The following is a 144,179-nucleotide window of genomic DNA, read 5'->3' as shown; positions in this document are numbered from 1 at the left end:
TTGAATAAATATATCTATATATTAAATTATATAAATATTTAGCTTGGATATAATACAGGTAGAAAAAAAAATACACTGTCTCACATTTACACATATTTATATATAATTTAACTACTATAAATATGAATGTACACAAATTATTTTTTTTAACACACATTATTTCAAATATTCTATATAAACCAGCCTATGTATTAGCTGATATGTTTAAAATTCATCCCACAACTGCATCTAAGACAGGGGTGGGCAAATTACGGTCCGGGGGCCGGATGTGGCCCAGCGGAATGTTTTATGCGGCCTGCTGACACCTACAGCAGACATGCCTATAGTCCCGCATTATGCGGAAACGACCCGCAAAATCATCAAAAAAGCTCACATGTTCCGCCGTTCCGCATTCACGATTTTTTGTTCCGCCAAGTCTGAATTCCGACACTAAAAAAAAATTGCCATTTTATCATTATTTATTAATAGTGCGAATTGAAAATACTGAGTGCAAAATAAAATATATATAGGTCTGTGTTTATTGTTTACATTTCATCTACTTCCGGACCCGGTGTGTCCTTAATTTACGAAGAAATGGTTGAAGACTAGATCTACATCTAGTTCTAGACATAGAGATCTCTAGATCTACTGATCTAGTAGTCTAGGTCTAGATATTAGAATTAGATCTATTCTTAGAATCTAGTAAGTGCTAATTAGCCAAATATTCCATTCAAATCCCTTTCTTTTCACGACAATGGCTCTACTACATCTAGACCTAGACAATCTAGGAATCTAGTCTTAGTCTAGACTAGCACTGACTAGGCTACTAGATAGGTCTAGGTCACTAGACTTCTAGATCTAGATCTAGAATCTAGACTAGATTAAGATTTAGATTAGAATGAATAGATTTCAATAGATCTAGATCTAATCTACTAATGATCTAATCTAGTCTAGATTGTTTTTTAGATGATTTGATAGATTATCATACTTTCATAGATCAAATAGATCTGACTATTCTAATTCTAACACTAACTCCTTGAACTGGTTTCTAAGTAATCTAAGAAACTTTCAAAAGGATTTTAAAAAAAAACAATGTTATTAAAGATCTAGACCTAAATTAATTAATTAACTTGACTTAGACTTAGACACAGTAAGTCTAAGGCCTAAATAAGGCTATGAGATCTACTTTTCTTATTACATAGTCTAAATTAGTTTCTAGATCTAGATCTAGAAGTAGGGCTAGCGCTAGATAACTAGATCTAGAAGTAGACTCTAGATCTATCTAGATATAGACTTAGAAGGTGATAGATCTCTAGATTCTAGATTACTATGTATCATTATATAAATTTAGTTCTTAATAAGTCTATTATAGACTATAGATTTAGACATAAATATTTAGATCTCTAATATAATTATTATAATCTGTGTTCTTAGACATAGAGGACTTATTAGATATAGATCTAGACTAGTACTAGTAGACTCTTAAATTATTTTAGATCTAGAACTATATACAAGATCTAGTGTGACTAGAGTAGAGCCCTAGAATTAGAAAAGGATAGATAATCAAGTAGATCTAGAATAATCTAGACTAGATTTCACTAGATCTAGTCAATAGATTTAGACCTAGTAGTAACAAATAAAAATTGTTTGTTTTTTTAGTTTTTGTTCTTTAGGAGGGTTTTTGGGCCAAAGTCTTGTTCGGGTCTCTTGATTTAGAATGTACCATTGAAGGACATGGTCAGCATTCTCTGGTGATGGGCAAGTTTCTCTAGTCCCGACATTTAACTTCCAGAACATATATTGTCTCATTCAGTGAACAAGCCTTTTCCTTTGTGGAAACTAAACAAGCATTACTACTGGTCGATTTTGACTGACTGTAAATTGACAGCAGTCACAAGGATAGAAACTAGTAAGCTAGTTCCACTGTTCCAGAACATCATGCACGAGTGTAAAAAGTAAAATACTGCACATTAAGTACAACTGTATATTTGTCAGGATATTTTAATTTAAAATGACAACAGCAATTTGAAAAAAAAAATCGTAAAATTGGTTTAAATAATAGCTAACTCTTGTTGTAATTCCTTAACGTGAAGTGTGGGGAAAAAAAAGAAACGTGAATATAATACAGAGTAAATATGAATTAAAAGACATTCTACACAGTTAGCTTAGAGTGTCTCTATAAGTTGTATATAAATATGTGGCCCGCCATTCCCAATTTTTAAAATAATGCGGCCCTCGATACAAAAAGGTTGCCCACCCCTGATCTAAGATATTCATGTACTGTTTTGGATGTTATGTATGTCGACATATCCGATTTGATTTTCTGGCCCAATAAGGAGAGTCTCAGGCCCAAAAAATTTATTTGTACTTATGACAGGAAGATGACAGTAATAAATGACTGTTTTGAAATTTTCATTGAGAGACCTAGCAGCGTTAAAGCACAGGCACAAACCTATTCTTCCTATTAGCAAAAACACAGTAAAATATCTGATTGGAACTCATTACTTTCAATAAATGAATTAAAAATATTTATACTAAGCTTTATAGTTTCTTTGGATTTAATAGCCTTTAAATTTTTATTTTTAGAAGTGATGTTGTTCACAAGAGAATCAAATTTAACTTTTTGTTTTTTAATGAGGTGATATCAATCTCAGAAACCTTAGTTGGCAAAACTTTTTTAAGCTCTGATGGATTTATCCAGTAAGATAACAAGCCTGTAACTGTCTTACTCTCTTTGAGCCTGGTGTTGGCTTCCAGCATAAATAAAGTGTCTGCCACATTTCTTCTTCTTCTTCATCGTTCTCATTGTTATGTTGGAGTGTTCATATGACTAGACCAGTACATGAGATGAACTGCGAGTGGTTTCCAAATCAGGGAGCTCTCCATATAGTTTTCTTTCTATTGGAGTGATTTGGGGCCAATGTCTTATGCAGGCCTCTTGGTAGAGAGAGCAGTTTTGGAGGACGTGGTCTGCATTTTCTGGTGATACTCCACATGGGCAGATTTCACTGGTTCCAATTTTGAGCTTCCGGAACATGTGTTGTCGCATTCTGTTGTGTCCGGTCCTGAGTCGAAAGATTAGACGTTGGTCTTGTCGGGATAGCTTATAGTAAGCGTCATCTTTCTTGTGATTTGGATGGGAGTTCGTCCATTTCTCATTTATTTTATCTACAATTAATTTCTTCATTTCTTCTGGATAGAGTGCAGAGTTTACTTGTGAGTTTGTTCTCCCACTCTTGGCGAGTGTGTCAGCCTTCTCATTTCCTGCTAGTTGTATGTGAGCTGGTATCCATTGGATAACAGTTTTTTTGCTTTTGTTGTTGAGCTTTGTAAGTGCTGTTCTGAGGTTTTTAATATGAGGGGAATCAGAGTTTTGCAAGCTTTGGAGGGTTGTTTTCACGTCTGTTAGAAAGACAATCTGACTGTGAGGGGAACTTGGATGATTTGCTAGCATGGTAGCAGCTAGTGCTAGTGCTTCCCTTTCTGCTCTGTGACTGTCAGAGAACTCTCCAGTTGCAATGGATTTTTCTAGTTTTCCTCCATCTGGCCATTCGATAAGTATTCCAGCTCCTCCATTTGTGGTGGCTTTATGGGATGAGCCATCCATGTAAACTCTGATCCACTGATTGCTAGGGTAATTGGTATGTAGAAAACAGTTCACTATTTCCTTGAGCTCTGTTGGTCTGTAATCAGATTTTCTTTTTATGTTTTCAATATGGTCCCTTGTAGTAGGAAGAGGGCTTTCGTCCCAGGGTAGAGATTCATTATAGTGTATTGAGGATTCCAGAGTAATTTTTTCAAGTTGGTGTTTCTTTTTTAGGTTTAGAGATTCCTGTATGAAATTGGTCCTTTTGAGACGTTTTTTTGTGCCAGTTTTGTGGATTTTTGTTCTGAGTGGGTGCCTCTCCAAGGTTTCCAATTTTGTGAATTGGGAAAGGATTTTTATTTCTCTTCTTTCATCCAGAGAGATCAGGGCAGCGGTTTCCTCCATAGCTCTTATGGGTGTTGTTTTTATTGCTCCTGTCATTATCCTTTGACCAATATTTTGAACCTTGTCTATTTTTCTTAGGTTGGTTTGGGCTGCTGAGCCCCATGCTGTGGCACCATACAGGTCTTACATAACTGGTATAGGTCTTTTTCAGGATGTTGTGATTAGCTCCCCAATCTGTGCCAGCTAATTTTTTCAAGAGGTATAGTCTCTAGATGCCTTTACTCTGTGTTTTATCTATTTGGTTTTTCCAGGTTAGTCTCGGGTCATAGGTGACTCCAAGATAAGTAGGGCTGTCATTTTTTTCTAAAGCTTCCAAATCTAATGTTAATTTTATTGTTTGTTGTTTTGTTGACAGTGAGAATATGGTATATGTGGTCTTTTTTGTGTTGATGGACATGCCCCAGTCTTTGGACCAATTATTGAGTTTATCAAGAGCATCTTGTAATCGAAATTTCGATGTTCCTACATATTCTTCTGTGCTAATTATGGCAAGGTCATCTGCATACATGCTGCTTTTAACTTTTCTAGGTAGGTTTTGATTTAGATCGTTTATGAATATTAGGAAAAGTGTTGGGGATAGGACTCCTCCTTGGGGGACGCCATTTTTTATACCCACTGTGTGGCTTCTTTGTCCTTGCATGCAAACTAAGGCTTTTCTATTATTTAGGTATTCCTTTATCCAGTTGTACATTCTTTGGGATATGTGATGCTGGATTAGCTTGAGCAAGAGACCTTGTTCTCAGACTTTGTCAAATGCTTTTTCTAAGTCAACCCACACAATTGTTGTTGGTTTCTTTTCTCGAAAGCCGTCTTCTATTTCTTGTGTGATGAAGGCAATTTGATCTTCTGTTGATCTGCCTTTTCTAAAGCCAGCCTGGGCTTCAGTGAGTAGGTTATTTGACTCAAGGATCCATGTCTGCCACATGAGTGCAGGACTCACCAAGTCCAACTATACAAGAACAGTGGGCTGATAGAATAATACCATCTTCTTCTTATATAATACAGACGTTACTTCAAAAAAGAATATTATTACGTCCTACCCGTAATGCATTTAGTCATGCATATTAACCAATGACTTAAATTCTGCCAAGTCCCTGGTTTTCCTGGCTAGCTCAGGTAACCCATTCCATGCTCTAATAGTACTAGGGAAGAAGGAGTATTTGTACAAATTTGTCCTAGCATATGGGACTAGGAATGTGCTTTTATCTTTGTGTCTTTCAGAGTATTTTATTAAATTTTGTTTTTGTATTTGAAGATTATGGTTCAGTGTTTTATGTATGATTGCTACTTTACTTTTGAGCCTTCTGTCCTGAAGGCTTTCTAAATTTAGTGATTTTACTAAAGGTGTTACTCTAGTCAAATGTGAATATTCGTTTGTTATGAATCTCACTGCTCTATTTTGTGTCTGTTCCAGTTTCTTAATGTTTTCTTGAGTTGAGGGGTCCCAAACGGAAGATGCATATTCTATTATTGGCCTAACCAAGGTTAAATAACATTTTAGTTTTATGTTCTTATTTGATTTATAGAAATTTCTTTTAATAAATCCTAATGCTTTGTTTGATTTTTTTGTAGTTTCATCAATATGTGGATTCCATGATAGTTTTTCATTTATTATAACACCTAGGTATTTTGCGTTTTTAGTCTGTGTTACTGGTTTGCCATGAATAAGATAAGGGAATTAATTTGTTTTAGTTTTTTTGTTACTCTTAACAACTGACATTTTTCTGGGTGGAAAGACATGCTCCAATTTGATTCCCATTTCTGTAATTCATCTAATTCTCTTTGTAAAATATCTGTGTCTTGTGTTGTTTTTATTGTTCTATATATTATGCAATCGTCTGCAAATAATCTGACTTTTGTTCCTGAAGTAATGCGATTTGGTAAATCATTTATGTAAATTAAAAATAGTAGTGGACCCAAGACTGTTCCTTGAGGTACACCTGAGTTTACTGTTATCGGTGTTGATTTAGAGCCATTTATTATTACAGTTTGTTCTCTCCCTATCAGAAAATCTTTAATCCACTGATGCAGTGGACCATTAATGCCGAAATATTTTAATTTTTTAAGCAAACTATGGTGGTGAACTTTGTCAAAAGCCTTAGAAAAATCTAGTAAGATAGCATCTATTTGTTCACTATTATCTTGACTTATTACTATCCAGGGCTGCAGTACATGCTAACCACTGAGTGTGAAGACCTATTAAAAAGAAAAAAAAATTATTTAAAATACCTGTACATATCAAGACATTGGTCTCATATACATGTAAATACCTTTGAATATCAAGATATTAACTATAATATAACAATATTTATTACTTACCTTTGCTAGTGGTTTAAAAGCCATAACATCTTGAACCCAACCATCTAGGAACTGGTTGTAAGCTGCTAAACTCTTGTAAGCCTGTAGACATTTTCAAAAGTAAAAATAGCAATAACATTTTAATAATAGATGTAGAACTCTTGTAATATAAAGAATTGGTTGGACTTCGAAGCATCCTAAAAATATAGAAATTCAAAACCCTAGTTTACACCAAAAATTCAATTGAGACTAGTGAAGTGCTTCAGCCGCAACAGCCAAAAGGTTTGGGCTAAGGTGTAATTAGCTTCAAATCTTAAAGAGCATTGAAAGTTGTAAAAGAAACACAGAACTAGTATCAGATCTAGGACCATTAGATTTATCAACAAGTTAGTAGTCTTGATGAGCCTAGTCCTAAAATAAACTTTAAAAAGTCTTCAGCCCTAGACTTAGATCTAAACTGGATAGTAAAGTTTTCTTTGGTTTAGATGCTAGATCTGATCTATATAATACTAGTATCTAATAATAAGTAACTATTATCTGTAACAATAGTCCAAATATATCTTGTGCAGAGATGTGTTTAATGAGCGCCTAAAGGCAGCTCTGAAAACCTCCCAGATACCCCTCCCCTCCGGTCCACCGATGAGATTGGACCATAGCGCTCTGAGCATGCTATAACTATAAGCATGAAAGTGGTGCTACATAAAAGGTAAATTTATTTATCTTATCAAGTGACCTAGAAGTGAAGACTAGATCTAGCTATATCTATTAGATAAAAATTAAGTTTCATATGCTTAAAATATGCAGCAACAGAGAGATGTAGATTTTAGATGTTATCTAGATTTTCTAGATCTATTCTATAGAGTCTAGATGAGATCTAGAATGATCTACTAAGCCTAAGCATTATGTAGGCTAGACTCTAGATCTAGTCACACTCTAATCTGAGACATCATCCAGATTTTGTATATAATATATCTATGATCTATGTAGCCATAGATCTACATCTAGAATACTAGACCTTGAAGGCTTGAGTAGAGAGTAGATCTCTATCACAATCTATGTAGGCCTACATTATATGTTACAACAATGTTGATCTAGCTCTAGACCAGTGTTTCTCAAACTTTTTTGTCTGCCGGCACAGTAAACAAACTACAAAACTTTCGCGGCACACCATGAAGAGCAACAGATGTTTTATAATAAAAAGAAAAAAAGATTTTGCCTGTTTTTCAGTATTATGTTTAATGTGAATGTTGTGCCTGTTTTTGAGAGCAAATGCAATCTAATCGAGGCTCCAAAGTCGACAAACAAACTCGCATTTCATCGTCTATTGTAAGAAGTCTCTCTCTTTTCTTAGATTTGATTTCAGTCAGTGATGAAAATCCAAACTCACAAAACCATAAAGATGTAAATGGAAGAATTATTTTGATTGCTTTTAAATTGATTACAGGATATAACTTGTTGATTGAAATCCAAAACACATCCAGGCTTTCTCTGAAAACTTGACTTAAGAATTGCATTGTTTTTTAAATCATTGAGCTGCTCTTCTTCTTTAGTTGTAAAATTTGTAGCTTCATTGTTTCCAAATGGAGAGCTGACCCATTTATATTCATTACTTCAAACTGTTGAGAAGTAATGCTGCAATGCTGACTGCAGGTGTTTCAAAGTGTCCAGAATTTCGGGGGTGATTTCTTTATTTGAAGCACATTCATTGTAAGTACGAAAGCAGTCCTTTCATGATTTTACTTTGCCACAAAGACAATCAATTTTAACCAAATGATTTTAGTTTTGAGGATGCAATGATGATGGTTTCTGATGGTCCTTGAAGACTTCAATTCAATGAATTTAATTTGTCAAATAAATCAGAGAGAAATGTCACCTTAACCCACCAAATCTCGTCATGAATAGAAAATCCAAAGTCTTTTTTTTTTTTTTTTTTTTCAGCCTCCAAGAATGAAATCAGCTCAGCCTTGAGTTGGACGACATGCTTTAACACTTTTCCCCTGGAGAGCCAACAAACGTTGGTGTGATACAGGAGACATTAGTAGTCTGAATCCATTGCTTCACAAAGCTCTGAGGAAAGTCAGAATGCAAGCGGTCGAGATTTGAGGAAGTTTACAACTTCAATCACTTGATCCAGAACAGACATCAAATATTTGAAGGCAAGAGCTTCTCTGTGGATCATGCAGTGAACAACTAATACATTTGGATTTTCTTGACGCACAAGAGTGAAGAATCCCTTTCTATTTCCCTGCATGGTAGGACAGCCATCGGTGCAAATGCTGACACAGTTTGTCTTCACTGTACTTTGAATAGCAAAATGTTTTTGTTCACCACTTAAAAATCTTCGCCTTTGGTCGTAGTTGGTAAGTCTTTTCAAAATAAGAATTTGTTGACACATTTTTCATCCTTTATGAACTGAATAAAAGCTAACAACTGGGCTTTGCACTAATGTCAGTGGATTCATCCACTTCAATGGGTCCCAGCACACTTTCAAATAGAGGAGAAGAAAAATCTGACACTGCCAAAATGGAAGAATAACTAAGCAGTCTTAAATTCCATGGGAGGTGCAGTGGCTAAGTGGTAAAGCACTTGGCTACTGAACCAGGGTGCATGGTTTGAATCCTGCTGAAGACTGGGGTTTTTAATTTTGGGATCTTTGGGCACCTCTTGAATCCACCCAGCTCTAATGGGTACCTGAAATTAGTTAGGGAAAAGTAAAGGTGGTTGGACACATAACCATAGGCCACAGAAACAGATGACCTTTACATCATCTGCCCTATAGACCACAAGGTCTGAAAGTGGTATTTTACTTTTTCTTTTCTTAAATTCCACTATATCTGGAAGAGAAAAAGAAAAAAAAAAGAGTAGTATAAACCAAAACCAAAACAGTTGTCACTCAAACATCAGGATTAAGGATGCATGTTACATTCTATCAGGACACAGTCAATGAATTATTTTTCACCTTTGAACAGGGCACAACATAATGAGGCAACACTTATTCTGGATGTTGAAACTAGTGAAAAGAACACGTGGCCTTGTTTTATCATGAGGCCCATACAAAATACTGGCCCCCAACAGTCCTTTAGCATAAAGATTGTATGGAAAGCTGCCTGATCTGAAAAGAATGGAGTTCATCTTCGATAAATATATATATATCTGAACCCTACAATTTATAATGAGAACACAGAGAAAAAAAAAACACAAACAGTATGTAATATTTAAGTTAAACTTTTGTCACACAGTCTCATATTTGTTTATATTGACTTTAATATTCACATTTATTCAAATAAAATAGCTGTATATTTTATACATATAAGGTTATAATTATTCCTTTGGCTCACATTGAATTAAAATCATACATTGTAATAATTTGTGTGTCTACATCCTCTTATTGTTTATTTGTGTTTTCAGGTGGCGATTTTATTGTTTACCATGGAGTTGTCTACTTTTCAAATTTTACTGACCAAGTTTTGTACAATGACTGATCCATCTGCAGTTTCCGAACCAGTAACTGATATCTCAAAAAAATATTGCTATACTGATGGTGTCTGGTCACCTCAGGTAATCTTTCTCTTTTTCTTTTAATATGTAAAGAAAATTATATGTATGTATTTTTTTATTTAGAAATGGATACTGTTTGTCTAAGGTGGATACTGTTTGTCTAGAGTGGATACTGTTTGTCTAAGGTTGATGTGTTTGACCATGGTGGATAAAACAGAGCATGATCTTTGCAGAAGCTGTAGAACATTTTTCCACCATAGAATCCATACATTGAAATGAAAATGTTCAGATTTTATCCATGATCACCTGTCTGAAGATTAGGAACTAGATATAGGTCTTGAAGTATTACACTTAATGATCTATTTAAACAAATAAAAAGAACTCTACTGTTTAACCACAAATATTAATAAAATTTGGAAAGACCTTCACATAATCCTTGTTAATTTTTTATTACCTTTTCAATATGTTTAATTTGTTGATTTTTTCTTGAAAAATGTGTAGTTTTGGGTACTGGATAGACAACACTTATACCCACACTCTCATTATAAAGTAATTAGTTTCTACTTTTGGACATTATGACAAATAATATAATCCATTGGCTTTGTGGAGGTATCAAAATGCTCTATAAAAAGGAACTTGATTCAAGAAACACAAGGGAAAAGAGAAATCTATTATACATAAGTAAGAAGTAATGGGATGGAGTATGCACAGTGGATATTAATTTTTAAAAAAGTATTACAAAAAGTAAAGTTTACCTTTCAGACCTTGCGATCTATGGAGCAAATGATGTCAAGGGAATGTTTCTATGGCCAGTGGTTAATGAGCAGGTCCTCATGTGTCCAGCACAATAACTAACCACCTTAATTTTCCCCACCTAAAGTCAGTTACCCATTAGAGTTGGGGGACTGAGGGGCACCCTAAAAATTCAAAATCCCAATCTTCATTGAGGTTCAAACCCTGGACCCCATTGTTTTCCTATGAGGTACACAAATCATTTAGCCGACAAAAAATCAAAATATTGATATAGAAGCGAAATGAAAAATGACTGAGCTTTTGCCCATGACTTGAAATGCTAATATCTATGTATACTTCTTTATGTTGGCAGATGATCAACATGATTTGTTCATTGAAAGACACTTGAAGGTGTAAGTTGTAAAAGGTTTTGAAAGACTTGCCAAAGCAAGGCATTCTTGACAGGGATAAACATTGGGAGCAGCTCTAGCTGACTCAGCTCAGAGGATGACATCACAGATAATTGACATCTTTCTGTTAACAATGCATGGATTATCTTATCTTCTTCATTCTAGGGGAATTATGCATTGAGTGAAGACATCTTGCTGTAGAAGAGAAGAACAATTCAGATAGTTCACATGATTTACAATATGGCTTTGATTGTCTTATGTTAATGGCTGGTAAAGAACTGAAACATGTAGGCTGGAGATCACTTGATAGAAATCAAGGTAGGACTGCACTTTTGCACAGAGTAAAGTTGAAGCATGTAGTTACCAAGTGTAAAATAATATTCAAATTGCTATTAGCTAAACTAGTGAAACCTGTAATTTAACATACATTAACATTCTTTTCTTATTTGAAGTCTACTGTTAAATTTCAATTATAACATTAACCCTATCAAGTAATTTACAGGTCATGTTTCTGTCTATCAAGCTATTTACTTCTCATATTTCTATGTATTCTTCCATAAATTTCTATGAATGAATTCACCCTTGAGTGGTATATTTTTGTCTGTATTTGCAAATACATATTTGTGTTGCTTTTTGTATTTCTGACTTGCAACTTCTGAATTGAATCTCCTTTCTTTACACAGAAATCTCTGATCTACATTGTATGAGAAAATCATGAAGTGGTTGTTGTCATTGATCCAGAAACTAAATTGCAATCTGTCTTGATAAATATATCATACAGATTTGATGGTGGCCTATTCAACCCGAGGCGGCTTAAAGCAAAAACAAAAACAAATGCAGCAGTAATCAGAGACTTGCTATTTGCTGACCACTGTGCCCTAAATGCCTGCTCTGAAAACAATCTGCAGATCATCGTCAGTGACTTCTCAAGAGCATGCTCAGACTTTGGCCTTACCATCAATACGAACAAGACTGAAGTCTTATATCTACCTGCTCCTGAGAAAGCCTACTCGGATCCAAGCATTACTATAAATGGACAGGATATAAATGCAGTGGACAAATTCACATATCTTGGCAGCACACTCTCCAGAAATGGAAAAATCGATAGTGAAATCGACCTGCGTATCGCCAAGGCCAGTGCATCCTACGGCAGACTGTCTACAAATGTCTGGAACAGACGTGGTATCACCACAAACACCAAGCTAGGGGTCTATAGAGCCGTCATCCTCCCTACATTGCTATATGCCTCAGAAACATGGACAGTGTACAGTAAACATGCAAAGAAACTAAACCACTTCCACATGACATGTCTGAGAAAAATACTAAATGTCAAATAGCAAGACAAAATACCAGATACAGAAGTCCTTCGAAGAGCGTGTCTGCAAAGCATCCACACAATCCTGATGCAGTCCCAGCTGCGATGGGCAGGTCACATCTACAGAATGGAAGACCACCACATCCCTAAACGACTCCTGTATGGCCAACTAAGCGAAGGAAAGCGCTCGCAAGGTGGTCAAAGAAAGCGCTTCAGGGACACCCTCAAAGCTTCTCTGAAGGCGTTCAGCATAGACCCAGGCACCTGGGAGACAGAGGCACATGACAGAGCATCATGGCGTCGCGCTGTGAAAACTGGCGCACAGGTTGCTGGGGAAAAAAGAACAACGCTGGCAGAAGAAAAACGCCAGAAAAGAAAAGCAAGGCCCACGACACTAGCTCCAGCTGGAATAACCTGCCCAGTGTGCGGCCGAACATTCCGGGCTCACATAGGTCTCACCAGCCACATGAGGAGGCATAAAACCCCAGTGCAAAGCCCTCAGCCCCCTGGATGACAAAGTGGTCATCATCGAACCACGATGGACGAACTATAAGTTGCAATCTGTCTTGGTAAGCAGTATTGAAGTTAGGGTGATAGCTTTCTTGGTCACAATAATTTAATTTGAAAATTAAAGTAATTTTTTTTGCTTTAGTAGACAGATTTATAATCGTTAAACATTGTTTTAAATGTCTAAAAGATTAATTAAAACTTGTAAAACTGTTGTGAAATTATTTTCACTGTTATCAGTATTTTTTATTCCTAGATTTATCACTGCTTTTAGTTTCCTATATAATCGTTGTGTTACTATTCAAATGTTGTGTAAACATAATTCTTATTACTATTATGCTTTACAAAAAAAGTGAATTATGTTCTTAAAGGCTCACTAAATAGTTTTATTCAACACTTCATACAGTTGGAGAATTTAGGGGAACACTTAGCTTATTTTTTTAGGATGGATTATTTCCTTTTATTTAAATTAAACTATAAAACTAATAAACCATATTCATATTTAATACTTATTTTCAAATATATATCTAGACCTTCATAAAATGAATACAAAAACATGTGAAAAAATTAGGTTGATTAACTTTGATGAAATTGTATACTTGATGATCATATTTTTGTCAATATCAGGAATGATATTGGTCAAATGAATTGTAAAATGTGTTGTGGACTCAAGCCTGTTTTTAGACTTTGACTTTGTTACAACATAATCAGAAAATCCTGCTGCACTTAAATAGACTGTAGGAAACTGAAGTAATGATAGCTTGTATAACTTGTTTGAAATGTTATGGATTCAGAAAAAACTTGACCAGAGATCATTTAATGGATGATCTGTCAGAAACTAGATCAGTTCAAAGTCCATTGTGATGTAAGGAAAGAATTTCCCTTATGGAGAAGGACTAATAAAATCAAATTGTTTTGTTTTCTGTTTTACTTAATAATTAATTCATGTACTAGTTAATTATTCCAGTAGTTTGTGGAACACCTAGTCAGGCTTTCTGTGGGAAAACAGTTTGGGAAACATTGACATACTATATGAAGCAGATAGTGACTCAAATTATCATATTGACAGCATTTTAACTTTATTTCTGTACAGTTGTAATAGAGTTTTAGAAAAGAACTTTGATACATGGCTCTAGCTTTAGCCATGCATTAATGAGTTTAAGTAGTTTTTTATTTTAGTTGTAGGCAGGGAGTTGATTGGTTGATGTCTCAATATACATGATCATTTATTATGGTCCGGCACTTACGCTGGGTAGGGCATGTATCCCATATGGAAGATGAACGTATGCCAAAGGCAGTCTTTTTTGGTAAGCTAAAAGGTGGTTGACGTAACAGAAGCGCCCCACAGAAACATTTCAAAGACCAACTTAGGCATCAGCTTTCCTTGGCTGACATAGAAGAGAGCACCTGGTTGCATGTGGCCTCAGAAGGATACAGCTGGAGGTCACTCACGAAGGCCGCAGGATGCACATTTGAGACCAAAAAAAAATCCGCTGCCGAGGACAAATGCAGACGGCGAAAAGAAAATCTGAATTAACCACCTGCGAACAATGGTTATGCTTGCCCTGGATGTGGCAAAATATGTAGGTCACTGCTGGGGCTGCGCAGCCATGGGAAATACTGCACTCCTCACTAATCTTTAGACTCCAAGACAAGCCTTATACAGGATCATTGTTAAGCTCACTATCAGTTCATTATTTAGAATTTTCTTTAAAAAAAAGCATTAAAAAAAGTTCCCCTTTCAGACCTTATTGTCTATAATAATATAATATTAATAATACATGCTTTGTCCAATACAAGAAAAAATAAATATTAATTGTTTTTTATATTTTCTTTATTTACTGTCAGATGTTTAGTCACTTTGGGAGCAGTGATCTTGAGATTTCGATGCTAGATACTCTCAGATTTGAAAGCCGGTATCTTGGATATTTTCTTAGCTCCTCTAGATCAAGATGGCAAAGAACTTTATAAGGATAGGTCTCCCATCCATCACACAACATTCAAGCACCAATGGGTTTCTTTCAAGGAAGTGAAGATAAGGTTTGAATCAGATTTATCTTTTTACTATCTCTGGCATTTTTTTTATTCGTCTCATGCTAAAAAGTGATATTTTTTTTTGCAAATTAGAGGACAGAAGGTAATATCAACACTGGCACTGGTGTAGATGAGAGTAGCTGGCAACTGATGCTTTCTGAAAGAGACAATTAAGCTCTCAAGAAGGCAGTGGAACACACATTTAAGGCCAAAATAAAACCTGTTTTGAAAGACAGGTGAAAATTCAAAAGAAAACAATTGGATCCTTGAAGGACAACAGCTTTGTCTGCATCAGATGATGAAAAATATGCATGGAGAAAGAGGGTTTGCATAATATTAATGTGTAAAAACAAATGTCACAGATGACAATCTCAGCTCTGCATGGCCTATACAAATGTCTTCCACACATTAGGCTGATTGTTGACAAAGGGCAAAAGATTAGCAGCAAAATCTCAAGTGTGATAATTGAAAAATAGAGTTAGACTTGACTCAAAACATTTTGAAAGGACTTGTAATGACAATATCAATGCAATTTCTGATTAAAACAGAAGGAAAGGCTGGATGAAGACTTTTATGTAAATTTCATTGACTTTCTAGAATTTGAGTTCAATCTATTTAACTATGTTTATTTTGTGCATAGGTTGTTCCCCTAAACCAAGCTGAGATGAGGCAGTTAAAGCAAAAGGACTGCAATGTTTGTTTCTAGGTAATGTTTTATAGACATAACATTTACCATCCTTTTTATTTATGAAAGCAGTAAAAAAGTTTTTTTCTTTTCTGGAGAGGGGGGGGGGGGTGTTTGTGTAAACTGTTTGTGGTAAAAAAAAAAAAAATAAAGTTGCCCTTTCCGATCTTGTAGTCTATAGGTCAGATGATGTAAAGGTTATCTGATTCTGTGGCCTACGGCTAACGAGGGTGTCATGTGGCCAACAAAATGACAAACCACTTTACTTTTTCCCTAACTAATGTCAGGTACCCAATAGAGTTGGGTCTTTACCAGGATTTGAGCCATGGACCCTGGTTCAGAAGCTAAGCGCCTTACTACTCAGCCACCGCACCTCCCTGTTTGTGGTAATCAGGGTTTGAGTTTTGAGTTTAGGCACATGGGCACAATTTAGGCCATGTCGTTCCCAGGCTGTTTTATCTTGATAGGCTATAAATATAAGTGTCAAATATTTTTAAATGTGTATAAGATGCATGTCCAGATAAAGGTGCTACAACTGACCAAATTAAAAAAAAATTCATATGTAAAGATAAACTAAATCATGACTAGTGATGTGCCTTTAGAACTGTTTCATGGGAGAAAAACATCTAAAATCATTTTTTTTTCTGCAGGATCAGACACAAGAGAATTCCACAACATATGTATCAGAAGATCAAAATCAGAAACTGAAATCTGCCCATTTGGAGTGTCACCAGAGAATGCTGACCATCTCCTCCAAAACTGCTCTCTTTACCAAGAGGCTGTACATGACACTGGCCCCAAAACACCCCAATAGAAAGAAAACTATATGGAGAGTTCCCTGATTTGGAAACCACTGCGAAAATAATCTCATATACTGGTCCAGTCATCTGAATGCTCCAATAAAAAAATGAGAAGGAAGAAGAAAGAAGATTGTATGTACCATTTTTGTTTGTTTGAGGATGGGGAGAAAAGTGTTCTTAGAATTCAAACACCAAAAGTATGTGTCTTTATGAATTCAATGTAATTGATACTAGGCTTTTTGGGCTGAAAATAAAATGCAGGAAATTTTATTGGAAGTGCAGAAAAAAAAAAGAGTTTTTAGCCAAAATAAACACTGTATAGCCTGAGAACAAATCAGGTGGAAGAACCAAGGGTAATGCTAGTATACTATAGAAGTAGAATCTTTTTTTATGCTTGCAACTTCATTGATGCATAAGTGTCACAAACTGCTTGTTAATGTGATATGAAACATAATTTTTTTTTTTTTGGTACACATATAATCACTCTAAAAAAATTATTTCTAAGATAGATAACTGTCTCTAGTAACCTGCTAGTGGACCATGATGAACCTTTTTCTATCTTGCTTTGTATGATATAAACTTTCCTAGTTTTGACTTTAAATTGTCATTCTAGTCGTGTCAGTTATGCTTATAGGCTGTTAGACAAAAATAGTGAAAACAAGAGTACATAACATTTTCTAAAGAAATTTTAAATATTTTGCATTTTTAGGGAAGCAACATGGCTATCAAAAAGCAGAGACGATACAAACCTCATTAGATGGAGAGTTTTATTTTGTTGGTAAAGTCCTTGGTTTTGAGCCAGCAGAGAAACATAGAAAGGTAATTTGTCAACATTTCAGATTTATCACTAAGAGAAAAGCAGAAAAGCTTTGATGGGCAGCATCTCTGTTGACCCAGTGATCCATCAAACTTATGGAACAAGTGATGGTGAAGATGTTCATTACAGTGCTTATGTCTGGCAACACTGAATGACTTACATTTTTAGTTCATGCTTTTCAAAATGTGGTGATGAAAGCTGAATTGAAGCCTTCATCTCTGGCCAGTAGTTTATTATTGCTGGTATTATTATTGCTTTTGATTAGCACAACTTCCATGCTCCTATAGCAAGCACAGTGCATTCTGGTTCAATAACTTTTGTTGACATATTGGGGGGGGGGGGGGGGGGGGGAGGATATTGGTGAGTCCTTCCTTTAGGCTCTCAGCAAGCACAACGTGGAATCAAATCCAAAAATACCTAGTCTACAATGTGATTTCAATTGAAGCTCTCCTCACATACATAATCAAGCAGTTTATAGCTTAGCATTTATAAATTGTATAATGTGTTATGTTTATATGTGTGATTTTTTTTATGATTTAAAGAAAGAAACTTAAGGATTTTAATTTTTATTCTTTTTGAAATATGTAAGGAATGTTAGTGTATTGTTGGCAATATTGTTGGTGTAAAAATGTATTTTCACTTGGTAGCCAAGAATGCTTATAACTGATATATAATTAATAATAACAATTAATAATAATAATTAACAATAATTTAATACACAAAATGTCCAAAGACACACAATTGTATTAAAAATGTCTGATATTTATGTTGCCAACAATTGCTTTATTGTTTCAATGTTATAGACATTGGAACCTCAGCATTAGGGTCAAATGGTCAGTGCCCCACCAATATTTTTTTTAGATTTATCAATTGGCTATGAACTAAACTACATTAATTGGAAGCATTAGCTTTCTAAAAAGTAAAATAAAGTCTATTGGCAGATGATGAAAAGGTCTGTTTCTGTGGCCCATGGTTAACAAGGTTGTCATGTCGCCAGCACAATGACCAACTGGCTTTTCTTTTTCTCTAACTTATATTAGCTACCCATTAGAGCTGGGTGGACTCCAAGGTATGCTAAAGATCCCGAAATTAAAATACCTGTCTTCAGATAATTAAATGTTTAGTTTTTCTTTATGTTACTACAACTTTTTATTTGTTATAACTTTTTTTTCATTGAATATTAACATTTCATGAATTATTACATAACACTTATCATTTTGCAGGGCCGTACACATATATGTAAAATACATGCTAGATCTATGAGTGTAGAGAAAGATATTCGTTATGAGCTGCTGGCTAGATTATGCCCAAACAGTACAGGTATGTATTCACATTATTATGTTTATATTTATGGGGTAATTAACAATGTTAAAAGAAGTGGGATGTGTAGCTGTTTTGGATAAATTCTCTTGGCTCCCTATCAATGGGGCTTGAGCTCAAATCTTACTTGAGCTTAGTTGTGTTTGCTGAGCCTCTAAATGCAGTACAGAAACCTTTTTACTCCAAGTTTCCACTAAAAGAGATTAGACCATGAGCATGTTATAAGCATGAAAGATGCGCTCTATAAAAAAAGTAATTAGAAAAATAAAGAAATACCTTGTAGTGAATGGAAAGAGCAAGGATATTTATTTGGTAAAAAATGAAATGACTCCAGATTAATACATTAAAATCCTAAATAAGAACCCTTAAAATGCAAAGTAGTGAAACTTTATTGAAAACTTATAATCAGCCACTACATAAAACATTCACTAACCCTAACCATATGACAATCAATGACTACAAAACATTTATGGCTGCCTTTTAGCCTTTTAAGCCAACAATCAGTTGCCTGATTGCAACTTGCTTAGAACATAAGACTCCATAAAGTTATTAGAGCTATTGAAACTATTTTACCAAGCTGGGTTCAAAGAAGTACTCATATTTAGTGTTGAGATATTACAGTGAGACTTTCCTAATCCTATTTGATGTTGAGATGAGACTTTGCTAGTCATATTTGGTGTTGAGACATTACATTGCGATTTTCCTAGTCATACTTTGATGTTTAGACTTGACTACTTTCTCTTTCTTCCATTCAAGTGTATACTTTCACTCAGCAATCTAATACTTGATACTCTTTCTATTATTGACAAATTCATGTATGAATACAAGCTATTTGATAGCAATTACTTCATTTTAAGGTACATTAGCTTTAAAAACTGTGTATTCATCATAATGTAGTTACCACAATGATAGTTATTGTTTACAAATTTAATTCTCTCACAAACTATGTTCTTTCCTCTCAACAAACACTCTTAATGTTAATCTTCTCATCTACTCTTGATAATGGTATTCAGAAGTACACCTAGATTTCCATTTGAATCAACTTACATTAAAAGAGAAATTCTTCTTCTTCTTCTTCATGCTCATTGTTATGTTGGAGTGTTCATATGACTAGACCAATACACGAGATGAACTCTGCGCAGTGGTTTCCAAATCAGGGAGCTCTCCATATAGTTTTCTTTCTATTGGGGTGATTTGGGGCCAATGTCTTATGCGGGCCTCTTGGTAAAGAGAGCAGTTTTGGAGGACGTGGTCAGCATTCTCTGGAGATACTCCACATGGGCAGATTTCACTGGTTCCAATTTTGAGCTTGCGGTACATGTGTTGTTGCATTCTGTTGTGTCTGGTCCTGAGTTGAAAGATTAGACGTTGGTCTTGTCGGGATAGCTTATAGTAAGCGTCATCTTTCTTGTGATTTGGATGAGAGCTCGTCCATTTCTCATTTATTTTATTTACAATTAATTTCTTCTGTTTATTCTTCAAAGTTTATTTGTGAGTTGGTTCTCCCACTCTTGGCAAGTGTGTCAGCCTTCTCATTTCCTTCTAGTTGTATATGAGCTGGTATCCATTGAATAACAGTTTTTTTGCTGTTGTTGTTTAGCTTTGTAAGTGCTGTTCTGAGGTGTTTAATATAAGAAGAATCAGTTTTGCAAGCTTTGGAGGGTTGTTTTCGCATTCGCTTTATGGGATGAGCCATCCATGTAAACTCTGATCCACTGATTGCTAGGGTAATTGGTATGTAGAAAACAGTTCACTATTTCCTTGAGCTCTGTTGGTCTGTTATCAGATTTTCTTTTTATGTTTTCAATATGGTCCCTTATAGTAGGAAGAGGGCTTTCGTCCCAGGGTGGAGATTCATTATAGTTTATCGAGGATTCCAGAGTAATTTTTTCAAGTTGGTGTTTCTTTTTTAGGTTTAGAGATTCCTGTATGAAATTGGTCCTTTTGAGACGGTTTTTTGTGCCAGTTTTGTGGATTTTTGTTCTGAATGGGTGCCTCTCCAAGGTTTCCAATTTAGTGAATTGGGAAAGGATTTTTCTCTTCTTTCATCCAGAGAGATCAGGCGCAGCGGTTTCCTCCATAGCTCTTATGGGTGTTGTTTTGATTGCTCCTGTCATTATCCTTAGACCATTAAACCTTGTCTATTTTTCTTAGGTTGGTTTGGGCTGCTGAGCCCCATGCTGTGGTTATAAGAGAAATAATTCTGAATAGTATTTATTTAGAATCTTGTCATACTGATTATTTTGATAGTGACTCCATAGTGTCTGTGTTTTTATGCTTTTTTCCTAAGTTTTGAATTAATCATTTGTTTGTTAATGCATTGGTTAAAAAAGCAAAAGAGGACTATTGTTTTTTTTTTATTTTTACTTTTTTATTTGCTTTTATCAACAGGAGCGGAAATTCGTAGTGTTGGCACAGAAGCTGGAATGTTTGCTATCAGGGTTCATAGGAAGATGGCTACAGAGAAATATTTTCTGGAAGCAGTAAATAAAGTCATCAAAGCCTACGCCAAATCTAGTGCAACTCCTTGCTACATGACAATGAAATCAATAGTAGCTTGATAGAAAAGGCTACTAGAGAATTAGTACAGAACTTGTGTTTACTCACTGATATGATTTTTAACTTAAGTGAATCATTGTTTGTATTTATGATGTTTTATTTCAACTTATTAAATCATGGTATTTTTTCTTATTAAATATGTTGTCAGTGTGGTTTTTACTTTTGTCAGTAATTTGTTACAGCTGGATGTTCCTTTGGAATTTAAGATTACTGCATCCCAAACCTCCTGCAGGATAGCTGGGAATGAGTATGGGCATTTCATCTAGTAGGGTAGCTAATAGAAACTGAACATGAATGAACTAGATCAGTGTGCTTGATACTCAGAGCATTAAAAAGCAATGCATGAACAGTACCCAGATGTGTCTAAATATCAATTGATAAAGACACTAGAAAGTATTATGAAAATAATTCTTAAAAAATCAAGTTTACAGAAATAATGTTTTGGGTAAATAGGTTGGCATGTCTTGAGCTTATTTTAAACCATAAAAAATTATTTTTTTAAAATTTAGACAATTAGGTTTCAAACCAAATTATTTTCATTCAAGTTTGTAAAATTAGGCTTCTAATTACTACTTGCAGTACACAACAATGGCTGCATTGCATTTATAAGTACTTGCTTAAATAAATAAGATTTGAGCATATCTTGTGTAACAGTTAACAGTTATTTGAAAATGTAATAATGCTGAAAAACGTGCTGCAAACAGTAACAGAGGATCTAGACATTTAAATATTTATGCTAAATAAATTTTAACTTTGGGATAATGTGGGTGAGAGGTTAAGTGCTTGTCTTCCAAACTGAGGGGATGTAAGGGTTCAAATCTTGCTGAAGAATGGGATCTTTGATTCTTATGATGCCTGAGCCCCTCCTACCTGAAGCTTACTGATTAAGGCGCCAGTTACTTGCCTTTGCCCCTTCTGTTAGTGAGAACAGTTCAGCCGAACTCAATATCTGAGCCACACATGAAGGCCATGAGTTGGACTGGTTGTCAGAGGCTATTCGAGACGCATACAATTTGGAAGCATTTTATAGGTAGTGGAGTGCTTACATCCATTACCACTTCCGGCAATGACAACCTTGCTTGCTACCCACCTAAAAGAAGGAAAACTCTGAATTCAAACCTCTGTTGCTTTGCAGCTATACCCAATCATGGGAAAGGCTTCGGGAGTCAACCCTGAGGAAAAATCAGGAGCTGGCAACCCAAAGGCAGTTTGCAGCACTCAGTGCTAAACTCTGGCAGAACCTGCGACGCCGCAAACCCCAAACTGTATCAGCACTGCCGTTCCTTTGGATACATCAGCTGCATGGAGAGGGGGGAACTGATGTGTGGGCAACATCGTTTTGACCACAGCTAATGCCCAGGCATTCATCTCACCGAGATGATCCATAGGAGGCCATAGAATGATGCCTGAGAGTCCAACCAAATCTATTGGGCACCAGACAGTAGTTGGGGAAAGTAACGCTGGTTGGTCATTGTGGTACTTTACCTTCTTACAGGGTCATTATCTGTAGATAAAAGTTGCATTGTATAATACGATTTTTACAATAGAGTTGGGTGGCTAATATGATTTAACACAATTAAACTTCCACTATAATTCACCAAAGTGGACTAAACAAGAAGATTGAACATATTAAAACTCTTTTATTGTCTCCCCTACCTAATTCTCTAACATTGAACTGGTACTCTTATTTTCAACTTTCTAGACCATTTAGAGTAGGGTCATAAATACAATTTACTGATGTTTCACAAAACCAATGTTTATGTAAACATCCAATTTATACATCTCATGACTTTGACACATACATTATATAACAAATAGCAGTATTAACCTGGATTTTAATAGCCAAGATGTAGGTTTTGTTTAGTTTAATTTTTTTTATTTGAAAAATATTTCATTACAATATAATTATTTTACAACAATGCTGTCAGAAAGCAAACATCCCAGTCTACAACATAGTTTTTTTTGGCTGGCCTATTGTTTCACAAGCCTTCAGTTCAACTCTTCAGACAGTTTTGAAAAAAAGCTTCAATAACTCAAAAACCTTAGACCATGTAAAATTTTATAAAAAGAAGAATTCCATCAAATCAAATCATAGCTATGTATACAAATTCAGCTTGTAAGTAAAATTAAAACTTAACAAAAATGTAAAATAAAAAATTAATAAAGTACAAATTTAATGAAACCTCTGTGGTTTTACACAAATACTTTTTAAAAAATCATGATAGAAACTAATGACTTATACATGTGACCAACACAAATCATCTCACAAAAAATTACATTATTAATTCAATAGATTGTGCACACACAAAATGAAGAAGCAATAAAGTATAGCTCGGGAAGAATCAATTCAAATGCATTTTAGCATCCAATACTTTACAGTTTATATTTTTAATAATAACAAAAAGCTTTACGCAGTTTATAGTTTGTATGATTGTGAAATAGATTAATGTATGAACTTGGTTGTATATAAACTTTGTACATTGTCAATATCTATATGTTACAACATCTAATCACAGAAAAAATATACCAAGACCACATCATAGCATCATTATCAGAAAGACAACTACAGTGGTATTTAACATTGAAATCATGTAAAAATTAAAAAAAGGAAAATTGCAACCTTAACAGCTAATAATCAACCTTTGCATAATATACACACTATCCATATGGATATTTACAACAACAAAAACAATCAAAGCTAGCTTTCCCAGTTCAGCGATAGGATTCCAAGGTTGAGTAAATTACTATTTTAATATATATAGAGATTTTTAAAAAAAATTTTGCTACAAAATTTCAAACATCTTTTTTACTAACATAAAATATAAATTTTTAATGGTACAAAATAATAGACTGGTACAAAATAAAATAAAGTGAAAACAGAAACATTTTCCTAAAAGAGAAATATGATAATTAATGAAATGGTGGATACTTGAACATTCATCTGTCTAGTGGATACTTGAACATTCAACTGTCTGGTGGATACTTGAACATTCATCTATCTGGTGGATACTTGAACATTCATCTGTCTAGTGGATACTTGAACATTCATCTGTCTAGTGGATACTTGAACATTCATCTGTCTAGTGGATACTTGAACATTCATCTGTCTGGTGGATACTTGAACATTCATCAGTCAGGTGGATACTTGAACATTCAACTGTGTTATTGCTTTAAAAGTTAATAAATGAAAATTTTGCGCTGAAAAATAATATGATACAAATATGTAAGTTACTAGCTATTTGAATTGTATATAAGTATTAAATACATCTTGACACTATCATAATGATAACCATTCAATATGCCCATTTCTTCCCAGATTCAACAAATTAGAATCTTTCAAAGATAACAGAAAAAAATGAAAAGTTTTTACAGAAAACTGATTAGATACTTAAGATTAAAAAAAGGACTCCTTATGACAAGGCAATTATTAGTTGTTGAATATAAACTTAGCAAGTTGCAAAATACCATAAAATGCTTTTCTAGTTTTTGAGATCTAAACATGACAGTCAGATGGTCATACTACCACACAAAACTAATAGCAGCTCTTCCATTTTTGTAAGCCAGTAATAATAAGGCTTGTCTTAAGAGTCCGAAGATTAGCGAGGAATGCAGTATTTCCCGTGGCTACACAGCCCCAGCTGTGTCCTACATATTTTGCCACATCCAGGGCAAGATAGTAAAATATGTCTATAAACAACTTATATAAATGTTTATTTACAAACCTTCTATTTACTCAACTCTCCTTGGCAACTTTGACTTTGTTAGGTCAACATATGAAGGGGCCTTAAAAAAACAATTTACAACTCATGTTAAAATGTCATTGCATAATTTTATACAAACACTTATATTAGAGCTATTGTTAACTTTACAAATATATTATAGCTACTGTTGATGTGTGTTTTATATAGGTTGCACCAATCGGTGTTTGGGAGTAACATCCTTTGTAACTATTTTTGTCAACCAATATGGCGTTAGATTAAACAGCTGATTTCAGGGTCTTATAAGTTATATCCAGAGTCTTGTTATTATTCGTTTATAATAATCAACATGGTGGCAGCGGTAACAAGAACTATATTTAGATTTATATCAGTGATATAAATCTAGTTAAATTAAAAAAAAAAAAAAGATCTAAAATGTAGATCTAGAATCTAGTAGATTCCAGAGTCTCAGTCTAGAATATTATTGAATATATATAGAGAGGCTTGGGGTTATTCAGTTACGGTAGATATACTATAGTGAAGTTTTCGTGGAAGATGGCAGAAGGTCTACTTAAACCACCAACAGAGTTAAATGTGACTGAAGGTAATGTCAGTGAAAACTTTCGCCAATGAAGAAGACAAGTGGAACTGTTACTGTTAGCAATAGGAGCTGAAGAAAAAACCTAAAATCAGACAAAAAGCAATAATACTACATTGTGCTGGACCTCAGGCCCAAGAGATTTGTGAGTAGTTGCAGTATGATGAGAATGAAGACGTAAATGACCCGCAAATATTACTAAAGAAATTACACAACTATTACAACCCCAGAAAAAATGAAGTTCTGGAAAGTTTCAGATTTTCGAACATAGAAAAGGTGTCATCTTGTGATGTGTTCATTACGCAGCTTAGAGCTCAGGCTGAAAAATGTCATTTTAAAGAAATGGATAGAATGATTAGAGACAAGATTATATTCGCCGTGGAGAAAAGATTGTAGGAGAGATTACTGAATCACGATGATCTTACCTTGAAGAAGTGCATAGAGATATGCCAAACATACGAGCAAACTGCAAAAGGATTGGCAGAGATAAATAAGGAAACTGTTGTGAAGATAGATAAGATAGAACAGAAGAAAAATGACAACAGAAACAACCTAATAGATTGCTGGTTTTGTGGAGGCAGACATGCAGTGAACAGAACAGCATGCCCAGCTTGGGGAACAAATTGCAATAAATGCAAAGGCAAAAATCATTTTGCAGTTAAGTGTAAGACTAAGAATAAAATACATATGCATAATGCAATGGATGAATTTCACCAAGAGGAACAATTAAACTCAATGTGTTAAACATATATAGGGACAGAATGACAGCACTATTCATGATAAATAGTCAACAAATACAAATTCAACTGGACACAGGAGCAGATGTTAACATTATATGTAAGAAATACGTTAAAAAGACACAAATTAAGAAGAATGTTCAAACATTAACAATGTGGAATAATTCCAAATTAAAAACCGAGGGCACTGCTAACTTAATAATAACAAATCCTAAAAACAAAAAGAATTATTTGGTAACATTCACAGTTGTATAGAACCAATATCAATGCTTATTAGGCCGTAAAACATGCCAAAGTTTAAGTCTGATCACATTAAATGAAGATAGATTCATATCACAAGTAAACACAATGGATCGTCATCTGGGAGATTTAGGTGAAACATCATTAACTATCAATGAGAACATAGCTCTGGTGATATCACCTTGTCGTAATATACCATTTGCATTTCAAAAGAAAGTGGAAGCAGAAATAGAGACATTAGTAAAAAGGAAAATATTAATTCCTGTAAATGAACCAACAGATTGGGTCAGCCAGATGGCTGTGGTTCAAAAGCCAAATGGGGATTTAAGGATCTGCATTGAACCAAGACATCTAAACACTGCTTTAAAAAGAGAACATTTTAAGTTACCAACTATGGAAGCTGTAATGCCACAGTTCCTAAATGCTAAAATATTTTCTAAATTGGACGTAAAGGAGGCTTACTGGCATGTACGTCTAGATGAAAAGTCTAGTCTACTAACAACCATGATCACACCATATGGGCGGTACAGATGGTCAAGACTTCCTTTTGGACTAAGTGTAAGTGGAGAAATATTCCAGAAGAAGTTAACAGAAGCATTGTTAGGATTAGAAGGATGCATTAATGTGGCTGATGATATCGTGATTGTGGGATGTGGTCAGTCCAAACAAGAAGCAGAAAAAGATCACTCTGACAAACTGAAGAGATTAAGAGAGAGATGCAAAGAGAAACGCATTAAATCAAATGAAACAAAAACAGTAAAGAAACAAGACCAGATAAGTTTCATGGGACACTGCATTAGTGCACAAGGCATAAAGCCTGACACAAAGAAGATCAAAGCTATTCTGGAAATGAAGAAACCAGAAAATAGCCAGGAAGCAAGAAAATTATGTGGAATGGTGCAGTATTTGTCAAAATTTTTGAACAATCTAGCCGAAGTGTCTCAACCATTAAGAGAACTAACAAAGAAAGATTGCAATTTTAGATGGACTGAAAAATGTGAAGAGGCATTCAACAAGATAAAAACAATGATTACCAATACTCCAGTTTTTATATTCTACAACCCTGACAAGAAACTGGAAATACAAGTGGACAGTAGTCAACATGGACTTGGAGCTGTACTAATGCAAGAAGGACAACCAATAGAATTTGCCTCTAGAGCATTGACACCAACTGAAAAACGGTGGGCTCATTGAAAAAGAACTACTTGCCGTGGTTTTTGGGCTAGAAAGATTTAATCAATATACATTTGGAAGACATGTCATAATAATAAATGATCATAAGCCACTTGCAAACATCTTAAGGAAGCCTCTAAACCAGGCTCCAAGAAGATTACAAAACTTGATGTTAAGGAGCAATCGTTATGATTTCTCATTTCAGTGGGTAGAAGGAAACAGTTTACACATTGCTGACACATTATCACGACTGTGCAATCAAGAAGAGAAGCAAGATGAAGTTTTTAACATATGCCAGACACAAGTTGTGGACATACCGGATCCATTATTAGAAAGAATAAAACAAGAAACAGACTTAGATGACACATTAAATAAATTATCAAAGCAAATTATGAATGGATGGCCTCAAAAAAAACAAGATTTAGACAACATGATAAGAACATATTTTGATTTTGATGATACTTTGGGACTTAGTAATGGAGTAATTTTGAAAGGAGAAAGAATAGTCATACCTTTCAGTATGCGTCAAGAAATGAAGAAAAACCTGCACACAGCACACATTGCATATGATGGAATGATGAGGAGGCCCCAACAGACGATATTCTGGCCAGGCATGGCTGATGAAATAAAGCAGATGGCAGATATGCACTGCTTGTCAAGAAAGAAAACCTATGAACCAGAGAGAAACACTTATACAACATGATGAAGGAAATGTTCCATGGGAAAAAGGTGGAGCTGACCTGATGGAAGTGGATGGAAGACGGTATCTAATTACTGTTGATTATTACTCTAATTTTACTGAGTATGATTATCTTTCAACAACAACATCACAAGATGTGATTAGAAAATTAAAAGGACAATTGTCGCTGCCTAGTTTTAGTTGTAGGCGTGACGACGTGAATGTGTCCGTGTGTTGTAGGTATTGTTCCTTAAGTAGATACTCTCTCATACGCACTATATTTGCAGGTGCGTGCGTATACTAGCGCACTGAACTCTTCAAGCACAAACGTTCCGAAACATTAATAAATGCTCTTGTAGCAGACGATAATTTTATTATACATAAAATATAATTCACAAAATATACTGGCGACTTCAGCCGTCACAAAATATAAACCAATAAATACTGGCTGCTCATGCCATGTAGAATAGGTAATCACATCAATGAAATGTTCACAATATAAGTCCGAAGAAATCTCTCAAGTTAACATAAGATCAAATTCATTAAGGTACATATTACAGACAGAGAAAATCGTACATCCACTCTCTGCTGGAGTTCTTCACTAACTAGTTAACATTGACCCTTATTTTAGAGTCCTTTAACTTATTCACGTGTTCTCAGCACGGAATATTACAATGGGTGACTGAGTGTCACATCATGTCACAGAGGTTCTAAAACTGGACTGTGACATACGCCCCACACTCCAAAAAGATTTTTGACCAAAAATCTTTGACAAGTATATTTTACATCAATATCACTGTACAAATATATATATGAGCTTAGTACCTTATTCCATGAAGTGCTGTAAGTTCACTTCAATTGCTCATATCATCTTATATAATCTTAGTAATTATGTATAACATCATATAAATTACTGAGTCCAAAATGTATAATCATTTATATACTTAATTCACTGAGAGCAAAATCACTGAAATGTCACACTAATTGTAATGAAAAGTACCTCCATCAAGTGTTAACAGCTTTATGCATACATTTGTACTGAAAAAATTTGTACATGCAATCACATGCTAATCAATATAAGAAAGGAAAAAAATATATAAGTTATACCACATCCAATGTTTTACTATAATTGTAGATGCACAACATTATCAATGTGTATCATTTGACACACTGAGTAAATTTACTCAAAATGATTACAGAAAAAAATTAATGTTTATTTACAATTGTGATGTGCTGTGTCAAAATATTATTCTAAGTTTTGCCATCATCAAGAAAAATAAAAAAAATTAGAGACATGTCAGTCCAGTTCAAGGTTGACCTTGCATAAGACTACTATAAATAGTCTGAGTGTAGTATTGAAGTACAATAGTAAACAAATTTCCATGTTTATAAACATTCATTGTAGTATTCAGGTATGTAAAAAATTTTAGACAATATTTACATTGTTTTGAAAAAAAAATTCAGGTCAACAGTTCAAGTAGTTTACATCTCATTGTTTACATTGCTGTGCATGCTCAGTAGTAAAACAAAATATGTACACACAAAATAAACACATCTGGTATTTGTCATATTACAAGTTGACAATAAAATACAATGAGTAAATAGATGATCTGTTATTGATCATAAGCATAATAGGTCAATAGCAATTGAAGTGTCATGATGACCCAAGAGAAAAATGTAACAATAAAGTGTCATGACCTATTTGAAAAATGTGTAGAATGTTAAGTTGACTTAGTTGACTACTACTACTTGGTTCTAAATGATTTGTACTGGTTATTTACTCTATCAGAATGTCCTGGCTGATGTGTTTAATGTCATTATTATCACTTGCTTCATTTTCATGTATTATGTATCTGGATAAAAAGTCAGCTATTACATTTTCATGTCCTGGAATGCTTTGTAAGTCAAATTTGTAATCTGAGAGAATGAGTGTCCATCTGTTTATCCTGTCATTTTTTAGCTCTTTTCTTTTTAGTGCCAGTAATGGTTTATGATCACACTTAATGCTGAAAAATCTTCCTAACAAGTAATTCTTGAGTTTTACAACTGACCATACAATGGCTAATAATTCTTTTTCAATCACTGAGTATTTTCTTTCTGTTTCAGATAGTGTTCTACTGATGTGTACTATTGGCTTAAAAAATGACTCTCTTTGCTGTAGTAAGCATGCCCCAATACCAGTGTTGGAGGCATCAGTGTATAGTGATATTGTTGATGTTGGGTCAATACTGGCTAATTCTAGTTTCTCATTAATTATTTAAGTTGCTTAATGCTAGTCTACTTTTTTCATCCATACAAATTGTGTTTCCATGCTTCTTTTTAGTAAATTCAACAAGGGGTTCAATTATCTGTGCATAATTTGGAATGAACTTTCTATAAAAGTTGCAAAGTCCTAATAATGATCTCATGTCTTTCTTAGTCCTAGGTTCTTTTATGTTTTTAATCTTTGTTAGGTTTGTTTCAGTGGGTGTGATTTTGTCATTGGTAATGCAATATCCTAAGAATGGGATTTCAGGCTTGGCTAGGTTTAATTTCTTGGGGGCTAATGTCATGTTGTGTGTTCTTAGTCTTGAAAATATTTGCTCTAGTACATGAATGTGTTCCTGTTGTGAGTTGGTGAAAACACAAATGTCATCTACATAAGACAATACATTATTTATGCCTTCTAATAATTTTGACATGCATTTCTGAAATGTGGCTGTACTATTTATTAAGCCGAATGGCATGACATTCCAGACATAGATACCTTCTAGGCCTGGCATAGTGCATTTGAATGCAGTATATTCCTTAGAGTCAGGGTCCATTTTAATCTGCCAGAATCCTCTGTTTAAGTCCATTGTTGTGAATAGGGATGATTTACTTAAAGTTGTAATTATACTGTCAGTGTCTGGTAGGGGTTCTGGGTCTATGATTGTGCATTTGTTTATTTCTCTAAAGTCACAGCAGATTCTTACTCCACTGTCTTTCTTTTTTACAATGACCATGGGTGATGCATATTTACATGTTTCTGATCTCTCTATCTTCCCATCTTTGATTAAGTTGGTCATTTCTGTTCTAACTAAGTCCTCGTATGCTTTGGGGATACTATAGGCTTTTGTCTTAGTTGGTAGTGCTTTGTTGAGTTTTATTGTGTGTTCTATCAGATTGGTACATCCTAGCTTTTGTGTAATTACATCACTATATTTAACTGTTAAATTCTGTAACATATCATTTTCAATATTTGGACTACTGTTGTGTGTGGTGTTTATGGTGCTTGCTATATGTTCTTGTATGTTGTGTTTGGTTTCTACATCAAGTTCAATTATATCTGTGTCAGTTATTTGTCTCTTATCCAATTTAACAAGTTTATCAATATTGAGTTTGCATTCTCTACCATCTTTATCAATGATGTACACTTTGTTATTAATTCTCTCTATAACTTTAAATGGTCCCTCATTCTTATCTTTACAGTGTTTGTTTTCTATCTTAACAAAAATTTGGTCACCTACATTTAGTGTTCTTAGTTTTCTATTTCTGTTTTTTATTTTCCTATGCCTTTCTAGATTTTTGTCCATGTTTATCTCTGCTAGTTTTATTCCTTGTCTAAGCTGTTGTTTGGTCTGAATTATCCAAGGATGGTACTGTTCTATGTTCTCTAAGTTTAACATGTTGTCGGCCCATAACTCTAAAGGTCCTTTAGGTTTTCTGTTAAATACAAGCTCATAGGGGCTGAATTTGGTGGTTTCATGGATGCTAGTGTTGTAGGCAAATATAGCATAGCTAAGAGTCTGGTCCCAGGTACTCATTGAGTCTCTTTCTAGCTTACATATCATCTGTTTTACAGTTCTGTTCCATTTCTCTATGACTCCATTTCCCTGTGGTGAGTAGATAGTGCTATGGACTAGGCGGATGTTAGTCATTTCTGCAAATGCCTGGTTAAGGTGGGACTTAAAGTTTGATGCATTGTCTGACAGTAACTTATTAGGGAATCCAAATTTAAGAAAAAGTGTTTTTAAACAATTACATATGTCAATAGCCTTTATATCTTTTAGAGGAAATGCCTCTGCCCATCTAGTGGACATGTCAATGATACCCAAAATATATTTATTCCCTTTACTGCTGGTAGTTAGGGGTCCCATTATGTCCATGGCAATTTTGTCCCAAAAATAGTGAGATTTATCTGATTTTTCTAATGGGGCTCTAGTCACTGTTTTTTGTTTGGCACATTCTGTGCAACTGTTTACATAGTTCTTAATGTCCTTTCCCATCTTTGGCCAGAAGAATTTGTTGGCTATCTTAGCATATACTTTTTTTTTTCCTAAGTGTCCTGCTGTGGGGTCATCATGTGCCATATTTAATATTTTAGCTCTTAAAGTTTTAGGGATCAGGATTTGAAGTCTAGTACAGTTTTCTTTCCTGTTGTATCTAATGGCTATGTTGTTAATTTCTATATGGTGGTTATTTAAATTTATCTTGTTATAATCTTTGCTTAAGAGGTCTTGTATTGTGGTGTCATTTTTCTGCATAGCTATTAGTTCCTCCCTAGTTATGCCTATTTCAATAAGTAATACAGTGGGGCATTCTATTTCTGGTGTTATTTTTTTGTGTGATCTGGTTTCAACTAATAATGCCTCATGTTTGAATAGGGAATACTTTTGTCTATCTTCCGCCCATTGCATAACTTCTTCTAGTGTTAGATCTTTTACACCTTCTACATTGCCTATTATTAGATCTTGTGCTGGGGTGTCCATGACTATGGCTTCTAGTTCTCCTGTAATCCAGGGTGATTCTATTAGGACTTTAGCGGTCTTGCAAATATCAAATTTTTGTATGTTTGCATAGGTCACTTTTACTGTATCTTCCAGATACTGTCCTGGTTCAACTAAAGAGGCTTTAACTATTATTGCCGAGGTTCCACTGTCACGAATTGATCCTACTTCTTTAGAATTGACATAGGATGGAAAGACTTTTATTTTGGACTTATTTGATTGCATATAGGCTACATTTTCCTCTCTATGGGTGTTGGTGTTATTGCCATTGTTGTTTCTATTGTTTCTATTTCCGCTATTGTAGTTGTTTGGGTGGTAGTTAAATTGGTCCCTTCTAGATTGTCTGTTGTTTCTATTATAGTTATTGTGTTGGTAACTGTTTGTAAAATTTCTTCTTTCATTGGGACTTGCACTCTGGTGTGGTCTATATGGTCTATTATTGTAATTATTATTGTGCTTATAGCTGTTTGGGTTGTAGAAATTAGTGTAGCTTCTGTACCTATAATTGTTATTGTAGTTTATGGGAGCTTTGCATTGGTTTTTCACGTGACCTCTTCTCCCACAATTGAAACAAGTCTTGGTGTTAGACCATTTGTATTTATCATTGTTGTTGTTGTTGGATGTTGTTGCTGTGGCTGCAAGTTGGTATAGGTCTCTTTTGTCAATGGTGTGTCCAGGGTGACTGTCTTTAAATAAATTTAGATTCGTTATCAGTTCAGTCTCTGTCTTGATCTTTTTTTCTTTAAGGAAAGTAAATACCAAGTCTGTCACGTTGTTGAGGACATTGTCAATAAGTAGCATGTCTAGGATTTGTGTCGGGTCCTTGATGTCACATTTTGCTAGCTCTAACCATTTTATCATATCAGTCCTCATGTCGAATATTATTCTATTAAAGTCCCCATCTTTTTTCAATTTAGTGTCCCTGAACAGCTTACGATAGAAGTCTGAATTTTTCCCGAAGTGCTCTAGTAATCTAGTCTTTACTGCCGCATAGTCTTTCTTTTGGTCTACAGTTAAAGTGGAAATGATGTTGAGGGGTTCTCCCGACAAATTTGCTAGTAGGTGTTTGGCTATGTCCTCATTGTTAAGATTATAAGTTGAGGCAATATGCTCAAATTGGACTAAATAGTTTTCAAGTGTTTCATCTTTTGAATTGTATTTACGGAATTTAGAGATGAATGGCTTTGTTGTAGACTGTTGGGTTATAATGTTGGGATTTGTTTTGGCAGCTTCTAGTTTGGCTAACTCTACTTTGTCCTGGCTTTCTCTTTGTTTAGTTTCTAGTTCTTTTAATTTTTTTTGATGAGCTCTTTCAGCAGCTCTTTCTTCCCTATCTTTATCCTTTTCTATTCTATCTTTTTCTTTATCAGCCCTATCTCTTTCCTCCCTTTCTCTCTTTTCAGCCTTTTCTAATTCTTTTTTGATAAATTCCTTTTTCTCATCCCCTTCTAGTTCCATGACTTTCACTAGTTCTAAAATTTTGTCATAGGAAGACATGTTTAATGCTTTGTGTGCTCAAAATAATTAGTTAATTAAGTGAGGAAGAATGTACTGTGTTATGCTTATTAATACAGTGTGTGTCAATTATTTTACATGTGTGTATTATACAATAATAAAAAATTTCAATCAATGGTTATAATGTAATGACAGAATGTAATGAGAATTGTCAAACAAATGTATCGATCTAGATCAAAATTTACTCATTAGTTACTCAATTATAAACTATTCAAATTCAATAGTCATAAATATCAACATATGTTATACATGTGTGCTGTCGTGCCAAAGTAAAATAGTAAAAAATGTAAATTAGTAAAAGAAAGAAATATATGTACAGTATAAGTAAAAGGACAAACACAGAAACAATATAGAGAACAACACAGTCTGCTTTTAAGGAAATTAATAAAAAGTAGAAATGTGACAGGAGAAATACAGATATATGGATACAGGACTTTTAAACAAACAACAATATAGATACAGATTAAGTACACTGACAAAAATACAAACAAGACTCAACAGCTAAATAAATATTTTCCCACTATATTCTATGACCTCCGTACCAACAAGGAGAGCCTCAAACGCATTGGGCCTTATAGAGGTTAAAGAACAAATAGGATAGACCCTAATAGATCCTATTGTTATGATAGTTCATAAAATAGTCCCTCTCCAGCCACCCTAAAAAAAACACGTAGAGAAATGAAATCAAAATATGGCTCCAAGAATGCCAAGAGTTATCAATTACTAACTCTACTAACAATCAAGTTTAATTACTGCTATATCAAAGCAAAATCCATGTACTTTATAATCATATGCATGTATTTAATTAGTTAATAATGACTTACAGACTCTTTTCTTGTTGACTAGTGTAGTTTAATCCTCTTCTCTCTTGTAGCTTGTCAAATGCAATTACAGCTTGAGTGGTTCAATAATCCATGTATAAGTAATCCAATTTAAGAATACACGTCACTATGAGCATTAAAGTGGTAGTAGAAAAATAATCCAGTTCAATGCCATAAGATGGCTCAAATGCTCAAATTTACAATTAATACAAGTTCTGTCAAGTACTCCAAAATAATAATCCACAGTGGTTAGGAAGTTCACAACTAGGTAATCCAAGATAATTACTTACTAGGGACTTCTGTTAGTTCAAATTAATATAATCCAGTTCTTGGAAAGATAGAACTTGTACAGTTACTTGTATATTAGGCTATGTATTACTCCTAAGTAGCCCAAATAAATAACATCAAATCAGGATATCCATCAGTATGCTGAAAAAAAAATATTGACCATAAGTAAGAGAATGTCTCAGCTGAGAGCTATTTCTCTACAAGACCTGAATGGTACGACCATGTCAAGGTGCGAGTGTGCCAATGATGAATAGTGGCGAGCACTAGTGATGAAGCGGTGTATCTGTCATCAAACGATGTCTTGAATGGTATAGCTCTTTCTTTCAGACGACACCTGTAGCTCTAGTTAGGAATAGAGTCGTCTTCTGCTTTCGGTTTCACACAGGTGTCACAGGTAGATCTAGGAACAGAGTTGATAAAGTTGAATGGATCTCAGCATGCAGATGTAGAATAGCTTTGGCAAAGCTATTTAGGTTACTTGAATGATTCGGTCTGCATGTAATGGCGTGACTGGTGTTGATGTCTAACTAGTTTATGTAGTCAGTATATCAGGTGGAACAGATGAAGACATTAAACGCCGTATAAATCTAGCACGTCAGACATTTACACAGCTAAAACCAACCTGGAAATCTCCTTACATCTCAAACAAGACTAAACTAAGAATCTTTAATTCTAATGTCAAGGCTGTCCTACTGTATAGTTCTGAAACATGGAGAACAACTGAAGCCACAACAAAAAATACAGACCTTCATCAACAGATGCCTGAGAAATATCCTAAAAATACACTGGTATGACAAAGTAGAAAACACCAAACTGTGGGAGATGAGTGGACAGAAAAATATAGAAGTGCAGATCTTAGAGAGGAAGTGGAGATGGATTGGTCACACCCTTAGAAAAGATACCAGCAACAGAGCTAGGCAGGCCATAGAGTGGAACGCCCAGGGAACAAGACGCAGAGGAAGACCAAAAAGAACATGGCGACGCAGTGTACTTGAAGAAGCAGAGAAGACCGGGAAGAGCTGGGATACCATCAAAAAGCTAGCAAGAGACCGTGGAGAGTGGCGTGTTTATGTCGAGGCCCTATGTTCCTTGAGGAACTCAAAGGAATGATGATGATGATGATGATGACATATTACAGACAGAGAAAATCGTACATCCACTCTCTGCTGGAGTTCTTCACTAACTAGTTAACATTGACGCTTATTTTAGAGTCCTTTAACTTATTCACGTGTTCTCAGCACGGAATATTACAATGGGTGACTGAGTGTCACATCATGTCACAGAGGTTCTAAAACTGGACTGTGACAACAATTTGCTCGTTTTGGTGCTCCAAAAATGTTAATAACAGATGGAGGTCCACAATTTAGTTCAAATGAGTTTTTGAGATTCACAAGGCGATGGAACATCAATCACATCAGATCAGATCCTGGTTATCCGAGAACAAATGGGAAGGCAGAAGCTGCTGTAAAGATAATGAAGAATTTAATACTGAAAACTAAACATAATGGTGATGATCCATATGAAGCTTTACTGGAACTCAGAAATACACCTCAGAAATGTACTGGATTTAGCCCAGCTGAAATGTGCCTCAAAAGAAGTCCTCAGACATTGATTCCCAGCACGTCAAAGTGTTTAAGTGAACATGTTGTAGCTGAGAAGAAAGAGAATTACAAACGACAAGTAAAAAGACAATATGATAAGCAAGCTCGGGATTTACCAAAACTCCATCTAGGGCAAACTATTTATTACCAAAACCCAGGTCAAACTGGATGGTATCCTGGAATGATCAGGGAACATCCATCTCCAAGATCTTATAAGATCAAGGGAGATAATGGAGGACTCTACATACGCAACAGATTTCATATTAGGCCAAGTAAAACTATTTTGAAAGACACTGACACAGATGTCTATGATGGGAATGTCTTGGATGATGATGATGATAATGAAAAGCCAGATTTCTCTGATAACTGTTCTCAACATGCATCACAGTCTGAAGTAGTTTCTCATGTACCAGACAATAATTGTGATAGAAATATGCCAACAAGAACTAGCACTCGAGAAACAAATAGACATGTGTGGCATAGGGATTATGATATGTACTAAGAATTTTTATGACAATATTAATATGCATGTTGAAATATTTATTCTATATGTGTCACACTCTCAATTGAAATTTATTTTTATTTTTTTAGTTGTTATAATATTTATAAAATAAGATGAGTTATTAATGTTTGTTATTTTAATTGCAAATATTTCTGATATGTATTTTGTTAGCTATAGAAAGGGAAGGATGTTGATGTGTGTTTTATATAGGTTGCACCAATCAGTGTTTGGGAGTAACATCCCTTGTAACTGTTGTTGTCAACCAATATGGCGTTAGATTAAACAGCTGATTTCATGTCTTATAAGTTATATCCAGTCTTTTATTATTCATTCATAATAATCAACAGTTACTAGATCCTATCACAAACTTTTACCTGGTAATTTGGAGTACTCTTGGGAGTTCAGAGCAGACTGTGTGGCAGTTTCTGTCTTCTTCAAAACAAAAAAAAAACCATTTGAACTGTCTTATCCTCACTAAATATTTGTTTACATATTGAAAAAAAACAACAACAACCATTTTTAGCATACATTACATGATATAGTAGAGAAGAAAGGTTTGCTGATCAATTAACTTAGGAACTTAAAATGTCAAGCTTAAACTTGGTTCTGACACATAATGATACCTAGACATAGACTCCCAAATAGCTAAGACAGAATGACCAAAAGTGTCTGGCACAGAGAAGCCATCACCATACAAACTTAACTAGAGGTCAGTCTGACTGTTTTCCTCTCAACAATTCTTTATGCTTTGAATCATGGACAGTGTATAGAAGGCATGCCATGAAGCTTAGCTCTAAATGATAGAGCAATTGGACACCACACTATGAGAATAGGAGCACAAACTGCAAAGGATAAAAAAAAAATCAGCCTTGAAAGAAGAAAAATAGAAATCCACACAGCCTTACATTTACCCAGTATGCAGCCATACATTCCAAGCTCATCAGAAAGGCACAAAAAAATGGAATGTGCCACCTAGAGGACAGATGTGTCCTGTGAATTATAATGAACGAACTATACATTAAATATGATGTGAGCTGTTAATAGATGTTTTATTTTAGATGATTCAGACAAGAAAGATGATGCCTATTATAAGCTATCCTGACAAGATCAATGCCTAATCTTTCGACTCAGGACTGGACACAACAGAATGAGACAACATATGTACCGGAAGCTCAAAATTGGAACCAGTGAAATCTGCCTAAGTGGAGTGTCACCAGAGAATGTCCTTCAAAACTGTTCTCTTTACCATGAGGCCTGTACAAGACACTGACCTCAAAACACCCCAATAGAAAGAAAACTATATGGAGAGATCCCTGATTAAAACCACTGCTCAGTTGATATAAAAATATTGGTTAAGTCATCTGAATGCTCCAGCATAAAAATAAGAACGAGGAAGAAGAAGATGATTCAGATGATCCTTCAAAAAAGCCAAGGAAGGTTTTAAAAGATTTTTTAGCCTTTAAAAAAAACAACTACTGATCAAATACTTTTACATTAAGGTAGTAAAGTAAAACAAACAAGAAAAATGAGCCTTACCTGAGCTATGTAAAATGATGCCAAAAGATCAGAAAGTCTTACTGTGCTTATAAACTGAAAATCAAACAAATATTTTAAGATAATCTTAAATGTAGCAATTGACTTTGTATAAGTATGGGTTGAAATGACACTAGAGACGTGGGACAGGTTTCATTCAGTAGGCTAGGCTCTATCATTTTCAATTATTCTAAGAATATTTTTTTTTCCTTTTTCAAAACCCATCATGAATTGGACAGGTGAACATCAGGGCTCCGTTGAAGCACATTATAAAAGAAACTTATTTATCTGAAATAGGGAGCTAGCCTTTCCTGAGCTAGCCAGGAAAACTAGTGACTTGGCAGAATATAAGTCATTGGTTAATTTGCATGACTAAATGCATGACGCGTAGGACGTAATCATGTTCTTTTTTGAAGTAACGTCTGTATTTTATAAGATAAGATAGGGAGGCTTTGTGCTTAGTTGAAATGCACCTGTACCAGAACAAATAACAATTTTTAAAACCAATTAAAACAAAAATGTTTTTTTTAGTACTTTTCATAAATATAATCTTTTTTTTTTTAAACATAGTTGGGTTCTTTGGATAGATTAATTTAAATTGTGGGAGAGGTACTATTACTTCATGGTGTAGTAAATGACATATTGATTAATTATTTTGTCATGAGTGTGCTAACAATTAAGGCAAATGAGAAGCAACCTTTTTTTAAAAAAACTTAATTAAAAGAAAAAAAAACTTACTGTAAATCAATTAAAATGACATCTTTGGTCCCTCAAATTCAATCTCATCAAAACTGTAGAAGAGAGATGTTTCACAATTATTAAGTTATTGGAGCAGCTAATAGAACAATATAATTTCATTGACCCATACAAATGTTATTTAATCAAACACTTTTTGATAATTTGATAAAAAACTCATTTTTTTTATTAGAAAAAAAAACTTTTGTCCCATAATAAAAACTGTTGATAGAAAAAAATTAACAATTTGGTTTTAACCCAATATCTGTAGACTCTAATAGTAGTACTAAAAGAATTACTTGTCTAAATGTTCAATGTTCTAAGACAACTTTGTAATTCCAACATATAAGACACAAAGTATTTTGAAACCCCACTGTTTTGAAAATACATTTGATCTGAGTGAGATAAAGGGAAGTGAGACTACACAGACAAATCAATCATCTTTTCTTTTTAAATAATTTATTTTCCATTTTAATTCTTGGAATTATATAAAAAAAAAATGGGAGAATAATAATTGTAACAGTAGTTTTGATACATTTGTGTTTTATTTGAAGAGTTAAAAAAACAGTACTGAGAAACTTGAAACAAAAATGTACAAACTTAAAACAAAGCGTGTAAATGTAAAGTAAGAACTATTTTTTTTTTAAACTCATACCTTAATTTCAGCAGGGCGGTAATACTTTCTATTTTTGTCCTCTATAGCTGTTTTGTACCTATCTCTAGGAAAATGTTTGATACCAAAGTTGCCTTTTAACTTGCGAAGGACCTTCTCAATTGTTTTCATTCTAACATCATCTTCATTTACGGCTAATGCAGGCCAACTTACGGAGAGGCATCAGTGTTCTGCGATACAAAAAAAAAAAAAAAAAGTCATTTAGAAAAGTTCAAGGATACAAGAGTATGCAAATATCAAGATCCAGGATTCTTACACATTTAAAGTTCACAAGATTAGGTTTTGAGGAATATACATGGCAGCAGAGTAGTGAAGTGCTTGGTTTCCTGATGAAACTGACTAGATCTCACATTATGCCATTCTTCTTCTTCTTCTAGCCAGCTTTATTGCTGCTGAGCTGTGAGCTCTTTTGCAGACTGTGCCAAGGAAAAAAAGTGTGCTGTTTTCTTCAGTTGTTCAGCACTGCTGTACAGGGTGTTGGTTATGTTGGGCTGTAGTGGAAGTAGGGTCTGCCTAAGGTGGATTAGGGAGGGGCATTCAAAGAGGATATGGTTTACGGTTTCAAAGGGGTGGGCGCAATGTCTGCAAAGGGGTAGTTCTGTGGAGTTTATTTTGTTCAGGTGGTAATTTAATAGTGGTGTGTGTCCTGTTCTTAGTTGGAAGATTGTAGATTGTTCTTTGCGGGGGAGGAAGTTAATGCTGTCCAGTTTGTTAGGCGTAGTCATTTCTCTGTACATGGCTCTGCCTGTGTTTCCTGATGCCCATTGGTTGAGCCACTCCTCTTTGTGATTGTTGACTAACATTGACCTTAGGGTGAGGTAGTTAACAGGTCTATCGGGTTGTTCCATAGATGAACCTGCCTTTGATAGCTTATCTGCCTTTTCATTTCTCATGATGCCAATGTGTCCAGGGATCCACTGTAGTGTAATATTGATATTTAATTTTGATATCATCTGGTGGATTATCACAATGAGTGTTGTCAACTCTCTTGGGCTGTTTAAGGTGCTGTTGTTAAGTGCTTGCAGAGTAGATTGGGAGTCTGTAAAGACAACAATATCTGATGGTGGTTGCACTCCTTCATATAATTTGTTTTCCACTGTCTGGAGTGCTATGGTAATTGCCTCAATTTCGGCTTGGAAGTTTGAGCAGTAATCACCATAGGGTGCGCTTATCTCAAAGTGTTTATTTTTAGGGAAGACCAGGAAGGCACCGAGACCAGCATTGATGGTAGCTTTGAAAGCCGATCTGTCTGTATAAATATGGATAGCTGTTTTTTTATAGCTTTCGATTGTTTCAAGCGTGCCTACTTTGAGCTCCAGTGGATTTGATTCTTTTGTTAAGGTGTTATTTAGTAAATGTGTTTTGATGGTTGGTTGTTTGTAGTTTAGTCCGGGTGTAATGTTTGAAAACCTGGTAATTTTTTCTCTGTTATTGGGTAGGTGGTGTTTTAGGGCTAGTTCGTCAGTAAGTTGGATCAGAGTCCTTTGCTTTTTTTGGTTGTTTTTCCTATTTCTCTGTGTTAGTAATTTATTTGGATGATCGTCTTCCAACCTTCTGTATCTCTCAATAGCTTCTAATGCTGCTCTGATGCACCTTAACTTAAGAGGTTCAATATTGGAGTCTATTTCACAGGCTGCTGTGGGAGTAGTTCTCATACCTCCACTAATTAACTGCAAGGCTTGGTTTTGGATTGTATCTAATGATGATTGATAGGTTTTGTTGGCAGCTACTTGTATGGAGAGACAGTTATCCATTACAGATCTGACATATCCAGTGTATAACTGTCTTAAGGTTTTCTTTTCAGCTCCCCAGGATGTTCCTGCTAGGTGTTTTATTATGTTTAATCTTTGTGATTTCCCCTTTCTTTTAAATCTGCCATAAAGTGTTTTAGAGACAGTCTTTGGTCTAGTTTTACACCAAGATATGTTGGATTTTCTTCTTTATTTATTGGCTGAGAGTCTATTTTTAGGATGTAGTTTCTTTTTGCTGTTTTGTTGCTGTGGCTAAAGATTGAATAAACTGACTTTTCTTTGTTTATTTCCATTTTCCATAATTTTGAATATGTGGACATAGTTGTGAGGGCTCTATTTAGTTTGGATCTAGTCAGCACTGGATATTTCTCTGTAGTCCAAATTAAAAGGTCGTCTGCATAAAGTGCCTTATTGACCGAAATGAGGTCTGGGAGGTCATTCATGAAGATTAGAAAGAGAGTGCAGCTAAGGGCTGAACCTTGTGGTAGTCCTTCTTCCAAACTTTTTTTACTAGAGATGGCACCTTCGAATCGGGTTTGGATGGTTCTGTTTTTTAAGAATGCCCTGATCCAGCTGTACATTTTTCCATGGATGCCCATTTTTTTCATCTTCAAAAATAGACCTTTTCTCCACACTCTATCATAGGCTTGCTGCAAATCTATAAATACTGCTGTAGTGTTCCAAAGGACTGTCAATGCCGGTGGTGAAAGAGGGGTAAGCACCCACTTTCCAAGAAATGCTCCCATGGCTTGCGTCTCTAAATGCCTCTGACAGTCAAATCCAGCTCCTGGCCTTCACGTGTGATTTTCTCAAAAATCCGGCAGAACCTGTTCTTACAAACTGACAGGAGAAGGGATGAAAGGCGGAACACTGGCGCCTCAAAACCAGTTTAGCTTCGTGTTGATGGGGCACGTCAGCCTAAATAACGCAACCCATCTAGGAGAAGGAAAACTCTGACTCCAAACCTCCACTCTGTGGTGATACTCCCCCGTGTGGGTATCGGGGCTTGGAAATGACCAAGAGAAATAAATAACCCCACTGCCTTTCCACTTGCATTTCACTAAGTGAAGAATAGTGGACCTTCTCCCCCTCTAGGTGCTTTTTGACAGAGGTCTGGATTGCACTACACCAGACGGAGGTCCTTGTCTCACTACATTCTAATACTAGACATAAACCCATCATGAAGTGTTTTTTTTCTAAATCTGGTGAATGTGATATCGTGAAGGGGCCTGGATCCAGGATGTGACGATTCCACAGAGCATACTCAGGGCACAGTCCACTTTAAGCTTTCTACTGCAGAAAAGTTCCATTTGGAGAGCTCTATGGATGGCGGAGAATGGACCATTGGCCAACCCCACCTTGTCCCATGGATATTCCGGTTACAGTCTTCAGACCTAGATGTTTCCTTTTATGTCAGTATTGGAGAAAATTGCCAAGACCGAAAACTCCCTTAAAATGCGGGGACTATATATTTATATATTTTTAAAAAGCCTGAGGAAACACCCAGCCTACACTAAATGCCAAGGAATTTAACGAAATCCATACGAGCTCAGACGTCGCCTCGTAAAAGGTCTGCGCATGGCAGTTTCTTCCAGGACTGCCTGTGATAAGTCAGCTACTGGAAATAAAAAACAGACTAGCAGCAAACACCTAAACCTTTTGCAACTCAACATCTAAACAAGACAACAGAACTCCAACACATACTCAAGAAGCATGATATACACATAGCGCTATTACAAGAAACACTACTGCCCAAGAAAAAAATAAACATCACAGGCTACACACAGTACAGATGCCTTTGCACCAAATGCCAGGGAATTATGACCCTCATAAGAAACGACACACAAGCCACAGTAAAACAAATACAGAACAATACAGACATCGACACGCAGGAAATACTTCTTTGGAGAGGAGGAACAAAGTACACCATCAAAAACTACTATTGCCCACCATCATCAACAGCAGAAATAGACATACAACTACCACACTACACAAGGACAATAATAGCTGGCGACTTCAATGCACACACACCTTCCCTAGGCTACCCACACTACAACAAGCGTGGCAAAGAAATAGAGGATGTAACAAATGCCTCTAACCTACAACTTCTGCAAAACAAAACTACACCTCCAACTTTCCTCCACAGAGCACACAAACCAACTAGCAGACCTGACCTAACTTTTATCTCTACAGACATTACCGACTCTTCTAAAATAACAGTACTTGAAGTAGGGGTGCACCGGATAGTACTTTTTGATATCCGGCCGGAGCCGGATATGACCGGATAGTAAAATTTGATATTCGGCCGGGGCCGGAGCCGAATACCTAAGTGTCTTGTAAATAGCTTGTATTGCTGAGCATTTTACGAAACTGTTAAATAACATACCTATATTTGTTGGTATTATTTTTTTTCCTTTTATATACCTTATTGTTTTAAACTCTGTTACTGATTGATTTATTCAAGCTTAACAGTATTTATAAACAAAAATTAATCTGTGTAGCATGTACGAGGCCACCAACCATAAAGGCTGTGTGTTGGAGGGTCAATGTAAAATATGTTAGTATATATTTAACTAGTTACTAATGTAAATCTCTCATCTGGCTTGTATGGTGGTTGGATGTAGGCTATGTGTTCAAGAATTTCTGACCAACAACTGGTCATCAGACTTGTAATTTTAAGTCCAAAGACTGCTTCTGGTTCTGGCTTCAAGGGATTAATACTGATAGCTGTTAGTTAATAGTTGGAATCTGAAGCGTAGTAGTTCATATATTTATTAATCCATTTGCGGCAAACGATATTTTATTAACAGCAGGAACATCTATTATACCTACTTATAGCCTGAGCCTTAAATGTTGCGAAGCATAGATTTAATTGTAGTCTGTAGGCCTATTATTGGTATCTATGTTTAGATCTACTGTTATATAGATCTAAGAAAATCACGAAAATCAACTATAGAAGAAAAAAAACTCATTCACACCCTACGTACCAAAAAAACAACATAAATAGACTCTGTGTTCGACTGATAGTAACAATCTGGTCAGATAGACTTAGTGAGCCTACACATGTAGTCCTAGTGTAGTGTGTATAGATGATGGTGTTGACCATCATGCGTTTTTGTTCTTGGGCATACGCAACAGTGTTTAGTGTGCAGGCGAAAAAAGATAACACATTGGCATGGTCAGTCAAGCATATAGATAAATTATATCTGTACCTTAGTTACAGAGGTCAAGTGTTTCTTAACATTCCAGCATATTTTTTCTTTGTTTGCTAGATCTAATTGTGGTGCTTTAGATCAATTTATTTTCTGTGATGTTAAATGTTACTGTAAGGTTTTCCTTAATATATTAAGTCAATAGATTAAAACAATGATATTAGTTTTCTTTCTAAAAGTTTTAATACAAGGGGAAAAAATACATACACGCACACATGCACATATTTGTTTTATTTTATTGTGCAACGAACATGTTTTCAGCGCCCTAAATGACATTTCTCTCCAAGTAAACAAACTTAGTCTCATCATCTAGTGACCTCTAGACAGTGTCAATATTTCTCAACAATCTGCGTTAATCCATTCTGGCTTAAGAATGGTCAATGTCTATCAATACATTGTCATGGATTAAACAAATAAGAAGTTGGGGGTGATGAGTCTCTTTAGCCTTCCATTTAAAGATAACCCTGGTCAGTGTCTGTTTGGCTTGTAGTCCAGCCTCCTAATTGAGACTTAAAGTAAACAAACTTATTGTCCCGGCCAATAGTATAAATGGTGTGGCTTGTGTTCCAGACCCTTGATTGACAACTTATCTCATAATAAACAAACTCATACCAGATTAACCTTATAGAGATTTGGCTTGTATTCCCGCCCCTAATAAAAATTCCACTCCAAGTAAACAAACTCAGTTCCCTCATAAGATGTGACCTCTGGAAAGTGTCAACACGTTGACATCTGGCTTAATGTGGTCAGCTGCCTATCTGTGAACTCAATGTTATGGACTAAACAAACAAAATGAGGTGGGGGTTGCTCATCTCTACCTCTGGAGATATACTCGCACATCTAGACAATCAGCTTGACATAGTTAAGAAATATTACATGGTTACTAGACCACTCAAAGGTCAAGACAAGCTTTTAAAGTGTGCCAGACATCACTGCTACGTATGTAATACGAATTTATAATGTAAAGTCTAGTCCACCACCCAATATCAAACCTAGTTCCCTCGTGTGACCTCTAGAGAGTGCTTACGTCCATCGTATCTGACTTGGGTTCACCTGTCAATCAATGAACTCAATGTGATGGGCTGAACAAATAAAAGGGGGAGGGAGATGTTCATCTAGAAATATACCTGGTTACCTTAGAGGTGTGGCTCTTGTAGTCCAGCCCCCCCCCCCAATAAAGATTAACTACTAAGTAAACAAACTCAGTTCCCTCGAATGTGACCACTAGAGAGTGTCAATACGCTGACATTAAACCTACGTCCATCGTATTTAACTTGTGGTCACCTGCCTATAAAAAAAAACTCAATGTGATGGACTAAAGGGGTGGGAGTTGTTCATCTCTACCTCTGGAGATATACCCGCACAGCTAGACAGACGTCTGGTCAGCATGACATAGTCAAGGAATGTAGCATTTTAACATGTTAACTAACTTACTCAAAGGTCAAGACAAATTGAAAAAAGTGCCAGCCATTGCTGCTCTGTATGTAAAGTGCATTTATGATGTAAAGTTTCATCTCTATTTATATTAAGTTATTAACATGCCTTGTCTTTATAACAAACGATATTTGGTGCATATGCATAATGGCTCTATTTCTAAGCACATTATTTTGTTTTCATATAAGCATTAATACATTCTATAACAGACAGTAATGGAACGAGGTCCACTTTATGCATATTAAATAGGTGTATTTTTTACTATCCGGTTTACTATCCGGTAGTGATATCCGAATATCCGAATAGTGAGCCGAATAGCACCAGATAGTAAAAAATGCCGGATATTCGGCAGAAGCCGGAGCCGGAGGGACTATCCAGTGCACCCCTAACTTGAAGACATAGGTAGTGACCACAGGCCTATACTCCTCAATATTGGAATGCCAGGTAGATACCAATCCAACAAAACAACTAGATGGAACTATAAAAAAGCTAACTGGGCAGCTTTTTCACAAGAAACAGACACAAGACTATCAAGCATAATTGAGACAGACGTCAATTCAACCTACACAACTATAGTCTCCAACATCTTACAAGCAGCAAAAAAAATACATCCCTCGAGGCCAAGTTAAGAAATACAAACCTTTTTGGACACCTGAATTAGATAAATTAGTAAAAGAAAGAAACATGGCCAGGAAGACTATAGAAAAAAACCCTACTAGAGAGAACAAGACAACGTACAACAAATTGACAGGGCTTATAAGATACAAAATTAAAACAGAAAAAAAGAAAAAGTGGACCACAACATGCGAACAACTAGATCTAAACAAGGATGGTCGAAAGGCCTGGACCCTTCTGCACCGGCTAGCAGGAAAGAAACAAATAACAAACCCCCAACCTATAAAAGGCAATGACGACATAATAACAGAAAACCTTAAAAAGGCTGAAACATTCAATAAATATTTTGCCAACATTAACAAGTCAAAGCCAAGAAAACAACTGGACCAGGCCTTCAGTAATATCTTAAAGAAAGAAGAAAAAGCTCCAACAGTCAACTGTCAGATCTTTGACACTCCCTTCACTCTACATGAGCTCAATACTGCCCTAAAAAGCCTCAAGTCATTCAAGAAAATCCCCTGGAACCGATAAAATAACAAATGAAATGATTCAGGGACTAGGACCACAGGCCCAAAACTGTATACTTAACTTTATCAACCATACATGGAAAACTGGAGACATACCACAGGAATGGAGAACCGCAAACATAATACCCATTTTAAAGAAAAATAAACCACCTGGAGACCCCAAAAGTTATAGACCAATATCTCACATTATGCCATAAAAGTGCTTTATTTTCAACTAGTCCTGCTACATCTGTAGATTCATTTATTTGCAATGCATATGTACTGCATATTTCTTATTTTCAAAGCAAGTAACAATTTTTTTGATGGCTCAGCAAATGGTATGTTTTAATAATTGGTATAAGTAATTACCCCCCCCTCCCCAAATAAATGAAAACAACCTAACATAAACATAAAATTAAAATACATGATGCAAAATAGAGCTATGAGATTTATAACAAACAATTATTCACGTTTGAGTAACACCATTGGTAAAGTCACTAAATTTAGAGATGCTTCTGAACTAAAGACTAAAAAGTAAAGTAGTAAAACATTAAACACTGAACAATAATTTGCAAATACAAAACACACCTAATATACTAAGAAAGACACAAAGATAAAGGCACATTTCTTTTTCCATATGCTAGGACAAATTTGTCCAAGTATTCCTTCCCCGGTGTCATTAGAGCATTGAACAGTTTGTCTGAATTAGCTAGGTTAATCATGCAAAATGAAAACCATATAGTGGACTGTGCAGAGACCTAATAATGGGATATTCAAAATTAATCTCAGTTCCTATTACTCAAACATGAATACAAACTGAAAATAGAAAGAGTTGCTGTGGTTGAGAATAGGAGATGTAAGACTAATAGCAGTTGTAGACTGAGTGATCTACAAAAATGAAGTTTCTCTGCTAGGCTGCCTAGTACCTAGTACATACATTCTTTTTTCTTTGGCCTCATATTACAATGGTAAAATGGTTATAAAGAGGTGAATAAAATATGGTTAAATATAGATAAGCTCTGAAGAGGATACAAACAGATCTCTGAACTGGCCACAGCACCAGAGCCCATGTACTATGCTAATATCTTCGACCATCAAGTCCCCAAAAAGAACCTTTCAAGTTAGTTAGGTTATTAGGACCTATTGTTTTGCACTTTGCCAAGAGTCTGCCCACATAATTTTTTTTTTTACTTTTGTTATCTTTCCATGGGCATTTTTTTTTACAAAGAGGCTTTGTTCTTTGCTTACCTCAGAGTTTGATTCCCAGGGTAAGATTGTTCTGTTCCTGTGGTGGGCATCAATATTAACAAAAATCCCAGACCAGGTGGCTCCATGCTCACCAAATAAGTTACATTCATTGACTGCCTTAATGCTGCTCTAGCAATGCCAACTGAAATGATGACAAATACAATAATATATTTCTTAAAACATCTTGCATTTCTTGCTTATGATAAGATAAGATAAGATTATGTGTTCTATTTCATTAAATTAGATGTCAATGAATAAAAAATTAGATATCCAGTATTATATTTATTTTTTTGGGGATATCTGTTTCCATTGTTATGTTTTTTTTTTATACCATTGTTATATCTAGTAAGCATGCATCTCTATTCTTCCATTGTTTAAGTTACCAGCATGTATCTTCATTGTTATAATTACCAGGCTCTCTGTCCCCATTATTATATTTACCTGGCATGAATCTCTGTGCTTCCAGTGTTATATTTACCTGGCATGAATCTCTTTGCTTCTATTGTTATATTTCCTCTTTCCCACATCCCAGAGTCAGGTGTTCTATAAGCTCTCTCCACATAAAAAACTAGATTCTGTATGAAGTTGACTTCATCTGTTGAATGAATCCCCTGAAATAAAAGTAGGAAAAAATTAATTCATTTTAAGCATCATTTCTGCAATCATCAAATACAAATTCAACTTATAAATATGATAAGAGCGGCACAACACATCTTTTTTTAAATCAATGTTGCCTTTCATGATACTGTACCATTGTTAATTGGGAGAACTGAAAAAAAAAATCCTTTTCAATAAATACCAAGAATAACAATAAAAAGAAAGATTTTGTTATTGGTTATTTAAATAACAATATGAGTACAAGCAACAAGTACAGGTAATAATGAAAGTGCCATGATGTAGAATATACTGTGTCTGGCAGAGAAGGGGCAAAGTTGAACAACTGGCAACTAAGCCAGGTAATCTTCAGGTAGGAAAGGCTCATTAGCTTGCCATCCACCTAGAAGGAAAAAACAGAATCCAAACTCTGCTGCCTTGCGGCTGTGCCCAACATGGGAATAGCTTTGGTAGTCAAACCTGTGGAAAAAATCAGGAACTTATGACCTTTGGGCAGCTTGCAGCACAAATGCTACATCCTGGCAGAAACTGTGAAGTCATTAATACCAAGCAGTATCAGCACCTGTGTTCCCTAGGAAAAAAACAACTTTTTTTTGGAGCAAGGGGAACTTATGTGGACAACATTGTTCTGACCATAGCTAATGTCCAGGCCATCCTCTAATTTCCATGAGATGATCCCTAGTTGCAGGTGACTGATAAGGTCATTGTTATTGTGGGAGAAAAAAAAGGTTATAGTTCTTTTTCCCTCATTCTTTGACATATTCATAATTGTATAATTAGAAATGGAGGTGCAATGGATGAGCAGTAAGCCCTTGGCCTCTGAGCTGGGTGTCCCAAGTTCGAATCCTGGTAAAGGCTGCAATTTTTAATTTCAGGATCTTTGGGGGCCTTTGAGTCCGTGCAGCTCTAATGGGTACCTGACATTGGTTGGGAAAAGTAAAGGCGGTTGGTCATTGTGCTGGCCTCATGACACCCTTGTTAACTGTGGGCCACAGAAAAAGATTACCTTTTCATCATCTGCCCTATAGACTGCAAGGTCTGAAAGGTGAACTTTACTTTTTTTTTCTCTATAATTAGAAATGAAAATATTACTTGCTGAAATAGTATTTTTATTTACTGGTATTCCAGGAGATATAGTGCAACTCTGTAATACAATAGAAATATCATTTTTTTATTCTTGTAAGACACACAAAGGTTCAGCAAGTTCAAGTTCCTATAAAATGTTGTATATCTTGAGCTATGCTAGGTAAGTATATTTGTTACATCTAAAGTGTGCTAAATGAAATAACATCTAAAAATATTAAGAATATTAAGAAACAGTTTCAGGTGAAATAAAATTTTCAAGCGAAATCCTTTAAAACTTTTCCCCATGTCTCTCTATGCTTTAAATAACTAATAACTTTTTCACAACTTCAAGACATTTGTACTGGTGACTGATCATTTCATCCCTGGTCACATCATCCCCAATCAATTCATCCTTGGTCACTTCGTCCCCATTTAAATATTTTTTTCTAGTTGTGTAACTGTGCTGTTAAGGCTTCGCCTTTAAGCCCTTGTTTATCTAATATATAAATATGTTTATTTAGAACACTTTTTGATATTTTGACAGTTATTATAGTGTTCCTTCCACTCTTCATAATTTTTGAGAAGTGAAATAATATATGTAAATAAGTAGATATATTGTAATGCAGGCTTTGTATTTAGTTCTATTGTTTCTGTTTGCTATAGGGATGCCAATATTATCATGCACATTTTGTGTTAATGTAATGAACAAATGCCAAGGTGTGGTGGAAGTAGGGGAAATCTCTTGAGAGATACAAGTACAATTAGAATAATTATGATCATGCCGCTCTAGGCTGATTACTTATCAAAAGAGGTAAATGTGAAAGTGATGGAAATCTTTTGAGAGATAAAAACAATTAAAATACTTATGATCATGCTGCTGATAACTTTTCTCCTGACGGCCATCTTTTTTTATTTTATCTTTAATTGTCAATCATTCTTTCTTGAATATGAGCATGCAACTTCAAACCCAAATAGACCATCAACAGATGTGGCGACCCCGACGGCCAGGGCGTCATTTTGATCTACAATCTAGTTAACTTCGTGTTCTGGATATATCTACAGTTCTACACTTGGCAAAGTACACTGGAGAAGTACTGGATTAACATTCGTTTATTTCTACTAGATCTACCCTACGTCTGTGCTAATTATCTGGACTGCAGCTGGATTTTGGCATCTTTGTTCCAGTGGATCTAGACTTTCTATTAGAGAAAATTCGAAACCGTTACCAGCGTCTAGCTTTGTCAGCCAGGTTGGATATTTTTAGATTGAACCTGGATCTATATATAGATCTATATTGACTATATCTATTGTGTCTGAATCCAGAACTATTTCGTCCGTTGAAGTGATCTAGGGCAGTCCGTCGTCAGTATACCTCTACCTATATACCTCAAGAGTGAAGATACCTCATTTAGTCAGGTTTATCTGTTTATTGTGAGTACGGAAAGTCACCTGAGTCTACATATTTAGTATCTACAAGCTGACCGTTGGAGTCACCTTGTCAGGTTTGTTTTTCAAGCTATTGACTGTTGCAGTGTTGCTGAGCTTGCAATCTAATCTACACACGAGTGATGGTATACCCTACTACCACACTGCGTGACCATCTATTCAACTTGTAAAGTTGACTAATTTATATTCATCAAAAGAGAGAGTTGGACTTAGTCATTTTTTTTTTACCTCTCTTGAGACAGCACCACCAGCTTGTCTCAGTATTGACTTATGTTCCTGACCTGAAGACAGAAGCCAGCACCATACCAACAGATCATCAAGTGGAACCGGAACCTTGGAACCTGACCAGAGGACTTTATCTGAGAACCGTACCATACTGTGGCAGCACCAGGAGAGATTGGCCTAACTCAGTACTGCCTGTCGAATAGCCTTTGTGGGAGCACACCTTGCCTTGCCTAAGACTAAGATAGTGGGGAACTTGTGTGGAACTGACCGTTGTAGCTCTGTGGACTGAACAAAGGGGATCTAACTAAAGATAAGTTTATTTTTTCTCTCCATTATTATTAAAGTCTATTAGGGACAGTAGATCTTTGTTAAGAGCAGGTTGCCTGATAAGGGCGTCATTATAGGACACATTAGAAAGTGGACCTGCTCCATTTAATAAAGTCTCGATAATTGTTTAGATTGTCTTGTTTTGTCCGTATCCACGTACATTTTTTTTTTTTTTAGAAGTCAGGTGAAGTTATCTTTATTTGTCTCTTTCAGTGTATACTTCCTCTAAAAAGATTCATCTCAATAGATTTATTTTTTTGTGTCTTATTATGTTTATTTTACATTATTCTTATTATATATTAGTAATTTTATCTTAAGTAGATAAGGTAAGCCACGTTTAATCTAGATTATAAATTCTAGATTGTTTCCAGGTATTAACTAAATTGTTATACCTATGAGAGCCTTAGATCTATTTTATCCTGAAGACAACTGAGTCTAAGGAGTAAGTATTTATATATATAAATCTTTTGTCCTGATTAATCGGTTGACATTATTTTATAGATGTGTTTAAACACAGTCTAATTGGTCAGAATAAAAAAATTTTTTGTCAGTATTACTGGATTGTGATTTACTGTTGGAGGTATAATATTGATTTATCTATTTGAAGTTGTATTGAATCTAGACTAGTGACTAGAATAGTCCTAGGGGTATTTATTGGCAAGAAGTAAGTCCATTGAATTAAGTATTGAGGTATTGATAAAAGTATATGATATTTGTTTATGTGGCCTAAAGTAAGTCCACTGAATTAAGGTGATATAAAATTTGGAGTTGTATTCAAGTATTGTGGCTGTGAGTAAGTCCACTGAGGTAATATTTGTTGATATAACATTGAGCAAAGGTATTTAAATATATAAATATTTATATATTACAAGAAGTATTTGAAAGTGAGTTTTTGTGAAAACTAAATTGTGATATTTAGGCCAATAGGGAGGCCATATCAAAACTATATTGAGACATTGTTTAAAATAAAATAAGCATAATGGCAACAGCTCCAAACCTTGAATATATGGAGACTTTTCGCCAGCAAATTATTGCTGAGGCTAAACAATTAGAACTTAAAGGGAAGGACCTAACTAGCTATGTACAGCAAATGGTGACAATAGAGAGAGATAGAATAGATCAGATAAGGGAGAAAGAAAAAGATAGGGAAGCACAATTAATAAAAGAAGAAGCAGATAGGAAATTACAATATGATAGGGAAGCACAATTAATAAAAGAAGAAGCAGATAGGAAATTACAATATGATCTTGAGAAATTGAGAATTGAAGCTGAACAAAATAAACAAAAAGTTAATAGCAATAATACTAATGATAGATCTAATACTAATACTACCAGTGCCCCAGACAATCACATTGAAACAAATAATAGTAATAATCATACAAACAACACTAATATTTCAAGTGATAACAACCATAGGTTGAGGAAAAAACTACAACCCTTTCAGGAGGCTAGAGATTGCATTTCAGACTACCTAAAGAGATATGAAATTAAAATGGTTAATTGTAATATAAGGGAGGAAGAGTGGTCTCAAATTTTGTTAGACTTTGTACAAGGGCAAGCTCTTACAATTTGTCAAAACCATAATCATACTGTACAAAATAGCTACCGAATTTTAAAAAAGGAATTGCTGAATGCATATGGACACAATGCCAGCACATTCAGAAAAAAATATTTTGAAAACACACCTTTCAATCAGATAGAACCACAAACCACTATAAATTTGGAAAAAGACTATTTTAATAAATGGCTGGAATTTGAGAAGATTGACAGTACCTTTGAGGGATTAAAAAATTTTATATTGCTTGATAATTTTGTAGCTAAGTGTGACCCGCAATTACAATCATTTATCAAAGAAAGGAATCCCAAAGTTTTGGATGATGTTACTGAGATAATAAGAACATATAAAAATGCCTATCCCAACAACCTTTTTTCATGTAAAGATAAAAAGAATATTGATCTAGTGGGATATACACAGGAAAACAATGAAAGAAGTAGAAATAGAAGTAGGGATAGCCAACATTTTAGATATAGCAATAGTAGAGATAGGTCAAACAACAGGGATGTTACATGTTATAGATGTGGGAAAAAAGGACATATGGCTATGAGATGCAGGGGAACACAAAACAGGTCAAACAGTAGGAATAATTATAATAGATCAAGTAGTACACATAATTACAATAGGACAGATAGTAGAAATAATTACAGAGCAGACAGTAGGAATAGGTACAGCAATTACAACAACAATTACAATAATAACACATACAATAGGAGTAAAAGCAGGGAATATAAAAATAGAGATTCTGACAGAGTGTTTTTTGTTAGGGAAAATAAAAACAATTTTGCTTTCTACCCAGCTTTTATTAACAATGTTCCAATAAAGGCAATCCGAGATAGTGGCTGTAACACACTCGTGGTTCGGGCTGATCTCATTGAGGCGCAGTATTATAGGGGATATACAAGGAAAGTGGAGTTGGCAGATGGCAGTATAAAGGAATTAAAGTGTTTATTGAGACACCTTTTTACACTGGCCATTGTGAGGGAGTAGCCATGCCTAACATGAGACATGATATGTTAATTGGAAACTTAACAGGTTTGAAGGAATGTTCAAGACAGGAAATTGAAGCATGGGAAAAGAAATATGAAAGGTTACAGCAGAATAGGAATACTGAAACAGAAAATGACATTAGTAATATGGTAATAACCAGATCTAAGGATAAGCCAAAACAAGAAACTCAGTGATATGAATGATGAAATAGTTAATGGTGAAGAAGACAAAGAGAAAGAAGTTGAAATACAAGGTCAAAAACAAGACGAAACGCAAGCAGAAAAACAGAAAGATGGAACTGAAGAAATGAAAACAGAAGAATTGAAAGGAATAAACAAATTGGCTCAAGAACAAAAACAAGATAATATCATTGGGAAAACATATGACAGAATTAGTGACAGGAGCAATAATAACCCAATGGAGAAATATGTCATAGAAGAAGGAATACTATTTAGGAAAACAAAAATAAATGATAGAGAAATAAAACAATTAGTCTTACCACAAAAGTATTGGAAGGATGTCATGATTTTGTCACATGACAGTAATTTAAGTGGACATAGGGGTATAAAGAAATGTTTTAGAAATTTAGCAACTCAAGTATTTTGGCCTAAAATGAAAGGAACTATATCAAAATACATAAGATCATGTGATATGTGTCAAAGAAGGGGACTTAAGGGTAAATTAGGTAAAGCTCCATTACAGTCAATGGATGAACCAAATAAACCATTTCAAAAGATAGCAATAGACATCATAGGACCTTTAACTAAAACAGAACATAATAATAAGTACATATTGACAATAGTAGACATGTTCAGTAGATATCCTGAAGCAGTGGTATTATCCAATATAGACACAGAAAATATTATTAATGCTTCATAGTCAGACATGGGATACCAAAAACATTACTATCAGACAATGCTTCTATGTTTACATCTGAGTTATTTAAAAGATGGACATTAAAATATGGCATTGAACACATTAAATCATCGCCATTCCACCCGGAAGCCAAAGAGCTTTGTGAACGCCTAAACAGTGTTATAAAAAGATCCTTAGCTAAAATTGTAGAAAATAATCAGAAAAACTGGGATCAATATATTAATTTTGTTCTATTTTCTCTTAGAAATAATATTCAGAAGGCAACTCAATTTTCACCATATGAGTTAGTACATGGAAGGAAACCTAGGGATGAAATACAAATTTTTAAAGAATGTTTGATCTTAAATAAAATAGAAAAGGAAAATGACAATGAAACAGCATTAGATTTAAAACAAATATGGGCGGAAGCTTTTGAGAATAACATGAAATATAAAGAAACAGTACATGAGAACTTAAATGAAAAAAGAAAATTAAGAACATTGGAGGTAGGAGACAAGGTATTACTTTTGGTAATTGACTTAAAAAACAAATTAGGAACACAGTGGAAGGGTCCATTTGTTGTTACAAATAAAACAAGTGAAGTAAACTATAAGATTAATATGAATGGAAAAATAAAAACATATCATATAAATAATTTGAAGTTATACAATGAGAGAAATGAAAATCAATTTCAAAATTTGGATACAGAAGTAAACAATGAAAATCAAACTCAAAAGTTAGATACAGAAACTGTGGAAAATGAAAATCAAGTAGATGAATGTTTAATTGTTTTAATCAATGAGGAAACTAATGAAAATGATATTAAAAATATTCCTATACTAGAAACTAAAGATAATCAAACATGGGAAAAACTGAATTTAGAAAATTTATCTCCAGAAAAAACAAAAGACGTAATAAATGTAATCAGTGATTTTAAAGAAATGTTTTCCAGTTTGCCAGGAAAAACAAATATCATAAAGCATGACATAAAATTAACTAGTGACAAACCTATTTTCATGAAGCCTTATAGGATTCCATTACACTTACAGGGAAAAGTTAAAGATGAAATAGACAACTTATTAAAACTAGGAATAATAGAACCATCCAATTCAGCTTATGCTTCACCAATAGTTATAGCAAAGAAAAAGAATGGGGATATAAGGTTATGCATAGATTATAGACAGTTAAATAAGATAACTGAATTTGATCCTTACCCTATGCCTAACATTGATGACATATTACACAAATTGTCCAATGCTAAAGTATTTACAAAATTGGATCTGACAAAAGGATATTGGCAAATTCCTTTAACCAATAGAGCTAAACCTTATACTGCATTTATCACTCCTTATGGAATATTCCAATGGAACTTTATGAGCTTTGGGCTTATAAATGCTCCAGCTACCTTTAATAGGATGATGATGTCGGTTATAGGTCATAGAAAAAATGTAATCTGTTAGACTTAGATGATATATGCATTTTTCATGAGGATTGGAAAGAACATTTAAAAGGAATTAGGGAGATTTTTGAGTTAATTCAACAAAATGGTCTAACAGTTCAAGCAGAAAAGGTAGAGATAGGCTGAGAAGAAATCACATTTTTAGGACATAGAGTTAAAAATAATACCATCAGTCCCATTGAAGATAATGTAAAGAAGATATTAGAAATAGAAATACCAACAACACAAAAACAGATTAAATCAATACTAGGGATGATAAACAATTATAGAAAATACATACCAAATTTAGCAGAGATAGTTGATCCATTAAACCAGTTATTAAAGAAAGGACAGCCTAGAAAAGTGACTTGTAATAGAAAGTGTGTAGAAGCTATAGAGAAAGTTAAGCATATTTTTTCTACAAATTTGATATTGAGATTACCAGATGTTTCTAAAATATTCTATGTCACTACTGATGCTTCTGGTATATATTGTTATCTGATCACAGGCCTCTAAAGTTTATACAAGAAATAAGTATTAAAAATGGTAGATTATACAGGTGGTTTCTAATTTTACAAGAATATAATTTTCAATTAGAGGCTATTAGGGGAGAAATCAATATTGTAGCTGACATGTTGTCAAGAGTTACAGTGAGATAAACTATTGTAAATAATGATTATTCATTTTGATTTGTTTATGCATGTATATATATGTATATGTTCTAGTCAATGGGTATGAATAAGTTGTTTATATATGAATACTATATTTTATTTCCTTTAAAGGAAGATAACTCAGTAAAATATAAATTGGGAATTTTATTAAATCAAGCGAGATAATTATATATAAAAAAATTTTTCAATAATTAAAGTCAAAGGTGTAAATTAAAGTAAGTATGATCATCTACAGTCATTATTTTTTTTTATATAATCATTATCATTCATTAGTAAAAGGCTAGGTCAGTTTGGAAATGGTAAGTGGAGAGAAAATATACTTATTGGTACCCAACAAAAAAGTCAGGTAGAATAATTTGGAAAGCTGTTTCGACACAAATATTACATTTTGTCTGACAGGAAAGGTTTGGTGTGATGTGAGGCGATCAACAATGTACGTATAGCCAATGACAGTATTTACTCTGAAAAACTCTGTTTTATGCCTATGGATTCAGCAAAGGCATCTTCGTATGTGGACTATATACATGTGTATTTACTCTGAAAAACTCTGTTTTATGTCTGTGGAATCGACAAAGGCATCGTCGTATGGGGACTGTATACATGTCTTGATGGACTTAGTACTATTGGTTGGTGAAACTATTACACTGGACTATACTATTTTATCGTCAATGACATGAGTGATGATTAGAACACCGTATACCAGATGTTTTCTTACTAATAACTGTATTGGAACTGTACATATTGTTTTCTTGGTGTCAACATTCAACTACAGTGTGAACTTTGTGACATAGGAACATGGACACCAGGAACTGATGAAGATGGGAAACATGATGATGTCCATCAAGATCAAGATATATGTTTGTTTTGTCTTTCCCCAAAATTTTGGCCATGTATATTGTACAGACATGACAGTAGGGATAGTGTTTTAGACTGAAAAAAAAAATTGACAAAATTTTTTTTTTGATAAAGGGGGGAGGAAATATGTAATGACACAAGATGCGTAGAAGTTGATGTGAATCGGGTTTTTCCTAAGTAATGTGACGAGTAAGAACAGAGTAGGATGACGAACAAGAAGAATAACGGACAAGACGCCTAGGAGGACGACACTAGGCTAGCGACGACAGAGGACTGTGCCCTTTTTATTGTTTATTAAATTGTTGAAGTTATCAGCCTGCGTTATTAAGTATATTCTTGATTCATTCTGTTGTTGTGTCATATGGACTCGCATGTACCATTAACACATATATACTCATCAACAAAATAGACCATCAACAATGTACAGCAATACAAATCAATGGATTGTATTCTGTAACAACTTTTAATAGCCTATCTTATCTTTCAATTAACATGCAAAAACAATTTAGCTCTATAAACGTTAGCTCTTTATCTATAAATGATTTCAATTAACATGCAAAATAATCTTTACATTAGCTCTATATCTATAAATGTTAAATTTGTATATTTTTAATGACATTATATTCTGTTCTTATTTAATGTGTCACACTTTTTGTCTTGTAAATGAAATAAAATGAAATACTGTTAATTTCAAACTTTTTACAATTATTATTTGGTAGATAAGAGGATGAAATGACTAGCGGATGAAATAACCAGGGGATGAAATGAACAGGAGATGAAATGACCAGGGGATGAAGTGACCGAAGATGAATTGACTGCGATGAAGTGACTGTGAATGAAATGACCGGGAGCCATTTGTATCAGTCTTCTGCTGTTTTTAGTGATCTTTAGTTCCTAAAGCTAATTATATTTATTTTCTAAATCTGTGTCATGCATAGTGTATGAAATATTTAGATATGTAAACAAAAAAAAATCTTGAGACTCACATCCATATTTGTGAATCAGCTTAAAGTGTCAAGGCTCTACATTCATAAAACAATGATTTGACTAAAGACTGCATAAGTATAGAGTGGGGGTTGGCGTGATATTGTTATTGTTCAACCATTCCAGTAGATTCCCACCCCTTGTCAACTTGAAATAACTATGAAAAGAAGGTTTTCCATCTGTCATGATCTTTCCCAGTGAAAAGAAAAGTCATGTTGTCTCTCACAACAGTTTTAATATAGTCAACTAGACTCTCTGAAGTGTCTTTCAGAGTTGCACTAATATTATAGAAGAGCAATGCTAATTTCATTTCACAGTTCTTTAGTATGGGACAATCTTTCACAAATTAATCACAAGCTAAAGATAAGTATTGTATTATTCTTACACTGTAAAACACTAAACCTATTTTTTTGTTTGTTTGTAGATTTAAGATTTTGGTTGATAAATTTAACATTTAAAGCTATAAGCTTTTCATTTTTATATCTTATCTTCTTATCTTATACTATACAGACCTTACTTCAAAAACGTTATAAATAGAGATTGTTAGAGGGAAGCACTGATCATGTTAATGACACTTAAAGTATATAAATGTTTGCATCAGTCAAACACACCAGCAGACTTTTTAAAAATGATATTGAATTGCTCATGTTAATTAGTCACTTAATGACTTAAGAAAAATGAAGACTATTTCCTCCCATCCCAAACCTCATGGAGGATGGGAGAGTATGGTGGCAGATTTCAAACCCAGAGCTATCAGCCCAAAGCAGGCATACAGTTAGCATAATTGTACTATGAAATTGGCTAACTTTGGCAGACTCATTCCGTGATTGAAAAAGATTTATTGAGAATTTAAAGAACTAGAAATCATTTATTGTCATTGTCTCTCGGAGCATTCTATCAAGTTTTGTTTTTTAATAGTTAATCTACTGTTTAGTTTATGTACTTTTGTTGCAATGCTAAATGTCTTTTGATCTTGAAGTCTCTAAACCTAGTATTTCACTGACCTAGTTGTTGGCCTCACTGCTGTTTTTTTTAAGACTGTTCTAGTATTGGTATGTTTCCTTGAGTTGAGGAATCCAAAGCAAAGGTGTTCTGAAATAAAGGTTAAATAGCATACAATTTCTATTTTTGTTCTTATTAAATTGGAAAAACATTGCGGTGGTGTTTTTTTTAAACTCCTGAAAAATGACATACAAAAAAAAAAACCAACATCCATTTTGATCAAACAGGTCTTATGTCTGCTTGGTGGCACATAATCTATTATATACTCAGGGATGTAAGACATCCTCCATCAGGCATTTATCCTAAATGCTCTGTATATTGCTGAATTGTTTACTTGTAAGGTAATTTGTTTGTTATGTGTGCAGCATAGTGTAAATGTGGAAAGGTGCAAATTTGTGTTGAAATAGGAAGAGAAGAAACCGAAAAATGGAGTGATTTAATTATTATTATTATTATAGCTTTTAAATAGCGCTACTTTCATGCTTATAGCATGCTCAGAGCGCTTTTGGTCCAATCTCATTTGTGGACCGGTTGGGGGGGGGGGGGTATCTAGGAGTTGGTTTTCCGTGCTGCCTTTAGGCGCCCAGTAAACACAACTCTGCCCGAGTCGGGTGTCGAACCTCGAGCCCCCTTCTAGGTAGCCAAGCCAAGTTCAAGCGCACTTGGCCTCTCGACCACGCTTCCCATTGACATATTGTTGTTTGTTAATCAAGATTAAGAGTCTCATCTGCTCGTAACATAACTAATTTACTGACTCGTTTTAGGATTATTCATTTTTAGATTAGAATCAATGTCCAAGCACTCATGTACTATCCATGTAACTTTTGCTTTTTACATTAGATTACTAATAGTTTTATCTTTCTACAAGGCTGTTTCTTTGTCTACAGATTCCTGATGACCAAGAAACAACTTACTTGCAAATGTTCATATTCTTTGCCTCTGTATGCTGGGTAACCAGTGACAAGATCGAATGTAGAGTGCAGGGCATATGCTGGACTTAATTGGATTTGAACTTTTCTACCTTTGAAAAAGAAAAAACAATTGTACTCAAATCTAGTTTAAATTTGATATTTACTTAACACACCAAAATATTCAGACAAAATTATTCATTCAATTTATTATCTTCATTATTGTCAAATAGTTAAGGTTATGTTTGTATGATTTTCTATTTCATGTCAACTGGAAACATTTTAAATTTGAAGTCTACTAGAAAACATTATATGCTTTTTGTTACCATGGAGAAACTTTTTACTTGACATTTAATTGAGAACAATGATGAATGTGCTTTTTATTTAAAGACACATAAGTTAAGTTTCTCTATTTGATTGAGAAATATCTAATGAAAGATAACTTAATAATGCAGCCAACTATTTCTTCTTCTTCTTCATCGTTCTCATTGTTATGTTGGAGTGTTCATATGACTAGACCAATACATGAGATGAACTGCGCAGTGGTTTCCAAATCAGGGAGCTCTCCATATAGTTTTCTTTCTATTGGGGTGATTTGGGGCCAATGTCTTATACGGGCCTCTTGGTAAAGAGAGCAGTTTTGGAGGACGTGGTCGGCATTCTCTGGTGATACTCCACATGGGCAGATTTCACTGGTTCCAATTTTGAGCTTCTGGTGCATGTGTTGTCGCATTCTGTTGTGTCCGGTCCTGAGTCGAAAGATTAGACGTTGGTCTTGTCGGGATAGCTTATAGTAAGCGTCATCTTTCTTGTGATTTGGATGAGAGATCGTCCATTTCTCATTTATTTTGTTTACAATTAATTTCTTCATTTCTTCTGGATAGAGTGCAGAGTTTATTTGAGAGTTAGTTCTCCCACTCTTGGCGAGTGTGTCAGCCTTCTCATTTCCTTCTAGTTGTATATGGGCTGGTATCCATTGAATAACAGTTTTTTTGCTGTTGTTGTTGAGCTTTGTAAGTGCTGTTCTGAGGTTTTTAATATAAGAGTAATAAGAGGAGTTTTGCAAGCTTTGGAGGGTTGTTTTTGCATTGGTTAGCAAGACAATATGACTGTGAGGGGAACTTGGATGATTTGCTAGCATGGTAGCAGCTAGTGCTAGTGCTTCCCTTTCTGCTCTGTGACTGTCAGAGAGCTCTCCAGTTGCAATGGATTTTTCTAGTTTTCCTCCATCTGGCCATTCGATAAGTATTCCAGCTCCTCCATTTGTGCTGGCTTTATGGGATGAGCCATCCGTGTAAACTCTGATCCACTGATTGATAGGGTAATTGGTATGTAGAAAACAGTTCACTATTTCCTTGAGCTCTGTTGGTCTGTAATCAGATTTTCTTTTTATATTTTCAATATGGTCCCTTATAGTAGGAAGAGGGCTTTCGTCCCAGGGTAGAGATTCGTTATAGTGTATCGAGGATTCCAGAGTTATTTTTTCAAGTTGGTGTTTCTTTTTTAGGTTTAGAGATTCCTGTAAGAAGTTTTGTGGATTTTTGTTCTGAGTGGGTGCCTTTCCAAGGTTTCCAATTTAGTGAATTGGGAAAGGATTTTTATCTCTTCTTTCATCCAGAGAGATCAGGGCAGCGGTTTCCTCCATAGCTCTTATGGGTGTTGTTTTGATTGCTCCTGTCATAATCCTTAAACCAATATTTTGAACCTTGTCTATTTTTCTTAGGTTGGTTTGGGCTGCTGAGCCCCATGCTGAGGCACCATATTCTAGTACAGGTCTTACATAACTGGTATAGGTCTTTTTCAGGATGTTGTGATTAGCTCCCCAATCTGTGCCAGCTAATTTTTTCAAGAGGGATAGTCTCTGAATGCCTTTACTCTGTGTTTTATCTATTTGGTTTTTCCAGGTTAGTCTCGGGTCATAGGTGACTCCAAGATATGTAGGGCTGTCATTTTTTTCTAAAGCTTCCTTATCTAATGTTAATATTATTGTTTGTTGTTTTGTTGACAGTGAGAATATGGTATATGTTGTCTTTTTTGTGTTAATGGACATGCCCCAGTCTTTGGACCAATTATTGAGTATATCGAGAGCATCCTGTAATCGAAATTTCGATGTTCCTACATATTCTTCTGTGCTAATTAAGGCAAGGTCATCTGCATACATGCTGCTTTTAACTTTTCTTGGTAGGTTTTGATTTAGATCGTTTATGAATATTAGGAACAGTGTTGGGGATAGGACTCCTCCTTGGGGGACGCCATTTTTTATACCCACTGTGTGGCTTCTTTGTCCTTGCATGCAAACTAAGGCTTTTCTATTATTTAGATATTCCTTTATCCAGTTGTACATTCTGTGGGATATGTGATGCTGGATTAGCTTGAGCAAGAGACCTTGTTCCCAGACTTTGTCAAATGCTTTTTCTAAGTCAACCAACACAATTGTTGTTGGTTTCTTTTCTTGAAAGCCGTCTTCTATTTCTTGTGTGATGAAGGCAATTTGATCTTCTGTTGATCTGCCTTTTCTAAAGCCAGCCTGGGCTTCAGTGAGTAGGTTATTTGACTCAAGGATCCATGTCAGCCTTCTATTTATCACTCTTTCCATCAGTTTGCAAGTACAGTTAGTGAGGCTGATGGGACGGTAGCTATCCAGTTTATTTCTTGGTTTGCCGTGCTTTAGTATAGGGATCATAATGGCTTTTTTCCAGATGTTTGGAATTCTGCCAGATTTCCAGCTAGCATTGAATATTTGTAGCAGTTTTCTTTTAGCTTGAGGACCCAAGTGAAGAAGCATGTCATTAGATATTTTGTCTGGGCCCGGGGCTTGTTTTGGTTTGAGGACTTTTAGGGATTCATCTAGTTCCTTCATTTTAAGATTAGTGGTCATTCCCAAGGAGTAAGCTGGATTGTTTTCTTTAATTTTATCTTGTATTTCTGAGCTTACATCTTTATTTCTACTTTCATTAATTTGTATTTGTCCTACGCTTTGGAAAAACTTAATGAATTCATTTGCTGCTTCTTGGCCTTTCAGGGGTTTGTTGTCCTTTTCTATTACTATAGGAGTTGTTCTGTTTTCTTCCTGGTTGAGACATTTGGCTATACGCCAGAGTTTGTGGCTGTCTCTATCTACGTTTAGTTGTTCTGTTTTTTCATGCCAACTTTTCCTCATGGCGGAAAGGTAATTTTTCCTGAAAACTGCGTTAGCTGCTTTTAGATTTATGTTATTTTCTATACAAGGGTTATTTTCTACTGTGTTTCTGGCTTCAATAGTGGCATTGTGGAGTTGTTGAAGGTGATCAGACCAGTTGGGGATATAATCTTTTCTTGCACCTCTGGGAATTGATTCCTTAGCTGCTAGGAGGATTGCTTTGGAGAAAGCTGAGAATGACTTATTAACCTGATTTGATTTGCAGTTTATTGAAGTTGTGTATAGGTCTGTGAGCTTTGAGAATAGGTGCCAGTTGGCTTTTTTGTAGTTCCATCTGGGGATGGTGGAGTTTTCTGATATTTTGAAGGAGGTATCGATACTGATCAATATGGGTCTGTGGTCACTGGTGGCTAGCTGGTCTGCAACTTCTCCGGTGCACTTTTTGGATAAGTTGTCAGTTGCAAAGGCTAGATCTGGAGTGGTTGATGTTAGCCAGGCTCTTGAGAAAAAGGTTGGTTTATCCTCAGGTTTATTAAGCAAGATAAGTCTGTTCTCTGTTCTCTGCTTGCCATTCTTCAATTTCTTCTCCCCTGGCATTTAGGTCTGGGTATCCCCAGCTCTGAGAGTGACTATTCATATCTCCTAAGATTAGACAGTCTTCTTGGTCAGGTATTTGTATGTGGTCAATCTCTATTTCCTTGTCTGGTGGGAAGTAGCAGTTAAATAGATTAATATTTCCATCTGGGAGAATTAGCTTAGTTCCCATTATTTCTGATTCTGAGGAGTTGGGCATAGTTATGTCTGTGGTAGGGATGTCATTTTTAATGAGGGTTAGGATTCCTCCTTTGGGTCTTATTTCTCTATCTTGTCTGATGCAGGTGTAGCCTCTAATGGAGAAACGAAGATTACTGTTCAAATGAGTTTCTTGGATGCAAGCTACATCAATTTCTTTCTCATGCAGAAATATTTTTAGAGCTTCTTTTTTCTTTTGGATGCCCTCTGCGTTCCATTGTAAGATTTTTAGACTTTTGGTCTTGGAGTGTTGGCCAGTAGTTTTTACTTTCTTGTCCCTGCTCCTGGCTCCACAGGCAGAGACAGAAGAACCACCAGCTCGCTTGTGTGGGCTCCTTCGAGGCGGAGAACCGGGCCCCCTACCTGCGAGGCGGGATTCCACAGGCAGGACACCACATCTATTAGAATGGTTACTGAACTCCAACATAGATGAGGTTAGTGTCAATGTGTTATGCGCCAGGAGGCCCATTGACTCCGACTTCAGCCTGCTTTTCTTTCTGGGTGTGCTCCCATAGCCTTTGATCATCCAAGATCATCTGCAAGGCAGCAGGTGTTTATTTTCGGAGTTTTCTCTCCTAGATGAACTGCTATCCCTAGCTAACAAGTTTCATCTACCCGGGTTTAGAGTTAGAGCACCCTATACTCGCTTTTTGCAATCATTTCCCTGGATTTCTGAGATGTTTTTAGTAAATATTCTAACCACTGGAATACTTCATCTCATCCTCCATGACTGCAAACCAGTTGGTCCATGGCTGTTTATTTGCTATTCACAGCTAACCCTTATATCTAAGGGTCTTTCCCCTATCCGCAACCTGGGGACGCGCTTGGTAGAAGGTGGTAACTCCCCCAAGAGCCAACTATTGATTTGTAGAGAAATTTTATACCACCAATAAATATTTTTTTAGAGCTGCACATGTCTTGGATTTCCAAACTAAGAAAGCATATTGTTAAGTAATTTACGTGCAGACCCTGGGACCCAGGAGTAATCCAAACCTAGTTATTTTATGCACTGACCAAAACAATATGATTTTAATATTGATATGCAATGATATTCTATGCTTGGTTGTAAACAAACTACTCACTTTATCTGCCTGTCATATCCAACATTGCACATGGAAAAGTGTTTGAGATGAACCATAGTCGCTCTAAGACTGAAGGAGGCCAACTTGAATATCCAACATTGCAACATACCTATCATCAGCTTGGCCCAACTAATGATACTGCCCTGGTCATCATCAATCTTTCTGGATAGAAATAATCAAGTAATTAATTATGTGCATACAAAGATACTAATTTTCAATTAGTCATCAAAACTGTACTAATTTTCAAGTCAACATGCACCAATTAAATATTAATTATGACCAAAAAATGGACCCTAACCTTTAAAATAAATCTTTGTAACACAATCTTAAGGTTTAATTTTTTCCAAGTTATTTTGTTAGCTAAAATATGTATTATCATAAACAACTAAACACTCCTGGCATCTGACTTACAGTGAGACATTGACTAACAAAGGATTGCTATCTATTCTGATGAAAATCTGACTGAAATGAAATTATGTTTCATAGTTTAATAAAGAAACTTATTTCTGGGTAGATTTTTGTTTGGTGTTTGAGAACCAATTTATTTGTAACCATTGCAGTATCTTTACTTGGAAGACACTTTGACCAAAAGTAGATACCAGAGGATAATAACTGAAACCAGTTTAGAATTAGGAATTATACACACTTCAAGTCAAAAAAGAAATATACAACCCTGATATTGGAAAAAAAAGAAACATAATTATAAACTGTTTTAACCCTATACCACATGTATCCCAAATGCTTCAATACCTATTAATTTTTTTCACACATAAATCTTTCCTTATGAAACGCTAACAAATGGAGTTAATGCCACCTGAGGTTTTCAATTTAGAAATCTCTATCCCTACTAGTGCTAGGTGAGTTTTTATTAATATAAAAGTGGCAGACTTTTAAAAAAAAAAAGGCAGCAGCTAAAAATACCAATCATGAAATGATAAAGCTGAAATACTTATAAACTTGAGCCAGTGACCAAACAGCAACTGCACAGTAAATAGAATCCTGAACATGAGCTATTCTATTTGTATTCTTGTCAGATCCAATAGAAGGAAAAAGACCATTGATAGGACTCTGGTTTCACAAGATTTGATGTTTTGCTGGCGATACAATAAGATTCAAATTAGGAACATTTGTAATCAATACATACATTTTTTAGATAAAATTTATTAAATCATCAAATACTGAATTACAAAATAAATTAACAAAAAGAGTTAAAAAATGATGGGTGAACTGTTACCATGATTGTCCAGAGTTTCATACCCTGCCATCCTAAAGGAGATTTGGGGTAGGATGTAATAATAATGAAGGAATGCCCAAATGTTTTTTTTTTTAATTGAAAATCTTTTTTTTTTCTGCTTGAACTATAATATATCATGGGCATTTTTTAATTGTCTTGAGCTTTGCTAATACCAGCAAGTGTTCATTTTGATTTCTTTATTACAGTAGCTTTCTTGTATACACAACTTTTGATGTTTTATTAGTTTTTCCTTTCCACTTTGATGTTTGTGCTCTAGACTCTTGATCTGGTTGTTGACTGAATCAATCATGTCCCAATGTAGTCCAATTAACCTAAATTGACTGTACTAGTGATATTGATAACTACTAAATTTAATATTGTCTGTGGCATTTTACGTCTTGAGAGACGATCTTTTCCCTTTGCAACTTCTTGTGTGACTAAAGAGGCCAATCCTTGATACACAGCTGCGATCGCAGGTTGGGCATATATAATCACCAGGCGCCATTGCATTTTCACCCTTCTTTCTGCTTCTGTTGTGTATGACATCTGCAATCTGTGACCCTTCCTTTATGCTCTCTCTCCATGTGGATCTGTCCAGTGCCACCTCTTCCCAGTTGCCAGTGTCGATTTTGAAGAGCTTCATGTCACGTTTGCATACATCCGTATAACGTAAAAGTGGGCGACCAGTGGCTCTCCTGCCTTCTATTAGATCGCCATACAGGATGTCCTGTGGAAGTCGACCTACTGGCATTCTACGAACGTGGCCAAGCCAGCCAAGGCGTCTGCTGCTGATAACAGAGCGGATGTCCTGGCATCCTGCTCTATGTAGCACTTCCTCATTGGTTATCTTATCTTGCCACCTTATTTTAAAGATCCGCCTTAGGCATCGGAGGTGGAAGACATTCAGCTTTTTTTCTGCCATGAGTAGGTTGACCATGTTTCACTTCCGTACAGCAAGGTGCTCAACACACAGGTCCGGTAGACTAGGGCTTTAGTACTGCTAGTCAGCAATATGTTGTCCCAGACTCTTTTCTGCAACCGTGACATGGTGGCCATTGCCTTGGCTATCCTGTTGTTTATGTCTTTATCCAGTAGAGTGTTGTTAGATATGATGGAGCCAAGGTAACAAAAGTGATCAACAATTTCTAGTGGTTGGCCATTAATGCTTACTTGAGGTGCAGTGTTTGTGTTTTGGACAAGTATCTTAGTCTTGCTTTGACTGATGTTTAAGCCGAACTTCTGGCAAGCAGCAGATAGTTTGTCAACCATGGACTGTAGCTGAATATCAGAATCAGCCACAATAGCTGCATCATCCTGCATCAACAGGAGTTCCCTGACGAGTAGCTTCCTAACCTTGGTTTTTGCCCGCAGCCTTGATACATTAGTTTTCCAGAGGATCTTGTATGGAGAAACACACCTTCGTTTATGTCGCTGTACGCATAATGCAGTAGACAGGAGAAGAATATGCCAAACAGAGTAGGTGCGAGCACATATCCCTGCTTGACACCACTGCAAACCTCAAAAGGTGCTGATTGGGCTCCATTGAATTTGACAGTACATTTAGTTTCCTCGTGAAAACACTCAATTAACTTCAGTAGTTTGGGAGGGCAACCTATTTTCCTCAGGAGTTTGAAAAGGCCACTTCTGCTGACCATGTCAAAAGCTTTAGTCAAATCAACAAAAACAATGTAAAGGGGTCTGTCTCTCTCTCTGAATTTCTCCTGCAGTAGTCGTAGAGAAGATATCATGTCTATAGTGGATCTACCGCTCCTGAATCCACACTGAGACTCTGGGTAGACTCTAGAAGCTATCACCTGCAGCCTGGATAGTGCCACTCTAGCAAAGATTTTGCCCACTATACTGAGGAGAAAGATACCCCTATAGTTGTTGCAGTCACTCCGATCCCCTTTGTTCTTGTATATTGTGACTATAGTTGCGTCACGCATGTCCTGTGGGACATGACCTGTTTCCCAACAGCGGCAGATTTAATATTAGAGGAATAGAAAAGTACCAGACATAACGTATTGGCTATGGGTTAGTAGCACTTTTTCATAGCAAAATTTTAGGGGCACAGACAGATAGTTAAAAAGTGATTTAGCTAAGAAAAAAAAGTCAAGTTTATAACATATGTATATTTAAAAAAATGCTATTTTCTCATTGGGCTAGAGCAAACTTTTATTACTAGATTACAGTGATGTTTTGTTAGTGAGTTATGGAGATGTTTTTTTTAATGATTAACGCAACGTTATTGTATGGAGGTTTTGTAAATAAAGAACTTACAGAGCATATAAAACCATTAAGTTTTATGTTCAGCATATGAGGTTCTTTTTCTTTTGTTACTAAATCTCCAATTCATGCATCTGGACATTGTATCTTCATTTTGTTCCTTTGTTTACTATAAACAACTGTCAATGAATGACTGGTTCAACAATCTGTAGAAAAGAATAAGTCTAATGAAAGGAAATGGCATTTCAATATTCAAGATCATGTCTTAAAACCCTGAAATGTGACTATTAGTTAAAGTAAATACAAATGATATCCATCTTATTCATGGTTGTGTAAACAAATGAAATATTAGAATATTAGAAAAAAGAGCTGCATTTATCTTTTTCTCTATTTTTTTAATGAATTTTCCAAACTCATGAATGTTGGTAAGGTTCACAGTTTAATCCTCTACCGTTAAAACAAGATAATTAACTTAGAACTTATTAAAAAACATTTTTATCAAAAACAAAATTTCTAAGGAAAAAAAAGTAAATGTTTCCAAATTAAATAATTGATATCTCCATCTCAGTGGTGCTTAAAGTCACTATGTCAAATTTTTTGATGGTATACAAACATAAGAATTCATTTATTTTTACAAACTTCACATGTTGCAACTTAAACATCCAGACAACAAAAGAAAATGAAATATATGATATACGCTATCAAGTGTAATAAAGTCCACTGTTCATCTTGACCGAGTTATTTAGTGTTTTTATATAACAGCTGAACCCAGGGACAATTAAACTTGATGAGAAACCAATGTAGTTTCTAAAGAACTAGATTGAATAGAAAGCTGTAACATATATTTGTGAGCTCATTTTTCCTAAACTAAATGTTGTGCTCAGAGGACAAAGATTTTCATCTGTTAATGATGTCATCATCATGTTTGTAAATAAAATATTTTTTTAAGCAGAAAGATGATTAATTTTACACTATAAAGTTAACAGTATTCATAAAATTGAACACAAACAAAATAATTATTAATGAATGAAAGTATTTGTTTAAATCATGTATGCTTTAACACGATTGGGACTGAATGTTGTTAATACTTGATATATTTGAGTTACATTCCTTTGTAATTGTTAGTTATGTGTCCTTTGTTGCGCACAAGCAGTATGATGTATGAATTAAATGTCTATGTCCCCACCCTTTGTGACAACTGTCAGAATATTTAATCCAATAACTATTTATTGAGTTGAAATATGAGAAAATGAGAATTTCAAAGTGTAAGTAATGCATAGTAAAGAGAAAGTAAAGTTCCTCTTTCAGACCATAGGCATAGGGTAGATGATGTTAAGATCATCTGTTTCTTTGGCCAATGGTTAACAAGCAGGGTGTCATGTGGCCATTACAACAACAAACCGCCTTTACTTTCCCCAACTAAAGTCAGATGCCCATTAGAGTAGGGGCACCCTAAAAATCATGAAGCTCAAAATACCAGTTTTAACAGAGATTCAAACCCAGGACCTCAGGTTTGGAAGCCATGCGCTTAACCACTCAGTCACCACACCCCCCTAAGTAATGCATATTGACATGAAATAATTTAAAGTTGAACAATTATCTCAAGTGTTTGATTACAAAATTAGACAAAAATTAAAGTCTGCTTTTCAAACTATTCAAAACAAATGCAGTCTGGTAGGTGGGGAACAGAAAGTGGTAGCTACTTCATTTTACCACTATTTGTAGATCTACACACTATAATCTATGTATCTTATCTTTTGGTAAGAATCTCAACTGCATTTTTAATTGCACATCAAAATTAATCAAATTATGTCTGTAGACATCTAGAGCATTTTTCACCACCTACCACGGTAATTTATTAGCCCCATCACACACCATGCAAGGATAAATATCTACATCATGCATGGCAGCATGTGTCATGATGATAGATCTATGATTGTAGGTCTACTATCAAATTTAACGAGTAACAACATGATCTGCTATGGCTATATTTAGGCTATATTTTAGATCAATTGAGATTTGAGATGCCAAAACATGGTAATGACCTGGTTTATTATTGATTATTGTGTTATCTTGAACTTCGCCGAGTGCAAAAGAAACGAAGCTGCATCGCATCAGTCGAGAGAAAGAAGAAGAAAGCTAACGTAGGACAGATGCATATGTGGTGGGTTTGGCACAGAAGACAACTAAATTCTAATGATGAAAGGAACTCGTAGGACGATTCCTAACTGTTTATTATACATTTAAGACCTGCCAAAGGCAAACATAAAACATTATAACAATAATGAGCATTAACTAAAAATAATTAATAAGCAGTAAATGGTTAGACCAAGTTGTAGACACAACATCAAAGTCTAAATACTAAATCTTAACAAAAAACGAAAAGAAAATCATATAGTGTAAACCAACCATCTCGTCTTATACAAACACAAGAGAGATATGGAACACCCGAAACATTACAAAAAATAAAAGACATTAACAATTAAATAGAACAACTGGTTCATAAAAGCCAGTATCTACACACTGGTTGTAGAATTAGATTAACAAGATGGACATTTAACTCTTTGACTGCTGTGTTTTTTTTTCATAAAAATGCTACTTTTTTAAAAAAAATAAGAAAATGTTCCAAACATGGCTAAAACAAAAATTTATTGTTTAAGTACCAATAATGCTATAGTAACATATTTGGTATCAAAGTAAAGGTAAATGAATGGAGAATGTGAAAATGTAAACATCTTTCTATTTAAATATAAGATACAAATTATAATCTAAATAATATGACACTCAGAAAAAAAAATGGATGCCAACTTTAGAACTTTTGAGACCTAAATTTAGATTTTGTTCTTTGTATTACTGTTGAAACAGCATATTTAGACTATTTACAGCATTTTCAAAAAGAAATCTGATAAAACAGTCAATAAAAGATGATGAATCATTGATTATATTATTATTTTTACCTGTTTTTTTTAGTCTGAAAAAAAGTGAAAATTATTGCGCTTTTCATTACTACCAATAACAATAGATACCAGTACTAAATCTATCAACCAAATGCACTCAAATATTATGTACATTTGAATCAATGGGATATAGATCTAGATTTGTCTTCTTTTTATTTGCCTAGAACATCTTTTATTCTAATACTAGACCAGTGCAAGACATAGGCTAGCGAGAGATCAAAGCCTAAATCTCTAACTAGATGAAGGACAATAAAAATCCTAATTCATTTTACCTAAGATATAGACATCTAATAGATCATTATTACTGTTCCTTTGTGATAAATTATGGATTTAGAATAGTTTTATACTTTACTTTTATTTAGTAGTAAACCTTTTGGAGTGCAACTTGAACCAGTATTGTGATGGTGATGATTTTTACCATAAAGCAATACTAAAAAAAATTGCTAGAAAATATACCAAGAAAAGGCCTAGCATGGTGGATGAATATTGGATTTAGATCTGCCATTTCTGTTGTTTTCATTTATCTTAGGCTTAGTTCTATAGGAATCTACAAAGGTGTAAAGATAAAAGCATAGATCTAGTCAACCTTGATCTACATTCAGGACCTAGCCCTATAGTCTAAGGCTAAGGCCTAAGCAAGGCAATACTAGATCTAAGTCTAAATGCTAATAATGTCCAAGTCTGCTTCATCCTATGCTAAATCTTGATCAAGATCTTCATTATTACAATTCATAGAAGTATAAATAAAACAATAAAGCTTCTTCAGTAGTAAACATTGTGGGTGTGTCTTGGACAAGCATAGCCATGATGTTGTAGATTTTTACAGATAAAGAATACTAAAAAAAAAAAAAAGAAAATGGGGAAAAAATGCCCACAGTGGATGATTATTTGATGTAGATCTACCATTTCCTTTCTTTTTATTTACCATAAGCTTAGATTGGCTTAGATCTAGAGATATATCTAGATTGACTAGATCTAGAGTCCAAGTCTATAGATAAAAGTATCATAAAAGCTTAGATCTAGTCAATCTCGATCTACAGACTACACCTGACCTACTGACAATAATAGATTTAGATCTAGTATCTAGATCTAAATACTAATAATATAGATATAAAAATATAAATACGCTAAATTTAGACCTACCTGGATCTAATCTTAAATCTATATATCTAGATCAAATTCTTCATTATTACTATTTATTTGTGATAAATTTTAGAATAATTATAAAGTTTCTTCAGTAGTCAACATTGTGGGTGTCTCTTGGAATAGCGTAGTCATGGCGACGTTTTTTTACATTGTAAAAAAAGTAATAAATAAATGTCTAAATAAAGCCGAAAGCTTCTCATTTCTATGTAAACAAAGGATGAAGAACTCTTTTATAAAGTAAAAATAGTTCCACTGTTGTTAGTTAAAAATTTTAATTTAAAAATGCAACGAAACAAAGGTAGGGTAAGAACGTCTATTATGGGATAGACGTTCCGTGCGTTTAGGGCGGACAGACCGTCTATGGGATAGACGCTCCGCACTCATTGAGTTAACATTCTATATGGGATCTAATTCGTATGGTATACTTAAGTCTAAAGGTACCCTAACCCTAACAAATGGAAACATTTACATGCTGGTTTTCTAAAAATAACGATAGTCCTACAACATGGACGAAATCCGGGGGTAGCGATATTCTATGTAGACTACTAAATAAAATTACAATATAACATACAAAAGTAAAATGTAATTACCTGCAGCCATACATAAACACATGGTGTAGAACCAGACACAAACAGGGAGTGGAGACGACGTAGGTCCAGTAACATACGGGAGATGCCGGTCGAATCAACAGTGACCATGTTGGTCTGCCTTGTCATGCGCGGACACAAGGTGCCATTTAGGGGGAAGGGTCACGTGGATATCGGGGTGGCCGGTGTTTCCTGATAAGATATCCACTCCACTACACATATATAGATCTATACATGCACGAACTGTGTCAAACTCTGCCACTCCAGAATATAAGGCTTAATCAGTCACACAAAATTCTGCCCCATCTCAAAACGAAATCAAAGCCAGTGACTCACCTGTCCTCCCGACTCATTGTCTTCCGAGACATGATGAGCCATATTTAGATTCTAGATCTAGAATCTAATTATAACTTAAAATGCACTTGATTTGTTGGAGACACGGGGAAAAAGTTTGACCTAGATCTACTTTTAGTGAAAGCAAACGTGTACCTAGATCTAAATCTAGATCTAGATACTTAATATAGAGCGGCTCATTTTGCTGTTTCAATCAATTAATTTTGTGTGTGTAGGCCTATAAATTAGCGTGCTTCAAAAAAAAAATAAAAAATTAGCGTGCTTCGTATTTTGGATACTTCAAAAATATTGGATTTTTGTTGATATAGATCTAGATTATTCTAGATCTAGCCGATTCTAGCCATTATACTTTATATGCCTACCTTAATAACATGGATTTTTTGGAACAGTTTGGATTATTTAATACGCAAAGGTAAGGCACTTTTTTTAAAAAGAAGAAAATAGATTACCCGACAAAATGATACATGATAATCTGATGATGATACTGATAGTACTTTAATTTAGTAACATAATAAATGATAGATGAATAGATCTAAGATTCTAAGAGATGTACCATTAGTTTAGTATTACTAGTATTAGTAATATGAGTATGGCAGTGAATGTCAGTGTACACTGACTACGTTGATATTCAATGATATGTTCCCATTCCATGTTATCATGATCAGAATACCCCTTCTTTTCTGTGTTTTTTTAAATTATAATAAACGTACCTCATTTTAACGAACAATCTAACACTTTTTTTTTAAAGCCCGTCAGCCTCTCTTAGATTGAAAGTGCATGACCCTCTCTCTCTCTGTTTTGCTCAATGGAACAATTTTTTTTTTACCTGCGCATTGTAATTTCTCCCACTCATTAAACTTTTGACTTGATTTGGAAAGATCAGTTTCATATATAATGGGCCTCCGACACATACACGCTCTCATATTTTGGGCCTGTTAATGTTAGTAGCACTTATTTAGGCCTACTTATCTGCTGCTCACCCCCACCACCAACAAAATGTTGGTCCTTCGTACACATTCCCTTTCCCATTTCTTTATTTCACTTGATATTTTGTTTTCTAAATAAAATGTTTGTTTGTAAAATGTTTTACATGTTTCGGATGTTCCTTCAGAGTTGAAGATAGTTTACTTCCTAGTCCAAACCTCCCTCAGGACGACGGAGATTGGGAGCGGATTTGAACCCTCGACCATCGATAAATCCGAACGACAGTCCAGCGCGCAAACCGCACGACCAGGCAGCCATTCAAAAAGCAATATCAATTCGGTTTTATTCATTGTAATCGTTTATTTGACCCCATTTGAATGTAGCGAAATGACAATAGATCTAGATTATTACTCAGCACTGGCTGCCTAAACATCGTTTCCATCCTTACGCAGTGTAACGCAGGATGGTTGGGAATGGAGACAGGCTGGGCTTGAACCGTGACCTCCGTGCCGCTTGAACCCGGAACCAATAAAACCAACAAAAATCTATTCTTTATCCGATAACGTTTATTACTCACAGAGTCGCCTCTTCTGTCTAGAGCAGGCATGTCAAACTCGGCGTTCGGAGGCCGCATACCACTTTGCGTGCGGCCCGCTTAACCACCTAAAAATTATCGAAATAATGTTAAACTGTTACGCTGGAAAATAAGATATGACAAGCTACTTGAATTGAAAAATAGTATTTGTTAAACTGAACAACGAGAGTGAGTTGCAGTGAAAGCAATTTAAGCTACGGTTTGTCAAATTTAATTGCAAGCCATAGTACAACATTTAGTGAATGTGATTGTATGAAGGAGTGTCGTTAAAGCCGAAGTAATTTGTCCAGAAAAGGTGAAAGCATTCACAGAAATAGCGTTAACTAGGAACACTGTGGCAGATAGAATAAATGACATGTCAGTCAGATTGCGTGAACAATTAAAGATTTTGAATTATTTTTATTGGCTCTCCATGAGTCAACTGATGTAACGGGTGTAGCACAGTTGGTTATATTCATAAGGCCTGTGACAGCGTAAGACGCAATCATCTTCTTTTTTGAAGTAACGTCTGTATTATATAAGATAAGACAGGAATTTTGAGATACATGAGGTGCTACTTTAGCTCTGTTCTATGCATAACACCACAACAAGCGCGGATGTTTTGAGAAATAACAGGGATTGATATGACAGTACAATTTACTTGCTAGCTAGTCTAACAACGAATGGGGCACCAAACATGAAATGAAATGGTTTCGATGCAAAGTTACTTGCAAAAAAAAAAAAGAGAGACTGGTGCTAAGTTTAAATGTCCTCATTTTCAGTGCATCATTCACCAAAAAACATTCAGCGCAAAGAAATTAAAGTTCCAACATGTCATAAGACCGGTTTCAGTCACTCTTAATTTTATTCATGCCCGTAGTTTAAATCATCGCCGATTTTCAATGTTTCTGGATGGCATGGGACACGAATTGGATTGTGTTCTCTACTACACAGAAGTCCACTGGCTCTCATGTCATAAAGTATTGAAGAGATTTTTTTTGCACTGCGTGAGGAAATTGTATAGTTTCTGAACATGAAAGGTGAACCTGTTGAACATTTTCAAACTGACTAATGGGTCACAACTGCGTGTAATCATGTGAAGTGCTTACTAGCAAATTACGACTGTGGATAAACCAAATATGAAGAGGAAATCGTGTTCACTTCTCAACGTGTCAGGAACTAAACAGATTAAATGCGGCTACAACATTTCGTAAATATGTCTTACACCTGGAATCGTTAGTAGATGCTTTCAATGACCGTTTTCGTGACTTCGTTCCGTACGAGCAAGAATTTTCGTTGTTTGTATCTCCATTTTCATTTGATTCTGAAATTGCTGCTGGTAATGTGCAACTAGAGCTGATAGAATAGCAGATTCTTTGTTGAAATCGAAGTATATAGAATTGGCTGTGCCAAACTTTTACAGTTATTTACCCTGAACGGTATGTTGAATTGCGGAAATTTGCAGCCAGAATTCTTGCTGTTTGCAAGCACTTATCTCTGTGAGCAGTTCTTTGCCATAATGAAAGCTACAAAAGCACCTCACCGTTTGAGATTATCTCATCAATATTTGTCATCAGTGATGAAATTATCAGTAAAAAAAAAAATTCAACATGACATTAATAAGCTTGTATCCTATAAAAGATGTCAAGCATCAGAACATAGAAAATAATGCGTAATCATATTTTTAATTACCAAATAGTACTACACATTTAGCTGTCTAAGGGACAGGTATGCCATTAATTATTGTATTCCATTGTATTGTTTCTAATTTACATAAAACTAGTAGGCTGTTTTGCTGTTTTGTTTTTGGCTGTGGCCCCTCAGGTCATAGTAAGTTTTTATGCGGCCCATACACCTTAACGAGTTTGACATGCTTGGTCTAGAGTCTAGAGGATCTAATCTATTCAAGTGCTATTTGAGATGTTAACTTTAGTTAGAGTATTCGGTTAAATGTGTACATAAAAGAGAGGGGGTAGATATATAGCCTAATAGAGGAAGACCACAAAGAGGTTTAGTAGCGTTGCAAGGTAGCCTACGAGTGGGCCCAGGTATAAGAATATCTTGGTTGTCACCGCCTCCCCCAATAAGACGAATGTAGTGTGTGACAAAAAAATTGAATGTATTGGTGCATTTACCAAAAGAAATTTTAATGCAGTAGCAGTGTAGCCCCTTTTTTAAGACAAGGTAAGATAATTTTATTGATCCAATCAAATGTAAAATATAAATTCAGTTTGACTACAATTGACAACCTCAGCGTAACTACTTTACAAAAACAAAATGGATGAAAAATTCGAACAACATTCACTCATGAAACACATACACATTCACAACCAGCGCTTTATGAGTTTGACTTCTATGTACTTTAAAATAAGTAGGGCTAATTATATCAATTACGTTTGTTTCAATTAGGATTCCAGTAATAGTGTCTTTAAAGTCATGTTTGTACAATTTCTTAACAGAATTAAACGACTTAAAAAATGAAATGTTTCAAATGAATAAAGAAATGTTTTATGAGTTATATTTCCCAGTATACACATTTACATTCCTAAAACACTTCTAGGTGTAAAACTATTAAGCATTGCTACAAACTAGTATCTGATTCGACGTTCATTATTTTAACAGTAATTAAATCTAACATTAATCTAATAACATTTTTCTGGCCTTCTTAGAAGAAATGTCAGTAACTAGTGCTTTTGTCTGTTTCTCACCAAGTGAAGCCAACCTGCTCTTTGTCATACAAATTTGTAAATAACTTTTGTTCAATCGAAATGAAACTGGGCTTTTAACGACGAAAACGTTTTGACATTTTTGATGCCCATGAAATCTGTCGCGTATTTCAGAAACAATGACATCAATAGTTCGTTTGGATACGTTGATGTTGAGAGTCTTCTCTCGAATCTTGGAATTTTTTCTTCTTGTAATTAGTGGCAGGCTCATCAAATTGTCTTTTAACCTTCTGCAATTGTGTAGAGCAAAAAAAAATATTATTAACAGCCCAGCTACTTCAGCAGCCTCTTTTTTTTTTTACACTCTGAAAGTCATTTTTTAATAATTTACTTCAGTCAAGAGCCTCTTGAGTTGACTATCTGATGTATGTATTTCTCGCTGCTCGCTATCCAACATTTTTGACACAACATTGATTGCTCTTACAATATTGTACTAGACAATAGGCAGAACAAGATTAGAGAATGTTTCTTGTTGTCCTCAAAGTGCTGCAACTCGTTAATTACAGTTCTTTATTTATCAAACACAGCTGAAAGTCAGTTAAGATCTTTGAACTATTTGATGTGTAAGTGCTTTTTTTAAATTTTATTTTAAATACAGGAAAAAAAAAAGGAAAAAAATTGAGCTTAAAGAAAATTGAATAATAAGCTAAGAGGGGGCGCGGTGGCTGAGTGGTTAAGCGCTTCGCTTTCTGGGGTCCTGGGTGTCACGTCACGTGTGTCCATTAACGCACGACGTGTCCAAATAATGTCAACATTGGCAAGAGTGCAATGGGTCAGAAATAAGGGGAAGTAATTATAAAGAAATTTCTTAAGGCGCCACGAGAAAAGGGGTGCAGACAACTGGTTCGATGACATCGAGGTAACTCCAGCTTCCCATGGCCTCAATGTTGCATGCCGGTGAAAATGTCTGTTTTGGTAGCATTTATGCGAACAACGGGTAGTGAACCTCGCCTCTCTGTTGTAATAGGCCTACTTATTATATTATCCATACGTGCCCCTTCTCTTCATTTGTTGGGGGGGGGGGGGAGGAGGAAGCGGGGCAACAATCCAAGGTCCCTGGGAATTGGAATGTGTATCTGAATTCTGAATCTCATTGAGCTCACGGTTAGCTAAACTCTTTTATTTAAAATAAACTTGGTTGAGAAGACTGTCCATTCTTTTTAAGTAAATTACCATACAAAGAGAAACTTAAGGCCTCTATTTGTTACAGTGATTGATATTAATGTATTATAGCTTTTAAATAGTGCTATTTTCATGCTTACAGCATGCTCAGAGCCCTTTGGTCCAATCTCATTTGTGGACCAGTGGGGGGGGGGGGGGTATCTAGGAGTTGGTCTCGAACCTCGAGCCCCCTTCTAGGTAGCCAAGCCAAGTTCAAGCGCACTTGGCCTCTCGACCACGCTTCCCATATATATATAGCGAATATATATATATAGAATATAGAATGTATCTAAAGGCAGCACGGAAAACCAACTCCTAGATACCCCCTCCCCCGCCCCCCCCCCCCACCGGTCCACAAATGAGATTGGACCAAAAGCGCTCTGAGCATGCTATAAGCATAAAAGTAGCGCTATATAAAAGCTATAATAATAATATATTCGGATGAATTAATAAAGAGACCAACAACAGCGTTCTAAGACCAGTAGATGACATGTCCAATCACATACTAATTAACATTGGTTTGGTGGAGGTGTCGCATGATCTCGAGTTGGCCCCGCTACGAAGTCCTTCATAAATCACAGACTTTATTACCTTGAACAGTGTAGCGATGCGTTGATTTGAATCAAAATGAAACAAAAAATAGCAGAAAATAAGTAAGATAAAAAGCAACCATTGCTGGAGATGTGTGCAAAAAAATGTAGTAAAATTATATTTTGAAATATTGCCAATAAGAATAATCTTCGTTTAATTTGAACTTTTTAGAATGACATGTAGAGACAATGTTTCATTAGCCTCTTCCTCATAATTTATAAGAATCAGAACTTTCTAAAATGCATTATATAGATATGTAGAATTATTTATTTTTAAATATATTTACATTTATAGGTGGCCCACCTGATTTCTTTAGGTGTACGCGGACCGCTTAAAAGACTCCTCGGGCCGCTTGTGGCCCGCGGATTGTACTTTGCCCACCCCTGAGCTAGTTTAATCCGACCAGATATTTTGAATAATAATCAACTGGTCCCTCACTACTGTTTAATATGTCTATTACGAATTATTCTATGACAATTGTTGACGCAGCGTGGCAAAACAATAATGATTAATAACAGTCCTGTGGTAGAATTATATTTTGCGCATGAGTATTAGATTATTTTACAAACGAATCAATCGTTCTATCAGCATCTCTGCTTTACATCGCCATTCAAAGAAGTAGACTCCACAACACACAGATATCAGTCTTGTTATTAATCGCTCACATGTTATGATTAATTATTACGTTTAACAGTAGTATTTCGTGTTAGTTACATTGTTTTTCGCACGCCCATCTAACCGTTAGATTATGGATACATATTTGAAGCGTAAGCTGACATTTGAAGAAGAGCAAGAGTGTAATGGAAATAGTGACAGTGAGCTGAGACACGATGACGTAAGAGAGGCCATACAGCGTAGGACAAAATGACGTAAATATGCATCTGAATATTTTCACGTTGGATTTCTACCGTACAAAGGCAACAGCCGCAATGTGTCATGTGTCTCGGTGCGTTATCGAACGAAAGTTTGATATATCAGCTGCTTTAGAAATATACTGTTTGGCCATTCTAAGTATAATCAGGTCGCCTGCTGTGCAGTGCCCCGGAAGTGGTCGGGGTCTTCTAACACCGTAAGGTTTGTAAGAGTTGCTGAACTGACAAGACTTCAGGCTTAGCGTGTTCAATCCATGACCTCCGTGTCGAAGGCGCCGTTCAATCCGGCTTAACCTAGATCAGTGGTTCCCAAACTTTTTTGTCTCGTAGACCCCTTGCCATGTTTTCTGGTTTTCGGTAGATTGCAATTCACCAACAACATTTTTTATAAGTAATTTATAACAGTTGTAAGTCGAAGGGTAAATACGTAATTTAAAGCTAGTTAGTATATCTTTTATATTGATAAAATTCAAATTAAAATAAATCAAAATAACAATTGATATGTATTACTGGAACAACCAAGCATGTTGGAAACGTGTGTTGTTGTTTGTCGCAGGTTCATCATCCGTTGCTACGGATATTATGTTTCATAAAGGAATTTGTTGTACTATGAAGTAGTCCTTCAAACATTAAATATTAATTAATTTATTTATTTATTGGTCCTTAAGTACCACAGTAAAAGTTTTCGTAAGGAGCAGTTTCTCGTGTATTTCATCTTTCAAGTCTGGCTCAAATATTGGGTTCGCGGAACTATTTTCACAATCAGTAGAAGGGGCGAAGGTGAGAAACTGTCGTCTAAATCAGTATGCGTTGGGCGGGAGGGTCTCATTAGCCTGGGCTTGCAACCCACCTAGCAGAACGAAAACTGAATTCAAACTTCTGGTGCCTTGCAGATATAGGCCTACCCAAACATGGGAAATGTTTCGTCAAGCCGGTGACCTTTTGGCAGTTTGCTGCACACAGCGCTACATCCTGCCAGTGCCTGCGAGGCCGCTAATCCCAAACTGTTTATCTCGTTTGCAAAGAATTACATTATAGGCTTTTAATGTTATAACTCACACCACTAATGTGCCCTTAAACTGTATTGTTGCTTAAATAAATTCATTTAATACTATCAAATTTAGGTTTGTGTTAAAACAAGTTTTTAAAACTACTTTAACAGTAGGTAAAATCAGTGTTTTATCTTTAATGTTTTCGCTATTAGGCTATAAGTAAACAAATCTTGTAAGACGCTCACAAACCGTCATCTTCTCTCTATGTCTCATGTTGAAGAGAGATGTTGTGGGTCTATTTTGAACTTTTTCTTTGAGAATCTTTTTTTTTTTTCAAACCTTTATTTTTTTTATCAGGGTGACATCATCTCAAATGATCCTCCAACGTAATTGGTTTCATATCGTCATAAAAAGCCACTTAGGCAACCTCTTGTTTGATAAAGAAGGAATGAATCCCAATTTAAAATACATTCGGGCGTGTCAATCTTCGTGGTTTTGATTCCGTAGACTGTGGTAATTACGTTTCCAATAAGTTAAACAATCAGTTGTCAACTATTTTAAGTTTCGGAAATTTTCGCTCCAGCCTTGTGTCCTTGACATCAAATGTGACAGTCAACTTTCATCGCCTTTGTGGGCAGTCTTCTTAACCACTCAAGTGGAACCCTGCTCTTAGCATGTGTGTGTTGACCCGACGTTTTAGATTTGCAAAGAATGTGTGTCTCTAAGGTGCAAAACATTTAACGACAATATGAAACAAAACTTTAAAAAAAAAGACAGGTGTCTAGGTTTTTCTTGGTTCAGGCCGCAAGGAAAAGATTTCTAGGTTCATAAATCGGAGATTTGGGGAATTTTTATAGCAACAAGAAAATGCGAGCGGCGATATTATGTGCTACCGAGCTATTCACGATAAGAGCCATTTTCCGGCGAATGGGTTAAAGTGTTTGCTGGCAGTTGTGGGGAAAATGTGGCTTGAAGTAAGAATGCAGTTAAAACAATGACAAGGCGAGTTTGAAAAAAAAAAGGGGGGGGGGAGGGTATCGCTTTAAAATTTACGAATATAGCATAGCAACTCCGCTCTTGGTATTTGTTCGCGATATATGTCAGGATTCCGTGTAAATATTTTGGCTCACATGACCCCCCGACCAAACTGCTTTGCTGCTAACAGCTAAACAAGAGACCTTGGAGAGGGCCTAATTGTACGGAGGCCATATGTTCCATGAGGAAGACAAAGGATAATGTTGAATTAGTTATGAATGAATGAGGGGCAGAAAGATTCCACTGAACATTTAATACGATGACTGTTCAAAGTGAAGAATGATCTGTAAATAATGTGACAAGAGATTGCAACACACATTCATATCATTTATAGTACACGTGCGGGTCGTGCGTATCTCAGTAATACTATCCCTTAATTAACATGAACCCGTATTACGTCGCCTATCGGCCAAGCCCCAACATTGCTAGCTTAGCGATATTTCCACTCTGGCTCTCTGAACCAGCACCTATCAGTACTTGCAAACGGAATGAATTATTTACACAGCGACGAGCCGAGGCGAGCAGTTAAACAACGAAGTTCAGCACCAAGCCCCAAAGACGGGAAAAAGAAGGACGTCATCAAACACACAGCAACCAAGAGGGGTCACCAAATTGAATGCACACACACACATAGACAAGAATTCGTGCTCACAGAATAGAGCCTACTCATCAGCGACAAAATGTAGAACTTAGCCGAAATGAGGAGCCATCACTGGCGAAGACCTGCTCCAGTTAGTTCAGTCATCATAAAGATTTATATGGCTCCCAAGCTGAAAAAAGAAGATTGGTCATCAGAAATAGACCTTTTTATCTCTTGCACTTGAAATGAGATTGTAACATTTTAACTTTGAGTGTGTCCATGAAATCTGTCATTAATTAATAATTTACATGCATATGTATTTATCACATCAAATCATCATTAGATTTAATTCCATTCTAATTCTGTGTGGCTCTTACTTTAACAAGCTATGCACAAGTTATGTCGTCGTGTTGAAATTGTGTAACTTAAGGTCACTATGATCCCGCGGTGGTATGTGTTGTTCACATCTGACAAAGAGAATTGCCAACTCGATATCGGACTTTTTGTTTTCACTTGCAATAACGTTTTGGTCTTAGCTTAGGTTACTACAATTGAGTTGTTCCATTGCAAGTCAAAAGCCTAGGTCAGTGATCATAAAAACATGCTGGAGGTGAACAAAAAAGTGGGTTCCAGAGAGAGAGAGAGAGAAGAAAGGAAAGAGAATGATAGCGATCCGTTCCGATTCAGTGTAACAGATACTGGTATTGACTTCCAAAAATAGGTGGATGGTTGAAATGCGTCCAGTTTATTAGAAGTTTAAAAGGAGAGAATGTTCCGGCATAAATAGACAATCACAGTCACAGGTCGGTGTGTAATACTAGTTAAAAGATATTTACACTAATTAATTATTGCATAGGCTAACCAGCTATAAGCCTGTAGAATGAAAGTTTTCAATGATATGTTTTTGGAAAGTAATATTGTCTCCTAAATTACGTGGCATTGGTGTGTCCTAGTTGAGTTAGAGAGTATGTTAGCTTTGGTAGATTATATTGTGCATTGTTTTTAGCGACGGTTAAAGGAGTGACAGTGACGTAGTCAGACAGACGAATAACGCAGGAGAATAGGCGAACAAGGAAGAACGATGTGGCGATAGCTTAGAAGATGGTTGATTAGAATTAGAGATATTTAAATAACGACGGATAAGTAGACAAGACAGGCATCCCAAGTGTTAATGAATGCATCATTTATAGTAGTAGAAAGTCTTGAGTACGTTCATCTTATTAATTGTAATGTTCTTTGGCTAATGTACAATAGTTGATGAAATAGTAGTGGATTTGCATAACACCCAAGATACTAGCCAGAACAGCATGTGTGGATTCGGAGGAGTCTATCTATAGGGAGGAGGACCACCACTAGGGAGCAAAATATCGATATTTAAAATTAAAAAATCGAACTTTTTTTTATTTCATTATTTGAAAGTTTATCCATTTATCTACAAGTTTTGAACATTGAAATATGTAATTTTTAACTTTAAATATTGTTTTTAGTCATTTTTCTAGAGCATGTATAATGTTTATTTCATCTAATTCCGAATCTACATGTAAATAATACCCTTGGTAACGCATTGAATACTTTTGAGTAGTCATATTCGACCTAGGCATATTTGGCATCAATGAAACCGTCGTTTCCTGCACTTTCCTAAAATCTCCGAAATAATATAAATAGCGTTTCGGCTTTGAACGGAAACCCGTGGTCACCGAGAGTGTAAAATATATTTATTTATAGTATCTTATTATTTCCGACAAAATGATTGGTCGGCATTGGGCTTCCGCCCCTATCGACATTAGTTTGAACATAAACAAAACAAGGTTGTTTACGTTTCATTGATGATATAGTTTTAGATGCTCTACCTGTCGACTTATTATTAAACTTCTAAATCTAGATCTAGCATGAAAACTAAAAAGAATAGACCTTAGTCTAGATTCGTCATTCTAGATCTAGACATTATAAGACTATTAGCCATAATTAGCCGGCAGGCTAGGCTGAGATGAGGCCCTATTGACATCGCTATTATTAATTATTACTTATAGTATTATTGATTATTCATTCATAATATTCCCATCAACTAGATCTAAACAAAAACATCCTTACCACATGATAACTGGTGCCTCTCAATCAAGTAGGCCTAAAGCCTATCAAAGCTTGCAATACACATGTGATCTAGATCTAGCTGGATTATCAACAGTTTCACTACTACAAGATCTGATCTAGACTTAGACCTAGATTCTAGATAATAACTAACTTACTAAGTAATAGTTAATACTAATTTTCTTCTCTACAAGTTCTAGTCTAGTTACCACTTTGACATTCACTTTGGAAACAAGACTCAACTCCCCAGGTAAAATAATTTTTATTATTGAAATAGATCTAGATCTAACTATTCTAACTTTCGATATAAATGTTATCACTATTGTAGAAAAAACAAACATCAACAATGGATCTATTTTTTTTTACTGTACATAGGGCTGGGCTAATTCTAGACTATATTATACAATACAATACTTAAATTTATGGATATAGATAAATAAAAAAAGAAATCACATTGTATTTCTTTGATATTATTAAAACTTATATTTTTTTTTTAGAAAAACTATTTTAAAAAAATAATTCTTCTGACTTTACAATCTTTTTTTTAATTTTTATTTTAAAGGTTCTTCGGCATTGATGCAATCAACTGAAATTTTATGGAAAAGATCAGGGCAGAAGTTTACACAGAGATAAACAACCTTGTCTGATGGAAACACCAGGTTGTTTTTGAGAGTTTTATTAACAGATCTGAGCCCAGGTATTGTCGTAAAACAGAACAATTCGTCGGCCTTACAGGTTTCGAACTACTTGGTTCTCTCCGCAGCCATGTTTTATTCTGAAGTAAGGATAGGTAGAATTGATTTACCTTGCGTTTAATGTTTTCAAACCCAATTCAATACTTAAATGATCCAGCGATAAACACAAAAATAAATGACTTGTACGAATAGAATAGCGACTTACATTTAAGTATTATCCTTGAATAAATAAAACACAATGATGATAATAATCCACCATAGCTGGGCCTGTCTTATATAAGTAGAGTCCCTAGGCGATGTGATTTGGTGGCCCCAAATAAAATAGAGGCTAGTCTCAAACTAAACTTTCCAGAGAGATATTACTTTCTTTAGTCTAGTCTTGTAATCGTTCTCATCTCTTAAATGATTTCCACTACCGGTAGCCTACTTCCACCACACCTTGGCCTTTGATGATAAGTTATCAGCGGCATGGTCATAATTATTCTAATCGTTCTCCTCTCTCAAAAGATTTCCACTACTTCCATCACACTTTTGCTTTTGATCATTACGTCATGTATATCCCTTACAACCACAAGAAGCCCTGTAGCTAAGTACACATCCAGATGTACAACTCATCAAGAATGTGAAGTGGAAGAGGAAACACTATAAATGCATTTATAACAAAAAATATTTAAAAGCATTTAAAATAATCATATTTATATATTAGATGAAATGAGGGCTTAAAGCCAAAGCCTTAACTGCACATTTAAACAATGAATAACAAAAAAATATTTAATTAGGGATGAAATTATCGGTCACCATTTTTTGTACCGGTATGTTATTCATTATTTATTATTTCTTTATGTTGCAGATTCCTTAAATAAGCCAACATGTGAGATAAATGGTTGAAGCAATGAAAAGAGGGAAAGGATGGACCCCTGATGGGTATGACTTTGTGGACAGCACACATTTTATTGATGCAAACTTTGATGATATAATGAAAAATCTGAAACCCTCAGCTATTCCTACTTAATGTAGAAAATGTTAATTTTAGACTTCTATGTGAGTTTGAATTGGTTTTACATTTAACTATTTTAAAAAAATGACTGCTCATGTATCCCAGTATAGTATTTGAAGCAAAGTAGAAATAACAGCAAGTATTTTCAGCATTGTCTAAATAAATGTTTGACTAGTATAATGAAATAACAACTGACATGAACTGATCTAGACTGACTTTAACTTACAACTGAGTTACTTTTACCTATCCCTTAGTTTGTAAGACTGTTGCGGCACCATGCAAGATTTGTCAATCATCTTTCTCCATTCCTCTCTGTCTTTTGCCTTAGTTAGAACCTCTTTCAATGGAAGTACCGTCCATTCTTTTATGTTGTCCTCCCATCGCTTTCTCTGTCTGCCTCTTCTTCTTTTTCCTGGTACTGTTCCCTGGTCTTTGCAAACCCCTAAGAGGCATTCAATATGGTAAATCAAAATGCACTGTTAGATTTAATATATTATTGTACTTATGTATATTTTATACATTTAGTGATATTGATATTCATATCTTGGACTTCATCTAAACAACAAAATGAATTCCAATTGTATATGTGATATTTTATTTTTTGTCATATTTTCATTATTAATTAAATCACTATCTGTATTTTTTCTGTCAATGCTATAGAATTAGAGATATACTTATGGTATCTGAATGAAAGCTTGCTTATCTAATTTTAATATATACTCCAGAATTTACTGTTATGCCTGAAAGGATTTTGTATTGCTAACAATTATTATTTTTCAGTGTCATAACGATGCAGCTTCCTGGCCAGTTAAAAAGAAGGAAAAATAAAGTCTTAAGGTGAAAGAAGAAATTGTACAATTCAAAGAGACTTCTGATATATTATAAAAAGAAAGTTCAATGTTTACGAGAGGAGTTATAGAAAAGCCAACCTCACCTAAAACAGTTATGATGGTAAATGTATTAACTCTTTAGTTTAGTGATAAGAATATATAATAATTCGCATAACAATAATAATTATTCATGTCCATGTGGCACTCTTTTTATTTGTTTGGCAATAGTTATAGATAACATTTAGATCAACTGGTCTAAGATGGATCCCAATTTAACATTTAATATATGATTTTAAAAATATATTTATGCTTTCCAGATTTATCTTTACATCTGTTTGAGGAGCCTACAGGAAATGCAAATTATACAGATGAAAAAATATCCTTCACAATAACATTGCACTTTTACAGTCCTAATGCATATGAGTTTCTTTCTACCACGTTTAACCTGCCTTCAACCAGAACACTAAAAAGATGTATGTGTTGCTCATTAGTATTTGTCTTTTATAATTCTATGATATAACTGGATGATCACCTGGGATGAACAAATGCATGTTGTGATGGATCACCTGGGATGAACAAATGAATGCTGTAATGAATCACCAGGGATGAACAAATGTATGCTGTGATGAATCACCAGGGATGAACATATACTTGTCTAGAATCTCTTGAAACTTGAGGCTCTAGGAAATTATAATAATTATAAGAAGAATTACAATATTAGAGCAAAGGTTTATTTTAGCTCATATTATTAAAAAAGTAAGTTCCCCTTTCAGACCATGATGTCTATAGTGCAAATGATGTAAAGGTCATCTGTTTCTGTGGCCTATGGTTAGCTAAAGTCATGTGACCAGCACAATAGCCGTCATTACTTTTCCCCAACTAATGTCAGGTACCCATTAGATCTGGGTTGACTAAGAGGGGCCTTAAAGATCCTGAAAGTAAAAATTTCAGTCTTCTAGGATTTGAACCTGGGACCTGTGTTCATAAGCCAAGTGCTTTACCACTCCCCACTGTGCCTCTCATATTATTAGTTAGGCTTTAAAAATTTCTTCATTGGAACTGAAAACTTGGTGATTCAAAGATATAACTATACTTGTTTACTTGTTTAATTAGTTAATTAAAGTGTTTCAATTTCACTTTGTTTATTATCTTCTGTAGATTATTCATTATTGAGTAGGTCTATTTAGGAAAAAAATCCACTAGATTCAACCAATTCAGTGAAGCATTTCATGACACTTTTAGCTATTAAACAAATCAACTTACTTGCACCTGGTTAGAAACAGAAGTAGGCCACCAATTTCCTTCATATTGCATGAAGGGCTAAGGATTCTTGGCCAAGGCATAATATTTTAATCATGATGATATGAAGGATTTGAACACAGGTTATTATAATAACAACATTAGTGTAAGTCAAGTTTACTATAGCCAACTTAATGAAATTATGCGAAAAGTATCTTAATCTAGTTATTATTCCATAGGATGTTGGCAAGTTTACCTTCATCTATTTCAGTCATGATTGCCTTTATATGTGGACAAATAAGCCTATACAGTATTTCCAAGAATGAGAACTTTGCAGGGTAGAGTCATTTGACTTACAAGGTGAAGGTTTTTTATATTAAATTTATGGATGTTTTTTTTTGCAAAGCAAAATAACTTCAGGTTGTATAGACATACTCAAAAGAAATAATTTTTTTTGCAAGTGACCTTAAAACTTAAAATAAATAAATTATGGCTTTTATTGGTAGTGTTTAAAGTTAAATACTTTGAAAGCTGATCACTAGTTAAGATGTTTAAGTTTACAAGATGATAGATATATTAAATTAGCTAGATGATATTAAATTTACTAGATTTTACAGGAATTAATTTATTCCCAAATGTACTTTAAAATATTTTATTTGCTGACCAAAGACTTTTTTTTCAGCCTCTTAGAGACCACTGGGACATTGTTCTGGGCCGCCTTTGGTATGGGGAACTCTCAGGCACCAGCTATTAAAGAAGAAACAAATAGCAGTCAGGTTAATGGTGACTCAGAGATAAAAGACAGTGTGCTGCTGAAAGTCATTGAGGTGGTTGGCTACCCCGTTTTGTATGGAGTTTACATTCTTGATGCTGTCATGGTCCTGATCAACTTGTTCATTGCTATGATGAATTTGAAGACATTTAGGTTTGTTTCATGTTATGTTAATCATTAAGTTAAAACTATTTATATATCCCATTTCATTCAAATACTCTTTACCTATCAATTCATCGGAGAGGACCTTTTTGTAGTTTGTTTTACATGTTAATTCAGGTTTGATGATTATTACATCCTAGTCCAAACCTTCTGCAGGAGGCAGGGTTTGAACATATCAGTAGGACAGTATAGAGTGTATGCTTCATTAATAGAAAATCATTCAAAGTTGTGGGGTGAAAGTCTCTGATGATTAAATATAACATCATCTATCTATTTCCTTTAGAAGTGTTCAGTGCATTTATGAAAAAAAAAAAGATTCCTCTGAACCTTTGCACTGTTATCAGCAGTAGAAATCTTGGCTATCTTGGACATGTTCATGGAATGCCACATGGTTGACTTCCTCAAGACATTTTGTATGGTGATCTATTAGAAGTCAGGAGAGCCTTGGGTCACCCTTTACTTCTAACTATCTCAACATTTCAGCACTACTTCTAACTATCTCAACATGCCAACTTTGGATGAAGGAATGATTCCTTGCCAAGGCTGATTTGTTACAAAGCAATATATAAAAATCCAAACCTATCAAAGTGGGAATCAAAACTATGGCTTATGAAGCAAATAATAATAATGGCAATGTCATTGCTATATCAGCATAGAAATTCAACACAGGCAAAACAAAGAATGTGATTCCAGAATTGATATGTCGTTCTTAGCTTTGTTCTAAGGCTGTTAGCCACTTGATAAACAAAAATAATATTGTATACATGGACAGATTTTATAACAGTCCCACTGTTTGACACTTTAGCCAATGATTATGGAATATTTGCTGATGGAACTCCAATGGCTTTAAAAAACTGACAAAGTTGAAGAAAAAGCAGAGAAGTCAATCTGAATTGATCTATCATGGCAATAGAGTAAGTCTTATTCTGGATGGAGAAATGACCCATTCATCTGTTCACACCACAATCCAGGCAATAATCTTATTCCATATGCTAGGCCAAATTCCTACAAGTGCTCTTTCTTCCCTAGTTTGAATATAGAATGGGCTGCCTGAATCAGCCAGGAAAACCAGTGACTTAGCAGAGTTTAATTCACTAATTAACATGCATGACTAGATTGACACATGAAATGCATAGAACATAATTATATTCTTTTTTGAAGCAACATCAGCAATCTATAAGATATGAGGCCTTTTTAGGATGGACCAAAAAGCCATTCATTTTAGTTTTTCATCCAACACAAATGGGGACCCTAAAAAAGAAGAACTAAAGATGGAATATCTGTGGATGTGCTAAAACCATTGCTCTTTATTGACTTCACCAAATACATGGTTTTGATGTCAACAACCAGGTTTGCAAAAATGACTCTTTCATCCTTTTCAAAAGAAAAGATAAACTGGGTACTTTATATTTATAAACAACTCTTGACAAAAAATTGAAACATATTTGGAAAATTGGTAGGCCAGTGATTCCACTTTCACATGGATAAGCAATTGTGGAAAAATGATTTTCTATTAAGAACTAGAGAATTGCAACTTGGCAGAGAAAACACTGGACTCGGAGAATCGTCATAGACAGCTTTTGAGGATTCTCAAAACTTAGTGACTTTGTTATTAGACCAAAAAGTTTTATTCTGCTGGAAATGTTCATGGAAGATGTACTCTGTATTTGATGAGCCGAGAAAGAAATGTGAATAAGACCAAAGGGGAGTAAAGAGAACCAACAGTAGAGATGATGCAGTGATGCAACTGAACAATAGATAATGAGTCCTCTATTTGGGAACCCTCAACTAAAAAAAAACATTATTAAGAAACTAGAATACACAAGATAGAGCAGTGAGATTCCGAACTAACAAATATTCACATTTGATTATAGTTAGACCTCTAGTAAAATTATTAAATTTAGAGATCCTTCAGGACAGAAGACTTCAAAAGTAAAGTAGCAATTATACAAAAAACATTAAACTATAAACTTCAAATACAAAAACAAAACTTAAAAAAATACTTAGAAAGACACAAAGATAAAGGAACATTCCTCATCCCATATGCTAGAAGACATTTATACTCCTTCTTCTCTAGTGCTATTAGCGCATGGAATGGGTTGCCTGAGTCAGCTAGAAAAAACGTGTGAATTGGCAGAGTTTAAGTCATTGATTAACTTGCATGACTAGATTGACCCTTGAGACACCCATAGGATGTAATAATCTTGGATAAGAAGATGAGATACTGCAAAAAGATGGCAATAGACTGGGGGCTGTGAAAGCTCTTAGTTTATTTCATTTGCCAATGAACAGTCTAAGAAAGAGTGAAGGAGTCCAAATCAGTGGAAACACAGTCTGAATTAAAAAACATGGGTTTAATTGTTTAGATTGGTTTATATTTGTATCAAACTGGTTGTTATTATTTTGATTTTGTTGAATTTTCTGTTTTAACTTGATGATTTCTCACTTTGATATTGTCTGTAATATTCTTCACCTATCTCTTAGTTTGTTGGGGCATCTTACAAGATTTGTAGATCTTCTTTTGGGGTGTTATTCAGGAAGTCTAACTTGCATCTGGTCACAGCTATGTGATGGGGATGGTTCTGAGGTCCAAGGTTTGAGTCCTCCTTAAGACTTATCTATGTTTTACTACAGTTTCTTCACCTTCTTCTCCCTGGGTGCTGCTATTATGTTTGATGTCATGTTTATTTCATCAATAGTCAAAGTAAGAAGTATTAGGGCCTGATATTGATTAGTTCTATACCTACTATTATTTAGTCATAGTAAAAAGTATTTGGACTTAATAGTGTTTAGTTTTGTTTCACTTTCAAATAGAATAGTTACTTATTCAAATTCATTTGTTAAGGTATGAAAGAGTTGAAAAAAACATGTAAATCTTTTTTTTTTAATGCTTTTGATATAGTGCATATTTTATGCTTAGAGCATACTTATTTTGCTATGGCCCAATCTCCTTTTGTTGACTATTGGGGGAAGGGAACACATGGGAGGTTTACATGCTGTCTTTGGGCTTTCAGAAAACAACTCTGCTCGAGTCAGGATTCAAAATCGAGCCCCCATGGTAAGTGGCTAAGCTGTAGCCAAGCAGTGTAGGCCCACCTCTCAGCCACACATGCCACAAATTTTGTGAATGAAAATGGGAAAATGGAACCTGCATCTGACAATGTTATTATAGAAACTCTTTTAGAAAATACTTTTTACTATGACTATGGGTGGCTGCCTGGATGTGCAGAATGCACGCTGGACTGTTGTTTGGACTTGTTGATGGTCCTGGATTCATACCTTGCCCTTCCCTATCGTCCTCTGAGATGTTTGGATGAGGAAATAAATATTATCTTCAACTTTGAAGGAACATTTGAAACATGTAAAACATTTTACAAACTATCATCTCTATTTTAAAAATGGCCTCGTTCTTAAATAGGGCACTTGCTAACATTGGATACTGAAGAAGTTACAGTGCTACTACTGCAGCCTTGAGTTCAAATCACAGTATAGAATGCAATTTTTATTTAGGGCTTCAGGATGTTTCCAACCATGAGTTATGGATACATGGATGGCTGCCTGGTCGTGCGGTTTGTGCGCTGAACTGTCGTTTGGATTTGTCGAGGGTTCAAACCCTGCCCACTCCCATCCCCCGTCGTCCTGCAGGAGGTTTGGACTAGGAAGTAAACTATCTTCAACTCTGAAGGAACATCCGAAACAATGTAAAACATTTTACAAAAACATTAACATCATTTTGGGATATTATCTTTCCTGAACAAAAAATCCTTATTCTATTAATTTTTTACTGTTCGGCTTAAAAGTTTTTAGGATAAGAAGAGCTGAGTCTGAATCTGGGACTATCAAGTTGACCACCATTTCTGAAAGTTAATTTAATTTTTTATTTAACTTACATTGTGATACCATGCAGTGTTAACTTGATGTGAATAGAACTGATGTAGGTCAGTGAGTTCAGCAATACAAACTTAACCAGCAGAAATAACTGGAATATAATGGCAAAGTTCCCCTTTCAGACCTTGCGATCTACAGTGTCAAGGCTCTTTTTCTTCTCTAATATATGTATGTGTACTTCAATGCTGATTACTAAATGTACCCAATTCCTGGCAATAATGACACATATAATGACAGAATAAAGTGTTGAGGAGATGGAGCGTTGAGGAGATGGAGCATTGAGGAGATGGAGTGTTGAGGAGATGGAGCGTTGAGGAGATGGAGCATTGAGGAGATGGAGTGTTGAGGAGATGGAGTGTTGAGGAGATAGAGTGTTGAGGAGATGGAGTATTGAGGAGATGGAGTGTTGAGGAGATGGAGTGTTGAGGAGATAGAGTGTTGAGGAGATGGAGTATTGAGATGGAGTGTTGAGGAGATGGAGTATTGAGATGGAGTGTTGAGGAGATAGAGTGTGGAGATGGAGTGTTGAGGAGATGGAGTGTTGAGGAGATGGAGTGTTGAGGAGATGGAGTATTGAGATGGAGTGTTGAGGAGATGGAGTATTGAGATGGAGTGTTGAGGAGATGGAGTATTGAGATGGAGTGTTGAGGAGATGGAGTATTGAGATGGAGTGTTGAGGAGATGAAGTATTGAGATGAAGTGTTAATATGGAGTGTTAAGACAGGGTGTTGAGGAGATGGAGTGTTGAGGAGATGGAGTGTTAAGGAGATGGAGTGTTGAGATGGAGTGTTGAGGAGATGGAGTATTGAGGAGATGGAGTGTTGAGAGATGGAGTGTTGAGATGGAGTGTTGAGGAGATGGAGCATTGAGGAGATGGAGTGTTGAGGAGATGGAGTATTTAAGGAAACAGGAAACTTGTTCTATTCTAAAGTCACTAAAAGAAAGCCTTTACATTTATTTTGTTTAGTTTTGTAATTATTTTTTCTTTTTTGTTAAAAAAATTTTAACAGAATTTTTTAAATACTCATTTGGGAATCAACTGTGAAATTTATTAACTGGCATATAGGCTAATTGATTCATACTATTTGATATCTATCTTGTAATTTTGCTTTCCTCTGCTATGCTGTTTTTTTTATTTACACATTTTATCTTATATTGTTTGAGATCTATCTGTGATCTATATTATCTTGTTTAAGATCTATCTGATCTAATTTGTGATCTACCTTGTTTGAGATCTAAATGATCTAATTTGTGATCTATATTATCTTTTTATGAGATCATTATTTTCATATTTGAGATCTCTCTTAGCTTTTGCAAATAGAATTTCAAGAGATGATGATATTTATATTAAGCCCTTCTTGCATTTATTTATTCCAGAATGTCCAAAAGATTAGTCAGCTAAGGAGCCTAAAATGTTAGCCTGTTTACAAATATGAGATCTTCCTTGACTACACAAGTACCTTACAAAAGAAGGCTACTCACTTGTGTTTGGATATGTCAGCTGTTTTGGTAATAAATCAAGTGTTGTTTTTTCTACTATCTCTAATGTTTGTAGGTTCTAAAGTTAGAAAGTGTTGTTTTTTAATGCCACATTGCCTGTCAATTCTGTTTAGTTTTTATTTATTCTTTTTTTTTTATACAGTCCCTGTGGCCCTTTTCAAGCATGACAGATTCTATTCTAAGCAGCTTTTTTCTCTGGAAATTTTTCAACCACGGAAGCTGTGAGGGATATCTGAAATCCATTGCTTACTTGTCTAGAAAGACTTCCATCGATTGAGTGATAAAAGATTAAGTTTACACAACTTTTAGTAGTCACCACATAACACTTAACATTTTGATGCTCAAGACAATACTGCTCATGAATGGTTTATTTTTCTTTATGCTGAGAGTGTCCAAGAAAGATAAGGTCAAAGGTTAATTGGACAAACAATAAACTTAGTCTTTGAATCTGAAATTGTAGAACTTGTAGAGAAAAAAAACAACTTAGTGTTGTTGTTAATTTACCAGGTACCAGGTACCTACTATTCATTTACTTTGACTGTTGACTTTAAGTTAGAAATTAAGGAAAGATTTCTTTGAGCTATATTTGTCAATGACCATAGGCATTAAGAGAGTTGACACCTCATTTAACTTTTCAACAAGATGATGTCTTAAAAAAATTAAGAGCTTTTGATGGAATTCTGTGGTTGAATAACATAAGGAATAATCACAGGATTCCATCAAAATCATTGCAATTTGAACATTGTTGGTAGTGTCAATGTTATTAAGTTTTTTAGTTCTTGGTGTTACTACATTATTCATTTTCTAGTGACCAGGCAGTGTTTTATACCATGAATGAATATGTTGTAAGAGGTTTAAGGTATACCACTCAATCAATAATATCTTTGACAATAAAATATTTTGATCAAGTTTATATTTTTGGAACAGAATATGCTAATGTGTTAAATGTACATTTTTCTTTTTTTATGGAATAACAACTGATATTTAGTTTTATCCCTTTGTATCTTTCTACAGTAGATGCACTGTCATACTACATAGAAATTAAAAAAAATTATAATAACTTCTAATCAAATTGTCTCATTTTTAAAATCAAATATCTAAATGAATCATGCTACTTTGATTCTACACAATCTACAGGACTACCAATGTACATTAGTTTTGAACAAAAAGTTGCTAACTTTAAATAATTGATTAACTCATTTTGATATTTATGTATACCTTGTAATAAAAGTGGCATTCATTTTACAATTTCATTTTTTTTTTATTGTAACTGGTCTGTGTTAATTTCTTTTTTTTTTTTCAAATTACTTTGTATTGCCTATATGGGGAAATGGTATTTCTGGTGTTTCTTTGCTCAGCAAAAACAAATCAGGATTTGAACTCAAGCCCCCTTGACAGTGGTTTATGCCAGATATCCAGCATTTCATGCAGTTTGTAGGCCAAATTTAATACTCACAGTGCCCCAGTGCAGGTAGAAAGAGGAAACCTTGCCACATTAATGTTTGCTGCTCCAGACTTGCTGCTCTCTATCTCAACTGATCTAGGAAGCACTACAGCTGGGTTTCAGTCCACTGCATTGGCTAGAGAGGATTTCAGTCTCTCAGGCTGCAAAATGAAGTCTGATGTGATTTTATTCTTTAAAAGTTGTATGGATGTCTTTAAGCTACATAACTTATCCTAGTCCAATGTGTTGATTGACATAGTTACCAGGTACTGGTACTAAAAAAATTGCCGCTTTTATCCTCCCCTTCCAGCAACCCTTAGATCTAGTTTTTCTAAATTTCTAGTAGTTTAATAGTGCTTTTCCATATGTCATTAAAAAGTTATGTTAAAAGTTAACAGGTTTCTTTAGCTAATTGCTTTGTAACAATATTTGTTTTTGAGCAAATTTTTAGCAAATCTCAAACTTTGATCTGATTCTATGGCCTCCTTCAGTCACAAAGCTGCTATGGATCATCTCATTTTCCAAACATTAGCTATGAATCATTTTCCTGACATTAGTTGTGGTTGCAATGATGTCACCCACACAGCTATATATTTGAAAGAATGGAATATGCCAATACAGTTTGGGATCAATGGCATCGTAGGCTCTGCCTGGGAGTAGCACTGTATGCTGCTAACTGAATGGTTGACTCCTGATTTTTCCTCAAAGGCTTTCCCATGTTGGTTTTAGCTGCAGACTTTGCAATCTGTAGGGCAGATGATATAAAGGTCATCTGTTTTTGCATCCCATGGTCTGCACTATGACCAACTGTCTTTACCTTTCCCTAACAAATGCCAGGAACCCATTAGAACCAGGTGTACTCAAAGGTGCCTAATAGTCCTAAAATTAAAAATCCCAGTCTTCAAACCCTGGACCCATGTTTGGAAGCCAAGTATTTCACCGCTCAGTCACCTCACCTCCAAGTGAATTATATAGAAGCTTTTCACTGTTTGCTCAACTTTCATTCTACAACTAAAGCAAGGTAATTATGTATTGTTAGGGACAGGGGTGGTCTCAATGCTGTCTGGAATGATTCAAGAGAATATTAGTATTATGTTAGCATGGCAGGGCCCAAGGTCATGTCTAGCCTGCACTAACAAGAAGTTACAGTTGCCAGAAGGTCAACTGGGTGGGTTGTATCTGTGCACCTCAGTCTGTGACCAAAGAAATCAAGAAAGAGAAGAAATAACAAAATGATACTTTAATTCAAATGAGCAAAGCAGCAGTTACAAAACACTGCAGATAAAAAAAACAAAAAAATTAGGAAAAGATCTAGTACATAAACATTAGAAGTGGCCATCATTTTAAAACAAACTTTAAAAAAACAAACTGCCAATTATTTTGACAGTTGTTTCAATTAGAAAAATAATGTACCATAATATATAACTATATATATAAAGTAGCTTTACAAATAGAAAAAAAAATAAATTCTGAAACTTAAAGGCAGTTCCAAGTACAGAATAATTAAAACTGACACACTCTGGTCAACAGTACAGGAAACAGCATCGCCCTAACCCATATAATAATAGGCGGAAGTATAAGCATACAGCTTAGCACTAGTCTACAAAAGTAGCAAAAATAAAAATACATAAAAATAGCTCTGAGAGCATCAGTTCACAATTATAAAAAAATGCTTGCATGACCTGTTAATAAAGTCTAGGTCTACTGTTTGTTTTCTTGGTTTTACATGTGTTCCATCAGAAATAGAGATTACATCCTAGCCCTAACCAGAGACTATGGATAACGGATACCCCCATGATCACCATTAGATAAGACAAAGTGAATTAGTATTTGAAAGTTTTAAATAGACTATGGGGATGAACTCAATGCTATAGTGAAGTCTGACAATATTAAATATTAATATAATCTTTGTTTATGAAACAATTTCTTATTTATGATTTCAGACTAAAACTTAAAATGCATTCATAGCAACACACAAACACATTCATATTAATAACATCATAGAAAATGCTAACAGTTTTAGTTTAAATATAATATAACATATAATTTATCTAAATAATGTCAAGTCACTATTTACACTATAAAAAGCATAGAACAAATTGTGCACGGATGTGACACTAATGAACATTAATATGATAGCACACAAAAGAAGGGGAGATGATAAATTGAATTAAAAGCATAATGTAGCGACTTCAATAATAATAATAATATACCACAGCCCCTCCCTCCTCCAAAAACAAAAAGATAAAAACATTAACTGAAACAACAAGATGATTGAGGGAACAAAAGGAATATTAAAAAAGAATGAACAATGACTGGACTGATTGTCAAGATATACCTATATATAGAACAAGATAGAAATCAATTATGGTGATTCCACCTAATTAGTTCTTACAAAGTACATCACTTGAGTACTTGTACCTGTATCAGAAATGATTGTTCTACTCATTGTCATCTGTTAGGTTTTCTGACTTTGCGACCACTTCTTGTAATGTAACCTCTTTTTCTTCTTCTTCTAGCCAGCTTTATTGCTGCTGAGCTGTAAGCTCTTTTGCAGACTGTGCCAAGGAAAAAAAGTGTGCTGTTTTCTTCAGTTGTTCAGCACTGCCGTACAGGGTGTTGGTTATGTTGGGCTGTAGTGGAAGTAGGGTCTGCCTAAGGTGGATTAGGGAGGAGCATTCAAAGAGGATATGGTTTACGGTTTCAAAGGGGTGGGCGCAGTGTCTGCAAAGGAGGAGTTGTGTGGAGTTTATTTTGTTCAGGTGGTAATTTAATAGTGGAGTGTGTCCTGTTCTTAGTTGGAAAATTGTAGATTGTTCTTTGCAGGGGAGGAAGTTAATACTGTCCAGTTTGTTAGGTGCAGTAATTTCTTTGTACATGGCTCTGCCTGTGTTTCCTGATGCCCATTGGTTGAGCCACTCCTCTTTATGATTGTTGACTAACATTGACCTTAGGGTGAGGTAGTTAACAGGTCTATCTGGTTGTTCCATAGATGAACCTGCCTTTGATAGCTTATCTGCCTTTTCATTCCCATGATGCCAATGTGTCCAGGGATCCACTGTAGTGTAATATTGATATTTAATTTTGATATCATCTGGTGGATTATCACAATGAGTGTTGTCAATTCTCTTGGGCTGTTTGAGGTGCTGCTGTTAAGTGCTTGCAGAGTAGATTGGGAGTCTGTAAAGACAACAATATCTGATGGTGGTTGCATTCCTTCATATAATTTGTTTTCCACTGTCTGTAGTGCTATGGTAATGTAACAAAGTAGGTGACCACGGGTACTCAGCCTGAGGTTGGGAGGAGATCTGAATTTGAAGTAGCATTAGGGAAATGTTCATTTCTTTCAGATGCAGGTTCCCTCACAAAAAAGGCTCTAAATGATGGTAGAAAAGGAAACAATCTCTTATGTATCTACTGTGTCTGTGTCTTTGCCTCTAGGAATTGTTTTCCCTCTCAAGATGTTCACTGTAAAGAGAACAAAAATCAATCAAAACATTTTCATAGTCAGTGAAACACAAAACTTGGCAAAGCTTTACTTAGGGGTTTAGTATAAAAAAAATATTAATTGATATACATAGCTTTTCTTACCTTTTTATTCCATACATCTCTTAATCAATATTTTGGTTTACATTTCATCTTCATGTCAGTCTACATCTTCATCATGTCAGTCTACATCTTCATCATGTCGGCCTACATCTTCATCATGTCGGTCTACATCTTCATCATGTTGGTCTACATCTTCATCATGTTGGTCTACATCTTCATCATGTTGGTCTAAATAAGAATAAGAAAAACTTTTGCCTTGAAAAGGGAAAAAAATTAATTCTATTGCTTTTCTTTTCATGTTCAATAAAACTATTCTGATGATGCAGCTTTGACTTTATGTTTTAACTTAGTATTTTATGAATAAACTTTAAAGAAAAAAAATACACTCAAGACACCTACTACAGCAGCAAAGAATAACTACCCAAATTAAGTGAAAACAAATTTTAAGTTTTATTAAGCCTTTAAATTCTAAGGAATTTATTGAAGATTTTCAATTATGCCAAAAAACTATAAATAACTAGCTATTTAGTGTATCTAATGTACAGAATACAGAAAGCTTTAATATTTAGAGTGAAAATTCTGCTATAAAGTTTGTGCTTTTCTAGAAAATAAAATCACAACTTTTTAAGTTCTTTTGCTTGTAGTCCAAACTAATTTGTTTTGTTTAGTTGGCAATAGCAATCTTTCCAAATAGCTACAGAGACTGTCTAGACTGTTTCAAATTCTCTAGGTTTATTCTTTTTATATATTCTTGTATTTGATCTCACTTTCTTTATATTGCTTCAGCCAATCTCTATATTGTTTGCTCTCCTTTTTCTATCCTTATGTATTGTATTTCTTTTATAATGTACTTAAAAATCAAAATGTAAGCAAAGAGCAAATTATCAAGTTTAAAATTCCCACGAGATAAGATCCAAACAAATGAAAATTCAGTTTGATTACAATTATCCTTAGGATTACCACTAAACAATGACAATATAGATGCAAACAGGAACAACATTCACACACAAAAAATATAAACACTCAGTCTTATACAGCCAGTGCTTAATGAACTAAGTTTCTCAGTGATGTGACAAATGACTATGAAACACACTGACAGAAAGTAGAGTAAAAGAATAATAAAATCTTTCTGTTCTAGCCTTAATGAAGAGGAGGCGACCACTTTATCCAGATCTGATGTAACTGGTTTAGTGGCTGCAGATCGTCCTCAAGAATGCATAAATGAGATCAGATAATGTTTCAACATTACTTACATGTACACTGCACTTGTTTGATATTCTTGTCAAATGTTTGACATGTTTTGAATGTTTCTTGAGAGCTGAAGAGAATCTACTTCCTTGACCAAATGTCCAGCAGAATAAATGTCATCAGGCAAGATATGAGCATCAAGATGACCACACACAGTCCAGCACACATATCACATGACCAGGCAGCCATCCATTCTTATGAGAAGACAAAGTCTTAGTGTAGTGACCTCTCTTGCTTAATTTTTTTCTTGTAACTTGGTGCACAAAATAATTGAGAACTGAAATGACTTCAACAAAATATGAAAATCTAGGAGACAAAAAAATGCTAAGTAGAGGAAAAGTGACAATTATAATACACATTTTGTTAATGTTTTATTTCATGTCAGTTCTCTGCAATTCTATAGAATTTGAAGAGTTAGAGCATGAATAAGATGATAATTCCCCTCTCCCTTTTCAAGTTAGTTGTTAGTAACACCAGGTTAGTAGCAACAAAATCATGTAGAAATAGACATGGCTTTATTTAATTTAGTCTGACTGTTGTTGACTTGTAGCACCAAACTGCTGGTAGGCAACTAAACTGTTGAAGGCATAATATATCTTAGCTAATAAGAACTTGAACAACTTCCTAGTGAACGAAACTAAATATAACATTTATAATACTTGTGATCACATGAAATAAATGTAGTAGAGACTTAAGTAATAAAATTTCTTACAATCTAACTCACTACAATAACACAACCTTTCAGTCTTACATTCTGGAGTCGTCCCCCCTAAGACCAAGTGACGACAATGCCACTTTTGCATCATTCACATCCAATCGCTAACCTCTTTCCACAGTCACCATAAAAACACACACACACCCACTCCATAACACTTCTGCTAGTCCAACATTCTTTCACTGAATCAAGCCACAAGCATCCTACTAGTCCATATGTTAGACTTTGCAATGACCATGTTTTTAATCATACTAGTTACATTTAGCAGACACTCTGGCACATATTGGAAATAATAGTGCACATATTATGACTAATCAAGCTTTAAAAAACTCTAAATTAGATTCTTATTTCTGTACCTTGATATCTGTCAACAAAAACAACTGATACATTTGAACCTAAGGAAGAACAAAAAGAATCTGAAATATAAAGTTGTGTAACAAAAACTTGAGAGTTCAAGGTAACAAAACTTAATACATAGATATAAATTCCAGATATAGTCGAGAACCTAAAAAATTGGAATTTAATTTTGTAGCTTGATATCTGTTAACAAAAAATTAAACTTCAGTAAAAAGAAGTGTGATTAAACATTTCAAATATATAAATTCATATGTTGCTAATGACACTGAAAAAAAAAGTGTTTCTGGGAGTAATAAACAGGACTACACATTTGTAAAAACACTGCAGATTATGTATAATATATAATAACCATAATCATATATATTTATTTATTTATAACGGTAAACAAAACTAACATAATATAATATAGTATAATATAAAGAGAGAGAGAGAGTTGAATGAATACTTGATGTGCCCCAACAGTTAATAGGACACTTGAGGTGCCACATAAGTTAAAAAGACAAGCAGTAGTTAGGACACTTGTGGTGCCCCAACAACTGATAGGACACACATGAGGTGAACAACAGTTGGTATGATGGATGAGGTGCCCAACAATTGATAAGACAGAGTGCCCCAACAATAAGACCATTGAGTTGTTAGGATGAATGAGATGCCCCATGATAGGATACTTTAGGTACCCCAACAGTTAATAGGAGACTTGTGGTGACCTAACAGTTGGTAGGAAAGAAGAGGTGCCTTACCAACTGATAGGATATTGAGGTGCCCCAACAGTTATAAGGACATTTGAGGTGCCTAAAAAGGTGCCCTACCAAACAATAGGACAAGAGGTGCCCTACAAATTGATAGGACACTAGAGGTGCTCTACCAATTGATAGGATGCTTGAGGTGCCCTACCAATTGATAGGATATTGAGGTGCCCCAACAGTTATAAGGACATTTGAGGTGCCTAAAAAGGTGTTGAAAAACTTGTGGTGCCCCAACAGCTGATTGGACAGACTTGAGGTGGACAACAGTTGGTATGATCGATGAGGTGCCTAACAATTGATAGGACATTTGGAATGCCCAAACAATTGATAGAACACTTGGAGTGCCCAAAAATAAGAATATTGAAGTGCCCAACAGTTGTTAGGATAAATGAGATGCCCCAACAAATGATAGGACATTTGAAGTGCTTCAACAATAGATACAATACCTAAGGTGCCTCTAGAGTTAAAAGGATATTTGAGGTGCCCAAACAGTCGTTAGGACACTTGTGGTGCCCCAATAACTGACAGGACACACTTGAGGTGCCCAACAGTTGGTATGAGGGATGAAGTATTCCAACAATTGATGACCATATAGGTGCCCAACAGTTGGAAGGTATTGATATTTTGTTTTTTTGGCACATCAGCACAATTAAGGCTATGTCATGCCCATAATCCCTCAAGGGTTATTCCCCCTTCATAGCTCAAGAGCTAAGTTTTATACGGTTGGGTCATTAAAAACAAGATTCATTCACACCTCAGATGGTGAAAATAGTAAAAATTTACATAAATTAATAAAAATCTATTTTAAATATTACATATTCACAATTGCTTTACCCTATCACAAATCAAACACTGGTAGACAGTTGAAGGATGAAAAAGGTGCCATAAAAATTGACCAGACACTTCAGTTGCACCAACAATTAATTAGTAAATAGTATATTGAAGTTGGACAGTGATTGTAAATTTTGACACAGGCAGACAATATTTTTATGCCAATGTATATTATATATCTCATCAAGTAATAGTCAGTAATTTTGTGCAGTACAAGTATATATATTGCATTGAAGTTGAACTGTAATTGTAAAATTTAACCCAGGCAGACAGTACATTTGTGTATATTATATATCTCATTAGTAAATAGTATGTAAACACTCGTAGACAGATGAAGTCAATAATTTTATGCCAATGTATATTATATATCTCATCAAGTAACAGTCAGTAATTTTGTGCAGTACAAGTATATATATTGCATTGAAGTTGAACTGTAATTGTAAATTTTGACACAGGCAGACAGTACATTTGTGTATATTATATATCTCATTAGTAAATAGTATGTAAACACTCGTAGACAGATGAAGTCAATAATTTTATGCCAATGTATATTATATATCTCATCAAGTAATAGTCAGTAATTTTGTGCAGTACAAGTATATATATTGCATTGAAGTTGAACTGTAATTGTAAATTTTGACACAGGCAGACAGTACATTTGTGTATATTATATATCTCATTAGTAAATAGTATGTAAACACTCGTAGACAGTTGAAGGATGAAAAATGCCCCAAAAAATCAACCAGACACTTAGTTGCACCAACAATTAATTAGTAAATAGTATATTGAAGTTGGACAGTGATTGTAAATTTTGACACAGGCAGACAATATTTTTATGCCAATGTATATTATATATCTCATCAAGTAATAGTCAGTAATTTTGTGCAGTACAAGTATATATATTGCATTGAAGTTGAACTGTAATTGTAAAATTTAACCCAGGCAGACAGTACATTTGTGTATATTATATATCTCATTAGTAAATAGTATGTAAACACTCGTAGACAGATGAAGTCAATAATTTTATGCCAATGTATATTATATATCTCATCAAGTAACAGTCAGTAATTTTGTGCAGTACAAGTATATATATTGCATTGAAGTTGAACTGTAATTGTAAATTTTGACACAGGCAGACAGTACATTTGTGTATATTATATATCTCATTAGTAAATAGTATGTAAACACTCGTAGACAGTTGAAGGATGAAAAAGTGCCCCAAAAAATCAACCAGACACTTCAGGTGCACCAACAATTAATTAGTAAATAGTATATTGAAGTTGGACAGTGATTGTAAATTTTGACACAGGCAGACAATATTTTTATGCCAATGTATATTATATATCTCAAGTAATAGTCAGTAATTTTGTGCAGTACAAGTATATATATTGCATTGAAGTTGAACTGTAATTGTAAAATTTAACCCAGGCAGACAGTACATTTGTGTATATTATATATCTCATTAGTAAATAGTATGTAAACACTCGTAGACAGATGAAGTCAATAATTTTATGCCAATGTATATTATATATCTCATCAAGTAACAGTCAGTAATTTTGTGCAGTACAAGTATATATATTGCATTGAAGTTGAACTGTAATTGTAAATTTTGACACAGGCAGACAGTACATTTGTGTATATTATATATCTCATTAGTAAATAGTATGTAAACACTCGTAGACAGATGAAGTCAATAATTTTATGCCAATGTATATTATATATCTCATCAAGTAACAGTCAGTAATTTTGTGCAGTACAAGTATATATATTGCATTGAAGTTGAACTGTAATTGTAAATTTTGACACAGGCAGACAGTACATTTGTGTATATTATATATCTCATTAGTAAATAGTATGTAAACACTCGTAGACAGATGAAGTCAATAATTTTATGCCAATGTATATTATATATCTCATCAAGTAATAGTCAGTAATTTTGTGCAGTACAAGTATATATATTGCATTGAAGTTGAACTGTAATTGTAAATTTTGACACAGGCAGACAATATTTTTATGCCAATGTATATTATATATCTCATCAAGTAATAGTCAGTAATTTTGTGCAGTACAAGTATATATATTGCATTGAAGTTGAACTGTAATTGTAAAATTTAACCCAGGCAGACAGTACATTTGTGTATATTATATATCTCATTAGTAAATAGTATGTAAACACTCGTAGACAGATGAAGTCAATAATTTTATGCCAATGTATATTATTTATCTCATCAAGTAATAGTCAGTAATTTTGTGCAGTACAAGTATATATATTGCATTGAAGTTGAACTGTAATTGTAAAATTTTACCCAGGCAGACACTACATTTGTGTATATTATATATCTCATTAGTAAATAGTATGTAAACACTCCTAGACAGTTGAAAAATGAAAAAGGTGCCCCAAAAATTGACCAGACACTTCAGTTGCACCAACAATAAATTAGTAAATAGTATATTGAAGTTGGACAGTGATTGTAAATTTTGACACAGGCAGACAATATTTTTATGCCAATGTATATTATATATCTCATCAAGTAATAGTCAGTAATTTTGTGCAGTACAAGTATATATATTGCATTGAAGTTGAACTGTAATTGTAAATTTTGACACAGGCAGACAGTACATTTGTGTATATTATATATCTCATCAAATAATAGTAATTTTGTGCAGTACAAGTATATATATTGTATTGAAGTTGGACATAATTGTAAATTTGGACACATGCAGTAATTTTGTGCTGATATATATTATATAACTCAAGTAACAGTATATATATTTATATATACATTCTATTGAAGTTGGACAGTGAAAAGATTAAGAAGCACTCTTCAAAGTGATGAGCTATATCAGTGCTAGTATTCAATGACATTACAGGAAGATAATCAGTATTGAAATATATTACTGATAATTTTGATTTTGATTTTTAATTTATATGTTCTATATTTAGAAAGCTGTTGACAGTATTGTTCTTGTCAAAATTTGGTATCACTGATATTGTGTCCTTGTTAAATTTTGTCTTTTTTCAATGTGTAAAAAAATATATATATGATCAGAACATAAGGTTTTAGAGGTCGCAGATTTAACACTGTAGATTTTTGTGTTTAGACTATTGTTAATTTTAATGTTTACATTGTATTAATATTGTGCACAATTTCTTGGGGTCTTTAAGTCATTTTTATTTATATTTGTAAGTATATGTAGTATTTCTTGAAAATTTTCTGTCTTTTTCCTGCTGTGCTTGTTTGTTTTTATATATAGACCAAATCATGCTTTTGGAACAGGATGTGCTTTAGGGTAAGAGAGTGAGGTCAATGTGTTGCTCGAATCTTCCTCAATTTAATCAAAGTTCTCAGTGCACTGAGTCATCATATCATCATTTATATAATTGTAACATTTTGGTATAAACTTTGTTACATTTTTTTTTTACATTATAATATTTTATTAATTTTGTTTTCTCTTTCTATATGACAAAATAATATATTGTAAAGACATAATAATTGATTATGACATTGATTATTAGATTGTTGACAATTTAGTGTGTTATGTTAATCACAATAGTATTGGCTTGATAATATTGTCAGTGATTGTAAACTATAAAAGATATTAGATATCATTATTATCTATAAAAAAAGTACAGAATGCATTGGTACATTTGATAAGTATTTATAGATACATGGATGGATATACTGAAGTAAAGAAAGTTGCTGAATTGTTTGGTCTTAAAGATGAAGAAAAGAAAGATGTTTTGACATAAATGGAAAGGAAAGAAAATCAAGTTGATATTTTAAAGAGTTGGCGAGAGCACAAAGAGAAGAGAGAAATGCACAAAGAGAAGAGAGAAATGCAACTAGATGCTGAAAGAAATTAAAAGGAAGCAAAACCAGACAAAGAATCAGAAATTTAAAAAAAAAAAAACAAGAGAGAAATGCAACTAGATGCTGAAAGAAATTAAAAGGAAGCAAAACCAGACAAAGAATCAGAAATTAAAAAAAAACAAAAAAACTGAAAAATAAAAGCTGCAATTCCAAACAAGGGAGACAAAACAGAAACTACCAAGCGTGAACATATAGAGAATATTTACAAAGCACAAAGAGAAGAGAGAAATGCAACTAGATGCTGAAAGAAATTAAAAGGAAGCAAAACCAGACAAAGAATCAGAAATTTAAAAAAAAAAAAAAAAAAGAAAAATAAAAGCTGCAATTCAAAACAAGGGAGACAAAACAGAAACTACCAAGCGTGAGCATAAAGAGAATATTTATAGGCAAAAAATGAGGGACCTTAAAGAAACTGATGAAATACCGAAGTTATTTTCAGACTATCTGTAAAACTTGCAATTACAATGAAGATACTTGTTCTAATATATTCATATGTAAACTTAGAGGCAAGACTTTGAGTGTTATTAACTCATTAATAGAGAGAACAAAGAAAGAAATGCATCCTGTTAAAAGCAATATTATTGGAATCTAGATCACCAAAGAGAAATATATTATCAACATTAAAGACAAGAATCTAATTCTCCAAAAATATAATGTACCAAAATAGATAAGGAATTGGAAATCAGAATAGGTAACAAAGCAATAATGTTAATACAAATGAAGTTCCAACCTACAGTATATAATATTGAAGTAAAACTGGAATTTTTTCCAGCATATGTTAATGGTGTACTAGTGAAATATACCACAGTCATTAATGATAAACATGTTAAAACAAGATACTATGACAGGTATAACTAAGATAATATGACAGGTAAAACTAAGAAAATATGATGGGTAACAGTAAGAAAATTATGCTGGCAAAACAACAAGATATCATGTCCAATAGCATTTATTGACTGCCCATGGATAACAGAAAGAATCACTGATGAAAAATGTTTGTCCCCTGATTATTGGAAATATTCACTGTTACCATGTTCATCTTTCACCTCACCAAAAAAGACTGCTTTTGACATACGTTCATCACCCATATGGAATACATGCCCTGCCCAGCATAACTGTCAGACCAAAAGAAGTCTCTCTATTTATAAGACACAGAAGAGAGCACATGGTTGCATGCGGCTTCAGAGTGAGAACGCTAGAGGTCACTTACAAAGGCAATGATAACTACTGAATTGATGATAGAACTACTCCTGGCTACTCTCCATTTGAATTGATAATTGGATGCAATCCAAAGAGTCCTTTAACAATATTTTTTTAAAAGTTAATTGGAGGCTATATGTTATTAAAGAATGAATTTGAATTTGTAAATAAAGTAAGAGAAAACAGTTATTTTACTTCTAAAGTAGCAAGAGCTAATTCAGATAAGCAATGAAGAAGACAAAGGAACATAAAAAGTTAACACTGAAACATGAGAAGGCTGATAGAAGATTAAGTTTTTGTGTGGTTGGATTACTGGAAAAATTAAAAGATCTGAAATGGAACTTTATAATTATAAAAAAAAAATATGAAATGGAACTTTATAATTATTAAAAAAAAAAAGTCAATTATATGATCAATATTCATGTCGATGGAAATGTGGTTCAGTCTTAGGTTTAGTACTTTTTTTAATGTACATAAATAATTTATCAAATTGCATAAGTTCAGGAACAAAAGTCAGATTGTTTCCAGACAATTGAATAATATATAAAACAATAAAAACAACTCAAGATACAGAAATTTTACAAAGAAAATTAGATGAATTACAAAAAAGGGAATCACATTGGAGCATGTCTTTACATCAAGAAAAATGTCAGTTATTTATAGTAACAAAAAAACTAAAACATTAATTTCACTTATCTCATTTATGGCAATAACTCAAGCTCAGATAGGAAAAACCTCACCACCCACAAAGGAAAAGTCCTAAGCTAATGACAGTAAATTTATCAATTAAATGTGTTTCTCCACAACTACTTAATTGCAAGTGCAAATGTTGATTAGTGTGCGTTGCATCACGAGCGGCGATATTTCCTTTGATGGACAGGTTCTTATGTTCCTTGAGTGTGACTTAATTATTGTTACAAACCTTCCATCGGAATATAAATGAAGACGTCTAACACAGTTATACATCCTTATGAATTTCTTTTTTAAGCACTCAAAGAATGATTTCACTGGGAATTGCAAATACATTTTGATCACCACATTAAGTGCAGAGATGAAAAATCTGCGAATTATCACACATTTGTACACAAACGTTTGTAATTATCCTCATCACAATTAAATAGAGATGTTTCGAAACATCACTGGTTACATCGCTTCACAATGTCTCAGTGGATGAGAGATGAGCGTGATACAAACGACACAAATCCCAACTGTTCCTACACAATCATATACATCTGAAGGCTTCTATTTTCATCCTTTTTTTTTTTTAACATTTGTTTTGCAAACGTGCATCAGTTGAATAGCTGGAGCCCAATAAAAAGTTTCAGGCTTGCATTTTCGGCTGACTCCTGTTTTGAGCTTGTCGACCGACAACTTCATTTTGATAAACTGACTGCAACGAATTTTTACGATGGCGTCGTGTTAAATCTATTGAAGGTGGTCTACAAGCATCCGGTTTGAGGGCTGAATCAGCCTCACAAACTTCGCACTCAACTAATGTCGAGTGAGTTGAATCAGCCTCAAAGCTTGCACTCAACTAATTATGTCCCAACTATTATTCAACTGAACTGAAATAACCGGTTATTTCACAAACTCATTCTTCTATGATATTTTTATAATGCCTTTAAACATTCCAAGTTATGATGATGCTTTGTCCAAGGCATTGTAGCACGTGAAAAAAGCAAAACAAGAAAAAGGATGTGCACTGCTGGGTTGTCTACAAATGCACACAGACATAACCAACTATTTTGTCTTGGATCAACAATTCAATTGATGACTATTAATACATCTAGTCCTCAGCTAAAAATCCTCATGTTTAAAACATAATACAATATCCTTTCCTATAAGTACAAAGATGGCCACCGAGACCGATCTTCTTTGAAAAAGTCCTCAACTACATCCTTTTAACATGAAGATGGCTAAAGAGCCCAGTCTTCACTCTTAAAATTCCTATGTTAATCATTCCTATGAACACGAAGATGGCTAAGGAGTCCAGTCTTCGCTTTTAAAATTCCTCCATTAATCATTCCTATAAACACGAAGATGGCTAAGGAGTCCAGTCTTCGATTTTAAAAGTCCTCCATTAATCCTTCCTATGAACACGAAGATGGCTAAAGAGTCCGGTCTTCGCTTTTGAAAAGTCCTAAGCTAAACATAGTAAAGTCATCAATTAAATGTGTTTTCTCCGCAACTATTTAGTTGGTCTGCAAGTACAAATGTTGATTAGTGTGCGTTGCATCACGAGCGGCGATATTTCCTTTGATGGACAGGTTCTTATGTTCCTTGTGTGTGACTTAATTATTGTTACAAACCTTCCATTGGAATATAAATGAAGACGTCTAACACAGTTATACATCCGTATGAATTTCTTTTTTAAGCACTCAAAGAATGATTTCACTGGGAATTGCAAATACATTTTGATCACCACATTAAGTGCAGAGATGAAAAATCTGCGAATTATCACACATTTGTACACAAACGTTTGTAGATATCCTCATCACAATTAAATAGAGATGTTTCGAAACATCACTGGTTACATCGCTTCACAATGTCTCAGTGGATGAGAGATGAGCGTGATACAAACGACACAAATCCCAACTGTTCCTGCACAATCATATACATCTGATGGCTTCTATTTTCATCCTTTTTTTTTTAACATTTGTTTTGCAAACGTGCATCAGTTGAATAGCTGGAGCCCAATAAAAAGTTTCAGGCTTGCATTTTCGGCTGACTCCTGTTTTGAGCTTGTCGACCGACAACTTCATTTTGATGAACTGACTGTAACAATATTTTTGATGACGTCGTGTTCAAGCTATTGAAGGTGGTCTACAAGCATCCGGTTTGAGGGCTGAAGCAGCCTCACAAACTTCGCACTCAACTAATGTCGAGTGAGTTGAATCAGCCTCAAAGCTTGCACTCAACTAATTATGTCCCAACTATTATTCAACTGAACTGAAATAACCGGTTATTTCACAAACTCATTCTTCTATGATATTTTTATAATGCCTTTAAACATTCCAAGTTATGATGATGCTTTGTCCAAGGCATTGTAGCACGTGAAAAAAGCAAAACAAGAAAAAGGATGTGCACTGCTGGGTTGTCTACAAATGCACACAGACATAACCAACTATTTTGTCTTGGATCAACAATTCAATTGATGACTATTAATACATCTAGTCCTCAGCTAAAAATCCTCATGTTTAAAACATAATACAATATCCTTTCCTATAAGTACAAAGATGGCCACCGAGACCGATCTTCTTTGAAAAAGTCCTCAACTACATCCTTTTAACATGAAGATGGCTAAAGAGCCCAGTCTTCACTTTTAAAATTCCTACGTTAATCATTCCTATGAACACGAAGATGGCTAAGGAGTCCAGTCTTCGCTTTTAAAATTCCTCCATTAATCATTCCTATAAACACGAAGATGGCTAAGGAGTCCAGTCTTCGATTTTAAAAGTCCTCCATTAATCCTTCCTATGAACACGAAGATGGCTAAAGAGTCCAGTCTTCGCTTTTGAAAAGTCCTAAGCTAAACATAGTAAAGTCATCAATTAAATGTGTTTTCTCCGCAACTATTTAGTTGGTCTGCAAGTACAAATGTTGATTAGTGTGCGTTGCATCACGAGCGGCGATATTTCCTTTGATGGACAGGTTCTTATGTTCCTTGAGTGTGACTTAATTATTGTTACAAACCTTCCATCAGAATATAAATGAAGTCGTCTAACACAGTTATACATCCTTATGAATTTCTTTTTTAAGCACTCAAAGAATGATTTCACTGGGAATCGCAAATACATTTTGATCACCACATTAAGTGCAGAGATGAAAAAATCTGTGAATTATCACACATTTGTACACAAACGTTTGTAGATATCCTCATCACAATTAAATAGAGATGTTTCGAAACATCACTGGTTACATCGCTTCACAATGTCTCAGTGGATGAGAGATGAGCGTGATACAAACGACACAAATCCCAACTGTTCCTGCACAATCATATACATCTGATGGCTTCTATTTTCATCCTTTTTTTTTTAACATTTGTTTTGCAAACGTGCATCAGTTGAATAGCTGGAGCCCAATAAAAAGTTTCAGGCTTGCATTTTCGGCTGACTCCTGTTTTGAGCTTGTCGACCGACAACTTCATTTTGATGAACTGACTGTAACAATATTTTTGATGACGTCGTGTTCAAGCTATTGAAGGTGGTCTACAAGCATCCGGTTTGAGGGCTGAAGCAGCCTCACAAACTTCGCACTCAACTAATGTCGAGTGAGTTGAATCAGCCTCAAAGCTTGCACTCAACTAATTATGTCCCAACTATTATTCAACTGAACTGAAATAACCGGTTATTTCACAAACTCATTCTTCTATGATATTTTTATAATGCCTTTAAACATTCCAAGTTATGATGATGCTTTGTCCAAGGCATTGTAGCACGTGAAAAAAGCAAAACAAGAAAAAGGATGTGCACTGCTGGGTTGTCTACAAATGCACACAGACATAACCAACTATTTTGTCTTGGATCAACAATTCAATTGATGACTATTAATACATCTAGTCCTCAGCTAAAAATCCTCATGTTTAAAACATAATACAATATCCTTTCCTATAAGTACAAAGATGGCCACCGAGACCGATCTTCTTTGAAAAAGTCCTCAACTACATCCTTTTAACATGAAGATGGCTAAAGAGCCCAGTCTTCACTTTTAAAATTCCTACGTTAATCATTCCTATGAACACGAAGATGGCTAAGGAGTCCAGTCTTCGCTTTTAAAATTCCTCCATTAATCATTCCTATAAACACGAAGATGGCTAAGGAGTCCAGTCTTCGATTTTAAAAGTCCTCCATTAATCCTTCCTATGAACACGAAGATGGCTAAAGAGTCCAGTCTTCGCTTTTGAAAAGTCCTAAGCTAAACATAGTAAAGTCATCAATTAAATGTGTTTTCTCCGCAACTATTTAGTTGGTCTGCAAGTACAAATGTTGATTAGTGTGTGTTGCATCATGAGCGGCGATATTTCCTTTGATGGACAGGTTCTTATGTTCCTTGAGTGTGACTTAATTATTGTTACAAACCTTCCATCGGAATATAAATGAAGACATCTAACACAGTTATACATCCTTATGAATTTCTTTTTTAAGCACTCAAAGAATGATTTCACTGGGAATCGCAAATACATTTTGATCACCACATTAAGTGCAGAGATGAAAAATCTGCGAATTATCACATATTTGTACACAAACGTTTGTAGATATCCTCATCACAATTAAATAGAGATGTTTCGAAACATCACTGGTTACATCGCTTCACAATGTCTCAGTGGATGAGAGATGAGCGTGATACAAACGACACAAATCCCAACTGTTCCTGCACAATCATATACATCTGATGGCTTCTATTTTCATCCTTTTTTTTTTAACATTTGTTTTGCAAACGTGCATCAGTTGAATAGCTGGAGCCCAATAAAAAGTTTCAGGCTTGCATTTTCGGCTGACTCCTGTTTTGAGCTTGTCGACCGACAACTTCATTTTGATGAACTGACTGTAACAATATTTTTGATGACGTCGTGTTCAAGCTATTGAAGGTGGTCTACAAGCATCCGGTTTGAGGGCTGAAGCAGCCTCACAAACTTCGCACTCAACTAATGTCGAGTGAGTTGAATCAGCCTCAAAGCTTGCACTCAACTAATTATGTCCCAACTATTATTCAACTGAACTGAAATAACCGGTTATTTCACAAACTCATTCTTCTATGATATTTTTATAATGCCTTTAAACATTCCAAGTTATGATGATGCTTTGTCCAAGGCATTGTAGCACGTGAAAAAAGCAAAACAAGAAAAAGGATGTGCACTGCTGGGTTGTCTACAAATGCACACAGACATAACCAACTATTTTGTCTTGGATCAACAATTCAATTGATGACTATTAATACATCTAGTCCTCAGCTAAAAATCCTCATGTTTAAAACATAATACAATATCCTTTCCTATAAGTACAAAGATGGCCACCGAGACCGATCTTCTTTGAAAAAGTCCTCAACTACATCCTTTTAACATGAAGATGGCTAAAGAGCCCAGTCTTCACTTTTAAAATTCCTACGTTAATCATTCCTATGAACACGAAGATGGCTAAGGAGTCCAGTCTTCGCTTTTAAAATTCCTCCATTAATCATTCCTATAAACACGAAGATGGCTAAGGAGTCCAGTCTTCGATTTTAAAAGTCCTCCATTAATCCTTCCTATGAACACGAAGATGGCTAAAGAGTCCAGTCTTCGCTTTTGAAAAGTCCTAAGCTAAACATAGTAAAGTCATCAATTAAATGTGTTTTCTCCGCAACTATTTAGTTGGTCTGCAAGTACAAATGTTGATTAGTGTGTGTTGCATCATGAGCGGCGATATTTCCTTTGATGGACAGGTTCTTATGTTCCTTGAGTGTGACTTAATTATTGTTACAAACCTTCCATCGGAATATAAATGAAGACATCTAACACAGTTATACATCCTTATGAATTTCTTTTTTAAGCACTCAAAGAATGATTTCACTGGGAATCGCAAATACATTTTGATCACCACATTAAGTGCAGAGATGAAAAATCTGCGAATTATCACATATTTGTACACAAACGTTTGTAGATATCCTCATCACAATTAAATAGAGATGTTTCGAAACATCACTGGTTACATCGCTTCACAATGTCTCAGTGGATGAGAGATGAGCGTGATACAAACGACACAAATCCCAACTGTTCCTGCACAATCATATACATCTGATGGCTTCTATTTTCATCCTTTTTTTTTTAACATTTGTTTTGCAAACGTGCATCAGTTGAATAGCTGGAGCCCAATAAAAAGTTTCAGGCTTGCATTTTCGGCTGACTCCTGTTTTGAGCTTGTCGACCGACAACTTCATTTTGATGAACTGACTGTAACAATATTTTTGATGACGTCGTGTTCAAGCTATTGAAGGTGGTCTACAAGCATCCGGTTTGAGGGCTGAAGCAGCCTCACAAACTTCGCACTCAACTAATGTCGAGTGAGTTGAATCAGCCTCAAAGCTTGCACTCAACTAATTATGTCCCAACTATTATTCAACTGAACTGAAATAACCGGTTATTTCACAAACTCATTCTTCTATGATATTTTTATAATGCCTTTAAACATTCCAAGTTATGATGATGCTTTGTCCAAGGCATTGTAGCACGTGAAAAAAGCAAAACAAGAAAAAGGATGTGCACTGCTGGGTTGTCTACAAATGCACACAGACATAACCAACTATTTTGTCTTGGATCAACAATTCAATTGATGACTATTAATACATCTAGTCCTCAGCTAAAAATCCTCATGTTTAAAACATAATACAATATCCTTTCCTATAAGTACAAAGATGGCCACCGAGACCGATCTTCTTTGAAAAAGTCCTCAACTACATCCTTTTAACATGAAGATGGCTAAAGAGCCCAGTCTTCACTTTTAAAATTCCTACGTTAATCATTCCTATGAACACGAAGATGGCTAAGGAGTCCAGTCTTCGCTTTTAAAATTCCTCCATTAATCATTCCTATAAACACGAAGATGGCTAAGGAGTCCAGTCTTCGATTTTAAAAGTCCTCCATTAATCCTTCCTATGAACACGAAGATGGCTAAAGAGTCCAGTCTTCGCTTTTGAAAAGTCCTAAGCTAAACATAGTAAAGTCATCAATTAAATGTGTTTTCTCCGCAACTATTTAGTTGGTCTGCAAGTACAAATGTTGATTAGTGTGCGTTGCATCACGAGCGGCGATATTTCCTTTGATGGACAGGTTCTTATGTTCCTTGAGTGTGACTTAATTATTGTTACAAACCTTCCATCGGAATATAAATGAAGACGTCTAACACAGTTATACATCCTTATGAATTTCTTTTTTAAGCACTCAAAGAATGATTTCACTGTGAATTGCAAACACATTTTGATCACCAGATTAAGTGTAGAGTCTCAATGAATGAGAGATGAGTGTGATACAAATGACAATCCCAAATGTTCCTGCACAATTATATACATGTAATGGATTAAATCTTTTTTTTTTTTTACATTTGTTTTGCGAATGTGCGTCAGTTGAATATCTGGAGCCAAATAAATAGATGCATCATGAGCGGCAACATTTCTTTTGGTGGAAACGTTCATACTGATTGTTCATTGAATGTGTTAGGGTTAGGATTTTTTGCATGCAATTGTATATCATATCACATGGAATAGTAGATTTTTTTTTTCACATTAACTCCCAACAATAGTAACTTGAATTATCCCAATCTCCAGTAACTTGAATCATCCCAATCTCCAAGTGGCAAAGTGAAAGTTGATGGTGATTCACAACTTTTCATTTTTGTGTTTGAATTCCATATTTAGAATACATTACTATTGAATTAATCCAAATGACAAAGAATCCAATTCCATTATTTGTTGAAATATATTTACATTTATACAGTTGGAATTATTTCAGAGCAATTCAGTTTTTCTGAAAAATTTAATAGGAACATCCACATATTTTAACTGAAATTAAAATGGTATATCACTAAGTTTAACAAATGAAAATTCAGTTTACTTTCATAACTAGACACTACTAAAACAAATACAATACAAATTTCTTTAACTAGACAGGTGAACTTGCAAGTTGTGTGTGAAGTTGTTATGTGTTTGTGAAGTAATTACTGACATCATAATATACAAAACAAATACAGGAACCATGCATACATATACAACATACAACTAATGCAGGATATTTAAAGTAACATGCACAAACAACATACAACTAATGCAGGATCATCACTTTACAAAAAAATAAATGCTGTGAAGTATAAGAATATTTCTTACCTTATTCTGACTATGGCTCCATTTGAAGAAATGGCAGATGAACTTTAGATAAAACATGTTGATCATTTGTAGATCGGTAGAATCTTTTCACAGTGAGAGAGATGTTTAATGTTCCTCCTGCAGCCTTGAAATGTTCATCCTTTTTCCTTGACCTCATGTTTAATAGACCATTTAGTCCCTACTTGATTTGAGAAAAACTCACTGTTTAACAGATATATATCACATCTAAATGCATTACCATATAATGCAGTATTGATAAAATAGTGCAACTAAATATTTTTTTCAAATAATTAATTTAAAAAATTTAAATCTAATGCAAACAAATAAATAAAAAACTTGAAAAACAGAGCTAGTTTAAAAATACTTCAAATATCTTTAGTATAAGTACAAGTTTTAAAAATACCTAATTTCCCAAGTTGGCCTTATAAGCTGCTATATCTGGACTTTTCTTTAAAAACATTTTCAGAAAAAAAAACAACACTATACAGATCTGGCTTTTGTTTTGTGCTTTCATTCTAAACTAGCTCTGATTGTCTGAAAGTTTAAGAAACTATTGCTAGGGTCCTAAAACATACAACAGAATTAGGCGCATAGTGTAAAAACAATGTATCCTAAAGAAGAAGCTCTTGGGTTATAGAGTAGAAAAATATTTATTACCTTGATCTGTAGATCAATAGATAAACTTATGGCAATCTAGGCATCAGTGGAGAATCAGTGCACAATGATTGAGCCACTAACCCACAGATCAGCAACATGTAGTGTGTGTCTTTAAAAAAAAAAACCTGAAATGTTGAAGCAAATTTACAAATTGAAAGAAAAATGGCAATAATATATTTAAAAGAAAAAAAAGGAAACACAGTAATTGCCTTGCCCATGTGTATAAATTTTTCTCCGTAATTATTTTCCACATTCTGACAGAATTGTTAATGCTTCAATTCCACCCTGTTATGATTAAACTTCAATAACATTTTTGTTTGTAATCAGAAAACGTTACCATTTTGGTATAGAATTATAGGACAATGCATGCTCTTTTTATATAATACAGTATACTTTCTAAAAACAAAAATATATAATAAATTGTCAACCTTACAAATCACAGGGTAAGTTATTATGAAAATGTATGCACTATTCAAACATTCTTACAGTAAATGTGAAGCAGCTCTTGCGTGATTAAGTACACCACTTTATAAAAGTTTATATTTTGGTCCTAATTGATTCCCTTTAGAAGAAAATGTATCTTATAAACCTAAAACTAGAGCAATATCTGAAAATTTGCTGGCCAAACAACCCATGGTTAACCATTGACCATAGAAACAGTTGAGCTTAACACTATCTGACCTATGATCAGATGGTCTGAAACAAGTACTCTAAAACTCTAGACATTGTGTTTTTATAATAGATTTTTTATATGTTATAACAAAATTATTTTTTTTCATTTTGCTAAAAGATATTTGACTGGTACACTAGAATTCAACTCACCTATTGTTCTTAGAGAATTACCTAAGTAACCTTGGACACAAACTTGATCTCCTTGGCCTTGGGCTGACATATCCAGACTCCTGAAGTGATTGAAGTACAGTAAAGTACTACCACTGCAAGAAAGGTGTACACACTGTTTGGCAGAGTGACTTGGCAATGAAGACTTGTATATCATAGGGGTGCATTGCTGATAGCTGGTACCCAGAAAACAGTTTAGATCACATTATCTTATTTGATTGACCTAAATTTTAAACTAATAAGTGCCTTTTAACATTATATTAGTTATGATGATGCATTGTCCAAGGCTTAGTAATGCATCAAATAAACTTGATCACTATAACAAGAAGGTTGTTTAGCAAACTAAATACCTATAGCTTTTATTATTTTTTTCTATAGTAAAATTAGTGTTGTGAATGAAAATAAAACTTTGTACTCACTGTGTAGCCATCTTCATAGTGAGAGAGATGAACTAGACACACCAAACATTTGTTAATATGTAGTACAGGATTATGCTAAACAAATCTGAAACGTGACCAAAACACTGAAAAATGGTAGAGAAATATGTATAAAAAGTTCTTTATTATTTTTAACATGCAATGATAAATTATTTTAGAATTAGCAGTCAAAGAAAAAAAAAGTAAGTCTTACTTAAGCCTTGAAAGCTTTAATTCATAAAAATGCCAACGAGAAAACTGTTATCTGATAGCAGATTACCAAGGAATATTTGTTGCTTGGTTGACAAATTGGTACTGTTGGCAGCAGAGAATGTGTGCTTGTTAAGCTGATGATATATGGAAACATCATATACTGATGAATGGAAAGTATGTCCAGAATTCTTGATGGCTAGAGAACCACAAGAATGAAATAGGCTTGACTGAAAAAACTTCTGGATAAGCTTGCTACACTGCTTTTTCCTGTTCCCTATAACTTGTAGTTCTTTTCATTACCTACCTCTGAGGAGCACTAAGCTCTACTCAGCATCTTAACCTGAAAGTTGTAATAAAATGTGTACAGGCATATAAACACAAATACAAGTCTTAGTGAAGTGAGATTTTGACTAAACTTCATAATGAGATAATCCCCAATCGATCTAGCTCTCTAAATGTTAAAGTGAAGAAAATAAGTTTTATTGTTATGTATACATTTGAAACTAATTACCATAAGGCTAAGAGATAACAGAAAACATGTATTTTGAGATTTTGATAGGAAAATATTTAAACATTTTAAAATTAGCATGCAAAAAAAGCAACAACAAAAAGAAAAAATGCAATTAAAATATACAAATACATAGAAAAAATATACTTGCTTTGATAGATCTGTAGTAAGAAACTGGTTCTTATTTAACATACATGAAAAGAACTTAAATTAAAAGTAGTTAAATGTAACATTGGAAAGGACCACTTGCCTTAAGAAAAATTTGGTACAAGCTTGCTACAATTCTGATTATTTGTGCTTTATATTTCATAGTTCTCATAATCTGTATTCATGCTCCATTTCTAAATCACACGGTTGTAAACTGCATTTGGAACTGAAAATGTTATAAAATATGAGAATGTGGATAGAATGTTATGGCTGCAAAGAGAAAGAGTTTGTTTTGAAAATACTGACTTTATTACCAAATTAGTAAGGCTAAACAAACCTGAGTTTACCTATCTCAATAAATAATACATCAAGGTAAAGAGGCTTCTCTAACATGCATATATTTAAAACTAGTTACCAAAAACTAAGATAACAGAAAAGTATACGAAGTGTTATGTTAATATTAAAAACAAGTTTAATTAGCATGCAGTACAAAGTCAAAAAAACTATACTATTACTTACTGTGCTGCTCAATATCTATATATACCAATTGCCTGCCTATTCTTTAATAATCAAGCATCAAAAGAAACTTAAGTCTAAATTACATAAATTATAGCATTTGAAGCAATGTCTTTGGAAAAAAAAAAAAACTTAATCATCTTATCTTCACTACTTTCCATCACAACACCCTCACCTGTTCTTTTGTTGGACTGTCGGGGCACCACACATGATCTGTTGACTGTCCTCCTTCACTTCACCCACAGGCTGTACACAATCTTGTTCTGAACATGTTTAATGTGACATGAAACTTGTGTTGAAGCTTTGGCTGCTAACAACAAAAAAAGTTTTATTTCATTATTTCAAGATGCTGTTAAACTTTAAATTATAATACTCCTAAATCTATCTTGCACATCAAGCTTCAAGAAATCAACCATTGTTATGAAAATATTTTTAATTACAAAATGTTCTATAAAATCAGAAAAAATTTTCTTTAAATGTTATATAAACATTGAAAACATATTCTCAAATTGCATGCACAAAAAATAATAAAAAATAAAATAAAACTGAAACATTAAAAAAAAAAATACATGCCTTGCTAGATCAGTGTTCCACAGCTTTCCTGTTCTTAATAAACATACACCAAAAGAAACTATGAAATTAAATTTAAAATTTAAATTATATTGAATAGATTACTTGCCTTAAATACAACTTTGTGGCATAGCACTTTCCACATGTTTCAACTTCTGACCAGTTCCTCACAAGTGAAGGTTCTAATCCTCTGATAACTAGACATTGATCTGAAAATGTTCCAAAATTTAATTATGATAATGAATACATAAAACATTTATGCAGAGTTGTTGAGTTTAAGTCTGTTTGAAGATAAAATTTCAACTTAACCATTAAAACCTTTTTTTTAAACTAGATCTATAAAATTTATATGAAGCTAAATGATTAATTATCTAACAATTATTCTTAAAATAATTTTAATTAAAAACATGCTCCATTTGCATGCAATAACACAAAAGGTAAAGCAACAAACAAACAAAAAGAATGAAACTTATAAAGACACTTGCTTTGCTGGATCAGTGGTTTCATCGCTTGCCCTTGCTTAGTAAAAACATTTTTATGACAATAACATTGAAGTCAGAATAGTTAAATTCTAGCTTTGTGAATGACTACTTGCCTTAAAGATTGCCCGCATCCTTGATTCACCATTTTTTTTTCAAGTGTTTTCATTTCTTGTCTGTTTCTCAAAGGTAATAATTTCTAGCAATCTTTATGATGTTCCCATTTTATATTACAAAGAAGAGATCTGCGTTTTGATCTGAAAGAAAAAAAAATCTGCACAGTTAAAAATTATTTATTGCAACACTCCTGTTTAAAATATAATTGGTTTGGTAAATTTTTTAGATCTAACTTATATTTCTAGCATAACAAGGCACCATCTTTAATACAAAGGACTGTAAGGGTAATGGATAAGTAGACAGTCTTTAATACAAAGGTTATGGATGTGTAGGCACCATCTTTAATACAAAGGACTGTGAAGATTATGGATAAGTAGACACAGTCTTTAATAGAAAGGTTATGGATAAGTAGACACAGTCTTTAATACAAAGGTTATGGATGTGTAGGCACTTTCTTTTAAACAAAGGTTATGGATGTGTAGGCACTTTCTTTTAAACAAAGCTTATGGATAAGTGACACCATCTTTAATATGTAGGTTATGGATGAGTGACACCATCTTTAAAATGTAGGTTGTGGATGAGTGACACCATCTTTAATATGTAGGTTGTGGATGAGTGACACCATCTTTAATATGTAGGTTGTGGATGAGTGACACCATTTTTAATATGTAGCTTATGGATGAGTGACACCATCTTTAATATGTAGCTTATGGATGAGTGACACCATCTTTAATACAAAGGTTATGGATGTGTAGGCACCATCTTTAATACAAAGGTTATGGATGTGTAGGCACCATCTTTAATACAAAGGTTATGGATGTGTAGGCACCATCTTTAATACGTAGGTTATGGATAAGTGACACCATCTTTAATATGTAGGTTATGGATGAGTGGCACCATCTTTAAAATGTAGGTTGTGGATGAGTGGCACCATCTTTAAAATGTAGGTTGTGGATGAGTGGCACCATCTTTAATATGTAGGTTGTGGATGAGTGGCACCATCTTTAAAATGTAGGTTGTGGATGAGTGACACCATCTTTAAAATGTAGGTTGTGGATGAGTGGCACCATCTTTAAAATGTAGGTTGTGGATGAGTGACACCATCTTTAATATGTAGCTTATGGATGAGTGACACCATCTTTAATACAAAGGTTATGGATGAGTGACACCATCTTTAAAATGTAGGTTGTGGATGAGTGGCACCATCTTTAAAATGTAGCTTATGGATAAGTGACACCATCTTTAATATGTAGGTTGTGGATGAGTGACACCATCTTTAAAATGTAGGTTGTGGATGAGTGGCACCATCTTTAAAATGTAGGTTGTGGATGAGTGGCACCATCTTTAAAATGTAGGTTGTGGATGAGTGGCACCATCTTTAAAATGTAGGTTGTGGATGAGTGGCACCATCTTTAAAATGTAGGTTGTGGATGAGTGACACCATCTTTAAAATGTAGGTTGTGGATGAGTGGCACCATCTTTAAAATGTAGGTTGTGGATGAGTGACACCATCTTTAATATGTAGCTTATGGATGAGTGACACCATCTTTAATACAAAGGTTATGGATGTGTAGGCACCATCTTTAATACAAAGGTTATGGATGTGTAGGCACCATCTTTAATACAAAGGTTATGGATGTGTAGGCACCATCTTTAATATGTAGGTTATGGATGAGTGACACCATCTTTAATATGTAGGTTATGGATGTGTGACACCATCTTTAATATGTAGGTTATGGATGAGTGACACCATCTTTAATATGTAGGTTATGGATGAGTGACACCATCTTTAATACGTAGGTTATGGATGAGTGACACCATCTAAAATACAAAGGTTATGGATGAGTGACACCATCTTTAATACAAATGTTATGAATGTGTAGCCTGCAGTATTTCACATGACTATGCAGACCAAGTTGTCAATGCATATTTTGCCACAAATGGACAACTTAAGACCTAAAATCTAAACTAAGTAACTAGTTATGTTATTAAGGCAGCATTTTTTAAGACCTAAAATCTTAAGTAACTAGATTTTACTAGATCTAGTTATGTTATTAAGGCTGCATTTTTCTTTTCGCAAATAGTTACGCTTTACAGTATCTTTTTTTTTTTGTTTACACATTTATCATTAAGATCTAGAATGTTGTTTGTAAGCTATACAAGATCTAGCAAGACTAGATCTAGATTAGTAGATATAATCTAAATTATTCTAAATCTACAGGTCAGCAAGCCTAACAAGGAATGAAAAAGAAATGTCCAAGTTTTGCATAATCTCTGAGCTGGTTTAAGTTTAAGCCCAAAAATTGATTATTCAACTAGATCTATAGTTACAATGGCAACAACGCCCCTTAAGGATTACATTTTTGATAAGTTGTGCTGACAGCTATTTCTAGGACTAGATCTAAGCCAATCTTATCTAGAGCTAGTCTAGATCTAGAGTCTTGATGATTAATAATAATACATCTAGATCTAATCTAGATTCTAATGAGACTAATGTAGAGAGGTCCTATGACTATGTAGTCATGATAAATCTAGTTTACTATAATAGAGTTAGATCTAGATATAATAGATCTAGAATAATCTAGATCTATATTCTATATAGCATAGGCCAGGCATCCATATTAATATATATGATAGAGAAGACCACTAGACACTAGAGATAGAGATCTAGATCTAGTAATAGTAGTGTCTAGTAACTAGTAGAGATCTAGACTACAGATGAGCTGGTTACCCTAATAAAATTATTAATTATTCTACTTTTGTGACTTTATCTAAAAATAAAAGGCCTTAATTAATGCCTATTAACTATTATTTATAGATGATAATAGATCTAGTAGGCTATACTATTAAATTACTAGTAACTCTAGTATAGTTATACTAGTTATAGAATAGATCTAGATCTAGATAAGATATCTATTATCTATTTTCTAGACAATCTAGAATTCTAGATCTAGTCTATCATATTATAAAAGTTATTGAATCTTTGACAAAATTTATTACCATATTGACTAGATAATACGATGGTATGAGATCTATAATAGTTGGATGACACTGGAAACGAGATGACACAGATAGAACTAGATAAATAGGAGCGTACCGTTTGAATGCGCCACACGTGACTGAGCTCTGTTCACTTGACCACGGCAGTGACCCATCATATGATCATAGGCATATGTGCCAAAACTTGATTTGATTAGATCTAACTAAAAGATGACCGGATTGGTCAATTTATCCGAGGCGTGAAATAGCTTGTTACATCCGGAACTAGATAGACCTACACGGTACACACTTTGACGTTTAGTTGCTATGAAACTATAGATCGCTTAAATTACTCTGACCCGTGACCCCTCAATACACATACACACAATCTACTAACCAGTGGTCGCCAAACTCGTCATCCAAAAAAGAGATATATAAACAATACAAAATTGAAGTTTGATCAGAGTTAGCAGCCCTGAAGACATTTTTATTGCAATAATTAGGTTTAAAAGTACAATCTCGCGCCAACCGCTACCTTTGTCTTAGGTTGGGGGGCCTAAAACTTAGTATTATACCAGGGCCGGATTTACCTAGCCTATAGGCAACACATGTTAGGATTAGGGTTAGCCGTCCCTAACCCTCAAAAGCTACGGTCTGCGGGCTCTTTCTGTGCACGGCCTAAAAATTTGGAACTCACTGCCCATTGATCTCAGACAACCTGCTTCGGTACACTACATTCAAGAAAAACATTAAGACCTATCTGTTTAAAACTTTTTTAGATTAGTTTGTCATTTTATGTTTGTAATGTTATCACAGCGCCTTGAGCCTACATTTTTTGTTTGTTAATTAACAGCGCTTTATAAATAAAATAATTATTATTATATAGAGCCCCAAAACATATTTAGCAATCACATAATCAGGACTTGGCTAGGGTTTAATTTGTGTTGTTTTATTCTCTGCGCACTACGCGGCACATCCGAGCAACAGTGTCTCTTTGCCTGTGTGCTGTTGTCAAAGACTGTGTTTACGTCATCTCTTAGCGTCCTTGGCTACCGATGGACGATTGTTCAGCATGGCACAGAGGCTGTTTGTGGTATTGTACCTTTGTTGCCCCTTTCAACTAGGAACGAGATCTACCTTTAAGGTGTGAGCTAATGATTCGATTAGGTTCAATATTTTGCTGAGTGATTCGCTAGACTTGCCAAGGTGTGTTGAATTTATGTTGGCCGTGTAGATTGGAAGTTGTGTGAAGAGATAATAATAAATGTAGCTTTTATATAGTGCTACCTTCATGCTTGTAAACACAACCCTACTCGAGTCGGGTGTCGAACCTCGAGCCCCCTTCATAGGTAGCCAAGCCAAGATAAGTTCAAGCGTACTTAGCCTCTCGACCACGCTTCCCAGATGTGACGACATATTCGATGGTTAAATCGCAAAGTGTTGCGTAAGAACATGACTTATGTCACTCAATTATTGTAAAATGTTTTACATGTTTCGGATGTTCCTTCAGAGTAGAAGATAATTTACTTCCTAGTCCAAACCTTAGCCAGGAAGACGGGAGCGGGCGGGGTTTGAACACGGGACCATCGAGAAGTGCGAACGACAGTCCAGCGCGCATACCGCACGACCAGGCAGCCATCCTCGTAAATAATCCCCCATCGTAAATTATCATTCCATCAAATATTGACTATGTTCGTTATCTGTGCACAGTGAATAGTGAATACTCATGAAGATTTTTAAAAAATTCTATTTCTCTCTCTCTCTCCCCCCCTCTCCCTCTCTCGGGCGTAACAAAGATCCCCTACTCCCCGGCGCTATAAAGGTCAAATGAGGCGCCATTTTGATCGAGCTGACAGAGAAAAACAACTGCCAAAAAAGAACACATTTGATTAGAGTAGCACAATGATCGAAATCACTCAGAAGGCTAAAAAGTAAAGCAGCAATAATACATAACACTAGCTGTACCATAATTTACAAACACGAAGGTCATCTGTCGTCATCGAGAAGTCTATAGAAGTCTAACTTATACAGCGCTGGTTGTTAGGGTGTATGTGTTCCGTGTGTGAATGGTGTTCGTATTTGCATCTATATTGTTAATGTTACAGTAGTTGCTCTTCATTTGTGTCTGTGGGGAAAAAAAGAGGGCGCGGGTCAACCTACGAAATAGAGACGGAGGTCGGTCTGCACGACTGGTCCCCGAGATTGTGGGCGCCTAGCTGGATCTCAGAGTTCAAGGTCAGGTCTAAACTTGTATCAACTGCATGTTATAATAAATGGATAAAATAACTAATACAACAAAAGAAATCTTTTTTTTTTTAAACTGAATATGCCTAACTACTCAATGGTTGCCAACATGCGTTCTCTCCCTTGTTTTTTTAGTATTAAAAAAAAATAAGTATCCTTTCAGACCTCACCATTTATAGGTCAAATGATGTAAAGGCCATCTGTTTTCAGGGCCGGATTTAAGGGAGATCATGCCGGGCTACAGCCTCTATAAAAAATAAAAATAAAACCGAATTATGACGGGTCAGTACGTTTTTTTTTTATTGTTTTTTTTGTCAAACATTTTATTCGCATTTTTACCACCTACACTTTAAATCTTACGTCGGCTGTCAACATTGTCGTGATTAAGAAGTGCCCGCTTGTCGCATGCTCATGAGTCATTAATAATAATAATATGTACAAGTAGCTCCGAATTTACGGCAGTGCGACCACCAAAAGCCTTACCATACACAAACTCAAGACTATGGGCCTACACTTTTTAAAATAAAATATGCGTTTTAAAAATGGTTTTTAAAATGAGATTAAATGTAAAAGTAGGCCTACTATTTCTTTCTTCTAAAATATGGCATCCTTTTGGATATAAAAGTACCGGTAGTTATTTATATTAATCATAAGTGGATCTTTTTAAAGGTTTTCGAAAAAGTATAGGTGCCTTAACAAAATCCAGCCACGGGGCCTCCACATATTTTAAATCCGGCCCTGTCTATTTCAATAGCCGACGCTTAACGATAGTGCCATATGACCAGCACAGCGACCAACCTCCCCATCAGGTAACCATTAGAGTAGTGTAGACACAGGCGTCATAATTATCACGAACCTAAAAATACCAGTCTTTAGAAATTCTTGCTGAGAACCCTTGGAAGCCAAGTGCTTCACACAGGTACTTATCCCCCCCCCCCCTTGGAGTTTTTAGAGCGGATAAAACAAAATGGAGTTGGGGGTGGTAGCTCATAGCGCACCCACCCACGTTCCCCTGTGTCCACCAACTGACATTTATACTGTTACGAAGTGTCCAGTTCGGTTGACTCATCGAACAGCTCCGTGTTAGTCTCACATTTCGTCCCGCGCCACAGACGTCTGCCAGTCTACCATCACAACCGTCTATGGCAGGGGTTCTCAACCTGTGGGTCGACGATTTGCCAGGGGGTCGCCTAAGACCATCGAAAATATGGATTGTTATTGTCTACTCTTCTATTGCTGTATGTGTGTGTTGGAGGGGGGGGGGGTCGTATCAGAGTGGGAGATTGTAAAAGGGGTCGCCGAGCATAGAAGATTGAGAACCGCTGGTTTATGACGTAATCTTCTCTGCTTGAGATTTTTTTTTTCTGGTTGCTCTACATCGAAGAAGGCGCAAGTCACGGAGAGTTCATAAGGCTGTCTTTCCCGAGCGGGTCCTTCGCGATCAGTGCAGAAGTCGGCTCAGTGCAAAACATCATGATTTAATATAGACCACGGCGACTCGTGCCAATAAGTTAATGGTCTTACCCAGTGCTTTTTATTTTTGTAAAAAGAAAATAGATGCCGGCACTCAGTGATGGATTGCCTTACTTTTAACTATTTATATAAATTAATAATAAACGTTAAAATACAAGAAAAGCAATTTTTAGCTCACATTGAAAAAGGTGAATACCGTCAAAAAAAAGTAATGGTCATACCGTATCGCCCCCTTTCCCAAAATAAACTATTCCAAATCAAATCAAATAAACTATTCCAAATCAAATAATCTTTTACCTACAATCACTGACTGGTATATTGTTAATTACCAACACTGATTCATTGCTACACTACTGATTACCTACAATTGTGTAATCATCCTCTTTTTTGAAGCAACGACTGTATTAAATAAGATAAGAAAGATACGAATTATTGATTGGTACATTACCTAGTAGGCTATTTACAATCATTGATTGGTACACAGCCATAAATTATGAGCCGATTTTTTTTTATCTATGTTTTTAAAGACATTTATTATAAACTTGTTATCTTGTCTCTGATTGGATATTCTAACTCCCCCACCCCTTGCGACGACACTAAAACTTGACACTCAGACATGACAGGTAGAAAGAGTTGTCTGCGTGGATGTGCAGACGTCTGGTGGCCTAATTCTTTTCCCTACGTGTACTAGCACAAGGTCAAGGTTATTAATGGTTGGAGATGTCGTTGCATACTTGGTGTTGCTTTGCAAGAGACATGGAATCTTTCCAACCCAATAATATTACGATACCGCTACTACAATAAATTGTAAAAATTTCATTTTAAATATATCTATATTTCCCGGTGTTGAAAAACCGAAAACTAAATTTCTAATATGTAGCTTATTGTTATAACAATTAGATCTATAATATCCCTACACCTTTTTTCAAGTCTAGATTCTATACTAAATCTAGGTCCATAATTTCCCGGGTACGCTGTTCTGCCTCATCGTGGAACCTGGGTGGAAACGGCTACTTGAGGGGGTAGCTAGGCTAAATGAATGGCGAAACATAACTCCCGTTGGGATGTGCACGGGAAGACGAGAGTCCACCTCTTGCACGGGCGGGGTTGTAAAAAAGTCCCCACAAACCTGTCAAACGCTGTTCCTCAAAGGGACCGTTACATAAATGGCCAGTCCCCCACGGTTAGCTTGGTATAACGAAGGAAAATGGCGGAGGCTCCGGGTGTCATCGGCCTTCGGCCATGTGCAGCCAAGCATGCGTCGGGGGCCAAAGGCATTGGAAAAAGCAATGCTTTACAAAGGCATTGACTCGGGTCTTTCTCAAACAGAACTGTGTTCTCACAGGTTTTTTTTTTTACTGTTTGGCGTCCAAACAGGTTTTTTTTTTTCAAACTTAGAGCTCGAAGAGCCTTCGGCTCAGCCCTTGGACATCAACAAGGTCCATAACTTAACACATAAATCAATCTTCCTAGCTTGCCATTATAAGATTCTAAATAAAGTGGATCTTGTTGCGCACGCAACCTTATATTATCTTATATCTCAATCAAAACGACCGATATTGAACTACTATGTAACAATCTCATGCTATACTACCTGCCGAGAGAGTTTACACAATTTTACGTCATACTTGAGTATATAAAAACCCACAGCCAACACAGAGAAAGCAGCAAAACATATACCCGGTACTAAACATTGTACATATAATTGGGACAAAAAGTTCTGATGCTGTCCGACTAGTTATGGGAGATTTCAATCATCTTTCGTTAGCTCAACACTTGTCAACACATAGTCAATATGTTAATTGTCCCACAAGGCACGATAAAACCTTGGACATGTGTTATAGCAACATAGAAGTGGCCTACACATCTCGATCGTTATTTCCCCTCGGAGAGTCGGACCACACTTACACCCGTGTACAAATCGGTTTTAAAAACAACGAAACTCGAAGTACAGTCCAATCAGTCATGGTCTGACGACGCTGTTTTACAGCCACAAAGTTGTCTGGAGCAAACAGATTGGGATATGTTTGTAAACAACTGCCCAGACAGATGAACTTACCACAACTGTTAATTCGTACATCCAGTTCTGTGGAAACTATAATTATATCAAAGAAAATTAAAACATTCAGTAATAATAGACCCTGGATGACAAACATAAAAAAAAAAAACATTCTGTCATCGAGAATTCATAGAAGTCTATTTATAAAGCGCTGGTTATGAGTGTGTATGTGTTTTTCGTGTGTGAATGTTGTTCGTATGTGCATCTATATCGTGCATCTATATTGTTATTGTACAGTAGTTACGCTGAGGGTGTCAATTGTAGTCAAACTGAATTTCCATTTGATTGGATCAATAAAGTTATCTTACATATTACAAACGTTACTTCAAAAAGGAAAATAATTACGTCATATCACGTGTCAATCTAGTACAAAGCGTCTGCAGTCAACCCCGCAACGTGTCATACAGCCCAAAAGTATCTCCGTGCTTCAACACAGCCATCGCGTGTGTCCATTAGCGCACGAGTTTCTCGTCAAAATAATGCCAACATTGGCAAGACTGCACTGGGTCGGAAATAAGGGAAGTAATTCAAGACATTATAATAGGTTAATGAAGGCCTGCTACAACTGTAAAACAAAAAATTAATTTTATGGCAGACAGAGAAAGCGATTAGAAAACAACAAAAAGAATGGACGTGCCTGTCTTTGGAAGAGATTTTATACAAAGCAAAGGACAGAGAGGGAAGGAGGAAGACGGTTGACCGATCATGAGTGGTGCCCCAACGGGCTAACAAACCAAGGGATAGGTTGAGGTCAATAAAGGCGCCACGACAAATGGTGCACAGACAGCTGGTTCAATGACACCGAGTTAATTCCAGATCCCCCTGGCCTTAAGGTGGAGCCTCGGTAGAAATGTTAGTGGAAGCAGATAGGCGAACATCGGGTAGTGAGCCTCGCTTCTGTCCGTTTTTTGTTTTGTTTTTGTTATGTGTTTTGTTTATGTTTTTTTTTTTACTCTCCATGTTGAGAATGAAAGGTACACCTGACACACACACACACGTCCCAGTCCAAAAAGTCCGACACGCCGTTCCACAAATTGGGCCGTCATCAGAGACCCGTGGCTGGAGTGGCGGTCCCCGTGGTCTGTGAACGTGTGCAACTGGAGCTCCCACGCCTGTCCGTCAAATATAAAACGTATGTTAACTCTGAAGAAGATTCAATGACAATTCTTTGAAAACAATAATTTGTTCACTGGACAAAGAGTTTATCGACAAAAGGCTCACGTGATAAATGGCGCGAAAAGCATACCAGGTCAAGACTACAACGAGAGAGAGAGAGAAAGAGGGAGAGAGTGGGTCAAAGAGAGGAAAAAGGAGAGAAATAGAGAGAGAGAGAGAGCGAAGGAATGAGATAGAAAGGGGGGAAGAGATAGAGAATAAGAGAGAGATTAAGGCTTAGATGGAAAAAGAAAGAGAGAGATTGGAGCCCCACCACAAAGAGAATCTTTCGACACCTTTAGTCCATCGTACAAATATTCGTGTCCCTTTTGGTACTCGCCCATGGTCCCGTGCAATGCTGAGACGCCATTGATTAATTGCTCTTGTAGTAACGCTATCTTCGTTTTTTTTTTTTTAAATAAAGTTTTGTAGAAACAAAGGGAGGATAGTAGAATCAAAACATACCGAACGACGAGAGAGAGATAGAGAGAGAGAAACACACAAAGAGAGAGAATAAGAGAAAGAAAAATATAGAGATGTTGACATTGTGTTTATGTGTTTGTATATAGAGCTATTCCCCTCGGTAAGCAAGCTCCTATTGTGTGTTATGTGTTATTAAAGAGTTTGATGCACCCAGCATCGAGTGTTAGCGTCGCATATAGAAAATCTAATTGACCACCGGCGAACAATTGTTATGCTTGCCCTGAAGTGGCAAAATATGTAGGTCACAGCTGGGACTGTGTATCCACGAGAAATGTTGCATTCCTCGTTAATATTCGGACTCGAAGACAAGCCTTATTATTTTTATTATTATTTAAGCTAACATGGATGTCTGGAAATTTAGGCACCGGATATTTAGGCTACCGGATAATTAGGCACCGGATAATTAGGCACCCGATAATTAGACACTTTTTGACAAGGCGGAAAATTAGGCACTCTTTATTTAGCGACCTTAATTTTGAACATAATTAAACAATTTTAACGGATATTTTATCATTAGGCTATGGGCTATCGTTGACCTAAAAATAAATATAACGATTCTTACAACTTTTCATGACACAAAAGAAAAGCTGAAACAAAACGGGGAAAAAAATATAATCATGAGTATGTGTTGCAAAAAAATTCACATCATTGCTTCACCTCCATCACCAACCCCGATGGTTGTCGGATGAGTTTTTGAAATTGATAATTACGCGATTTGTGTACATGTTTAGTTACCAATGTAAATACGTTAGATTAAATAATATTATAAAATATTTATTATATATTATGTCGGAGAGTGTTGGTGATAAATATAATCGCCCTCTCCTCATCTACTTTAACCCTTAAGAAGTGCTCCTGAAAAGGGAAGGGGGGATCGTACTTTTGAAACGGGGAGGGGGCGGTAAAATGTTGATGTTGATGATCGGCACATAAACCTTTATTTCTTGTGAGATAGTCGCCTGTGTAAGGGAGCCTGATTCATTTTGGTTATTTTTTTTTGAAGAACTCAAGTTAATACTCATAGTAAGAACTCTACCGCTGAATAAGCGCTGAATAAGTATTCACAAGAGACCAATTTTCTCAAAACATTGATAAAGAAATTTTTAACACACTTATACTCACAAAATTAGATCTTCCAAGTAGAATTGTTCATTTTCAATTAATATAAAAAGAGAGAACTATAGATATTTGGATTACTATTGTATTGATTATAAACTAAATACGTGTATTAGTTTATTAACATAAAAACCGAGACACATTGCCTATCAGGGTTCATAGCCAATGAGGTAGTTCCGAATTCCCCCCAAGTCACGTGGTTGTATGTATACAACGCGCACCGTGCTTAGTTTTAGTTAGTTTGTAGTGGGAATCTGAAGCGTTTCAAGTCAATATTTAGTGGTTTCAATTTACTCATTAGCGCTAAACTATAATTTGTTAATAACAGGATAATCTAGAGATACATTTTTAAAATATTTTCAACTAAAACAAATAGTTACGTTGGCCTATAATCTGCCATACTGAGATCAAGATTTCTTGATCTACAATGAATGACTACACTTACAGTTCTTAACATTCGGGTAACCAGTCCTAGAAAAAAAAAGTAACACTTTCATCCCCCCCCCCCTTTTCCTCTCTGCCCAAAAGTAAACAAGCTTGAACTTGAGTAGAACACTAAAATTGGACAGCAGACCAGTGTGTATTGGTCAGATAGCTCTAGGGCAAGTCTAGTGTGTAGTCGATATGTCGACTAGTTGTTATAAAAGATAAAAAGACTGCCATGAGTTTTCCTTGTGCGTAATAGGCTTGAGTTGTTTAGCGAACAAATAACACATCTGATAGTCAAGGATAAATCTAGATCTACTCTTACAGTTACACAGGCCAAATGTGTCTTACCCCGCCCTTTCATTGTTCAATTTGGTTTCTAAGCAATAAAATGGATCTAGATCTGTTTCGTCAACGCATTTTTGAAACTTTAATTTAACATTTTGTGAATTTCTTAAAAATGATAGAACTTTTAATAACATAATAATGCATCATGTATCCAACACAAAAAATAATTCTTAATGTTATCGATGTGCATAATGTATTAACGATTAGCGGAATATGAAATACACATAACGTTAAAAAATAGCTGAAGTTTATGAAAATAATAATGTTTCAACTAATATGCATATTATCCCATATATAGGCCTATAAATATAAATAAATAAATAAAAATATATATATATAGGCCTATGTATGTATGTATGTAATTTACTTAAAACTGAGGGAAAGCAAGTCAACTGCTATAGTAAGAATGAAATATTTTTTTTTTACAAATCATGTCAATTTAAGAAAATTTCCAACTTCAGATTGCGACAGTTTTAGCTGTATTACATCTCGTATTTAAAAAAAGCTATAAGATGATATACGGACTTTCCACGCGAAGTCACTCTTACTGTTACAAGAAGAAGATTTTCGGCGAGGGAGGGCCCGGAGGGGTGTAGCCTTCACATTAGACTGCTAATAGCTCTAGTTATAGACAATAGTCACTACAGACTAGATCTAGCGCGTCTTCAGTCTCGTAACAGTGAAAGGAAAATAGTGCTAAGTGAAATGCTTGCTTGAGCCAAGGTCGTTTTCAATCACGAGGTCGCGCTTCACAAGTGGGTGAAAGGCGGTGTAGACGCGTCGTCACTGGTCAGCTCAATGTAACTGGGAAAAAAAACGAAAATAGACACCAGGTATCGGGAGGGAAAGAACTCAAGGTCCAGTTTTAAAATTCAAGGTTTTTTCCCCGTTTTTTTATGAAATTCAAGGCTTTTTCAAGGCCTTGAATTTAATATGAAATTTTAGGTGTTTTCCAGGTTTTCCAGGTGGCTACGAACCCTGGCCTATTGTTATAGCGATAACAACGATTGGTCTTGTTTAAACCTCGAAGTAACGCGCGTAATGTCCTTTAGCCCCCCCCCCCCCTCCTTTCCACGCACTCCCACTAAAAGGAGAGGATTAGTCGTGGCTAGATGTTGAACATGGCCGTGAAAATTACGTAATGAGTCTCAAGGCTACACACTGGCGGTGTAAGGAAAGTAGATCAGCTTGGAGTACAAATTGACGTTTGGGAATTTCAATTTTATAGGCTTTGCAGAGCTTTCAAAAACTTTGGTAGACTAATTTCAGTTTTAACCATCATAATGTTAATAACAGTAATACAAATAATAATATAAAGGAAATGCAGATAGTTACATTTCATTGGGCAGTGTTGAAAGGGAAACGAATGTTGTTGTTGTTGTTTTAATCATATATATGTATGTGTGTAAGTGTTTGTTTAATAATGTGTGTATGAAACCTTGTTTGACTTTTTTTTTTTTCATTCCAAAGAGCAAAAAAAAAATGTATGTGGTACTGAACATAAAAGGAATGGGGGAAATATCATACCTTCTCGAAAATTGTAGTAAATAGGCAATATATTAAATTTGGTTTATGATAGAGAAGGAGGGGTTAATTTGGAACATCAACGATCTGCTATAAGCAGACTAAGTATCTACAAGAGACCAATATTCCATTAAAAAAACATGAAATAGAAATGTTCAACTCATCTGTCTTTTCAAAACATATTTGATCGTGATTTCTAGCCGTTTTGCAATTTCCAACCATATACATTTTATATAAATATTATATTACATAAATTTACATATATATTCAATAAAAATTAATTACCACAAATACTATTTGAAGGAGGTAACACACCTACACACTCACACAATAGATCTTCACAAAGGGCCTCCCCATTAAAAATAGAAAGAAGGAGTGTTGATAATAGAGATTAAGACTGTTTTTAAAATATGAATACTACGTAAGTTGATCAGTATATTTTAATTCCTATAAGTAACGCGCATAAAACCTTCCTCCCCATTCCCACTCTAATTTTAACACCGTCAACCTTGGTATACAATGCTGTTCCCTGCCCTTAACTCCAGTGTGTAGCCTTGAGACTCATTGCGTCATTTTCACGACCTAGCTCAACATCTACCCGCGACTAATCCTCTCCTTTTAGTGGGAGTGCGTGGAGGGGGGAGGGCTAAGGAGGTGAAGAAATGAGAGGAGACTCATCATTTTATAATGGCTCTTCATCCGGAGTCATTATTTCCACACATTCTAGTGATTGTCAATTTTCCCCCGTTTTGTCAGCTTTTCTTTTATATCAAGAAAATTCAGTAAGAATCGTTATAGATGCTATTTTTTTTATAACGTCACCGATAGCCCATGGTCTAAGGATGAAATATACGTTAAAATTTTAATATTATTTTCAAAATTAAGGTCGCTAATTAAAGAGTGCCTTTTTTCCAGTGCCTAATTTTCCGTCTTGTCAAAAAAGTGCCTAATTATCCGGGTGCCTAAATTTCCTAAATTCGCTTAACCGAGAGGGAAATAGAAAACCAGAAAGAAAAAAAAAGAGAAAGAGAAAGATTGAAGCCCCGCCTCAAAGAGAATCTTTTGTCACCTTCACACTCGCCCAGGGCCAGGTCCAGTGATGAGACAGTCTATGATTATTTGTTATTGTAGTGATGCTATTTTAATTTTTTTAAACAAATTTTTGTAGGAACCAAAGGAGGATACAAGAATGATTGCATACTAAACGACGAGAGAGAGAGAGAGAGAGAGAGAAACAGAGAGAAAGAAACACAAAGAGAAAATAAGAGAAAGAAAAATTTAGAGATGTTGACATTGTGCTTATGTGAATGTGTTTGTATATAGAGTTATTCCCCTTGGTAAGAAAGCTCCTATTGTGTGTTGTGTGTTATTAAAGAGTTTGATGTACCCAGCGTCGCATACAGAAAATCTAATATCGACTACCGGCGGACAATGGTTATACTTGCCCTAGAGGGGCAAAATATATAGGTCACAGATGGGACTGCGTATCCACGAGAAATATTGCATTCCTCGTTAATCTTGGGACTCGAAGACAAGCCTTATTATTATTATTTAAGCTAACATAAAAGGGAAAGAGAAAAAGAGAGAGATTGGAGCCCCGATGATACTCGCCCAGCGCCCCGTCCAATGTGTTATTGTAGCAATGCTGTCCTCATTTTTTTTAAATAAATTTTATTAGGAGGATACTAGACTCAAAGCATACCAGACGAGAGAGGCATAGAGAACGAGAGACAGAGAGAAAGAAAGAGAGAAAAAAAATTGACATCTTGGCATTTTATTTATGTATGTGTGTTTGTATGTAGTTGTTCCCCTTGGTAAGAAAGTTCATACTGTGTTGTGTGTAACCTGTGTTTTAGAGAGTGTTATGAAAGAGTCTCATGTATCTAGTGTGCAGTGTTCTTTAGTGTTATATTAGGCTAATGAGTGTATCATTATTTTAAGCTAACAAGAGAGGGAAAGAGAAAAATAGACATAGAAAGAGAAAGATAGAGAGGGAAAGAGATAAATATATATATATAGAGAGAGAGATCGGAGCCCCGCCACAAATAGAATCTTTCGTCATCTTCAGCTCATCAAACAAATATTCGTGCACCCTAAAGACACTCGATCAGGGCCTCATCCAATGCTAAAGTCGTCTCTGAAGACTGGCCACCCTTGAGAAATAAAATACCATTTAAAGATGCTTTACTTATTTTAAAGATTAGAAGTAGTAATACCACCTCCCAATAGAACTAGGCCGTCGCAATAGGACGAATTATAAAGTTTCAAGAGATGCCTACATGCCAAAATGGAAATGTGTATTCCCAGACCTGGAAATGTGTATTTTGAGGGGCAATTGTGTATTTTTCTAAATATAAAGAAATATACCCAGGAAAGACTAAAATCATTCAATCTCGTAAGATACACTAATACAGGCATGCAGCAATAAAAAAAAAAATAAAAAAATAACACAGTATAAGAGTTATATAAGACATGCTGTAAAGTTTTCAAAATATTAACACTTTTAGTCTTTGTCTTAGTTCATAGACTTTTCTAGAATATGAATAAGTTCTTTACATTTGGCAATGATGTTATGATCATGGTGCTTCTAGTGTTTTATTCCTGATTCCGTAATGGCACCAACAGAAAATTCATTTAAAAGAATATGACTTTATGCTAGAAGTGAATTTAGACTTAAACCAGATGCGATGGTTTGTTTGTCTGGATCTAGTGAGATCTAGTTTTGTTTATGAGCGATTTCTTTGCAAGCTACCAGTAGAGTATGCAGACACTGGACATTTTTTTCACATTTTTAAAGTATTCAAATTTTTATTTTCAAACCATTATTTGCAGACTCAACAATGAAAGCTTTGGCATGCTTTACTATCACCAATAAAAATAAATAAAGATTTGTTTTAAAAGACATACAATCCTAACTAGTTATTGAACTTGTTTCTAATATAGAGTCTGCTGAATTATATAAGCTCCCTAGCTGTTGCAAGATAAGGCTATTTATTCTAGGTTCTTATGCTTGAAAACAAACAGATGTGTTGAAGAAGGGCACATGGGATAAAAAAGTTAATGCTTTTTTCTGCATAAGCAAAGGCTTTTCTTTTGTAATCAAAGTAAGCCTTGAATATTCCTGATGTTATTTTTTGAATTCAGGCTTTGATAAGTAATGGAACATAGTTAAGATACTAGTGACTATAACTGTAGCTTTAGATCTTCCTACTTTCTGTAATTTTTGAATCAGGGCACATCAGTTTGATTCCCTTTGTCATGCTAAGGGAGAGAGAGATTAACCACCATTTTGTCCATTAAAACCTCTGCCCTACTCACTTTCATCTGCTGTATTATAATAGCTTACAAAACTCATATCTAAATCTAGAGCAGTGGTCTTCAACCTTTCTTGGCCTACCTCCCCCCTTTTTTTCTTTCAAAAAATCTGCCAGCGCCCCCTCTCTAAGAAAAACACTTATAAATAAAAAAGGTTAAGAAGGCAAATTTGAACAAAATGTCATTTTTAAATTAATTTTTATGCTGATGAGAGATGACCGCATGCCAAAGGTGATCTTCTTTGTTGCCCTCACTGGCATAGAGGAAAAATACCTGGTAGCAGATGTCCTCTGAAAGAGACAGTTGAAGAGCTATCACACAAAAGCTGCGGAACAAACATTTAAGACTCAAAGAAAAGCCATTATTGAAGACAGGCGCAAAAGACGGAAAGAAAACTAGAATAGACCGCCAGCAGACAATGGCTTTGTCTGCACAAAATTCTGGAAAATATGCAGGTCTCAACTGGGTCTGCGTAATTATGTGAAACACTGCTCTCACCCGTAATCTTCGGAATTGAAGGCGAAAACAGCCAATATTATTATTATACAAAAATGATGTCAAATAATTTGCAGTGATTACACACAAAAGTTAATCTCACTGTCATGACTTTCTTTCAAATCCTTAAGAATAACCCCCTTTTAAATATTTGGGCCTACTGTTTTTAGTTTAATTGTAAATTTAGTTTTATTCTTTTAATATAAACATTATTATTGCTGAATTCACTACAAAAAGAAATTAAGCTAATGGGAAACTTGTGCCTCCTGCAGTCTGACAATATTAGAAATTTCAAGCTTTAAATTAGCCAAAGCAAGGCAAAGGTCTCCTCTAGTCGCTACATCCAGTCTATTACTTTGCTTATTCATTAAGTTTGTCACCCACTAAATCTTGGTTAACCATGTATGTTGATGAAAAAGCTAAAACATAACTCCATTTTTGACCACAGTTTTGGAACTTTACTGAAACATTTAAATGCAGCCACATCTCAGTTGTGCCTCCAGGGGCGAAGCTAGGAATTTTCCATCATTTGGGGGCCAGGAGGGCTTGAACTCTTTGGGGGACCCTGCATTTTGCGTAATATTTAATTTATTTAATTAAAAAGACACTCATTTGGGGCCCCACAAAGTAGGGGCCCAGGGGATTTTCAAATTGTTCCCCCTCCTCCCCCCACCATAGCTACACCACGTGTGTGCCTTCTATGTTAACATCCCAGTGAACTTAAGTTTTAAGTCTAATCTCTTTTTTTATCCTTTGTTTCACAAAACTGTTGAAAGATGAGATTATTTTTTGGCATGGGTTTGTATTTTATTTACAATTTTATTTAATTAGATTCAAATAGAAATGAAATTGCAGGCTTAACTTTTTTGTGTATTATAACTTACTAGGTGAATAGTGTGAATAGGTCTGTTCTTTATTCTATATTACTATGAAGTCATTGTTGCGTTCAACCACTGATGGTTTCCAATATGTGGTCATTTATAAGCTACATAACTAGACAATTTTAAAATAATATTTCATCACTAACAGATCAGATGTATAACATGTTTAAAAAATTTTTTTTTTGTTTTAATCAATTTTCAAACAGTATCATAAGACTTTTAAAAAAGCTATGCATTTTTCTAAGAGGCTACCAAAACATATCCAGCTTTGCCATTTTATGTTTTTAATGTTGTTTTAATAGTAGATCTTTATAATTGTTCATGAATATTCTTTTAAAAATTATATTTTATAATGCTATATGTTCGTGAAGCCGACTTGGTTTCATAACCTCATCTAAAAATGCCGTAATTCAAAGTAGAACATACTTTTTATCTAGTGGCAATTCACTAAAACTCTTAGTACGGCTGATACGCCGATAGCGTCCCCATCGGAGACCACTGGTGACTGATCTGGAGGCTGGGGCAGATTTATTAATGGTTTGTTGGTTTTAATGTGCATAGGGCCTATGCCATAGGCTATTTAATTTAAAGCTATTTTAATAATTCAATGGAATTGTAAGCTAATGTCCTGAATGTGAAATACTAGAATTCTAGATCTACTACTAGACTAGTCACTAGACCTATATTTGCCCAATTTTTAAAGCTACAATGTACCTAGTCAGTTAAATTTAGCCTTTTTTTTTAGGTCGATAAATAAAATACTAATACTTAGACTCTTAGTACTTACTTATACTACTTGTAGTAATGCTAAAACTAAAAGAATTTAATAAATAGATCTAGATTCTAGATTCAAAATTTCAATCTAGATAATAAGATATACTTTGTGAGGTTGGAGTTAGATTCATCTAATATATAGAATTATAGATCTATACTCAAACGGCATAGTCATACTCATGATACTCAGGACTCAGGATACTCGATACTGGTAACTGGTTCTACTTTTCTAGATCTATATATATAAATATATATACTAGATCTATATCTATATTATATTGTCTAGTACTCTAGTATA

At 34.9% G+C, this 144,179-nt stretch overlaps 4 long non-coding RNA genes across 21 annotated transcripts; 3 read left to right on the top strand and 1 right to left on the bottom strand.

Moving 5' to 3' along the window:
- Window positions 1-6,956: 6,956 nt before the first annotated feature.
- On the top strand, window positions 6,957-21,056 carry LOC129923405 (uncharacterized). Of its 2 annotated transcripts, XR_008775362.1 has the most exons (11): window positions 6,957-6,974; window positions 8,207-8,628; window positions 9,677-9,826; window positions 10,872-11,226; window positions 11,592-12,792; window positions 14,579-14,770; window positions 15,405-15,470; window positions 16,100-16,381; window positions 16,959-17,068; window positions 18,290-18,386; window positions 20,778-21,056. It is a non-coding gene; the product is annotated as an uncharacterized LOC129923405 (long non-coding RNA). The 2 variants fall into 2 exon arrangements; XR_008775361.1 differs by lacking the exons at window positions 6,957-6,974; window positions 8,207-8,628 and adding an exon at window positions 9,102-9,472.
- Window positions 21,057-76,049: 54,993 nt separating this feature from the next.
- LOC129923463 (uncharacterized) lies at window positions 76,050-88,945 on the top strand. Of its 3 annotated transcripts, XR_008775391.1 has the most exons (4): window positions 76,050-76,117; window positions 87,443-87,498; window positions 87,811-88,028; window positions 88,794-88,945. It is a non-coding gene; the product is annotated as an uncharacterized LOC129923463 (long non-coding RNA). The 3 variants fall into 3 exon arrangements; XR_008775392.1 differs by lacking the exon at window positions 87,443-87,498 and having other exon boundaries at window positions 76,095-76,117; XR_008775390.1 differs by lacking the exon at window positions 76,050-76,117 and having other exon boundaries at window positions 87,168-87,498.
- A 580-nt stretch (window positions 88,946-89,525) lies between these two features.
- Window positions 89,526-99,170, top strand: LOC129923464 (uncharacterized). Of its 2 annotated transcripts, none has more exons than XR_008775394.1 (6): window positions 89,526-89,891; window positions 90,088-90,243; window positions 91,249-91,369; window positions 91,692-91,934; window positions 97,209-97,340; window positions 97,474-99,170. It is a non-coding gene; the product is annotated as an uncharacterized LOC129923464 (long non-coding RNA). The 2 variants fall into 2 exon arrangements; XR_008775393.1 differs by having other exon boundaries at window positions 89,530-89,891; window positions 91,281-91,369.
- An 830-nt stretch (window positions 99,171-100,000) lies between these two features.
- LOC129923459 (uncharacterized) lies at window positions 100,001-123,755 on the bottom strand. Of its 14 annotated transcripts, none has more exons than XR_008775376.1 (10): window positions 123,619-123,755; window positions 122,274-123,153; window positions 122,063-122,166; window positions 121,626-121,819; window positions 120,804-120,928; window positions 120,147-120,324; window positions 104,644-104,682; window positions 103,578-103,858; window positions 102,367-102,552; window positions 100,001-102,243 (listed from the first exon to the last, which is right to left on the bottom strand). It is a non-coding gene; the product is annotated as an uncharacterized LOC129923459 (long non-coding RNA). The 14 variants fall into 14 exon arrangements; XR_008775377.1 differs by having other exon boundaries at window positions 122,063-122,147; XR_008775382.1 differs by having other exon boundaries at window positions 122,340-123,153.
- Window positions 123,756-144,179: the final 20,424 nt, after the last annotated feature.

This window comes from Biomphalaria glabrata, chromosome 16, assembly GCF_947242115.1.
Source record: "Biomphalaria glabrata chromosome 16, xgBioGlab47.1, whole genome shotgun sequence".
Lineage (NCBI taxonomy): Eukaryota > Metazoa > Mollusca > Gastropoda > Planorbidae > Biomphalaria > Biomphalaria glabrata.
This window is presented reverse-complemented; position numbering and strand designations above follow the sequence as displayed.